The following is a 141,908-nucleotide window of genomic DNA, read 5'->3' as shown; positions in this document are numbered from 1 at the left end:
AAAGGGCTCCAATGAAATAAAAGATACCGTAGCAGCGTCCCTGGGTGGGCTTGAACCACCAACCTTCCGGTTAACAGCCGAACGCGCTAACCGATTGCGCCACAGAGACTCACCAGATAGTTGTACAGCACACTTCTACACCTCACAAACCATCTCTCGCCCTCCTGCAAGCAGGTAAACAAAGGTTATAAATGCTCAATAAATAAATGTCAAAAACAACACAGGAGGAGACATCCAGGCCAAGGGTCACGTCACTGGGCACGCGCGAAGGTGAGACGCGGCGGGGACAGTCCGCCGGGGGACTCGGGCGGCGGACACACACATCCACGGCTTCTCCGCCTCTCCAAGCGGGGCGATCGCCCGAGGTCCCCACTCCGCCTCCTGAACGCGGGATGCGGGAGCTCAACTGTTTGTCCAGGGAGCCGCCGGGCCTTGCATTCTGGGAGTCGTTCGAATCCCGTCAAAGCCCCCAGGGACCCCGATCCCTAGCACCCAAGTGAGGTCCCGCCCCGCTGGGCGCCCCGTTCTCCGCCACAGGTGGTTCTGGGCGCAGGGAAGCCAGAAAGCAAGAGGGGGGGGGGAGGGAGGGCGGGGGCTGGGGGAGGAACGCGAGAGGAGAGACCAGAGGGGGGGAGAGGAGAGCAGAGATAGGAAAAAGCAGTCGTCTGAGCAGTGAAGAAAAGGGCCCTCAGGACAAAGCAAAAATGTCACCAGCTTTGGGAGGGCAAGGGGAGGAGCAGGAATGGAGGGGCTACAGGTTGATCAGATGCAGCACTGGTACTCACTGCACACTGTTGAACGGCAGGGAAAAACTGGGAGACAGCAGGGGAAGGGGTGACACTGCCCCAAAGGAAACGTACTCAACCTGGCTTATGTAACTGTAACCTTTACAATAACACCAAAAAACGCTATCACCAAGCCCCTTTTCCTTATTTATTTTGCGCCATCCCACACGGCCGCCCGTTCCACGTTCAGGAAACGCAGGTTGCCTTGTGCTGCCCTAGAGGAAGCCGGGGCTTCGGTCTCTAACTTCACGCCGAATGTGTAGTTTTTGCGAACGCGGGTAGTAAAACACCGTCCGTGACGTCACACGGAGGTCTCGCCCTATGCAGATGAAGGTGCCGCGGTGGGAGGAGCGGAGGGCTGATCTACCTCCAATCTTTTTTGGAGAAAACCACGTCCCCTAAAAACTTTTAGAACTCATCCTGTAAAGCTAGAAAGCCAGGATTGCAGTGAAACCTGCGAAACCTCGGAAAGGGAAAAAAGAAATCAGAACAAAATACTTCGTATTAGATTGAATTTGTCAACTTGTTAACTAACAATTCCTCTAAAACAACAGAAAGTTCTATCATTACACCACATGACCAGGGGAGAGCGCGCACGCAGTCCCCCACTACCACAAATTACGCAGTCGAGTTTCTCCTATGTGGAGAAATCGCAGGAGTCAGCGCGCCCTATGTGCAATGGGCACGCCTCGTCCTGGGAAAACTACCTACGTGATCATAGTGTTTCCCCTGCCAGGTAAGTATGAGAAGGTGCCCATCAACTCCGTCTAAACCTCCCATGCTTTGCACCGTACACACATGGTCATCAGCCTTCGTCTCCATTCCAGGACCTTGCCAAGCCCTTTGGAGCGGCTATCACCTTCTTCTCCAAGCCATGCTCCTGCGCGCTCTCCAACTGCACTGGAAATCCACGAGTGGGTGCTACAGGTGTCCGACTGCAGCCCCCCCCATCCGCCCCGTGCGGCAACCTCATTTGCATAGGGCACGCCCTCGGTGTGACATCATGGGTAGTGTCCTTCGCTTTCTGCCTGGGGGTCCAGCGAGCCCTTTAGTGCGCCCTTTGGGGGACCAAGAAGTGACCGCCCACCCTCGCTCCCTCCTGCCTCTCCTCCCTTTGGGTCCCAGCATGGTCCCGGGGTGGACCCAGCAGGGTCCCAGCTGGATTTATCCTGGGTGTGGTCCTGGACCCCCAGCTGCCTCTCCAGCAGGACACCCGGAGCCCGGGCGGGCCGAGCGCAACTGCAGGCAGCCGGGACCACGCGGGCAGGCAGAGGACACGCCGCAGGCCGCCGAGACGACGCGAGCAGCTTTACTCCTTAAATGCTCTTTCTGAATCCGGGCATGGAAGGCTCAGAGAAGAGCTGAGGTTGCGCATGGGCCCGCACCCACGACGATGGAGAAGGGATCTCGTGCCCCCGGCCGGCGCGGGAATGAGAGGGGTGGCGCGATCGGCTCCACGCTGGAGCAAAAGGGACGGAGCCGGGGAACCAGGCCAGACTGCCGTGACTCGGATTCGAACCGAGGTTGCTGCGGCCACAACGCAGAGTACTAACCACTATACGATCACGGCGCGCCACGGCCCCGCTGCGGCCTTCATCTACCCTGCAGCCGCCCTCGTCCTTCCCGCGGAGTCCAGCGAGCCGGAGCAGATGCTTTGCCGCCGCGCTTCCCCGGGCGGGCGAGGAAGAGCGGCTCCCTGTGCGCGGGCTTGTCCAACACATCTTCCATCCAGACGCGGGGAGAGCTCGGTCCCCGCTTCCCGGTGTCTCTCCTGAGTCCCCTAGATGGTCACCGAAGGCCCAAGGGGAAAAGCAAGGCCGAGGACAGCACCGTGACTGCTTTAAGCGGGGCAGGGAGCCACCGGGGCCGGTGGAAGGACCTGGGGTTGGGGGAGGGGGTCCAGGAATTCTTCACTCCCTCAGCGTGGGAAGAGCTGGGGGAGTCGTGGTGGAGCGCCCTCCCGTGGCCGGTGGAGGGGGAGCAAACCGTCGGTCAGCACCTCTTTCTTGGGTGGTTCCCATTTTGTTTTCAAAAAGAGCCACCACTACGCAAGCGATGTCAGGGAAGAAACAGCCGAGCAATGATGGCTGGAGTCTTGGAGGTGCAGACAAAACGCCAGTGAGCCCCCCCCCCCCCCCCCACACCAGAGGGGGAGCAAAGGCGCATCCCACAGCGCCCCATTACCGGCTTTATGATCCCAGTGTGTTTAATGTTCTGGATTCACCGGTCTATGGAAGTGAGGAAGATGCTTGGTAGATATGGAGATGGCACTTGCAAAAGTAAACTTCCCTGACCGGGAATCGAACCCGGGCCGCGGCGGTGAAAGCGCCGAATCCTAGCCACTAGACCACCAGGGAACTAGGTAATAGAGCTCCGGGTGTGATTGAAGGACAAGTGTGACCAGAATTCTCAGAGCTGGCCCAAGGAGAGGGGGCTCCGGGGACGGAGACCCTTCCTAGAAAGCTAGAGCAGGTCTCCGGCTAGGCCGGGCCTCCCTCTCCTCTCCGCTCCTGGGCGATGCTCTGGGCCCGGAGGTCGCAGGAATCCGGGTAGTCCTGCGTTAGCGCTGTGCGCCCCAGCGAGCGAGCGCACGCCTGCCTTTCGACCTTGGTTTCCTCGTCGGCCGAGCGTCCACCTCCCTTACTTAATCTCGGCTTTCTCTCGAGTTCCAGGGCAGACTTAGGTCGTTCCTTTTCTTTGTTGCCCTCCGTGCAAGGCGAGGACCCCGGCTCCTGGCCGTGTGTTGGGCTGGGGGCGCGGTGGAAACGTCTCCCTTCCCTTTTGCCTGTCTCCGCGGCCTTTTCCTCTTTCTTTTCTCCCTCGTTCCTTTTTCTTTCATGCAATTGTTTCCAAAATAGACGTGGCAGCCGAGCAAACCAGCACGGTCCCTTCGGGATGGCTGTCGGGAAGAAGTGCGTTGAGGAGCACGGGGAGTGTCCCCTCTTGGGGGAGTCACCGAGGAAAGTGCGATCTTGGCGTCCATTTTGTGCAACCAGCGTCGCCTATCGGGAAGGACGTGTAACTGCACCCTGATGTTCTTCCGGTGCTGGGGGGGGGGGGGGGTGGAAGGGGAAGGGGGAGCGCTTTGGCAGCTCTTCCAGTTTCAGAACTATGCTCCCTGCATGCAGGATGCTGCGCTCTGTGCCAACCGCCCCTGTCCCAGAAGCCAGACTCTCACTGATTTAGGCGACCCCCACTCCACCCCAGAGTGGTGGGTTTGGCAGGAGAGGTGACACCTAGACATCTGCCAGGAGTGAGTTCATAGCACTTTCTGCTGCAGAAGTGAAGTTAGAAAGAGAATAACTTAGATCTCTCTCTCTCTCTTTCTCTCTCTCTCTCTCTCTCTCTCTCTCTCTCTCTCTCTCTCTCTCTCTCTCTCTCTCTCCTTGTGAGGCTTGAACTTAGGGTCTGGGCATGGTCCCTGAGCTTTTTCGCTTAAGACTGGCAATGTACCACTGAGCCACAGTACCACTTCTGGTTTTCTGGTGGTTAATTGGAGGGAAGAGTCTCACTTTCTTGCCCTAGGTGGCTTTGAACCACGATCCTCAGATCCCAGCCTCCTGAGTGGCTAGGATTACAGGTGTTACAGGTGTGAGTCACTGGTGACCAGCTTCAAATATCCAAGTGCTGATGAACATTTGTTCATCTTCAGATCTCAGCCTCCTGAGGAGCTAGGATTATGGGTGTGAGCCACTGGCACCCAGGCCTCTTTAAAAAAATTTAAAATCATTTATTACTCATTTAATTGTCTCATTTAATAAATATATGCCCTGTTAATGGCACTCTATTCTTTTGCTTTTTTTTTTTTTTTTTGGTCAGTCATGGGGCTTGAACTCTGGACCTGTGCACTTGAGCTCAAGGACTAGTATTCTACCACTTGAGCCACAGCACCACTTCCAGCTTTCTGGTGGTTAATTGAATATGAGTCGCATGGACTTTCCTGCCTGGGTTAACTTTGAACCACAGTCCTCAGATCTCAGCTGCCTGAATGGCTAGGATTGCAGGCATGTGCCACTGGCACCTGGCTGCTTTTTTCTTTCTGTGCCAGTCCTGGGGCTTGAATTAAGGGACTGGGCACTGTCTGAGCTTTTTTACTCAAGTCTGGCACTCTACCACTTGAGTAACAGCTCCACTTCTGGCTTTTCTGTTGCTTACTTGAAGATAAGAATCTCACAGCCCAGGTTCGCTTTGAACCACGATCCTCAGATCTCAGCTTCCCGAGTAGCTAGGATTATAGGCATGAGCCACTAGTGCCTGGCAAGAGTCCCTTTTCTTTTCTTTCTTTTTTTTTTTGTCAGTCGTGGGGCTTGAACTCTGGGCTTGGGCGCTATCCCTGCACTCTTCAGCTCAAGGCTAGTACTCTACCATTTGAGCTACAGCGCCACTTCCGTTTTCTAGTGATTTATTGGAGATAAGAGTCTCACAGACTTTCCTGCCCGGGCTGGCTTTGAACCATGATCCTCAGATCTCAGACTCCTGAGTAGCTAGGATTACAGGCATGAGCCACTTGAGTCCCTTTTCTAATGAGAACTGGAAAGTAGGGCTGTTTTTTTTTTTCTCTTTGGGACATTGAAAGTCCCTTGTCCCCAATATATGAGACCTGTCTTGCCTTCTGTCAGCCAACTGGCATGAAAGTTCAAAAGAAAACCATCACCATTGTTCACCACTGCAGTGCTAGGTCTATATATTTTTGAAAACTATTTTCTAGTCATTTACCTGGCATGTGTGTTGGCTGACAGGAGACGATTCTAGCAGGGGAAGCAAGGGGGCTTCTCCACTCTGCCCTCAGGGAGGGAGGCAGGGGAGAGAGCCAAGAGGGACTTTCTCCCTCCTTGCTCTTGTCTGTTCTTTGAAAATCAGAAGCTTGGCCCTCAGAGCACACCTTGTCAGAACCTGCTTCTGAGATGATCCTGACTATTGCTCATTTGAGGAGAGGAAACCCGGTGGCGGAAGGTGCTAGATGATGCCAGCATTGGAACATATGCACCTCCCAGGGAAGGACCCAGGGGCGAGAGGAGGGTGGCCAAGGATCTTAGGCAAAGCCTGGGCATTCAGCCCACACCTGTCTCACCAACAATGAAGAAAAAGAGCTTTCTTTGCAAGTGTCACCAGACTACCTTTAAAAACCAGAAAAACTGAGATCTGAAGATTGCCATTTAAAGCTAGAGAAGGGCAGGAAAGTCTATGAGATTCTTATCTCCAATAAACTATCCAGAAAGAGCTGGAAGTGGCTCTAGTGGTAGAGTGCTAGCCTTGAGCACAGAGAGCCTCAGAGACAATGCCCAGACCCTGAGTTCAAGCCCCAGGACCAGCACAAGCCAACAAATGATGGGGAAACAAAACAAAACAAAACATTTTGCTTGGCTTCCACTAAAAGAAGTATAGGAAAACACCCAGGCACTGGTGGCTCACACGTGTAATCCTAGTAACTCAGGAGGTTGAGCTGTGAGGATTGCAGTTCAAAGTCAGCCTGGGCAGAAAAGATACTGTTATGTCCAGTTAATCAGCCAGAAGTAGAGTTGTGACTCAAGTGGCAGAGCACCAGCCTTGAATGGAAAGATTTAAGGGATAGCCCTAGGCCTTGAGTTCAAGCCCCAGTACTAGCGCGTGTGTGCACGCAGGAAAGAGTGAGCCCAAAGAAACCCTGTGGTGAGGTGGAGTCTGGTTTATTAGTGCAAACTGAGGCTGCGGAGCCTCATCTTTGCAGGGGGGGGGCTCCTGCTTCCCGATTGGCTTTTACCGGGCAATGGCTGCTGCTCTGGAGGGTGGGAGGGGCTGGGGGTGGGGTGGGTGGCCACACTACTCAGTTGGGTGGGCATGGATCATCCACAGCTTAGGTAGACGCCCCACCCATGGATGAGGACGATTTCCTCTCCGTGGGCGAGGTCCCCCCTACCAGGGGCTCCTCATCCACACTTGGTGGGAGCGTCTTCGGTGGGGCTGTGTGGGTCAGCCTGGGAAGGGACTCGGCGTCCTCCCCGAGGGGGTGGGTTTCCTTTTGCCAGTTCTTCCAGAATGGTGTCCAGGACTGTGACCTCCCTTCCAAGGAGTCTGGCTGGCTCTCCCACGTTTGGAAGGGCGGCTCTGACGGGCTGACCAAGCGCCAGTCCTCCGCCAGCGACGGCTGGCTTCCTGGCGGCGAGGACATCTTCTGGGAGGACCTGGAGGGCATGCTTATGGTGGTGGGCGACCTGCTGGGTCTCGATGCCTGGCTTTCCGAGTACAGCACGGACGGAGTGCTCGCGGTCACGGAGGAGCTCTGGGCGGAGAAGGCAGCCCGGTCCTCGGCCAGGTCCTTGGCCGTGTGGTGGCGACTCCTCCGCAGCCAGGAGGAGGTCTTCCTGGGGAGCCAGAGCGACCTCTTGCGGCCGGTGGACGGCTCCTCCTCTTCCCCCTCGGACGGGATCGGGGAGGCGTACAGCGGCTCGCTGGGGGCCTCGTGAGGCCTGCGCAGGATCGTGCCGTGCGTGATGAGATCGGCGTAGCCCTCGTGGTGGGAAAAGGCATAGCTGGAGCGCCGGGCCCGGGACTCCCGGGGTAAATAAGGCACGGCCTCCACGCCCAGGACTTCCTCCTTTGGGACCTCTTCTTCCTGCACAGCAGAGGGGGACAGGGTGAGGGGTTGGGGGGGGGGTCACCCTCCTGCACTCTGCTGACCGGGCTCAGGGCTCAGGTTAACCTGCTTCTTCCCGGGGAGGGCCCAGCAAAGCCTTGGGCCCCCTGCCCATTGGTCAGATTGGGTCAGAAGACCCAAGTTGAGCCAACCTGAGTCCTGAACCTGATTTTGGGTCAGCCAATCAAATTCTTTTTTTTGTCTTTGTTCTGGGACCTCATTCTAGATAGGCCAATTAAAATCCTTCCCTGGGCATTTTGGGCACCTTCTGTTGGCAAAGCCAGAAGTAACCCTGGGACCCTCTGTGTCTTGCGTGGTAGGAAGGTGGCAGGAGCCGAGGCAGGGAGGAATAATAAATAGAAGTAGCAGAGGCCTCTGGTGAAATACTGGTACACTATTTCAGTCACTGTTCTGAGCTGTCCAAGCCAGCTCTTATGTTATTTTGGTGCCAACACTGGGGCTTGAACTGGGTGCCAGTGAGTGCTGTCCCTTAGCTTTTTCAATCAAGGCTGGCACTCTGGTCACAGGCCTACATCTGGATTTGTTTATTTATTTATTTGCTGGTTAATTGAAGATCAGAGTCTCATGGACTTTTCTGTCCAGGCTGGCTTTGAACTTCAATCCTCAGATTGAAGCTAGGATTGTAGGTGTGAGACGAGCACATGGCTAGTTGCCCCTTGTCCTTCTATATTTTGATTAAATGACCTAGTAAACAAACCCTTTATTCATTGTGATAAAAAAAAATACATGATATAACAAGGCCTGGAAGCATACACCTAAAATCCCAGCACTCAAGGGACTAAGACAGGAGGATCATGAGTTCAAGGCCAGCCTGGGCCACATGGCAAGGCCTTCTCAGACCACAAATCTAAAATTTTAAATGCATGATGTAAAATTCACCTTCTTAAACCTGCTGAAGACCACATTTCAGTGACATTAAACAAATTAGTATGGTTATGTAGTCATCATCGCTATCAATTTCTAGAATATTCTGGAAAACTAGCAGTCTGCCTTCCTTAAACCTTGGTTCTCATCTCTTTGCCAGCTACTCCTGACATCCACAAATCTACTTCTTGCCCCTGAATTTGACTGTTGTGGCATGATACAGTGTGTGACCGGGTCTCACTGACCATGGTGTAAGGTCAGAGACCATTCCTGCCAGGTGCCGATGGCTCATCACGCCTGTAATCCTAGCTACTCAGGAGGCTGAGAACTGAGAATCAGGGTTTGAAGCCATCCTGGGCAGGAAAGCTGGTGAGACTTAACTCCCATTTAACTCCCAAAAAGCTGAAAGTGGAACTGTGGCTCAAATGGTAGAGTGCCAGTCTTGAGCAAAAAAGCTCAGGGGACAGTGCTTAGGCTGAGTTCAAGTCTCAGAGCCAGGAGGGAGTTTGGGGGGTGTGGGGGGATTCCTGCTCATGGCTGAGCAGCACTCCAGAGTATGGGTGAACCATGCTGGGTCTCCCTTTGTCCACCTAGTGCATGTGCTGTTTCTATGTATTTCCAAGTCCCCTTTGTGCCTAGACCATTTCAGGTGGTTTCTTTCACTCTCAACCCCTGAATAACTCTAGGTGGGATCTGATGGTACCTATATGTGAATGCAGGTTGGTCCATTGTGCAAAGTCCTTCCTTGGGAAGTCTGCCCCTCCCCCCATCAGAGCACTCCTAGGGTGTCAGAGAACAGCATATGAAGGCTCTAAGTGGCTGATGGAGTCCTAGGGAGTTAGGGAAGAACCTAGGCCCAGCCCTACCTCACCTTGACCTTAGGGCGCAGCTGTCTGAGTAGCTGGATAACCCGGAAGGCCAGGACAAACAATGTGTTCAAAGTCACATTCAGCAGTATCACCAACAGGCCATGGAGCTGGGTCAGAGCATTGTAGTCAGCATCTGGGCACAGAATGAGACATGGCCGGGACTTTGTCTGCTTTTCCTTCCCCTCAACCTCCCAAACACAAACCCCTCCCCCTCAGGATTTGCTGGGTGACTATTGGCTCACAGAGAAATGGGAATGTCTTTGGAGCAATCTTGTAGAGCCAGAAGCTCTGGGTAAGACTGGTGAGGACTGCATAGGAGCCGAGGCTGAGCAGAATACATGCCACACAGATAATAGTCCAGTACTTGATGATCAGGATGGCCTGGTAGGCAAGGGAGGGAAGGCTCAGTGTGCTTTGGGACAAGCTCAGTTTCAAGAAAGGCACCTGTTGGGTCCCTCCTTCAAGCAGAGGTAAGTAGAGATCAAGCCATTCATGGCAACTTTCTTACCTCTATGGTGATGGACAGCAAACCTGACAAGGCCACAAGCACTGCAAAGGATTGGTAGTCACTGGGACTGTCTTGGCTGGCCAGGAGCGTTATGATGAAGTTGATCATGGATGTGACGAGGCCATGGGAAATGGCTTGAAAAAAGACCCCATAGTTGAAGAGTGCATCTTTCTGGCCCATCATGTACAGCTGGGGCATACTCAGGCTCTGTTCTGCACTCACATCCTATGGATAAAAAACAGAAGGCTTGCTCTTGGGATTAAGAACAAGGTATGGGGCAGGACCTCAGAAGGGTCTGGCCACTCCTGGCATGTGACAATTGGAGTTCAAGTAAGATGCAATGAAGTGGGTTTCAAAGAATTCTGGGGTTCAGTTGGTTGGCCATGTGGTTGTGCTTAGGATGCCACTGAACTGTGCCCTTGAGAATGGATTAGATGGAGAATTTGTCAAGGCAGCTGGCCTTGGGATCCACAGGCTCTGTGGGCCTAGAGTTAATCAACCACAGGGGGGACATAGCTGGGAACAAAAATGTCTCTATCCTGAATGTGTCCAGATGTTTTCTTGTCATCATTCTCTATATACTACGATATAAAAATGATGCGTGCAGCATCTGCATCATCATCTAGGGATGACATCAACATCTACAAGAGGATTCGTGCAGGTTCCATACAAACATGACACCATTCTGTAGAAAGGACTTGAATAGCTGAAGGTCTTGGGGTCAGCTGGGATCTTGAGATCATGCCTGAAGGATCCTGGATGATTGTTTATATTTTATCATCATTAAAAAATTTAAGGGCCAGGCTGGATGCTGGTGGCTCATGCCTGTAATCCTAGCTACTTAGGAGGTTGAGATCTGAGGATTGAGGTTCAAAACCAGCCCAGGCAGGAACATCCTTGAAACTCTTATCTCCAATTAACCACCAGAAAACTAGAAGTGGCACTGTGGCTCAAGTGGTAGAGTGCTAGCCTTGAGCTGATGAGCTCAGGGACAGTGCCCAGGCCTAGAGTTCAAGCCCCATGGCCGACCAAAAAAAAATTAAGGATGTTTGGTGTCATGATATATGCCTATAATCCCAGCACTTGGGAGGCTGAGTCAAGAGGATAACTAGTTCCAGGTCAGCCTAGGCTATATTGTAAAGTAAAGTTTAAAAAGTAAAGTCAAAGTAAAGTTTAAAAAGAAACAGCAAGAGGGCTGGGAAGGTGGCTCAGTGGTAGAGTGCTTGCCTTGCATGCATGAGACCCTGGGTTCGATTCCTCAGCACCACATAAACAGAAAAAGCCAGAAGTGGTGCTGTGGCTAAAGTAGTAGAGTGCTAGCCTGGAGCTGAAGAGGTGAGGGACAGCGCCCAGGCCCAGAGTTCAGCCCCACGACCGGCAAAAAAAAAGAAACAGCGAGAAATATAGCTCAGTGCAAAGAGTCCTTATCTAGCATGTGTCCAGTGATGAAAAAAAAATATATGTGCTTAGCACTATAGCATGTGTTTTCGCATGCACAAGGTCAGATATTGCACTCCTAGTATTACTAAAATCAAAAAAATTAAAAACATGGACAGCAATGTAAACTCTAGCTTCTCCAGTGCAGAACGTTCTGTGGATTACATAGGTAGAGATTGTCATTGCCAGGAGCGGGCAAGACAAAAACAGAATCCCCCTCCCCCCAGTCTGATGTTCTCTCCCCATTACAGATGTGTAGGCCGAGGATTTGGGTCGCTGGGTGTGTGGCTTCCACAGATAGGAGAAGCTGGCTGGCAAGAGGGCCCCTCAGAATGCCCTCCATGAGATGCTCTAGTGGGAACAGATAACTTACAGGACACAGGGAGAGAGGGGCTGGACTGCACTGTAGCTGGACTTCACACCTGCCCAGGAAGGAGGCCAGGCTACCCCCCCCCCCCCCCACCGCGGCTCACCTGCTCAAACAGCCCCATATAGAGGACCGGGAGGGTGGTGTAGAACATATTGGTGAAGGACAGGAACCAACCTTCATACAGGGGCTGTGCACAAAGAGAGAAGGGCACACATACAACTTTCAGAGGCTCAGAGGCAGAGGGGTGCAAATGAATCTCTACTCATGGTCTCTGCCAAGCTGGCCAGGGACCTAAGAAGGGTCCTAGGCGGCCAGGAAGTCACCTTACAATCAACATTGGGACTAAGCCTGAGGTTGCATGAAGTGGATTTCTAGAAGGACTGGAAGATTGGAAAAACAAAAGGGGGGCGGTGCACAGACTCCCTGTCTATTTCTTTAAAAAATGGCACCTCCACCAAGTGTTTGTGGTAACTAGAGGGCTTAATAAGGAGCTGTAGGTGGGAAATGGCTTGTGAGAATGTTCCAGATCACCCTAGAGCCCTATCCACCTAGACTGAGAGCACTCTTGATAGGTAAAGGGCTGGAAAAGACCTATGGCTGGTGGCCCCAACTCTCCTCCCCATTCCAGAACCATCTCACTATTGAAAGCACTTAGGGATGGAGTTGGGGAAGGCCTGGCTGAGACTGTGCTGCCCTGGGGGTGAACTGGAAGGTTCTAATATAGGCTCAGGGTGAGCTGGACGTACACAGAGAGGACACATGAAGTGAGAGATGACACTGGTAAACACAGATACCAGAGAAGACTGACATGGACAGAGATAGATGAAAGATTTATCCAAAAACATAGATGATACATATCATCTCTCAGTTTCCTGAGTAGCTAGGATTACAGGTGCAACTACTCATGGGTACCTGGCTAAGATTCTATGCTTTAGTGAACCCCACTGCTCATAGGCAGCAACAGCAGTGCGACTTTCTACCCAGTGGGTAGAAACTCAGACTTCTCTCAAAAAAAAAAATACATATATATATATTTTGGAGCTCAGATCCTCCTGCCTCCAACTTCACAGTGCTGGGATTATTGGCATGCACTACCACTCCGGGCTTGATCCACCATGTTGTAAGTGTATTCACAACTGCTCCTCTTGGCCGCTGTGGGAAGGAATCTAGATGTTCCCCCTCACCAAGTACCTGAGCTGTGAAGCCGTTGTAGAAGGAGAACCAGATCTGGGCCATCATGCAGGCCACTGTCTTGTAGAAGAAGAAGCTCAAGAACTTGGAGACCCGCATGTAGGACCAGCGACCATGAACCAGCAGCAATCGCTGCAGGAAACAGAACTGGGCCAGCATGTAGTCACTGTTCTGCACCGCCTGCATCCCCTCCTGACCCATCAGCCCCACGCCGATGTCTGCAGCTGCGGGACAAATACATCAAATTGGCCCTGGAAGTGGTCCCTGGCTCATTCCTCCCTCCACCTGGCTGCCTGTTGTCACGCACTCTTGATCATGTTGACATCATTGGCTCCATCCCCAATGGCCAGAGTCACCACTTGTTGGTATTTCTTGACCAGCCCCACCACCAGGGCCTTCTGCTTGGGTGTCATCCGACAGCAGATGACTGCTTGGCACCTAGAGGCCAGCTCCACGAAGGCCCGCTCCCGCCACATCTCGAAGTTCTCATTGGTATTCAAGACTTTGGTAGACAGTGGGTCCTGCGAGGTCCCTAGATTCTGAAATAAGTGAGATATCCGCCTGGCCCGTGGGAAGTTCTTCCTCATCTGGCGTGGTTCCTGCCAAACTTCGTTCACTTCCTCCACATCAGTCAGGGCCTGAGGCTTCTGGTGCAAAGAGAACATCAGCTGGTCCTGGACAGCAGGGAGGAGGGCTACGTCATTTCGATTACACCTCCTTCACTGACTTCATTCAGTGGGGGCTCTTCCTTGGGACCTCTCTCTTCTGCCTGGATTTGACAACATCTCTCCTGTTACCTGGCCTTTTTGGGTCTAATCTGGTGGTATCTGTACTTGAAGCTGTAGTAGACCACCTTCCCAGACCCCCTGATGATCTGCTGCTGCCCCTCCCAGGACCTCTCCACACCAAGGACTGGATACTGACCAGAAAGTCCCCAGAAATAACCATGGCCATGTTGATCTGCGGCAGAATCTTCAGGTTGCCTTTGGAGGTCTGCAGCTTGCTGACATTCTCCCAGTAGATCTCCAAAATGCGTCTGAGTGGCAGTGGGAGGCTTGAGTTTTCCAACCCTCCCCTCTCCAGCAAAGCCTAGTTTTCTCCTCTATTGGAGAGGCAGTCAGGCCTTCTGAAAGTCCAGCCAGGCAGACCCAAGGACAGTCCCACCAGCCATGGGCACCCTGACTCTTTGCCCACTGCCTGCTTACTTTATCTCCTTGTCTTCCAGAATGAGCATGTTCTCCTCCAGCAGCTGGCAGGCAAACCCAATGTTTAACGCAGTCTCTGTAAAAGAGCCCTACTCAGAGCCTCCCCAGCCCTGTCTGGTTGCCACAGCCATCCCACTTGATGTCCCTCCCCCCCCCCCCAGCATTCCTGGCCAATTGCAAGCAGTAGCACAGGCCCCCTAGCCATTGATGATTGGTTCAGAGCAGGATACGTCATTCAGTTCAGCCAATGAAAACAGGCAGTGAGACTTTGGCTGCAGCTCTAAGCAAATCAGGAATGGCTGGCTGCTTGTTGGCCTGCTAAGTGTGGGATAGCTTAGGGGAGGTCAGTTTGAACCCCGGATCTTTACACATATCATGCCAGATGGCCCATTGTGCTTTTTAGGAGCCCTGAAAATGTCTTAATTTTCTTCAAAATCGGAAGGACACACAATATAATTCAGGCTCAATATTTATATAATGGAACAAAATGTCAATATAATACATAATACACAATGACTGTTATATACCTATGTGTATATGTATGTGTGAATGTGTATATATGTGTGTGTATATATGTGTATATATATGTATCCACACATTTGGGTTTTTGTATGTATATACTTGAAGTGTATACATATCCTAGTCTAGCTCCCAGTGAAGGCACATATCATCTTTTCCCCTACCACAAGAGGGATTTTAGAAAGCCAGAGGCGAGCTTGTTTAGTGGCAGCCAGTAGAGCTCCTGTAGAAGGAGCTGGAAGGGCTCCCAGCAGATGCCCACTCGGGGGTGGGGTGGGGATGGTAAGGGTCCTACTTTGAAGAGATACTTTGAGGACTAAATTCTCTCTCTGCAGAGTGCGTGGATTGTGGATGAGGGTTTCCAATGGTCTTTCCCAGGGCAATGTTTGACCCACACTCATGGGACAGACAGGCAGACAGGGTGGAACACTGGCGACAGTGTGGCCAGGGGCCGGAGACCCACCTCGCTTGTCCCCTGTGAGCACCCACACTTTGATGTTCGCTCTCTTCAAACTGCTGATGGCTTCCGAAACATGGTCCTGGAGTTTGTCCTCAATGGCTGTGACTCCCAGCAGCTGGGGGAAGGAGGGGGTTGCAGGGACTCCCTGGAACCAGACTGCAGGGCCTCCCCGCAGGTCCCCAGGTGACTGCCCCACCTGGAGGTTCTGCTCCATTTTGTCGTACACCTGGTGCAGGGCCTGGGCCCGGTTCTGTAGCAGGAGGGTGGCCTCATGGTGCTGGCTTTCCCATTCCTCGTAGTCGTCTTCATCAATCTCCTTGTACGCTAGGCACAGGGTCCGTAGGGTCTGCTCTGCGAAGGCCTGCGGTGGCCAGAGCAGTCACTACTCTGTTCTCCATTCTGTCTCCCTCTTGTGGATGGCCCAAGCTGCCTAGAGCGATCATCTCCTTTCTCAAGGCTGCCTCTAACTTGCCCTCTCCTCTTCTGGGCAGCTGGTCCCAAACTTCTGCCCTAGGTCACTAAAGGCAGACCCAGAGTACACTCACCTTGAGGATGACCTAGGGCCAATAAGGGGTGCGGTCTCTGTAATGGGGACCCCTGAAGTTGAAGGAGACTATGACGGGCAGGAGGTTGGACTTGCAAGGCACAACGGGGCTCCATGGGTATCAAGAACTTCACAGTGGCCTCAGTTTACCCAACTAGGGAGTGGTCCATCCATTTTGCTGAACTCCTAAAGCCTGGATCTTGGTGACCAGATACTTGGCTCCACCAGAGAAGGACTCCCCAAGGACCCTCAGGAAAGCCCTTGGGAGTGACTGGTGTGTGTGTGTGTGTGTGTGTGTGTGTGTGTGTGTGTGTGTGTGTATGTGGGGGCATGGATATCTCCAGCACTGCAGGCTCAGGGCTGGGCTGGAGGGAAGAGGTTTAGAGAGTGGTCCCTGCAGATGGTGTCCTTTGAGTAGGCTTCAAAGACCAAACTGTTATGAATGATGAAAGTACTTGCAGGGCCATGTATGCCAAGGCTCTAAAGTACCAATGAACACCAGGGGTGGGAGAATGGCAGGGCAGAAACTGGGATCCTGAAGGGTCAAAGGACAGACTACTTCATCTCTGTGTAGGCATGAGAGGTGAGAGGGAAGGCAGGGCTTTGGGCAGTGTACAACCTATACAACCTGGCCGCTTCAGGTGTGTGGAGCCGTTCCTCTCAATACTCCCTTCCTGCATCCTCTTTCTTCTGTCCCTACACACACATATGAGTGCCCAGAACTCACAGCCAAGACTTCCTCTGTGGTCATCTCCATTTCACCCTTCTTGTGCAAGCGCTCCAAGATGACAGTGTCAGCGCCCTTGGTGTAAAGGCAGATGGAACCTTCTGGGTTTCGGACTGTTGGGAAATGGAGAGACCGGGCTACCTCCATACACTCCTTCTCCAGGTCTCCCCCCCTCTCTTGCACCCCCTGCATCCCCAGCCAGGGGTGGGGTTGGGGGTGGTACCCACCCAGCACAGACATCCGCTTGCGAACGCTATTGAAGTCCATCATGGCAAGGACCTGGTAGATGCGCTCCTCCCCCATCTCCATCACCGTGATGGAGTCCTGGGTGCGGGATCTGAACACATAGCCGAAGTTCCGGGCCGCGGTGACCAGCGCCTCCTCATCGGGAGAGGCTGCCTGGTACAATGGCTGATCTGGGGGTGTGCGTGGTGGAGGGGAGGGAGACAGTAAAACACTCTATCCTCCTTCCTCACAGCTGGCTGCCCACAGACCCTTCTGGGTTTGAGGTTACACAGAAGGTCCTGTTCTCCACCTGCTCATCAGAAGGGAGAGACAGGGCCTGAGGGGTTCACAAGCAACTTGGGGGAGGCATGATTCCTGGGGCCTCTCAAGCTTCTTAGTGCATGAAGCCACTTGGGCTCCGGTCTGTATTCTTTCCCCATGTGACATCAGATTCCTGGGGTTCAAACTCCAGGTGAACCTCATCACCCCTATGGCCATACAGCATCTCCCCCAATCCCATGATTGGGCCATTTTGTCTTGGTCCAGGCTTGGATGGCCTGGCCAGCCTGGATGAGGGGGCTTGGGACACCTCCAGGCTGTGACGGGAGCCCAAGAGGCTGAGCTAGGCCTGCCTGGGACCCAGGGGTGTCTTGGGAATGCCCAGGGTTGAGGTGAAGGGAGTGGGTGGGCCACACACACACACACACACACACACACACACACGCACACACACACCGTTTTCTTCCTGGACCATTACAGTGTGGCAGATGGCCAGCAGGCGCCAGAACTCCTGCACCACCCTGTCCTTCTTGTGCCGGACCACGTGTAAGAGCTTCTTGTCATAGAAAAGGAACTTGCCGTCCGCAAATTCATTCCACAGATAGGGATTCTCCTGGAGAGGGGGCTGTGGAGGGGGACAGGATAGGTGGACTATAGGTTGGTCCCCACCTTCTCCTGCCTTCCATCAGGGCAAAGCCTGGGTTGGAGGAGGGTGAGAAGAGGTGGGTGTCTCACCTGTCTGGGTGTCTCCTCATCATCTGGGCCTAGATGAAGGATGCTTCAGGACTTGGCTCCCTAGGGGCTGTCACTCAGGGTCTTCCAGCCCGCCCTTCCCCCCCAAGCTCAGACAAACCAGGCCCCAAGGGAAGGAACGGAGGCAGAGGGGGTAGGCGGGCATCCCCACCGTAGACCTGGCCGTTGATGCAACACTTTTTGAAGGTCATGATGTTCTGCGTGAGCGTGCCGGTCTTGTCTGAGAAGATGTACTGCACCTGGCCCAGTTGGTCCGCGAGGCTGGTGTTGCGTGCCTTGGCGGTTGCGTCCCTCGGCTCGTAGTACATCTGCATGTCCCAGTCGATGAAAAGGCTGTTCCCCAGGTAGACGAACTCGGCCCTGCAAATACGGCTCTCCATACTTTAGCCTGCTCCAGCCCTGTCCGTTGACTAGAGTGGGTGTGTGGAGTGGGGTGGAGGTTTTGAGACATGGGTGCCACCCTAGTAGGGTGCAGGACTCACATGATAAATAAAGCCATGGGGACCATGGTACTGAGCAGGATGAGGAAACTCCAGAAGATTAAGAAGCACTCCGCTATCTCAGACTTCAGGTGGTTGGCAGACACATAGTAGTGCTTCCATTTGAAATCTTTGATGTTGAAACTGAAGCCCAGGGTCAAAAGCAAGGAGATAATCACCAGGGACAGGAAGATCTATAAGTGGACAGGAGAGAGGGAGGTATGGACAGCCAGGTGTGTGTGTGTTTGTGCTGAGCCCCCCAAGGATTTGTCACTGGGATTCACTCATGTAAATGGTCACAGCCAGAGGTTGGGGGTGGGGAACAGTCCCTAGCTATGGCATCATGACTGAGTAGGAGAACAAGGCTGAGGCAGGAAGGGAGTTGGGTGAGAGATACTCTTAGTCTTTGCCAGGTTTCCATGGCTGTTTTTTTTTTTTTTAATTAGGGGGCATAAAAAAGTCAGGAAGATGAGGCAGGAACTAGTGATTCATTCCTGTAATGTTAGCTACTTGGGAGGCTGAGCACAGGAGGGTTGAAGTTCAAGGCCAACCCAGGAAGAAAAGCTCTTAAGACACCTCCTCAACTGAGTTGGATGCGGTGGTATATGCCCATCATCCCAAGCCAGGTGGAAGGGTGAGATCAGAGGTCATGGTTCTAGGCCAGCCTGGGCTGAAAAAGTCCATGAGACTCTGTGCCCAGGGAGGAATCTGGATGTGATGGCTTGTGCCTGTGATCTCCAATAACTTCTGGAAGCCTAAAAGTAGAGAGATTACAGAGCCTGGGCAAGAAACAAGACCCTACACTAAAAATGACAAGTAGAAAAGGGTTGCAGGCATGACTGTGGTATTGGGCCAGTCTAACAAGTGCAAGTCTGTGAATTCAAACACTAGTACTTACGAAAAAATAAATCATGAAGATGATTGTGCAGACTTACAAATGTTTCAGTTTCAGTGTGGTGGAACAGGTGAGCACTTTACTGGTTCAGAAAGCATCAGAATCATTTTTTTTTTTTTTTTTTTTTGTCATTCATGGGGCCTGAACTCTGGGCCTGGGCACTGTCCCTGAGCAATTCAGGTCAAGGCTAGTGCTCTACCCCTTGAGCCACAGTGCCACTTCCAGTGTTTTCTGCTTATGTGATGTTGAGGAATCGAACCCAGGGCCTCATGCATGCAAGGCAAGCGCTCTACCACTGAGCCACCTTCCCAGCCCCTCAAATTATTTCTTTTTGGAGGCTCTGGAGTTTTAAATGAATGAATGACTAGATGGATGGATGGGAGGGTGGGTGGATTGATGGATGTATGAATGGATGGATGGATGGATGGGTGGGTGTGTGGTTAGGACAATGGGTGAATGAATGGATGGATAAATGGGCTTTTTTCTTTCAAGGCAGGTGCTCTGTCGCTTACTCCATGCCTCTAGTTCTTTTTGTTTTGCTTATTTTTGAGATGGGGAGTGGGTTCCTCACTTTTTGTGCTGGTTTCTATGAACTGTGATGTTCCTATTTTATGCTCCTACAATAGATAGAGTGACAGGTGAGCACAAAGTGCCCCAGCTATTGGTTGAGATGGTGTCTCACTCACTTGTTGCCTGGGCTGGCCTCATACTATCAGCCCACCCACCCATCCACCCACCCACCCACCCATCCATCCATCCATCCACCCATCCATCCACCCATCCATCCACCCATCCACCCACCCATCCATCCATCCATCCATCCATCCACCCACCCATCTACCCACCCACCCATCCATCCACCCCCCCACCCACCCATCCATCCATCCATCCATCCACCCACCCACCTACCCACCCATCCATCCATCCACACACCCATCCACCCACCCACACACCCACCCATCCATCCATCCATCCATCCATCCATCCATCCATCCATCCATCCACCCACCCACCCACCCACCCACCCATCCATCCATCCATCCATCCATCCATCCATCCATCCATCCATCCATCCATCCATCCATCCACACACCCACCCACTCACCCACACACCCACCCACTCACCCACACACCCATCCATCCATCCATCCATCCACCCACCCACCCACCCACCCATCTATCCATCCACCCACCCACCCACCCACCCACCCATCCATCCACCCACCCACCCACCCACCTACCCACCCACCCACCTACCCACCCATCCATCCATCTATCCATCCATCCATCCATCTATCCATCCACCCACCCACCCATCCAGCCATCCATCCATCCATCCACCCACCCACCCACCCACCCATCCACCCATCCATCCATCTACCCATCCACGCACCCACCCACCCACGCACCCACGCACCTACCCACCCACCCATTCACTCACCCTCCCACCCCACCCATCCATCCACCCATCCATCTATTTATCCATGCAGGCATGCATCCATCTACCCACCCTTCCATTCATCCATCTAGTCATTCATTTATTTATCCATCTATCCATCCATTCTCTCATCTGTCTGTCTATCCATCCAACTTCCCATTTCAGTCTCCCAAGTAGGATTATAGGCTTGAGCCACAGTGCTCCAGCTTATAAAAATTAAAAAAAAATTAAACAAAGATTCTGGCCTCAAGACCAGCACCAATGATTAGCTTACTGAGGAGGAGGGCAGTTTGGGTTTCTTGCAGTAGTGGAGACCTCCCCTGCCCCTGCTAAGTGGCTCTCCAATAGCTGCAAGACCTCTGGTTGGCTGCTCACCATGGCCACCAGCTTGTTCATGAAGAGGTCGACCTTGGTCCTTTTCAAATGGATTTTACCACAGTTCTTCATGATCTTTGTGTCAACACCTGTAGATTGGCATCTATGTGTCACTCCACCCACCAACCCACCCACCTAGTCTTCACATTTACCCACCTATCTCCTACATACCCCTACTCATCAGCTCACTTATCCATCCATCACACCATATCCACCCATCCATTCCACATATCTACCCACTCATCTACCCACCCATCCACCTATATACATCCATCCACCATCCACTGAACCATCCATTCACCCACCATTCCATAACCTAGCCATCTAACTAACCATCCCATCCATCCATCCATCTTTCCACCCACTACCCATTCACCCATTCCTCTATCCACCTACCCTCCCACCCACCTATTCACTCACCTACTCACCTAGTAGTCACAAATCCATCCATCCACCCTTCCATCTACCTATTCAACCATTCACCAACCCATCAAAACATCCAGTCATCTATCCATTTGCGCATCCACCCATCCACTGAACTTTCTATTTTCTGACCTGGGCCCCTAGAAAGTGGAAAGATGACAAGCTAAAGCTTCACAATCATCACAAAGGTATTGACTCAGCATGGCCATTTCCTTAGAACCTGGAGCCCAAAGACCCCAAGCCACAGGAGCCCATGTCTCTCAAGAGGTTCATGATGGCCATGCTTAGCTTTGGATGACTTCTGTGTTCTCCCCTTGCCCACCCCCACCCAGCAGGAATGGGCTCAGGGGCTGGCGCAGCTGTACCGGCATAAATGACCAGGCCATAGCAGGCTTCCACATTGCGGATCTTATAGCCCCGCAGGAGCATGTTGCCGATGTCCAGCGAATATGTCTTCTTGTTCCATTCCAGGCTTCCCACAAAGTGATGCATCCGGCTGTTGGGCTCCTCACACAGCACAGTGCCTGCGGTCACCTGGGAGTCAGCAGCCATGGCACGGCTGCTGATAGACCCGGCTCCCATGGTTTGCTTCCATGGCAGGTGGAGGTAGCAGCGAGGGTGCCACCTTCCAGGCCTGATCCTGCTCTGGTCCCATAGTACCTTAAATTTGCCCCAGTGGCATCTCCACCCCACTACTTGGCCTCCCCTGCAATACTCCAAATTGTTTTTGTGACCTCAGGATCTTTGTACACATCCTGATTTTCCAAACAGATCTGTCCTGCCCCGTTACCCCCTCCCTTGTGTTCCCATCCTCGAATGTGGCTGGTTATGTCTGTGTGACAGCATCATTAATACCTGTGAGCCTCAGCACATGGCATACAGTGGAAGCTTTGTGAAAATGTGAGGAACGAAGGTAAGAAGGGAGGGCCCTTCAAGAGAGTCTCACGCAGCAACTGCACCTATTGGATGCCATGGCCATCAAACATCCTGACACACTGCCACCAGGTGTTTGCAGCCTCTCTCCTGTTTGAGCAATTGGGTTCTGGGTACAAGCAACACTAAGGCTGCATTTGGTGAGGGTTTAGTCTTGGTGAGGGTCTTGGATAGCTAGCTTTGAGAGGAAAATGCTAAGAGTGCTAAGCAATAGTGCCCAGGCCCTGAATTCAAGGAGAGAGAGGGAGAGAGAGAGAGAGAGAGAGAGAGAGAGAGAGAGAGAGAGAGAGCGCAACTAGCTACAGCAATAAGCTACAGCATATGCTAACTGCATCCACATCACACTCATGAAATGTTTCAGGGTGGAAAATAAGAAACTACAGATGTGTGGGGTGGGAATTCACACCTCTGAAGCATCATGGAAGCCACGAGGGGCAAATGGAGCCAGATGTGTGCCCAGGACTTTCTTTCCCCCTCCCACTCACCCTGGAAGGACTCCATATTTTTGGAGCTGGTCAGTTCCTGGTGGGTGACTGTCAGAGCCTGTTTGAACTTCAAATTCGTCTCCCTGGTGACAAAAGGAGGCAGAAAAGGGGCAGAAAGTGATAAAAAAAAAAAGTGGTCATAGATGAAGCCCTGGTTAGTGTGTGTGTGTGTGTGCCCGCGCACGTGCACACACATGTGTTGGGACTGGGGTTTGAACTCAGGGCCTGGGCATTGTCCTTTAGATTTTTTGCTCAAGGTTTGAACTCTACCCCTTGAGCCATACCTGCACTTCCAGTTTTTTGGAAGTTTATTGGAGATAAGAGTCTCACTGACTTTCCTGCCCCAGTTGGCTTTGAATCTTGATCCTCAGCTCTCAGCCTCCTGAGTAGCTAGGATTTACAGGAGTGAGCCACTGGCGCCTAGCTTCTCTGTTTGATCGTGTTCCCCTACTCTGTGGGCTCTTCCCCACAAAATGCTCATGACAGGAGACTGGAGCCTCACGCTTCATATTCTAGACAAGACAGGTGCCTCAGCTTACCCATCGATGTCAGCTGTTTCCACGTAACACAAGCTGCTGGGCTCCGTGCTTACCAGCAAGAGCAGGTCGGCCTGAATCAAGCAGGGAGGAGACACTATTGTAGTGGGAATGGAAGACAGGGAGGGGAGTCTCTCCCGGGATCCGCACGGCTCAGTACGGACTTACTGGGACGATGCTGTCCTTCTTGAGGCACACCACATCCCCCACGCAGATGTCCTCCCACTTCTTCCACTTGAACCTGCGAGGGCAGGAGTGTGAAGACCTCCCCCCACCCCCCAGGATACCCAACCCCATGGAGAACAAGCAGGGGGTTACCGCGAGGCCCTGCTAGCTCAGTAGCTGCTTCCCCAGTTAGTCTTTTCTAACTTCCTTTTCCCTCTGCAGGGTCCACATCTCTCTGCCAAGTGACTTTTGAAGTCCTCCTGTCCAAGTTCCAGCCGGCCTTTCTCCATTGTCTCCTTTGGATGAACTTACACCTGTAACTCTAGCTACTCAGGAGGCTGAGACTGAGGATCATGGTTAGAAGCCAGCCCTGACAGGAAAGTCATGAGCCTCTTATCGCCAATTAGCCATAAAAAAGCCACAAGTGGAGGTGTGGCTCAAGTAGTAGAGAGCCAACCTTGAGCAAAAAAGGCTAAGGGAGAGGATCTAGGCCCTGAGTTCAAGCACCAGGATGGCCACAACAACACACACACACACACACACACACACACACACACACACACACACACAGAGGTGGAATCAGGTCCTTGGCCTCTTTGTGCTCAACCCAGTGTCTTGATAGACATCATGTGCCTAATAAATGCAGTCCTGGGTCAGAGTTAGGAACATGGGCAGGTGCTGGCCATCCTGCTGGCACCTCTGCCCAGCACTCATTCTCCAGCATGTTCCCCCTGTCCCCCCCCCCCAAGGCTGCCTCTAGTCGTACCTCTTCCTTCTCAAGATCTGGCAAGGCCTGTTGTTGATGGCACGGTCGCTTCTGTGCCGTCCCTGGTCCAATAGAGTGGAATTAGAGAGGTAGCCCTGTCCTCTCTCCCTCTGCTGTCATCCTGGCCAGGTAACTGACCAGCTTCAGACCAGCCACCCCAGTTGACCCTGGGCCTCCCTGGACTGTGGATGCCACTTACCAAGTCCAGGGAACCTGGATGAAGGCTCCAAGCTGACTCCTAGGGGTAGGAAGAAGGAAGGCCCCGCCTCTCCCCTCAAGAGAGTCAGCCATGCCCAGTGGCCACTAAAAACCACATGGCCAACAAGGCCAGAGGCTCCCTGCCCATTCTGGCTGCAGGATAAGGACAGCAGAGAGAAATATGGCCACTGGTGCGGATAGGTGATGGGCAGAGGGCCCCTGCCCACCATGGCTGCAGGACAAAGATGGCACAGCCCACCACAGCTGCCAGGGCTGATATGTGGCCCACTGCCAACTCATGGCCTAGCAGAGCCAGCCTCTCCTGCCAGGCTGGGACCAGAGCTCTGGGACACACCCTTGATCTCATGTCCCCTGAGCCTACTTACGATGTCATCCACTAGATCTCGAATGGCCCGGATGAAGAGGAGACAGACCAGTGGGGCAAAGAGGGTGAACCAGGGCAGAGTGGAGATCTCAGGAATGCTCTGTACAATGAGATCCACTAGTCACCCAGTACTCTCCTCGTCTACACGGCTTCCTTACCCTCTCCCTCTCCCTCTGCACTCTTCCCGGCCATTCTTCAGGTCTGAGTTTCCATCACTCCCTCTAAGAGCCACCTAAGACCACACAGGCTCTTTCCAGACCCCGCTGGTTCCCTAGTCTCCTGCTGGTCTGTTGGACCCTATGCCCCGCCTAGGGCCTGCATACAGGAGGCGCTCCATTCATGCTTAACAGCTCAGGGTTGAGAGCAGAATGGATCACTTTCCCCAGGACAGAAATGGCAAGGGGCCCTGGCACAAGGTTCCCACTGGGAGAAGGAGGAGGGCTCTTACACCCAAACCACACTGACCTCTACCACCCAGATGTCTAGAAATGGCCTGGCAGGTCCTGAGGATCTCTGGTCTCCCCAGTCTGATGACGGTCACATGGGCATGGGCCGAGGAGATTGTGTGGCCAAGACTGTCCCTGTGGGGAGGGGCTGCCTCCCCTTAGCCCAAGCCCCATGGCTGTCCTTATATCCAGAGCATCTCCTGTGCACCAGGGACCAAGGTGGCAGGCACTCAGTCATGTGGCTTAGGAGCCCAGTATTAACAGTTCATTATATAGACAAAGGTGGCTCTAGAAGACTTTCCAAAGGTGTCCCTGCTCCTGCCCTACCTGCAGGATGATGATAATGAGGAAGTAGATGTTGGATGCTCGATGGAACTGCTCATACAGGTTCAGCGGCAGGAAGGTGAAGACGTTGTACTTGGCTGTGCAGATCTTATTGGTCTGGAAGGAGAGCCACCAGCCAACCCGGTGGGGTGCTGTTCAGGTTCAGGATGCCCTGGTGCCAGTCCTCCTGGTCCCAGTCCCACCAGAGAGGCCACAGCTGGCATTAATGAAACAGCCACTGAGCCAGTGTTTACTGAGCACCTGCTGAATGCAAGGCTTTTCCACCAGCACTGAGCAGGGGCCTGCTGCATGCAAAGCCTTCAGCTGGCATTAACTGAACTTGTACTGAGTGGAAAGTCATTGAGCATTGCCACCAGTATTTCCCAGAGCAAGAACCACACAGGAGATGATAGAAGATTGACAAGCTGCAATATTAAGGCTCTATATTAAGTCATTGTGCAATATTAAGGCTCTATATTAAGTCATTGTATCACTCTTTTTTAGCCTTTTTTGCTCAAGGCTACCAATCTACCATTTGAGCCATGCCATCACTCTGGCTTTTCACTGGTTAACTGAAGATGAGAGTTTCACAAATTTATCTGCCTGGACTGGCTTTGAATCTTGATCCTCAGGTGTCAGCTTGCTGAGTAGCTAGGATTACAGGTGTGAGCCAGTGTTGCTGTCTTCTAACTTAAAGTGCATTTGGTAGGAAAAATGAGACCAAAATAGTGACATTGTGGTTACAATGAAAGTGTTAAGGGGATGTCTAGAACAGCCAGAACTCAGGGAGCATTTAAAAAAAAAAGGCTCCTACAATGGGTCCTGGCAGCACTGTGGTGGTGGTGGGCCAGATAGGGAAAGCAGAAGTGGAGATGAGGCCCAGAAGCCCCTTTGCTAGGGAGATGGCCAGGCTACTTACATTGTACTTCTTCTTCCTCCAGCACAGGAAGCGCTTCTCGGTGGATGTGGCGTGGAAGGCATGGTTATTGGCCCTCACCTCCCAGGTGAATGCTGTAGCAAGAGGAGAGCTGAGCACTACTGCGGTACAGAGGACAGACGGACCCCTAACAAGACCTTGGTGCTGGGGATGCCCAATTCACTGCAGGTCATGTTGGACAGCTCCTTTTTTTTTTTTTTTGGTGCCAGTCCTGGGGCTTGAACTCAGGGCTTAGGAAATGCTTCAGATTGTTTTGCTCAAGTCTAGCACTCTACCTCTCTCTCTTTTTTTTTTTTTTTTTTTGGTCCGGTCATAGGGCCTGAACTCTGGTCCTGGGTGCTGTCCCTCAGCTCTTCAGCTCAAGGATAGTGCTTTACTACTTGAGCCACAATGCCACTTCTGGCTTTTTTCTTTTTGCTTATGTGGTGCTAAGGAATCGAACCCAGGGCCTCAGGCATGCAAGGCAAGCACTAGCACTCTACCTCTTGAGCCACAGCTCCACTTCCAATTTTTTTTTTTTTTTGCCAGTTCTGGGGCTTGAACTCCGGGCCTGGGCGCTGTCCCTGAGCTACTTTTGCTCAAGGCTAGTGTTCTACCACTTGAGCCACAGCACCACTTCTGGCTTTTTCTGTGTACGTGGTACTGAAGAATCGATCCCAAGGCTTCATGCATGCTAGGCGAGCACTCTACTACTGAGCCACCTTCCCAACTCCACTTCCTTTTTTTTTGGTGATAAATTGGAGATAAGAGTCTCATGGATTTTCCTGCCTGGGCTAGCTTCATCCTGACCTTCAGATCTCAGCCTCCTGAGATCTCCTCCTGAGCCCCCAGTGCTTGGCTTTGTTGAGCTCTTAACAATCAGGGAGTAAGGTGATGTTGGCGATGGGCAGGTGATGCGTTCCTTGCACTGTGCTTAAGAGGTGCTGGCACATTTGGATCCCAGGGTTAGCTCCACCTCTTCCTCTTGAGCCACTTTGACTCAGGATCAGACACCGGGAAACCCACCAACATCCATTTGTTTAACAGACAGGGTAAACTGAAGGCTGGCAATGGCAACCCAGACATTTTAGGCCTCACATGCCCAGCATGGCAGCCCCATTTCCTATCTGGAGTCTACCATTCAGTGATGGGGGTTTGTAACCACCAGGACTCTGCAAGGCTTGCTGCACAGGCAGGTGAGTGGTACCCAATGGTTGGCCTGCTTTCTCTCTCTCTCTCTCTCCCCCCCCCCCCCCCCCATGGTGTGTCTTGATCCAGGAAGGCACCTGTGTTCTTGTCGTCTTCCTTCTCATAGAAGGCAGTGGTGTCCATATTGGTGCACTGTTGGGGAAGAGAGGCACAAGGTCAAGGTCATACTTGTGGCCCTTGCTTTTGCTGGATGCATGGGCAAATCCCTCTGTTTTTATCCCTAGCAGTGCAATAAAGAAAATTAAATACCACTTTCCGTGTCCATTTGCAGTCCACCCCCCTGAGCTCTGAAGATCTAACCATCAGATATGCATCCTCTCTGCGACACTGTCAAACCCAGAGAGTCCACAATCCCATTCACCAGTGTGCCCAGTTGGTGCTCTGAGGTGGTTTTATCCCTTGGCTCTGATCACCTTCTTTATTTCTCTATTTTTTTTTTTTTTTTGGTCGGTTGGGGGGTCTGAACTCTGGGCCTGGGCGCTGTTCCTCAGCTCTTCAGCTCAAGGCTAGTGCTCTACCATTTGAGCTACAGTGTCACTTCTGGCTTTTTCTGCTTATGTGGTGCTGAGGAATTGAACCCAGAGTGCATACAAGGCAAGCACTCTACCACTGAGCCACCTTCCCAGCCCTTTATCTTATTCATCTGCTGAACCTTGAGCCTCTCCCAGCACCAAGTACTGAAGGTAATTTACTTGTTTTTGTGCAGGTACTGGGGCTTGAATTCAGGGTCTGGACACTTTACCATCATTTTTTTTCTCTCAAGGTTGGAGCTTTACCACGTGAGCCACAGATCTACTTCCAGGTTTTTGCTGGTTAATTAGAGATAAGAATATCAGGGACTTGTATCCTCAGGCTGGCTTTGAATGGTGTTCATCTCATCTCAGCCTCCTGAGTAGCTAGGATTACAGGGATGAGCGACCAGAGCCCAGCTAGGGTTATGACTCATTGGGGTCTCCTGGTGACAGGCCTGGCTTGGAGAGAGCTGTGGTCCTGTGGGGCTGGGGTGAGGGAGCATGGGACAACAGCAAGGGACCTAGGCAAGAAGAACCACTTGGTGGGAGGTGAAATGACTTTGGAGGAGATTTTCAGAGGCTCGGAAGTTTTGTACCACGTTTGCTCCATCTCCCCCCTGAACCTGAAGCCCGAGCGTTTCCCAAGCAGCAGTGATGCAGAGTTCTGGGCATCCCAGGACCAGGAGAGTTGTTTTGGTAGACACCAGGTCCTTCACAGTCCCCTAGCTTGGTCCTTGGCTTCGAGGATCTTTAAGGGGGCACCTCCACCTCCATCTCTGCGCCCTTGGTTCAGGGGGACCCAGAGAAGAAGCACGTGACGTGGAATTGACGTTAGCTGGTACCAACTGGCTTAAAACGCACAGTAGCACGTGCTGGGGCATGGCTAGGGACTTGTCTGCAGAGACAGAGGCTTGCAGGTAGAGATGAGGGGGCGTGGCAGGGCCTCAGGGGGCGGAGCCAGGGAGAAGGTGGGGCCTAGCTTTCAGAAGGTCCAAGATGGACAGGGTGTGGCTTATTTTAGAGTGGGCCAAGGTGAGTGGGCTGGGGGTAGGACCAAGGCAGAAAGCAGGCCTTGTGGAGTTAGGGTACTTATTCCATAAATGATATTTGGTCTCCTATGATGTGCCTGGCCCTGTGATGTCATGTAAAAACTCCAGTAAATAGAGCAGTAAACCAGAGCCTCATAGATTTTATTGGCTACTTCCATTTCCTCTTCTAGTAACTGTCTGGTTTTACCCTGTTGCAGTTTCTACTGAGTTGTTCCTATTCCTCTTAGACTTTTTTTTTTTTGGTCCAGTCATGGGGCCTGAACTCTGGGCCTGGGTGCTGTCCCTCAGCTCTTCAGCTCAAGGCTAGCGCTCTACCACTTGAGCCACAGTGCCACTTCCGGCTTTCTTCTTATGTGGTGCTGAGGAATTGAACCCAGGGCTTCATGCATGCAAGGCAAGCACCATACCACTGAGCTGCCACCTTCCCAGCCCCTCTCTTTGACTTTTTGTAGCTACTGTTTGTAAGAAAACACTTTCTAAGCATTGCAATTTTTCCAGTTAAAATGTTTTTAGGAGGAGGATGGTGGTTTGATCAGGGTCTCTTTATGTAGCCCAGGGTGGCTTCAAACTTGTAATCTTCCCTTTTTTTTTTCCATATCTGAAGTGATGGAATTACAAGTGTGTACTAACATGTCCTGCTCCAATTTTTTTGGGTATGTTGAATTGACTTTTGAGTTCTTTTTACTATTTCTACTGCAAGTTGAGCATAAAGGCACACAATTGTGTCCTTTCTTTTTATAGCCTGTTTCAAATTATACCACCAGCTCTATGCATAAATTGGGCCAGATTCTAGAATTGTTCGTTTGCAGCAGAAATGGGAGGCTGCAGAGCTACAGTTTATACATCTGTATATACAGATACACAGATGTATATCTGATCCTCAAGCCCCACATGGACCAGTGGGTTGAGATGAGAAGAGACTTCTGGAACTTTGGCCCAGACACATCCACAGTGGCATGAATTGCTTCAACATGTGCTGGTAATGAAGGGCAGACAATTACCTGGGAGAGTAGGCAAACCAGGAACCCAGTTGAAGCACCACTCCTAAATGTGGGAGGGTAGCAGTGACTTCTGCAGCCTTGGTTGGGGCATATGCCCTTGCTTATGGCCTCTAGGTGGCCTCTAAGGAGGCTTCTTGCCTCCTTCTGCCATGGGTGCTGAAGGTATGCTAAGGATGGCTAACTCCAGGTGTTATTAAGAAGGGGCTTTCACTTGGCTGGGTGCTGGTGGCTCATGCTTGTAATCCTAGTTACTCAAGAGGCCGAGATCTGAGGGTCACAGTTCAAAGCCAGCAGGGCAGGAGAAGTTTGTGAGAATCTTATTTCTAATAAACCACTCAGAAAAATGGAAGTGGCACTGTGGCTCAAGTGGTAGAGCACTAGCCTTGAGCTGAAGAGCTCAGGGACAGCGCCCAGGGACCAGAGTTCAAGCCCCATGACAGAAAAAAAAAAGAAGAAAAGAAGAAAAGAAGGGGCTCTCTACCATGCCATCAAGATTCTCAGAACACCGTGGTCAGCAATCATCCTAAGGTAGACAGTAGAGATGGCCTGTGAGTGACTTCTGACTTTAGCACACCATTTCATTCTCCTAGCTGGCTTCCTTTTAGAATCACCTTTGTGGGCTGGGAACGTGGCTCAGTGGTAGAGTGCTTGACTAGCATGCATGAAGCCCTAGGTTCGATTTCTCAGCACTACATACACAGAAAAAGCCAGAAATGGCGCTGTGGCTCAAGTGGTAGAGTGCTAGCCTTGAGCAAATGAAGCTCAGGAGCAGTGCCCAGTTTCTGAGTTCAAGCCCCAGGACTGGCAAAAAAAAAAAAAAAAGATTTAGACTCACCTCGTGTGTTCAAACTCTCAGTGCAGGCCTTCAAAGGCAAGTGAAGGTTCTGTTGAATTGGGACTAAGTTCAATTAGATGTGTTTCAGAATCATTGAGTTCTGATGGAGTCACACATCAAATGTAGGAGAAGCTTCCATATGAACTTAGCAGTATTTTGAACTGTGGGGACTCAGGTGAACTTAAAGAGAGGAAGTAAGCTCCAATCAGAAATCCACACACACAAGTCTATAGGATTCAGAGCCACCTGCCTTGAATATGCAGAGTGACTCAGTGGGCGGGGTCTCACTTGAGCGGTGGATTTTGAACAATCTCTAGATACTGCCAAGGTCTTCCTATGATGCTATGAATCCTCCGTAAGCTGAAATGATTTTTTGTTTTATGCTTTACCTGGCACTTCAACTCAGAGCCCTGGAGAGACCCTGAGTATTTTTTTTTTTTTGCCAGTCCTAGGCCTTAAATTGTGGGCCTGGGCACTGTCTCTGAGCTCCATTTGCTCAGGGCACTCTACTACTTTAGCCACAGTGCTACTTCCAACTTTTTCTGTGATTAATTAGAGATGAGTCTCACAGGGCTGGGAAGGTGGCTCAGTGGTAGAGTGCTTGCCTTGCATGCATGAAGCCCTGGGTTCGATTCCTCAGTACCACATAAACAGAAAAAGCTGGAAGTGGCACTGTGGGTCAAGTGGTAGAGCACTAGCCTTGAGCTGAAGAGCTGAGGGACAGTGCTTAGGCCCAGAGTTAAAGCCCATGACCAAAAAAAAAAAAGTCTCACAGACTTTCCTGCCTGAGCTGGCTTTGAATCTCAATCCTCAGATCTCTGCCTCCTGAATAGCTAGGATTACAGGCCTGAGCCACAGGGGCCCAACCCTGAGTAGATTTTTGCTCAAGGCTAGCATTCTACCACTTAAGCCGCAGCTCCACATCGAGCTATGTTGGAGGTTAATTTTGAATAATAATTTTTTTTTGGGGTCCGGTCGTGGGCCCCGAACTCTGGGCCTGGGCTCTGTCCCTCAGCTCTTCAGCTCAAGGCTAGCGCTCTACCACTTGAGCCACAGTGCCACTTCCGGCTTTTTACTTTTTGCTTATGTGGTGTTGAGGAATCGATCCCAGGGCCTCATGCATGCAAGGTAAGAGCTCTACCACTGAGCCACCTTCCCAGCCCCCTGAATATTTCTGAAATAAAGTTTTCATGAACTTCCCTGCATGAGCTTGCTATGAACCTCAATCCTCAGGTTTCAGCCTCCCGTGTAGCTAGGATTATAGGCCTGAGCCACGGAATGATTTGATAAAAGACTAGCACTACTGAGACAGGAAAATGTGGACATACAAGAGATATTAGGTAAAATTTTATTAGTAATGATATTGTAAATACATATTTACATATGAATAAATTGACCTTGTAAGAAACCAAATAAGCAATGGGTTCCACTGACACAATTGAGTGTCATTTCTCCTCATCTAGTATCAAAGATACAGCCATTACAGCACCACCTGAAAGGTAGGATTTCAGGTACCTGAAATTAGAGTCCAAAATCATTGTACAGTAACTCAGTTCCTGAGTAGAGTCAGATTCTCTGAAGGTGCCATGAACTTCTGCTGGATTCAGAGTGGAAGTGCTGTTTGTCTCTTTCCAGAAGCCTCTGGAATTCTCCTTCTCACCTTTACTCGTGTGTGTGTGTGTGTGTGTGTGTGTGTGTGTGTGTGTGTGTGTGTGCGCGTGCACGCGCATGCGCGCGCATGCGCTGCTTCTAGTGCTTGAACTCAGAGCCTGGGAAATGTCTCTGAGCATTTTGTGCTCAAGGTGACTACTCTACCACCTGAGCAACCACTCAACTGCCAGTTGTTGTTATTGGTTTTTTTTTTCTGGTTTATTGGAGGTAAGAGTGTCAAGGCCTTGGTCTGGGAAGGTGGCTTAGTGGTAGAGTGGTAGAGTGCTTGCCTAGCATGCATCAAGCCCCGAGTTCGATTTCTCAGTACCACATACATAGCAAAAGCCAGAAGTAGTGCTGTGGCTCAAGTGACAGAGTACAAACCTTGAGTAAAAGAAGCTCAGGGACAGTGCCCAGGCCCTGAGTTCAAGCTCTAGGACTTGCAAAAAAAAAGAAAAAGTGTCAAGGTCTTTCCTGTTTGAGTTTGTATCATCCACACTCTTCAGATCTCAGCATCCAAACTCACTAGAAATATAGGCATGAGCCAGTAGCACTCAGCTCTTTCTTCAATTCTAAAGTGTGGAGGGTTTGGGATTCACAAAGTACAGTGTATATCTCTCTGTCTTCTTCTTTTTTTTTTTTTTTTTTGGGTCTGGTTGTGGGGCCTGAACTCTGGGCCTGGGTGCTGTCCCTCGGCTCTTCAGCTCAAGGCTAGCGCTCTACCACTTGGCCACAGCGCTACTTCCAGCTTTTTTCTTTTTTCTTATGTGGAATCGAACCCAGGGCCTCATGCATGCAAGGCAAGTGCTCTACCACTGAGCCACCTTCCCAGCCGCCCCCCCCCCCCCCCGTCTTCTTGACTCAACACAGAGTCTGCTCTAAATCAGCTGTCAATTGACATTAAGCCTTCTGTTTCAGAGGGGCCTGCTTCCATATCATTCTCCTCAGAGGGATGAGAGCCTAAGATTCTCATGCAGGACACTGTGGGGGACCCCAGAGCTGTGCCCCTCAGCCTTATCCAGCAAAAGAAATTTGCTGGCAGAAGGGCTGATCTTCTCTGTACTGTGAGGTGAAGGAAGGGGCAGGAAGCTGGAGGCCCACATGTCATGGTGCAATCTTGTGAAGACCATTTTGAGTGGCTGGCCGGGACAGGGGCTGACCCCATGGTGTTGGGTGTCAGTGTGAGGCTGGGCAGGTTGCAAGGGAGGGAAGCCCTGTGTGGGCTGGAGTTGAAAGCTTGGTTCCTGCACAGCTGTTTGCTTGTTGGCCTGTGGGGAAGCTTGTAGATCCAGTGTGCTTGTAGTGAGAGGCAAAGTTAGGGCCTGGAGATGCAGGAGCTCTTGTCCTTCAGTGTTGCACCCAGGTCTTGGGCTGGGGCTGAATCTTGGTTTCTTTGGGGGATTCTGACCAGTCTGCCTGGGGACCGGGATAGCTCTCTTGCCTGGTGCCTGAAAGGGGATTTTGGATTGATGACCTTCTTTGCATGCTATCTTTGGTAGGTAGAGTTGTTTCTCCTCAGGAGGCTTGGCTGGCCTTAGTTGTGAGACCACCTGTCCCGTGCTATGCATTTTGGTGATAGCCTGGCCAACAACTTGGCCAACTGTCCCTTGTTCTGAGAGCTTGTCCTTTTGACCTGGACTGTGCCCTTGTGAGCAGACTCTTGCCCTTGCAAGAGTAGGTCCTTGGATGGGTGGCACTGGTGGGCATGTGGGTGTCCTATCAGCCTTCTTGACAGGAGACTGGCTTTCTTGCACTGAATGTGGGATGGACCTTTTCCTGTTTCCATGGTACAGGGTTGGCCTGGTTGGTTGCTGCAGGAAAGACAAACTCATGGGTACGTGTTCCACATGAAATGAAAATCAAATTCATTTGAATACAGCTGACCCAAGAAGGGGTCAGGGTAAATCTTCAAGAAGAGCAAGAAGGTATGGGTTCCCCCTAGGAAGACCCAGATATTCAGGCCACTGAGATATGGAGATTGCAAAATATAGTCAGCCTGGGAAGGGCAGAGTCAACCCTAGGCAAAGACGTCTTCATCCTCATGGATATGGAGGTGGGTAGGAAGCACCGACAAGGCTGTGACTATAAGGAACAAGTCACTAGCAACAGGTGGATGACTTATGTGATATAAATGTCTACAGTCACTGTAAGTTTGACATGGTTGAAATAACTAAACACAATTTGCTGTTCACTCTTGTGTGCCACAGTGGAAATCCATATCCCATGTAAACATTCCTGAAGACACAGGATTCATTACCCAGAGTTCCATGAAAATATACCTCTGCCTCAGAGGTCCATGAAAATACACCTCTGCCCGTGTATATTTGAACTCAGCTTCCTGAAGAAGGGATACAGAGTGAAGCCCCCAGGATCACTGAGAAGAGGAAAGGAACAGGACACCCAGGAGGACACTGACCCTCAGATAGGCACAGGGCGCAGTCACTTCCGGCCAATTATGCTTTTCCTCCTCCTGGTGCCTCCTGGAAACTGCCTGGAGTACAGCCTTTCCCTGCTGCTCTGCTAACCTGAGGAATAAGCGATGTTGAAGGTTAAAGTCTGTTTGCACCTTCACCGTGGAGCGAAGTCTTTGTTCCCACAAGTACAGAGAACACGTCATCGGATCCTTGGGTATGGTGCTGGGATGTGGGCAGTTTCACCTCCTGTCAGAGCCTTTCCAACATCGCAGACCATTCTTATGAAGCATAAATGAGGCTGGCGGGGAATCAATCATCTTTTCCCAGTCAGGTGGCAAATACCTAGTTGTGCTCACCCCTCTCACTTACTGACTGGATGGTAGAGCCGTCAATCACTCTGGCACCCGTCCCTTTTGCCCAGCTTCCTCCCCAGGGGACAGGAAGCTCTTGGCCTTTTCTCCCTACCTTGCCCATTATTGGCTGTGCAAGTGGGGTTGGGGGATGGAGAGATATTAGCCCTAAATCTCCATAGTTGTTTCCACCTTCCCATCCACTCACCATCTTGTCTGTTCCTTGTATCTTTTAGCCTGGTCCAAGAGTCGTGGCCTCTGGAGATTCAGTGGTTTCTGGTTCTCTTTCATTTTCTCTTTCTTGAGGCCCAAGGGCATGAGCGTGATGGAGCCAAGGTCAGATTTGATTGGACACCTCTTACTCCTGGAGCTATGTCCAAAGGCACCACAGTTTTGACATTTCACCTGTGAGGGAAACAGGAGAGATGTGTTCAGATAGAGCAAACATGCAGGCAGACAGCACAAAAGGGTCAATCTGTGTACAGATTTTGCCATCTTCATTTCAGTGTCCTTTCTACAAAGGGCATCTGAGGGCTTATTTCATGTTAAATTAAACAACAACAACAACAAGCAGAAAAGATGTGTATTCGTAAAGCCTTCATTGAGAAGAGAGAAGCAACCAACAGGGAGAACACTCGCAGCATTTTCCCATTATTTGGGAGAGCTGGCTAAGTGTGTAGGGATCAACGGAGGTTGCCATTTTGGGTGTCTACTTGGCTCTATGTGCCAGGTGGGGAATGGGAGAAGGCATCCTCACAGGAAGCTAGGGTAGATCAGTTGTGTGATTTCTGGAATGTGTGATGCTGGAGGGCCCCAAGCTGGCACTTACCCAGGGATTTTCCTCTTCCGGTGGGGGAACCTTCAGCTGCACGGGGTCCCTCTGCTGCTGCTTCATTTGCACAGCTTTGACAATTCTAATTGTGGGGTGCTGCGGGCCAGGCAAACCATGGGCCAACTGGCTCATCTTTTTCGGGGGTAAGTGCAGCTTTTGTGCAGCTATTTCATGGTTGTGGGCTCCTGAAGAAAAAGCACAAGAGGCTGGGCAATGGTGGCTCAGGCCTGTAATCCTAGCTACTTAGGAGGCTGAGATCTGAGGATCACAGTTCAAAGCCAGACTGGGAAGGAAAGGCCATGAGACTTACCTCCAATGAACCACCAGAAAACCGGAAGTGGCACTGTGGCTCAAAATGGTAGAGCACTAGCCTTGAGCTGAAGAGCTCAGGGACAGCGCACAGGGTCAGCGTTCAAGCCCCACAACCAAAAAAAAAGAAGCACAAGAATTTTTGATTGGGTGAGTTCAACACCTGAAACTTGTATTACACAGTTAGTACAGAAAAAATAAATTACGCTGGGCACTGGTGGCTCACACTTATAATCCTAGCTACTCAGGAGACTGACATCTGAGGATCGCAGTTCAAAGCCAGCCCTGGCAGGAAGTCCGTGAGACTCAAATAAACTACCAGAAAACCGGAAGTGGCACTGTGGCTCAAGTGGTAGAGGGCTTGCCTTGAGCTGAAGAGCTGAGAGACAGTGCCCAGACCCAGAGTTCAAGCCCCATGACCAACAAAAAGAAGCAGAAGCAGTAGCAGCAGAAGCAGAACCAGCAAGCACCTAGGCATCAGGGAGAGAGAAAAGTTGGGTAGGGAAGTTTGTGTGGACCCAAATACCAGTTACAGCAGTAGTGAAGCTCCTAGAGTCAGGAGGACTGACTGGTTTTGTCTTTGGAGAAAAATGGCTGCAAGTGTTCGGTATTGAGTGATATAAGCCAACAAAATATAGGTTCATGGCACTTGGGTTCCTTCATTCCTGGAGTTTTCCTTCAGATATTCCCCAGTCAGTCTGTCTATGTGTCCTTAATAATACTCCAAATGAAAGGACCTTTCCAGACATTGCCGTGGAACAGCCCACTTCCTTGTCCAAATTAGGGAATTCTTCTAAGACTGAGCTCTACCCCTTGCTCTACATAGCTCCTGTTGTCCCAGAAATTTCCCTGTAACTCAGTCTGAGCTAGTGCTCCTGGCAGGGTAAAATTTACCAAACCCAAGCACGCTTGATACAAAGCAACCTCACCATGTATTACAGTCACTTAATTTCATTAAAAAAAATAGCATCCAGGGCTGGGAAGTTGGCTCAGTGCTAGAGTGCTCGCCTTGCATGCTTAAGGCCCTGGGTTCGATTCCTCAGCACCACATAAGCAGAAAAAAAAGCTGGAAGTAGTGCTGTGGCTCAAGTGGTTGAGTGCTAGCCTTGAGCTGAAGAGCTGAGGGACAGCACCCAGGCCAAGAGTTCAGGTCCCACGACCGGACCCAAAAAAAAAAATAAATAGCATCCAGAAGAAATAAATAAAAAGAAATCCAACCTGAAAGTCAGGGCTGTTCCAGGCGTGAGCAAGTTCCTCCTGGGTGGTGGCTGGACTTGGGTCAGCAGTCTGGAATCAGAGCAGCTTCCAGGAACCTGCAGAAAGAACAGTGATGGAGATCTGCTACTCACCAGGCTTTTGTATTCTCCTAGATGGGGCCAGAGAAGTTCCACTTCACATAATCCACTTAGGATAAGTTCCACTTCATATAATCCACTTGCCCTGAGGGAAAACAAGGTGGCTATAGTGGGCTTTGCTTTCCAGGCCTTTCAATACGGGTATACCAAATGAGGCAGGTCAGCAGAAATATGGATGCAGATATAGCCTTGTGGGGAAAGCACATGTATGTGTGTTAATCTAGTTTTCTGTGCACCCCACCAGTCACCATTGCCCAGGACATGCCAGCCCAGGGTAGGGCACCGTGAGTGTGGTCTGGACTGGCCCTCAGAGCGTCCAGTGGCCCAAGGCATATCTATATTTTCACCCAACCTCTTCCTGTTGTGGAAGCAGAGACTTCTCTAAAACGATCCTCCTTTGGTCCCTCCTCCCCTCAGAAAAAGGAGGTTTTTAAGAGGGCTTAATTGACTGGGGACCTAAACTGTCTGGAATTTTGGATCTATAAACAACCTGAAGAGGGAATAAAAAGGCAAACAGCAACGAGGGAATAAAAAGGCAAATAGCAACTAAAAACAGTATGAACAGGATGTATTGAGTCTTAGCTCTAGTTGAGAAGTATTTGATAGACAAGAAGAGAGTCTTGGATTTAGTCCATAAACCACAACCACAAGATGGAAAACACCACTCACCCAGTGCCTATGGCTCACGCCTATCAACCTAGCTACTCAGGAGGCTGAGATCTGTGGATTGCTGTTCAAAGCCAGACTGGGCAGGAAATTCTGTGAGACTGCTATCTCCAATAAACCCTTCAGAACAACCCTTCAGCGCTGGTGACTCACGCCTGTAATCCTAGCTACTCAGGAGGCTGAGATCTGAGGATCTCTGTTAAAGCTAGTTCCAGCAGGAAAGGCCATGAGATTTTTTTTTTTTTTTTTTTTTTGGGGTCCGGTCATGGGGCCTGAACTCTGGGCCTGGGCGCTGTCCTTCAGCTCTTCAGCTCAAGGCTAGAGCTCTATCACTTGAGCCACAGCGCCACTTCCGGCTTTTTTCTTTTTGCTTACCTGGTGCTGAGGAATCAAACCCAGGTCCTCATGCATGCAAGGCAAGCGCTCTACCACTGAGCCACCTTCCCAGCCGAGGCCATGATATTCTTATTGCCAATAAATCACTTATTAAACTGGAAATGGCAAAAAAAAAAAAAAAGAACAAGCCGGAAGTAGCCCTGTGACTAACATGGTAGATCACTAGCCTTGAGCAAAGGCAGTTTAAGTTTGATGATTCCTTATTGATTTTAATGCCTGATTAAAATGTAATTATTGAAATATAGCATGGAAACCTTTCCAATCATTCTATTACATTCAATTTCATCCTTCATTTTTTTTTTGCTGGTCCTGAGGCTTGAACACAGGGTGTGGTGTTCAAGGTGTGACTCTGAGCTCTTTTGCTAGAGGGTAGTGCTCTACCACTTTGAGCAGCATCACTTCTGGTTTTCTGCTGGTTGATTGGAGATAAGAGTCTCATGGACTTGCCTGCCTGGGCTAGCTTAAACCATGATCCTCAGATCTCAGTCTCCTGGGTAGGTAGGATTACAGGCAGGAGCTGAAATAGGGAGTCTGGCTGGCGCCATCTTGGCCACATTGTGGATAGTAGGGTCTGCCATCTTATCTTCATAGTGGGGGAAGGTGGAGCTCCTGCCTCCCAGGTGATGGGTGGGACTTGGATAATAGGTTACTAAACCTATCAGTCCAGTGCCCCCAACTGGGAGTTTCTTAAAACCATACTCCCTTTCTGACCGGATTTAGGGCTGGACCAGCCCAGGCACCCTGCCACACCACGTGTCTCTGTGTTCCTGTCCTGTCTCCTGTCTCCTGACTCTTCTCTGGTCTCCATTGGAGCTGGATTGGTTTGTTGGTATTGTTTATGTTTGTTCTTTTCTCTCTGGCCTTCATGGCTCAGTTTCCTAACAGCGTTAAGTGTATTTGCTGGCTGCTGGTCTTGTTTTAATTTTTTTTATTTTTTGTCAGTCATGGGGCTTGAACTCTGGCCCTGGGCGCTGTCCCTCAGCTCTTCAGCTCAAGGCTAGCACTCTACCAATTGAGCCACAGCACCACTTCCAGTTTTCTCAGTGCAATTCTATCAATCTTTGTGCAAGTAAAAAAGTAACTTGTCATGTTTCTTATAAGGGCTTGACTTCTCTGTTTACTTAATATCAGCTCTGATACTAATGAATGTGCAGCCTCCTCAGGCTACCAGCTCTCTGCTTACTCAGGAGAGAGAATGAGGGTAATACTTAGAGTGATGATGACACTGGTGACAGTTTATTGAACTGAACACTTACAATCTGTTCATTCTAAATAGTCATACTTAATGTTAACTTAAAAATATATAGGTGTGCTCCTGGTGGTTCATGCCTGAGGTGATTTGAGTGGTGGAGGTCCAGTTGTAAGAAAGAAAGATGTGAAAGAGCTCTAAGCCTGAATTCAAGCCAGATCCCTGAAAATAATGGAAATAAAGGAGAGAGTGGACATCCTTGTCTCATTCCTGAGTTAAGAGGAAATGGTTTTAGTTTTTCACCATTAAGTATAATGCTGGCTGTAGGTTTTGTCATATACAGCCTTTGTTGTATTGAGGAATGTTCCATGGATTCCTAATTTTTCCAGAACCTTCATCATAAAGGGGTGTTGGATCTTGTCAAATGCTTTTTCTGCATCTATTGAGATAACCATGTGGTTCTTATCCTTGCTCTTGTTGATGTGATGAATTATATTAATTGATTTGCATATATTAAACCAGCGTTGCGTCCCTGAAAAGAATCCTGTTTGATCGTGGTGTATGATTTTTTTGGATGAATTGTTGAAGTTGATAGGCTAAAATTTTGTTGAGAAGTTTTACATCAATGTTCATCAAAGAAATGGGTCTATAGTTCTCTTTCTTTGATGAGTCCCTGCCTGGTTTTGGGATGAGGGTTATGATGGCTTCATAGAATGAGTTCGGTAGTGAACTTTCTCTTTCAATTTCATTGAAGAGTTGGAGGAGTATTGATGTGAGCTCTGCTTTGAATGCCTTGTAGAATTCTGCTGTAAAACCATCTGGTCCTGGGCTTTTCTTAGATGGGAGGTCTCTTATTGCTGTTTCTATTTCAATGCTTGATATGGGCCTGTTAAGATGGTTTAACTCATCTTGGTTTAGTTTCAGCATGTCAATATTTGCTAGGAAAAGGTCCATTTCTGCCAAGTTCTCAAACTTATTAGCATAAAGTTTTAAGAAGTATTCCCTTATAATGTTCTGAATCTTGGTTGTATCTGTGGTGATGTTTCCATTCTCATCTCTGAGTTTATTTATTTGGGTGTGTTCTCTTCTTTTTCTGATATGATTTGCTAAGGGTCTGTCTGTTTTGTTAATTTTTTTGAAGAACCAACTCTTTGTTTTGTTGATTCTTTCTATGGTTTTTTTGGATTTCAATTTATTTAATTCTGATTTAATACCTCACCCCAGTTAGAATGGCTATAATCAAGAACTCTAATAACAAGAGATGCTGGAGGGGATGTGGACAGAAGGGAACCTTACTGCATTGTTGGTTGGAGTGTAAACTTGTTCAACCACTTTGGAAAGAAGTATGGAGGTTCCTCAAAAGACTCACATACAGCTCCCCTATGACCCAGCAATCCCACTTTTGGGCATTTACCCAAATGTTCACAAACAAGACCACACTAAGGCTATCAGCACGACTATGTTTATTGCAGCATTATTTACCATAGCTAAGATATGGAACCAACCCAGATGCCCCTCAGTAGATGAATGGATCAAGAAAATGTGGTATATATACAAATGGAATTCTATGCCTCCATCAGAAAGAATGACATTGCCCCATTTGTTAGGAAATGGAAAGACTTGGAAAAAATTATATTAAGTGAAGTAAGCCAGGCCCAAAGAAACATAGGTCCCATGTTTGCCCTTATTCACAATAATTAGTATATGTCTGAGTCAAGCAGAAAAGGTCAGATAAGTTGATGTTAGGGAAATGAACCCTAAGATATGTATTTAAATGTTTTTTTTTCTTTCATGTGATTGTTTCTAATACATTTATAAGATTATTTCTTTCTTGCTTTTATGTCCCTCCCCCATGGTATAACCCCTGCTTTCACTGTATTTGATGTCGGTATAATTTGTGGAGGGGAAGGGAAAAAACAAATCGTTTAAATAAGGATACAGGTGGACCCATTGCAACAATGAGATGTACAAGTTGTTATGTTGAAAATGAACTTTACAACTTTGGTGAGTGGGGGGAGGAGTTTTGGGTGGGGGGTAGTGGAGAGAAGATGGGAAGGGATGGGAAGGGGAAACAAAGGAGGTGGCTACAAAGATAAGAAATGTACTCATTATCTTGCCCGTGTAATTGTAACCCCTCTGTACAATATTTTCACAATAAAAAAATACACACAAAAAAAGAAATATAGGAGAAACAGTATGTAATAGTGCATCATGTATATAATCCTAGCAACTCAGGAGGCTCAGATCTGAGGGTCACCATCTGACGTGAGCCTGGGCAGCCAGTCCTTAAAACTCTTTTCTAGGGGCTGGGAAGGTAGTTCAGTGGTAGAGCGCTTGCCTTGCATGCTTGAGGCCCTGGGTTCGATTCCTCAGCACCACATAAGCAGAAAAAAAAAAGACTCTTTTCTACAATTAACCAGTAAAATAACCTAGAATTGAGGAGTGTTTAAAGTGGTAGAATATCAGCCATGAGCTTAAGCCTAATGAGAGCGTGAGTTCAAACTACAGTACCACACAAAAAATAAATACTAAAACGTATTTCTGTTATATTTCTATAGTAGGGAGCATGAGTTGGCATAAATTATTTTAGTTGACAAAATTTCATGACAATTTAAAGAGTTTTCTGTGAACATTTTAGAAACTTAGCTGTAAATGAAGACATTACTGATTTTTGAGTCTGATACTTAGGAAGTCCCTTGTACACTAGCATTGTGAATTACCATGTCATTGTCCTTATGATGTTATTAATTTCTCATATTTGTATGTTATTACACCCTAATCTGATGATAATTTTATGATTTAAGAAAATTGTTTAGATGTGACTAATATGATATTTTACAAGATTATAATTTGTCAGCATACATTTGTAGGGATTTCTTAAATTACTGTTTGCAATAATCCTGCATTGAAGAAAAACCAATATGTGTGTATGTGTGTGTCAATACTGGGCCTTGAAGTCAAGGCCAGGGCATCTCCCTTAGTTTTTTAACTCAAGGTTGGTACTCTACCACTTGAGCCAAACCACTACTTCCAGGTTTTTGCTCGTTAATTACAGACTGCTCAGGCTAGCATCAAACAGTGATCTCAGATCTCAGTCTTCTGAATAGGTAGGCTTACAGGAGTGAGCCACTGGGGCTTAGTTACCCTGAAATCTTTAACTGGAGTAAAAAGATCTGGAGTACAAGATCAATCATAACAATCTCCAACCTGTCAGTACTCACAAGAATTTCTTGATTCCTTCTGTTGTTGACTATATAAAACAGATGAATTTATAATAATTAACTTCCCACTTCTAACGAGTTAGTTGTAGTGTAGCAGAGAGAAATCTTCCTTTATTTTTGATTAACTGTGAACCAGAAAAGGGAATTTCTGTTAGTCTCTGTGGCCACAAGAGGGAGTCATGTGCGAAAGCATGTTCATTCCAAGGCTTTTTGATCTGAGGCTGTTCGCACTACAAAAGAACCCTTCACTCCAGCTGGATGCCTGGCATCCATTCAAAAATCTGTATCTTTTTTTTTTTTTTTTTGCCTGGAGCCAACAAGGGTAAATCAGAAAAAAGTAGTAATGACTCCTGTTTATTGACTATTGAATATATACATCTTTTTCATGTGTTCAGTGCTAGTAAAGTATTCCTTTAATTGATGTTGAATACTCGATTTACTTCAAAAACACCACATGGGAATCTATTAGGGAAGATTACAGTCAGCCTCTGCCTCTAACAGAGCAGCATATGATAAACAGAACGGTTCCTGAGCTGGCTGGTCCTTCTAGATCACCTTTTAAAAATTCAATTCTTTTCCCTATTAAAAAAATCTATTTAGAAGCTGGGTGCTGGTGGCTCATGCTTGTAATCCTTGCTACTCAGGAGGCTGACATCTGAGGATTGAAGTTCAAAGCCAGCCTGGGCAGGAAAGTTTATGAGACTTTTTTTTTTTTTTTTTTTGGGTCCGGTCGTGGGGCCTGAACTCTGGGTGCTGTCCCTCAGCTCTCCAGCTCAAGGCTAGTGCTCTATCACTTGAGCCACAGTGCCACTTCTGGCTTTTTTCTTTTTGCTTATGTGGTGCTGAGGAATCAAACCCAGGGCCTCAGGCATGAAAGGCAAGCGCTCTACCACTTAGCCACCTTCCCAGCCTTGTGAGACTCTTATCTCCAATAAACCACTAGAAAACCAGAAGTGGCTCAGTGGCTCAAGTGATAGTAGAGTGCTTGCCTTGAGCTGAAGAGCTGAGGGATAGCACCCAGGCCCAGAGTTAAAACCCCATGACTGCAAAAAACAAAACAAAACAAAACAAAAATGTATTTAATCTAGGCACCAGTGGCTTATGCCTATAATTCTAGCTACTCACGAGGCTGAGATCTGAGGATTGAGTTTCAAAGCCAGCTGGGACAGGAAATCTGTTAACCATTTGAGCTGTGACTCAAATCTTAGAGTGCTAGCCTTGAGCACAAAAGTTCAGAGACAGTACCTAGGCCTGAGTTCAAGCCTCAGGACAGGCATACAATGCATGTGCACATGTGTGTGTGTGTGCATGTGCATGCGCGCACACACATATGGACACATACAGAATCTATTTAGTTTGGAGCGTATTGACCATCCGAACTTAATGAAAAGTCTACAAGGGGGAAGTATTTGTAATAAGTAGATGATGAAAACCTTTTGATTCTGTATTATTTAACCATAAATCTAAAGAAGCCACAAGATAAAGCCATCCATCGCAGTTGTCTCTTTGCATTGGTGAGAAACAGATGTGTCACTGCTGACTCTTGGTCACAGATGTGAGATTTTTTGTTTTTGTTTTTGATGCCCAGAATGGAGCTTAAGCTCAGGAACTCTTACTCTCATTTAGGTTTTTCCACTCAAGGCTAGTGCTCTACTATTTGAGCCACAGTTCCATTTATAGCTTTTGGCTAGTTAATTGGAGATAATACTCTGATGGACTTTCTTGTCTGGGATTTCTTTGAACCAGGATCCTTAGATCTCAGTCTCCTGAGTAGCTAGGATGACAAGAATGAGCCACTGGTGCCGATCTCTTTTTTCTTTTATGTTACTTGAACCACATTATGAAATGTAATGATCAGTTCCTTTACTGTCTTCAGGTCAATAGTAGTTAAGCCCTCACCTTTTTTGTGACTTTAAGTGAACATGTCTTTATCATGTATGTAATAAGATTTAACTATGGGGGGGGAAGAATTGAGGAGGTGGGGAGGAAAGGGATGGTAGGGGAAAACAAAAAGGAGGGGGTAACAATGCTCGGTAGGAAATGGACTCATTACCTTGCTCATGTAGCTGTAACCCTTCTGTACAGTATCTTTACAATAAAAATATATTTTAAAAAAGATTAAATATCTAGTTGGGTGCTGGTGTAATTATAGCTATAATTATAGCTACTCAGGAGGCTGAGATCTGAGGATTATGGTTCAAAACCAGCTGAGCCAGAAAAGTCCTCATGAAACTTCTATCTCCAATAAACCATCAGAAAGCCAGAAGTAGAGCTGTAGCTCAAAGTAATAAAGTGCTAGCCTTGAGTAAAAGAGCTCAGGGCCAGTGCCTAGGCACTCAGTTCAAAGCCCCATGATCATATCATCATCAACAATGACAAAAAGATTGTAATATCTGAAAGCCACACAACTGAAAAACCAATTGTCTTTCTCTGTCAGTGGCAGTAGTTTGAAAAGAATATCCACAAATTCTTTGACATTCCTCTCTTCATGAGGAAGTTTAAGTCTCTTCCATGTGATTGCAGATTGGTTTTAATAATGAAGTTTTAATGACTTGAATATCTTACAAGTGAAAAAGGATTCATTCCTGAGATTAGACTGTTTGGATCTGTAGCTTTTGCCTTAGGGATGTGCTCTTTGTGCTGCATGCTGTGGTCTGGGGAAGCTCCATCCTGGGCAGCCTTGTAGAGAGGCTAAGTGAGGAGTAAATGAATCCTCTGCTGGCAGCTACGTCTGGCAGCTGGCCGGCTGGCAGCTGGCCGATGAGTGAGGGCTCAGGTGACTCGAGTCCTGGAACACACCTTGTGACAGAAGCCACTTGAGAAACCTTGAAATTCGATAATACCCCCAAGCCTCCCCTAGATTCCTGGCTGAACCTGTGAGACAATCAATGTTGGTGGTTTTTGAGCTGATAAGTTTTGAAGGAGTGTTTTTCCCAGCTGGACACAGGTCACGGATGAATGACAGGGTCTCTTTTGTTTTTTCAATGGTGTAACAAACATACTACAAAAGCAGACTCAATTGCGTGCTTTTCCTACCACTGCTGCTTTTCCTCTGCTACCTTTTATTGCTAACCAAAAAAAAAAAAATTTAATTCAAAAGTTCTATTAGCTGGCCATTATGCCTTTTGTGTTTCTTGTTTTGTTTTTCTTTTTTTTGTCTCACTTGTGTGACAGGGTCTCACTCTGTAACCCAAGCTGGTCTCAAACACAAGATCCTCTTGATTCAGCCTCAGGAGTGGTGAGATTATGGGATGGGGGTTACACACACACACACACACACACACACACACACACACACACACACACATACACACACACACACACACATATTTAATGCCTGTTATTGAGCTTGAACTGAGGGCCTGGGCATTGTTCCTTAGCTTTTTTTCTCAAGGCTAGCACTCTATTACTTGAGCCACAACCCAATTTCTGGCTTTTTTTTTTTTGGAGTAGTTTATTAGAAGAGTCTCACAGATTTTCCTGCCCAGGCTGCCTTTAAACCCTAATCCTAGGATATCAGCCTTCTGAGTAGCTAGGATTACAGGCACAAGCCACCAATGCCCAGCTTCGCCATCTTTTAAAACAATTATTATTATTTGAATAACACTTCACAGTATTAGTAGAATGCAATATTACTTAAGCACCACCTCAGGAAACCCTTATACACAAAGCTAGCTAAATTTCAATAGTTTATAAATCAAATATAAAATAATAATAATAAAATGGTATTAAATTTATAAAAGCCTTTGCTTTGTGTTCAGCTTAGTCTGATTCCTGGCCCCTGATTCCCACTCACCAGAATCCCTGGATCTGGATCCAAGCCCTCGTTGCCTGGCTTGGTCCCTAGCTGGGTGTCTGACAGCAGTCGCCCTGCATTTCAGTAATGCATATTATTCCCTGACTGTGGCTTGTTAATACAACTCTTGATAACTGGGCCCACAGAATTTGGGCTCTGATATTTACTTTGGGAAGATCAACTGTTTTATTGGCATAATTATTAACTGTAAAAAATAGAAATATCAGTATCTTTTTGCATGAATATGGTGAGGATGAGAAATACTTCTACAAATAACCACCACAGTGTTTAGTGCTATGTAAGTCTTTGGCAAAGAGTTACCTGTGGTGCCATTATGTTTGTGGGGGGAGAATGGAAAGATCATCACAATGCTAAGTCAAGGAATGTGTACACTCTATAGATGGTCTAAGTTCTCAGTGCTACACTCCTAGCTGGCTCATACAGACTTCATAGATCTTCTAGGCTCTGGCAGAACCCAAGTCTGCTAACACAGGGATATGTAGGGTGTTTTTATGTTTCTCTTTCTTATATAATATTTACTCTAAGGGACAGATGCACCCTGTGCCACTTCAGAACTTCTATGTGTGTATTTTTCTAGGCTTTGCTCTTACCAGGGAGATAAAGCAGATCAAGAAAAGAATAAACCAGGCTGGGAATGTGGCTTAGTGGTAGAATGCTTGCCTAGCATGCATGAAACCCTGGTTTCGATTCCTCAGTACCATATAAACAGAAAAAACCGGAAGTGGTGTTGTGGCTCAAATGGTAGAGCGCTAGTCTTGAGCACAGAGACGCTCAGAGACAGTGCACAGACTGTGAGCATAAGCCCCAGGACTAGCAAAAAAAAAGGAAGAAAGAAAGAAAGAAAGAAAGAAAGAAAGAAAGAAAGAAGAAAGAATTAAACCAGACATCTCTCAGCTGCCTGACTCATCTCTCCAGGTCTGTATCCAAATTGTGGTAGTAGGCTGCTGAAAGGTATTGTGTGATTACATATAAATGAAAATCATGACACTTATTGCTTTGCAGTGCCAGGCACTGTGATAATTACTTAGAAACAAAGAATTGCAAGTTGCAGAGAAGCAAAAGAAGTTCATGAATAGTCAGGAGGGATTAGGGGAAAGTCAGAGTGCAATAAAATCAAACTCAAAAAATGTTAGCCAAAAACCCCCCAAAACTCCACTTTCTGAGAGAATGGCTCATTCACTTCATATGAAACAATAAATAAAATGCAGTATTATAATGAACCCAAGATTTTGAACCCTGTGGTCCTTTCCTAAATAAGAGACAAAGAATTATTTATACCGATGGCATCTGAAGGATATTTGGAGCTAGTGAGTGATGCCAACTCATGCTGCAATTAATAAAATGCCCACCACCAGATGTTCTGGTGAAGCCACCCTCTGTGGAAGGACTGCATCCTTGGAGCACAAGTGAATGCTAATGAAGGCAAGCGACGATCCAATAGATGACTGTATCCATCCTAGGGTAGCTGATGCAGATCCAACTCAAACATCAAACCAGGCTTTCCACAGGCTGGCACTGTGCGACTAACAGCCCATCTGGACTGCTGGAGAGAGCACCAACAAAAGCAGACATCTACTAACATAAAGACACACTCTGGTGGCTAGAATAACCCTATATTTGGCAGGATTTCCTCATAAAATACTGAGCATTTAATATCCCAGAAGGTTATAATTGATACAGTGAGTCATTTTCTTCATGCATGATAAATTTTCAGTGTTTTCCAAAAGACTAAATCTGCCATTTAGAAAGACCTAAATGGTTTTTAACCTCCAAGCTAGACAACTAGAAAAAACTACATGTAGCTGGAGTGCAACCATCTGGCTAGTGGTACTCAAAAATTATTTACTTATTTCTTTCTTTCCCAAATCAAGGGATAGGGGACTGAGTTTCATTAAATTTTTTTTTATTGTTACTATAAGGGTGATGTACAGTGGCGTTACTGTTACATAAGTCAGGTAATGAGTATATTTATTTGAACAATGTCACCTCTTCCCTTTTATTCTCCTAGTTTTTTCCTCCCAACCCCCCCCTCCCAACAAGTTACATAGTTCATTTTCAATGTAGTGTCTAGTGCGTATCACTGCTGTATTTGTTTACCCTTTGCCCCACAAGTTCTGTAATTTCCCCTCTCCCAAATAGATAAACTTATATACAAGACAAAAGGTACAGAAATCAAAATCAGTGACAAAGGAGGAGAAAGAAAAGAAGCAAAATAACATAAAACCTTATTTCCATTTCTTGGAGTTCATTTTGATGGACATCATTTTATATGATCATATGCCTATAGTTATTGAACATTTGTGATCCTTTCCTAAGAATATCCTTCAATGTGTAAGTACCCAGAGTCCTATATAATTTATTATAGCTAAGTGTATTTTTTTGTCTTTAACCATCCAGTGTGATTACTAGTAGATTTATAGGTACTTTCTGGTTACAACAAATGAGGGAAACTACGCAACCTATATTTCTTTGGGTGTGGCTTACTTTGCTTAATATGTTTTTTGTAAGTCTTTCCATTTCCTTATGAATGGTACAATATTATTCTTCCTGATGGAAGCATAGAATTCCGGTGTGTGTGTGTGTGTGTGTGTGTGTGTGTGTGTGTGTGTGTGTGTGTGTGTGTGTGTATCACATTTTCTTGATCCATTCTGTTTCATTTTTATGGTTGATATTTTGTATTTAAGGAAATATTTATTTTCCTTAAGTTGAATTGAGAGTACAATTTCCTGAAAATTCTCATAAGAATTGTAAAGATTGCTGGGTTGATATTTTTATTTTTTTATTTATACAAGGTTGGGGACTGTGGCTTAGTGTAGAGTGCTTGCCTAGCATGGATGAAGCCCTGGGTTTGATTCCTCAGTATCACATACACAGAAAAAGTCAGAAGTGATATTGTGGCTCAAGTGGTAGAGTGCTAGCCTTGAGCAAAAGAAGTACAGGGATAGTGCTTTGGATCTGAGTTCAAGCCCCGGACTGGCAAAAATAAAATAAAATGTATACAAAATAACTAGTTTCATTTTCACATTTTGTACACATACATACAAACGTGGGTTTTTCTTTTAGAAAAACAAAGCACACGGGCTGGGAAGGTGGCTCAGTGGTAGAGTGCTTGGCTAGCATGCATGAGGCCCTGGGTTTGATTCCTCAGCACCAGATAAGCAGAAAAACCTGGAAGTGGTGCTGTGGCTCAAGTTGTAAAGTGCTGGCCTTGAGCTGAAGAGCTGAGCGACAGCGCCCAGGCCCAGAGTTCAGGCCCCATGACCGATTAAAAAAAAAAAATCAATCAACTAAGAATTTCTACAGGATGAATATAGAAAAGGCTTAGAAAGCCGTTGCTATCTGTTCCCATCCTCACAACCCTACTAATATACCATATAAAGATGGATGAGAAGGCGACCTGGCTATGACATCTGTCATGCCACTGATTGCTAGGGTTGATGGATGTCTCTGTCCTCACCACTCCACATGCTTTCCTCTTGAAGCTGTGCACTCAGTTGAAGAGGACAGCCATCCTTAACAGAGGAGAACTCATTTGCAGTCAAGGGTATATGAGTAGCTGTGCTCCAATTCTAGGACTTCCAAACAAGCTCTCAAAATATAAGACATTTATTTATTCTACCTGTTTAATGCTTTGTTAACTGTTCACTGTCCCAGATACCATGTTAGGACCAAGAGGAAAAGACATGCACAGGGAATTTAGAATCTAGTGAAAAAGCTTGTCTCTCCTCTCCAAATATCTCATTCCTTTCATCAATTAAGGAAAGTATTTAATAATAATATATCCATTTTCCTATCTGTAACCACACACAAATATGTAGAACTAAATGGCTCAGTCTTTGTTTGAAAAAAGTATGCTCAGAAAGGCCGTAGAGATGTTAGTAAATGCAATACCTTGAGCTGGGTGTCAGTGGTTCATGCCTATAATCATAGCTACTCAGAAGGTTGAGATCTGAGGATCATAGGTAGGAAAAGTCTGTGAGATTATTTCCAATGAACTACTTAAAAAGCCAGAAGTGAAGCTGTGGCTCAATTGAGAGTACTAGCCTTGAACACAAAAGCTCAGGGGACAGCATCCACGCCCTGAGTACAAACTCAGGACTAGAAATAAAAGCTATCATAAGTAACTTGAGTGATTTCTGTAAAATAGAAGGTAATGTAGAAGTAAAAATCACTTGCTTTATGATTGTATTTTGTCAGATTGAATACATTGGTTTTGTCCCCAGGAATCCTGGAGAATAGAACATTCAAATTATTAAATTGGTTGGTAAATAAAATACAGGGATTTCACAATCAAGTTCACTGGAAGATGAAGTTGAAAAATTTCTACCACCTACGTATGTGGGTTCATCCTACCTTCATCTTCCCTTGTAATCAACTATCTGTAACTTCCCCACCTACACCGAAACCTTTGTCAGCCTTCAAAATCTGTTCTCCCAACCAAACAACAGGCCTCTTCCAAAAATCCAGCCTCCATTTCTCAAAAAAGTCTTCTTCACTTTAACTCATTCTCTCCCCTACTAATTTAGATTCAACTAGCCTTGGCCCTAAAATATCTTGTGCATTATCACTTCTCATAAAGGAGCCAATATTGCACTCTCATCTTTCTTGTATACTCTATGCCATGTAAATATCCTGTGTTACAGGAATCTACTGGGTTCATATTTACTTAGTCTGGCTACATATTTGCCTCTCTTTTTAACATTTCTTAAGGGCAAAAGTTCCATTACCGCTGTATTCTCCAAAACCATAATTCAGTGGATGTGAAGAAGGATGCAAAGGTAAGTTAGTGGGAAGATAAGCAGGTAATCAGAAGCTGTGTCTACATGTGAGAATGTAGGATTCGGAAGATAAAGCCATACACTAGAAATTTGGTTTATTATAATTCTTTCTTTGAGGTTTAAAAAATTGAATTTGCATTTTTTATTGTAAAGATACTGTACAGAGGGGTTACAGTTACACGAGCAAGGTAATGAGTCCATTTCTTTTTTTTTTTTTTGTTTTTTGTTTTGGGTCCGGTCCTGAGGCCTGAACTCTGGGCCTGGGCGCTGTCCCTCAGCTCTTCAGCTCAAGGCTAGCGCTCTACCACTTGAGCCACAGCGCCACTTCCGGCTTTTTTCTTTTTGCTTATGTGGTGTTGAGGAATTGAACCCAGGGCGTCATGCATGCAAGGCAAGCGCTCTACCACTGAGCCACCTTCCCAGCCCTGAGTCCATTTCTTTTTTTTTTTTTAATTTAATTTTATTTTATTTGTGAACATACTGTACAGAGGGGTTACAATTACATTGGCAGGATAATGCGTACATTTCTTACCAAGCATTGCAGCCTCCTCCTTTGGTTTACCCTTCACATCCCTTCCCAGCCTCCCCCCTCCCCCCCTGAGTCCATTTCTTATCAAGCATTGTTACCCCCTCCTTTGTTTTTCTACTACCATCCCTCCCGCCACCCAAAGTTGTAAAGCTCGTTTTCAACATAGTGTCTTGTACATCTCAATCTCATTGTTACAATGGGTCATCTTGTATCCTTATTTCAGCATATTGTTATTTCCCTTCCCCTCATCGAATTAGAAAAATGTATATACAAGATGTAGGGCACCAAAATCAAATACAGTGACAACAGGGGCTGTACCATGGGGGAAGAACATACAAAGAAACAAAAAAAAATCACATAGTACGTTATAAGTACATTCAAAAGAACAAGAAAGATATCTTGTGTCTCTATCTTGGGGTTCATTTTGCTTAGCATCAGGTTATATGGTCATTTGTACATAGCTTTTGACCTTTTCTGCTTGTCCTAGACATATACTAGTTATTGCAGATAAGGGAAACCATGGGACCTATTGATTTATCATGTTCAACCTCATATCATCTGGAGAAATACTACCAGACTGAAGGCTTCAGGAGAGCAAAGGCCACATTCATCCTAAGGACTACTTAATGTGTGCTGTATCACCAGAGGCCCCTCCAGTGCTTTGTGCATAGCGGATCCAGAATAAATATATTTTGGGTAACTAGTGAATGAATCAACTGAAAAGAAGTCAGAATTCTGAAATATAGATTGTATATATCTTCTTTCCAAGTCCAGGGTAACTATTCATTATACATTGGGGTAAGCACAGGTGGCTTGTGTCTGTAATCCCAGACACCCAGGTGGCTGAGATCTGAGGATTGCAATTTGAAGCTAGGCTGTGTAGAAAAGTCCATGAGACTTTTATCTGCAATTAAGCAGCAAAAAGCTGCAAGTGGAGGTGTGGCTCAAGTAGTAGAACACCAATTTTAAGCAAAAAAGCTAAGTGATAGTACCCAGGCCCTAAATTCAAGCTCCAGTACTAGTGTGCACAGGCACACACACACACATGTGCACACACACAAAAACAAAACATTAGAGAATAGAAATTGTAAGTAGCTTTCCCTAAGTCTCTCATGACCTGAACAGCAACCAGGAGATCTAAGGACAATTCTTTTTCTAGCATTTATATTTTCATTATGCAGCTCAAAAATGTTCTGAACATTGTGCTTTTTAAAAAAGTATCTTTAAACAAAAAAGTTAAGAGCCTACAAAAATACATCTGTTCCTACTTTTAAAGAATCAGTTTAGTTGAGGATCAAGTCCAGTACTCAGTGAATATTATAACAACAGATGGTCTTATGTCAGGCTTTAAAATAACACAGCTACCGAGGAAAAAAAGTGGAAATGAAGGTCTGGCTACTGTTAGGCCAGGGTTACTTCAAACCCAGAAACAAAAGGCTCCATAGACCAACACCAGGAAACCTTGTACCCAGAGTTCAACTAGGTTTGGGGAATACAGACTAAATTCTCACTGGGTCCCAGACAGAATCCTAAGCCACAAGCAAGATCCATCTAGACTTTTTTTTTTTTTTTTTAAGTGTATACTGTGGAAGCAGAGGTGTGTAGGTTCTGCTTTAATTCTGGGCTTTTGGCCTGGCTTTAGTTGCCCATGGTTTCTTAGAAGTCACCTCCTCTTTATGGATAAGAAAAGGACAAGAGCTTGGCTGCTGCATGGTGAATTTCAGTAGGTGACCCGGATAGAGCATATTTACTTTAAATAGGATGCATGGGAAACTTTCAAAGAAATATTTGGACAAATTCCCAGATGACAGATGAGCTGAGGAGGTCAGGCATTCTACTGCAGGAATTGATGCTTGCTCCTAGAGGAAAGTGCTGAGAGGAGGGCCTAGCGCTGGTCAGATAAGCAGCAGCATCTAGTGAAGGAGCCAGGGCACTCAGTGGGCTGGTGAGAACACACAGTGGTCATGACTATTACAGGCTATGGTAAGTAATCACTTACACAGAAGTGCGCAGCTGCCCTTGCACAATTGCAGCCTGAATTTCTAGGACAGTCTGCCTTATTTCAAACACAAGAGTAGCATTTATTTTTACTGCCTCAGAATTCTGAGCACTGAACTCATTCTTACAATTCATTCCAGTCCCAAAGAAAGTTCACTTAAATCACTGGAACTCAGATCAAAGAGGTCACACAAATGCAGTGAACCATTTCACCAAAACTCAAATTCCTTCATCAAGGGCAATGTGCTCAATTATACACAGTAGACCTAGCGAATCTGACAAACTGAGAATGCAAAGGTCTGAGTGGTTTCCAATTTCTGCTTTGCTTTTCCATCCTGACACTACAGTAGAACTGACAAGCTGGTACCATGATTCAGGAGCATACCATTGGAATGGGAACTGGAACAAGTTCCCTGGTGGGTGATCTGAGTTTTCCTTTAAGATGAAAAGACAGCATTGCCTGTTTGAGGGGCAATCTTGTACCTTCTACACAAGATACTCCACAGTGAATGTAGTTTTCAACCCCAAGGTGATTGCAAAGGGATTATAGCAGAGAATAGCAAATCAGGGGCCCAGATATAAGGTTGGGGAACTTTTACTTAATTCATTGGGCCAGCAAAAACATCTTAAATTTTTTTTTTCCTTTTTTGTCATGGAGCTTGAACTCTGTGCTTGGGTGCTGTCCCTCAGCTCTTCAGCTCAAGGCTATTGCTCTACCACTTGAGCCACAGTGCCACTTCCGGTTTTGTGAGTGGTTTATTGGAGGTAAGAGTCTCACAGACTTTCTTGCCCAGGCTGGCTTTAAACCAGGATCCAAATCTCTGCCTCCTGAGTAGCTAGGATTACAGGTGTGAGATACCAGCTCCCAGCTTACTTTTTCTTTTCATAATTACTTCCCTCTTTCTCTAAATGGCAGGCAGTTTGAAGATACAACCTAGGTTAGACCAACAGATCTTTGCATAGTGCCACACACAATTCAACAAAAGTTTGCCTTTTGTGTGTTGCAGTACTGGGGCTTGAACTCAGGGCCTAGGTGCTGTCCTTCAGCTTTTATGCTCAAAGCTGGCACTCTATTGCTTGAGCCACAGCTCCATTTCTGGCTTTTTAGTGGTTAAGAGGAAGAGTCTCATGGATTTTTCTCAGCTGGCTTAGAACCAAGATCCTCTTATCTCAGCTTCTTGAATAGCTAGGATTGCAGGCCTGAACCACCAGCACCCTGTTAATGCCTGTTGTGACCAAATGACTGTTCTTTCAATTTTTCTTCCAATCCTGAGGAAGAAAACTGCCATCCCAGAATGGAATGGTCAAAAGGAGAGCCAGAGGCGTGAAGATAATTTTCACGCACAATTCAAATGGTAGTTCTCATTTGAACAGTCCCCGGGGCACACAGCTCCGATTCCGTATGGCTTGCTGCTAGTAGATTTTCTTTACATTTGCACAAACTAATCTGATGCCCTCAAATGTTGTCTTCAAGAGCTTCATTTTATTCCTGTAGGAGTTTTTTTTTTCTTTCCTTTTTCTTCTCATAGCGGTGCGATACCATAGCAACCAAGGGACATTCATCTTGTCTAACCATTGTGCTAGGCAGTCTGGGCAGGGGACTGAGTTCCACAGCGTCAGGAATGGAGGAAGGTGATAATAAACACATTAACCCTCTCCCAAGGATTCCTGAGTTTGGATTTTTATCTTTGCTTCTTTTTTTCTTGTTTTTTTTGGGGTCTGGTCGTGGGGCCTGAACTCTGGGCCTGGGCGCTGTCCCTCAGCTCTTCAGCTCAAGGCTAGCGCTGTACCACTTGAGCCACAACGCCACTTCCGGCTTTTTTCTTTTTGCTTATGTGGTGCTGAGGAATCGAACCCAGGGCCTCAGGCATGCAAGGCAAGCGCTCTACCACTGAGCCACCTTCCCAGCCCCATATCTTTGCTTCTTCTGTAGGGTGCATCCCTAGGTTCAAATGTAGGGCCACTTCACGCGGAAGGAGGCCAGCGGGGCGGCCGTAGGGAGAGGCCCCGAGCTGATGGGCAGTGAGCAGCCCCGGTTCCCCTCCGCCACGCCGTCCCCGGGTCCCCGCTATCAGCACCTCTCAAAGAGCCCGAGCCGGTTGCTCTGGAAGGCCCAGAGTCCAACTTAAGCCGCTTAGTTTGATCCTGAAAGGAAACGCTGGCTCCCAGCCTCCGCCCCGCAACCGCCCGCGGGCCTGCCGGGAAGGAGGGAGAAAGGGGCTCCGGGGCGTGGGAGTCCGGGGCTCCCCGACTCGCGTCCCGCAAATAACAAGTTGCTCCGGGAGCACACGTGGGAGGGCGGGCCCGGCACACGGGCTGCGGCGTGGCGGGTCCGGGGGGCACCCCAAGCCCCACCGCCGCGGGGCTCTGCCGGGGAGCCTCCCACCGCGGCTCCCCGGAGGGGAGGCGTGCAGGGCACCATAGCGTCCCCGCGGCCGGGCCAAGGGCTCGGCGCGGCCACATGGCGCGCGCGGCGCGCGGCTGCGCTTTGTTCCCGGCGTCGACGCCAAGTCCCCGGCCCCGGCTGCCCCTAGGCCCGGCACACGGGCCTCGGGCGGCTGAAAAACCTAGAGCGGGAGAAGCGCCTCCGAGTATCCGCAGCCTCCCCGTGCTCCTCGGTCACCGCCACCACTACAGCCACCATCGCCACCGCCGCCCCGCCCGGCCGAGGCCCCGCCCCTATACGCCAAGGCCCCGCCCCACAAGTAACGGCTCCGCCCGCCGGGTGCGCACCGCCCACTTCACCCATGCCCCACCTCCGGTCCTGCTGCTGGTCAGGAAAGGCCCGCCCCACAAGTGCCGCCCCCGCCCACACGGCCAAGCCACAGCCAATCATAGCACCGGACACGTCCCGCCCACCAGGTTCATCCCCGCCCCCACGACCCAGGCCACGCCCTCGTTACCCATGCCCCACCTCGTTCCACTCCCCCGGCCCCGCCCCAGCCTCTCCGCCTCCAGCCGCGAACTTAAGTCAGCGGTTCGCGCCGCCGCGCGCCCATTGGCCGGCGGAACGCGCCGCGTCACAATGGAGCCGGTGGGCGGTGGGGAGTCGGGCAGATCTGGGGCTTCCCGCTGAGCCGCCGCTGGTGGCCGCCGGGAAAGTGCCGAGGCCGGTGCGGGGCGGTTGCGGGGCCGGTGCGGGCGCGGGGCCGGCGCGCCCCCGGCGCACGCTGCACGCTGCCGGCGGCGTGGGAGTCCCGTGAGTCCCGGGCTGGAGTCGCCCAGGTAGGTCGGTGCGTGACGCCCCGGCGCGCGGGGGAGGAGCCGAGCCGACCGCGCGGGTGGCGGAGAGCGACCCTGGCGCGGGGGCGCAGCAGGTGGGGCGGGCAGCAGGTGCGGTTACCTGTCCACGCCTCACCTGCGCGCGTGACTGTGGGCCGGTAACCCGGCCAGAGCCGAGAGGCGGCTTCGCGGCCGCCTGGACTCCGCGAGAGACGGCGCCGGACCCCGGAGGACCTTCCCCGGCTGCCGGGGTCCTCGGGAGGCGAGGAGTGGGCGATCGCGCCGGGCGGCCCCCTCTGTCCCTTCCCCGCAGCGCCGAAGTCTCTTCCTCCTGCTGGGGTCTCGCCCCCGGTGAGGGCGCTGCCTGGAGGAGGTCCACGGTTTGCTGGACCCCTGCCCTGCCTGCTGCCCGGTGGCAAACATTCGTGCTGTTGGCTCCCCCTTATCCGCCTGCAGTTTGGTGGTGATGTGAGGGAGACGGGTCGGTCGTGCCCATGGACGGAGAGGCTCAGAGTTTCCTTCTCTTGGGCTGCTGAACTGGGTGCAGAGAGGTCAGAAGGAAGGAAGAAGCTCAGCATTGGCTCCCTCATCTGCGTCCTCAACTGACTTCCCAAAGTCCATAGGTCCCTGCCAGTCTGATGGCATTCCTGGTGATTAGAAAGACTACTTCAGCACCTCCCTACTCCCCCCCCCCCCCCCTTCAAGACAAACCTGAATCTAAAAATTTAAATATGTAGACTTGACTGTAGCCACCTTGTCTAAAAACTAAAAATAATAAAACTTCACTGTGAAAAGATACCCATGTGAAAGTTGTAAATACGTAGCCAATTTAAATAGACAATTGGTTTAGTGTATTTTAAGGAGAAATTGGGGGCTAGGGGTGTAACTCAGTGATAGTGTACGGTTTAGCACAGCCATGGCCTTAGTTCTCCAGCACCAAAAGTAAGATTACTATTACTATTAATAACAGAATGGGACATACGTACACTAGACTGGTGTGTTCTAAATCTTAAGTGTAGAATCAAGTGTGGGGGAAAAAAATCAAACTAAGCTATAGTTAACAATGTCAGTACCTTCATGTGCACAGTTTATATATACATCCTGAGAAACAAAAAAAATGCCCTGAGCTGTGGCTGCCAAGGTGACTTTCCTTTGCCCCTAGTTTTCCCTTCAGCAGCTCCACTCTTGAAGGCAATATGAAAAGACAGTAATCCCCCAGGCGATGGGGCCTGTGTGATTTAAGACTTTAAGCCCTAACGTGTCTGATGCTTGTCTGAGCCATGGAGTACTCTTGCTTGGTTCAGGAGTGACATGAGCCAAGCTGCCATTGTGTTATTGAGTGAGTCATGTCATCTTCTTGTGCTTAGTTGCCAGAAAAATCTTAATCTACATGTGAAAATTAAGTTTACTGTTCTTTAAACAGCTTGGGGTTTTTCTTCAACTTGAAGGTTTAGAAACCTATGAAACACCCAATGTGAACATATTTATATTCTGAGAGATTTCTTTTGGTTAGTTCAGATTTCCTTTGAGCCTCTTTCCACTCCTGTAAGCATTCCTCATGGCTGCATTAATGTTCAGAATCCTCAGAATGAAAAGACCAACATTAGTTAAAAGGGACCTGAACAAAAAAACTGAAATGGTTATCATATAAAGTTATTTTGGATTAATCTCTGTAGTTATTTACTTACAGTGACCTGGGCTTTGTCATTTTGATTTGTTTTCCAAAGATGAAGGGAGAAAATATTTTAAAACTTTGTGAGCAGCTAGTTTTGTTTTGTTTTTTGTTTTTGTTTTTTTGCAGAGCTGAGGACTGAACTCAAAGCCTAGCATGTGGTAGGCAAGAGCTCTTCTACTGAGCTAAGTCCTCAACTCTAAGCCGAAGTTTTGACTTGAAAATAAATACTTAAAATTTCTTTTCTCAAGTCTTTAAAAAAATCTGAGTATTATTATATTCAATTGTTTTTATTATCCATACAAAACCCAATGACTGATTTTCATTTAAGTCTCTCAAATTGAATATCCAATTTGTTTTCTCCTTCCCAGCATCCTCTGCTCGCCACTGATGTTATGAAAAATGAATGTGTTCTGATTGAGGCATGTTAGTCCACACTTGGTGGAAAGGCATTCATGGCTTCTGTGTAACGCATCTCCCACTGCTTTTCCCACTCTGAGTACAGTACGTACCAGCAAACAACTTAGGTCTGTGACCACCCAAAAGATAGTTGGACCCCAGTTACGGTGTAGCATTTATTTAGTCTATTGTAAAGTACTTGCTAATTTGTGTCTTTTCTGTCTACTTATTTTTTGCCTTTTACTTCTATTGCTTACTCTGATTTTATTTTCCCTTCTATATTTTCTAAACTTGCCTTTATTATGCCTTAGAGTTCTCTGATGTGCAAAATAATGCCCTGTTCAGGCAGACATAATAGCCTGTTTTTCTTTTTTTTGGGTCATCAAAATTGATCCCAAATTAGGCCTAAATTCTCTCTCCTAAATTCTTTGCTGCTGTTTGTTTAGAAATTGAAGAAAGGGTCATAATAAACTCTGTTCTGTAACTTCCTTTCATTTAGGATTCTACTAAATTCCAACACAATTTAAATAATATGTATTCCTTCCCTACTATTGTAAACCAGTAAAGGAAATAAATGAGTTGGCAGGGCTTCAACCTTGACTTTTCTTTTTGCTTGTCTCTTTGACCTTTCTACTGTCTTTGATATGGGTCACATGATTCCCTTAGTCCCTGTCCAGGCTGTGTATTTGAACTTCATCTTCTGCTTCTTTGAATTCAGGGTACTTTGTAATTGTTTCTTCTTGCCTGTTTCCTCCCTTGGCCATTTCCACAATGCTTTCAAGGCCCACCCTTCAACTAAAAGCATCTTTCACAGAAGGTTCCCGTAACCAGTTGTACATTTTTTCTGTTTCTAGCTTCATGCAGGTGGCTGGGATTTTCCTTTGCTCCTTGATGGATACTGAATGCTTTAATGTTCAGTAGCATATTTCTTTGGATTCTTAGGTGTGTAGGGTTGAGAACATTTTCAAGCTTTCCTTTCTCGTCATATTCTCTCCCCCCCCCCCCCCCCAAAATCCTTTCAAATTACAAGTAAATTCTTTGGCCTTTTATATAAGAACACGAACTTTGCATACTGATGAGCTTGTATTTGAACTCTGTCAGCACTTTGGATAAACTCCTGGATTAGTTAAGATTAGCTACCAGTTAACCAGGCACAGTGGCTCACACCTTTTAATCCTAGCTACTTTCGAAGCAGCCCTTTGGGGAGGGTCAAGGTTCAAGGCCAGCTTTGAGCAAAAAGTCCAAGAGACCCTCCTGCCCCATCTTAACCATTGAAAAGCTGCATGTGGTAGCATATACCATTCCAGCTATGTAGGAATAAGGAAATCATGGGCATAAATTTGAGACCCTACTTGAAAAACAATCAAGAAAGGAAAAAAAAGGTCCAGGAACTTGAGAAGTGGTAGAACACCTGCCTGGAAAGCACAAGACCCTGTATTCAAACCTCCAGACCTAAAACAAAACCAACCAGTCACAGACACGGCAGAAAACAAAGGCTTAATCAATATGGTGGTTTCTTTCACAATGAAGAAAAAAAAATAGTAGCAACCCAGAGATGATAAATGGTTCATTCTACAGACTGTTTCCACCCACTAGATCTACCGTACCAAAGATGAGGCCTCTACCTCATGGTCCAAAATGAAATTCCAGCTATGGCATCCAAGTTGCCAGTGGCAGAAAGAAAAGAAAGAAGAGGAAGAAAAAAGCGCCCAGGCTCTTAGGCAATTCTGTAGAAGCTGTCAGACACCTATTACATCTCAGTGCCCTTCAGAATTTAGTGCCTGATCACCTACTGGAATAGAATCTGGAGAATATCCTATAGCCATTTAGTCCCATTCCTGGCTAAAAAGTATGGATAGGAAATAAAGGAAGGGAATGCATTTAGGGTTATCACAATTATTCTAAACCTCTTTCTTTCCTGACTAGTATTGTCTAAAGGGGTTTTTAGGATACAGGAACTACCACAAGTTAAGGCAGGTTCCAAAGTATTTGGTGTGAAACAACTCAGTAAATGCTTTTATATTCCCCTTCCTTACCTTTTATTCCCTGCTGTCATGTTTGCATTCAGATTCTGTTATCATATTTGGGCATTTGCCCCAGCTGGTAGAACTAGACTTCTGGTTTGTTCCTTGCCATGGGAAGAGACAGGATTCAGCACATCATCACGCAATGTCAGCATTTATTTCTTCCATGGAAAACAGCATAGATTAAACACAGAGCTTGAGATGTCAAATCCACCTGGATAGGAAACTCAGATCTGCTCTCTTTGTACAGTGTAGCCACTCTCTGTTTCCTTATCTGTGAGCTCGGGTAGTGAGCAGAAATGGGGACAAAGTGAAAAAAATGTATCTGAGGTGCATAATACTGTGTCTGATAGAGGAAGTGGTTGCTTTTCCCTTTTAATTTGGCCTAACCTGAGTAAACCTTTCCTAGGATGAACTCTTACTCTATTTTGTTTGGTGTGTGTGGTGGTGGTGGTGGTGGGTAGGGGGTTCTGGGCTGCTGTTGCTTAGCTTTTTCTGCTCAAAGCTAGCACTGTACCACTTGAGCCACAGTTCCATTTCTGGCTCTTTTGTTATTAATTGGAGATAAGAGTCTCTCAGACTTTCCTGCTCTGATTTTTTATTTTTATTTTTTGGTTGTGGGGCCTGAACTCTGGGTCTGGGCATTGTCCCTCAGCTCTTCAGCTTAAGGCTAGCTCTCTACTACTTGAACCACAGTGCCACTTCCAGCTTTTTCTGCTCTGGTGGTTTTGAACCTCCATCCTCAGATCTCAGCTTCCTGAGTAGGCAGGATTGTAGGAGTGAGCTACCAGAGGCAGGATTGTAGGAGTGAGCTACCAGTGTCCAGTATTACTCTATTTTTTTTTTTTTTTTGGGTCCGGTCATGGGCCTGAACTCTGGTCCTGGGTGCTGTCCCTCAGCTCTTCAGCTCAAGGCTAGTGTTCTACCACTTGAGCCACAGCGCCACTTCTGGCTTTTTTTCTTTTTGCTTATGTGGTGCTGTGGAATCAAACCCAAGGCCTCATGCATGTAAGGCAAGCGCTCTACCACTGAGCCACCTTCCCAGCCCATACTCTATTTTTCAAAATGCTTTAAAATTGGTCATCTTTGGGCATATCCAAATGAATGTTTTTAACTTAATAAAACATTTTAGTATTGTCCCCAAATCAGTTTATAACCCAAACAATAGCAAAATCATCCCTGTATGTTTTCATTGACACAAGCCTTCACCATGCTCAGCCTTGATTTGAATGATCTTTGGCGATCATTTTCAGAACCTAAACATTACCACCGTTGAGTATTTCTTAGTGCATTTTAGCAGCTATTAAGTATCTTCTGTGTGCCAGGCACAAAGCCACATGCTCAGGATGCAGTGGTGAGCATCTTTGCCCTTGTGGAGGTGGTACCTTATTGAAAGAGACAGGTGAATCAATCACTGCAAATGAATGAACATTGCCACTGAAACAGAGGAGCTGTGAGAGCAGGTATGTATGTGGTCAGTTGGTTGAGTGGTGACTTTTCTGTAGAACCTTATGGAGGAGTGTGGTTAAACATGAGCTCAGATATGAGCTGAGCCAACCCAGAGGAACTGCAGGAGCCTGCATGTATTACTCCAAAGGAGCCATTTCAAAATGTTTACAGCCATCTTTAAAGTAAATGTACGTAACACAGAGCATTAGTGTGAAAGGGACTATATAATTCAGGATTAAACCCTTTTAGAATTTATTTGTACTATTCTGGCAAACTTTAGGATCCTTTTCATGATACACGAAGCAGATGCATCTGAGCAAGGGAGCTATAAAGGTATTTTTAGAGATAGTTGAGGAGTGACCTGTATCACCCTTAGCAAGAAGAATGTGAAGCCAAGGGGAGAAAGTCTTTAAAAAAGGCTGTTTGCTAGCTGGTCACTGGTGGCTCACACCTGTAATTTGAGCTACTCAGGAGGCTGAGATCTGAGGATTATGGTTCAAAACCAGTCCAGGCAAAACAGTATACAAGATGCTTCCAGTTAACTACCAAAGTAGTCAAAATTATCTCCAGTGAGCCACAAAAAAGTCAGAAGTAGAAGTGTGGCTCAAGCTAAGAGACAGTGCCCAGGCTTTGAGTACAGTGCACAGGCCTCCCTGAGTCCAGCCCTACTGTAGGCACCTAAAAAAAAATTAAAGAAAAAAGGCTGTTTGTACAGTAGCCCATAGAAAAGGAGCACAGGGTGGGAGGCAGGGGCTGTGTGTTGCAGAGAGCTGGCTGGGTCCCAGTCCTAGGATGGCCTTTCTCAGACCAGTGGGCAGCTCCTGTGGCTGTTAGGCTTACACAGGCAGGTCCCTAGCTTCATAGGCGAATAAAAACTATTGGCAGAAATGCCTTGTGTCCTTTCCCTGTCCAGCTGAGCTGAACTGGGGAGTCCAGTGGGGAGAATGCTGCCTCTGTTATCCCTAGGACAGCCTTGGAGGATGCCCTTTCTCTTCTTTGCAGGCCAGTGGAGTGTGACCTGATTTGCCTGGGAGTGAGGAGGGGCGAGTCAGCCCCAGACTGCAGGTTCTGTGTTGATCCGACTGAATCATCTCAAGGTGAACTCTACATAAAGATTTTAAAAGTTCATCTCTCTGAGGCAAACCCCCCCCACAAAATGCATTTGTTCCTGGCCTCAGTGTTGAAATAGGCAGTCTTCAATGGAGCTATGACTTGTCTTCCAAAAGCATTTGTGACTCATCATGCAGTTTCTCAAGAGGTGGTGTTGATGGTCAGGTTTGCAGGTTACCCTAAAGGAATTTGTGATGTTCCAGTGATGCCCTAAGGCACTAGATATCTTTCACCTTTCCTCTCTAAGGAGTACCCTGTAACCCTAACTTCTTTTTCTGCATTTGTCCTGGTATTCAAAATTCCTCCATTGGATATGCTCACCCTTGACCTGGCTGGGCTTAGAGAAGGGCATTTTAACCTCCAGTCAGTACCTTGCATCAGATGTTATTCATATTGAGGGCTTCTGGGAGGCGATTGGCTCATAAGATTAGAGTCCTCACAAATAGGACCAAGAATCTATATTCCAAATCATGCCACGGCCCAAAGGATTTGGCTTACTCCTTCCATGGTCGTGTGAAGACACCTTGAGAAGTCACTGGCCATGATGAAAGGGCCTTTTTCAGCAGACACCAAATCGTTCCAGTGCTCAGGCTCCAGAATGTGAACAACATTTGTTATTCAACTACTAGTTGATGATATTTTAGTAAAGTATCCTGAACAGACCACAATGTACGCCTTTTTTTGTTTTGTTTTTTTTTTTGTTTTTGTTCCAGTCCTGGAGCTTGAAGTCAGGGCCTGAACGCTGAACTTCTTTGCCCAAAGCTAATGTCCTACCGCTTGAGCCACAGCTCTACTTCTTTTTTTTTGGTGATTAATTGGAGATAAGAGTCTCATGGACTTTTCTGCCTAGCCTGGCTTAGAATCTCGATCCTCAGATCTCAGCCTTCTGAGTAGTAGCTAGGATCACAGGTGTGAGCCACTGGTGCCTGGCCAATTTTTATTTCTGTAGATTAACCCTACTCCTCCAAGTAGAGGCTGGTGGGGTGGCTTTTTCCTATCTCTTGGCCAGTAGCACAACATAAATAAATTCCGAGTATTCAAATCCCCTGGCAAATAATTAGCCAGCAAGAAGTCAGACTGATGGCAAAAAACAAAACAAAAATAAAAAAAGAGCAAAGAAATAGCCATCTTGAAGTAGGAATTTTTTCTTTCTTACAGCTGAAGCTGTTTCACCTCATGGTTTTAAAGAAGAGAGACAAATATTGCCTCAGAGGTGTCTGGATTGCAGAAGGCAGAGGGCTGGAGATGGGAACAGCTTTGTCTGTTTCTACAGAATGGGGACTCCCTTAGATGGGAAACAAGTCATCCCTACCCAGTAATGTCCTCTGGGGATATTTTATATAGCAGCTTTGAAGATAAACTTGTCACTGCCAGAAAAATATTCACCATGGCACCTTATCTTTCCAACCATACTTCCTTAACGGATGCCTTCACTGTTATTACTACATAATAACCAAAAATGTTTAGTAGTCAACCATCCACACAGTGAAATTAGCACATAGTGTGTCCCAAAATAGCTAGTTAGGAGTTTCAGTTTACATCATCCATATTTTGTAGCAAAATACATTTAGCTTTAATTGCAGGAAGACTAGTAAGTCTATCTCCTGTAAACAAACACTACTATTTACTGCAATTTTTGGGGCTACTTCCTGTGTTGCTTTCAGAAAGCCAAAGGAAAAAGTAACCTTTTCAGAGACTGCTGCCTGTTAACACACTATTTGCTTGATAGAAGAAACTCTAGGCTCAGTGAAAGGTGAAAGGCCTTTCTCTGCCTGTCCATCCTTGCTTTGGAATTTCTAGCATACTTTTTCATCTGTGTACTTTGTTACTATGGCGATAGGTACCATAGAAATAGAGAACAAAGCATATGTAATAAGCATCTCCAACAACGTTCCTAGGATCTAGGTTTTTCAGGTACTTGTTAATGGGATAACTGTATCAGCCTAAGTAGGAGGAACCTGGAGTTAGGGACAGATTTGGCTCCTGTTTTTCCCATTGTTCTGCCCTTTACTGGTCTTGAGTCATGAAGGTTAAAGAAAGACTAGTAGGGGCCTGTGAAGTGGATGCAGTACCATAGCAACAGTGCCCTGCAAAGGGCAAACTTCTGCTAATGCATATTGATTACATGGGAGGGGCCTTTGGGAAAATTTTGCTCCTTGCCAGTAACTAGCCCCATTGCTTCATTTTGTGTGTTTTTTTTGCAGGGGGGGAAGGAGGAGGAGGGTGTGGGCAGTGCAGCAGGGGGTGTTGATGGTTCTGGGGCTTGAACTCAGGGCCTGGGCGCTGTCCCTGAGCTTTTTTGCTCAAGGCTAACTACCACTTGAGCCACAGCTTCACTTCTGGCATTTTTGGTGCTTAATAATCAGAGTTCAGCCTCCTGAGTTGCTAGGATTACAGTCACAAGCCACCAGTGCCCAGCTCTCATTTTAATCTTTTAATAAAGAAAGAAGATATACTGGCTTAGAATTTCTCCTTTTCAAGGGACTTAGCTTGTATTAGATTTCCTTTTAATTTAATAAAACAATCCTGACTACTAATAGCTTACAATATTTGTTCGTAGACATAGATTTTTTAAAAAGTTCCTAGACATAGATTTTTTAAAAAGTAAGTCTTCAGTTCATAAACGTTTATTTTGTGTTTTTGAATTATAATGCAATATTGTAAAATGATATTGTAAAAATTAGTGATTCTTATAAGACCCATGAGCTGACACATTATGCATGCATGGCCATTCTTTGAGACAGTACATCTCATGTATCACGTTCCTAGACAGCTCTGAGCTACCCAAAGATGAAAGAAGATACTCTTAATTTCTCAGTTCTGTTTTCTAGACAATTGCTTATTTTTGGGTATAGAGGGCAGGTACAATTCAAAATTATGTAACAGTATTTTAGACTATAAAGTATTGATCTATAAATCAAATTCTTAGAACTAAAGTGATTGATCTCCCTGCCTGTTGGTTATAGCATGAGGGCCCAAACTTTCTTCCGGCTCTAAAGTCTTGTAGTTCTCTTCCATGTCCAAGACAGCCTTTCCTTCCTCACATGAAGAAAGACTGGTAGTTGGATGTCCATGCAGACTCTTGTCACTGTCAGTCTGAAGGTGAGCTGGGGGTCCAGCTCCCCAAGAACAGCCCAGGAGTACCAGGATATTTTGAAGCAGAAGATAATGTCAGATTTGTTTAGAGACTTAACACTGGTAGATGGATGGGGAAGATATGATGGAGGACATATGAAGGAAAGACTGATAGGGCAGTGAGACAGAGCCAAGGAGACAAATAGGAAAGAAATTTTTTTTTTTTTTTGAGGTCCAGTCGTGGGGCTTGAACTCTGGGCCTGGGTGCTGTCCCTCAGCTCTTCAGCTCAAGGCTAGCGCTCTACCACTTGAGCCACAGCGCTACTTCCGGCTTTTTTTTCTTTTTGCTTATGTGGTGCTGAGGAATCGAACCCAGGGCCTCTGGCATGCAAGGCAAGCGCTCTACCACTGAGCCATCTTCCCAGCCCCAGGAAAGAAATTTGAGAAAGATGTCACAGGATTTAATGTTTCACTTTTATTAGCAGGATCATAGGGTAATTGCTTAAGTCAAACTATACTTGTTGAAGTTTTAACTGTATCTTCTAATTTTTAACCATTTTTCAGAAAGGGAATGGATTAAGTTCTCCTCTAAATTCTCAAATCTCAGGTTACCAGTGAATATATTTTATGTTATCACTACTTAAATATCTTAGCTTTGCTAGGTACCAGTGGCTCACACTTGTAATTCTAGTTACTCAGAAGGCTGGTAATCCTAGTTACTCAGAAGGCTGAGATTTGAGGATTGCAGTTCAGAGCCAGCCTGGGCAGGAAAGTCCATGAGACTCTTATCTCCAATTAACCACCAAAAAGCCAAAAGTGGAGCTGTGGCTCAAGTGGTAGAATGCTGCCTTGAGCAAAAAAAGCTCAGGGACATCACCCAGGCCCCAAGTTTAAGCCCCAGGACTGGCACACACACACAAAAGTCGTAGTTTAAAAATGTGTATGCCTTTTGCCTGGGTGTGGGATGTGATTTGGGAGGACAGCAGTGAATCTGTGGGAAGAATAGAATCCTTTTGCATAGGCCAGGTGTGCTGAAACCAGGTAATCCCAGCATGCAGGCAGCTCATTGTCCTCCAGGAGGCTAGAGCACTGTGGGCCTGCGGGGTAGTTTCCACAGTCTGGGGAGAACAGAGGTTGCATTTGTGAGGGGTTTCATCTTTCTTGGACTGCTATTCTCTGAAACCTCCTGGGCTGTTTTGGTAGTTTCCATTGCGTTTGATACGATCATTAAGTGAAGGTAGAAAGTAGGCCAGGTAGAAGTAATTTCTGTTTCATTAGTGAAGAAGCTGGCTTTCTGATAGGTTGTGCAACTTGGCTAAAGTTAAGGCAGGTGATGGTAGGTGGGATAAGAGTTCAGTCGCTGAGGGTGCCTGATACCTTTACCCTGCGTGGCTGAAGTTACACACTTGCACATGTTCATTTGATCAGAAAGGATTGACAGCAATAAGAATGAAATTTCATTGGTAATTTTTTTAGCAGCCATTCTCTTGATATTAACAAACATATCATTTAAATTAGTGATGTGAATTTTTGTCATGTGATATATGGATTTTTATCTTCAAAAAGGTTGAAATTCCAGGAGCATTAGAAACTGGAACATAAACCCAAAGTCATTCTTCTGCACCAGATATGCTGAGTTCGACAAATACCTTCTGACCCTGAACACATATATATCTTGCTTTTGTGACTTTCTGGTTGTTTTATAATTTCTTGAATCTGTATGCACTTTGAGGAGAAGGCCCAGAGACAGGAGTGTCATCTGCTAGGACATCTTTTGAACTCTGATGTGATTGTCACTGTGGTCCACGCCTGCTTACTCTGAAGTTCCTATAAGACTCAGGTTGCAGGTTGATTCCTCTGTCTGCCCTTCTTCATGTGGTACACTGAAGACCTGGAAGAATCAAGTAGCATTTATTGAGCCCTGGTCTCTACCACCAGACTAAGCCCCATGAGGCAGGAGTGGCAACTGTCTGGCAATGTCATTGGTAGTATTTACCATTGTTGTATGTCCAAAGTCACTCACCATGGAGTGGCCCCTGTTTACTGTCTGAATGAGTGACTGTTTACATGAGCTCATATTTACTCTTTTGGCCATCCAGCTGAGCTACCATTATTTCCTTACTCAGATCTCTTTGAAGCTTGTTCACCTCAATGCTAACTTTACTCTTTTCCAGTTTACTAGTTTTGCAAGCTTAGATAAATCACAGAACTGTCTCACACTGGGCTTGTTTTTTGTCTTATCAACCTAGGAGGGCTATTAGGGAAATTTCTACCTTATTTGTCTTTTGATGATTTATAATTTGTCAATTTTGTTAACTAGGCTTAAATAGATTTTTCCTCATTATTTTGCTTTGGAGTCACATTAATGCTGAAAAAGTAAGCTTAATAGTTATCTAACAAGCTAATTAGAAGAAATTATAACTGTCCCAGGAATAGAGCAGAAAAGCCTCTAATCAGCAAATGGTGCTAATCATTCAGTGCTAATCAGCAAATGGAAAAGTTTAAAAAATACATATGTACGTATGTGTGTCTTATATATATCACATATATATGTGGTCCTTCACATTTCACGTGCAAGACATATAGGATATAACCTTGGAGTACTTTTGTGCTAATTGATCTTTATGGGAAACGGTACTCAACATAAATTGGGCACCAGTGGCTCATGCCTGTAATCCTAGGTACTCAGGATGCTAAGATCTCTGAGGATTATGGTTTGAAGCTAGTCCAAGCAGTAAAGCCAGTGAGACTCTTATCTCCAGTTATTACCAAAAGGCTGAAGTAGAGGTATGGCTCAAGCAGTAGAGTGCTAGTGCTGAATGAAAATGCTAAGGGACATACCCAGGCCCTGAGGTTAAGCCCTGGGACCAGCACAAAAAAAGCAAAGCAGGGCTGGGAAGGTGGCTCAGTGGTAGAGCGCTTGCCTTGCATGCCAGAGGCCCTGGGTTCGATTTCTCAACACCACATAAGCAAAAAGAAAAAAGCCGGAAGTGATGCTGTGCCTCAAGTGGTAGAGCGCTAGCCTTGAGCTGAAGAGCTGAGGGACAGCGCCCAGGCCCAGAGTTCAGGCCCTATGACTGGACCCCCCCCCCAAAAAAAAAAAAAAAAAGAAAGAAAAAAGAAAAAAGAGCAAAGCAAAGAAAAAGTTCTTTCTTTAAAAAGAAGGGTTTTCTTCCTTAGATTTTATTTTGGTGCCTTATTGCTAGTATATTGGGAGTTTGAGATGTTCTTTGTGTATATTCTGAGATTTTGACCTAATAATCTCATTTGGCAGGCTCTGCAGATGTTGTTTTTATTGACTACTGCTAAGTTATATGAAAGTCCAAAACTGAAAAAACCCTTTCTTCTCTGTTGGCCTAAGATATTCAGAGTTTCACAAAATTTAAGCCTTGTCTTGCCCTTTGTAATTTGTATTTACTTATAAGAAAACATAGAATAACATGAATAATATCCCAGAAATTGAAGCCAGCGGCAGGATTTTGCAGAGCAGCTAATTTTCTTGATAAATCACTTCTGTCCCCTTTTCTACTAGAGCAAGAAGAGTTCTTCATTTCCTGTAATTTAGTGTTTAGTATAATGTAATAGATGTTTGCATTTGTTCATGATTGTGCTTTAGTGAAGCAGGACGCAATGTTGAGAAGACAGAGATTTTGATAGAATGTCCTGAGAAAATGTAAACTCAGAATTATAACCATCTTATTGGGCTAGTCTACAGTTCTGTTTGAAGAGGAAATCTCACAATGACTTTTATCTTTTAACTTAATTATTTAATATAATGGGAGTTTTCTCACAGAACTGAAAGTACATATTGCTTACTTTGCAACCCCTTAAGGTTTTCTCAGTTTATCTATTATGATTAAAAGTCAATGGTGCTGTGCACGTTGGCACATGTCTGTAACCCCAGCACTTGGGAGGCAAAGGCAGAAAGATTGTGTTTTCCCGGCCAATGGCACTGTGTGTGTGTGTGTCTAACTTAAGAAGGATGGGACAGGGGCTGGGAAGGTGGCTCAGTGGTAGAGCACTTGCCTGGCATGCATGAGGACCTGGGTTCAATTCCCCAGCACCACATAAGCAAAAAGAAAAAAAGCCGGAAGTGGCGCTGTGGCTCAAGTGGTAGAGCGCTAGCCTTGAGCTTAAGAGCTGAGGGACAGCACCCAGGCCCAGAGTTCAGGCCCCACGACTGGACCAAAAAAAAAAAAAAAAAGGACGGGACAGCAGTCAGGTAGACATCCCAAAGAGAAAGAGTTCACAAGTCTCCACAGGTTCAGTGGAAACTTTGTAGGAGGGTCACGCTGGCAGAGAAGGATCTGGAAAGATGAAGAAAGGAGTATGACTGGAGCAGAGGAAAGGACATGTGGAGTACTGAAATAATCATTGATGAAATGCTCCTATCGGACTTTGCTTCAAGTGAAATAGACATGGTGTGGCACGAACTAAGTCACTGCTGCTGGAGCCGGGGCAGAGCACATCATGAGGACTCTTGAGACTTACATGTGTTACAGATTTTTCCCAATTAAAAAAAAAATTTTTTTTTTTCTGATACTGGGGTTTGAATTCACTAACCCAGTGCTCTACCTACCACCCAAGCCACACTTACAGCATTTTCTGCCTTTAGTTATTTTTCAGATAGGGTCTCATGCTTTCTGCCCTAACCAGCCTTGGACCAAAGTCCAAGCCTACCTACTATGCCTCTTATGTAGCTGGAATTCCCAGGTGTGAACCACCACATCTGGCTTGTTGGTTGAGATAGCTTCTTACTTTTTGCCTAGGCTGACCTCAGACTATAATCCTAATCCCCCCACCCCCCTGCAGTCAGGATTACTGATAACCTAATGAAAAAATTTAAAAATAAATGGTATGTGGATAGGGCATAGGCTGGCCCATCCGGAAGAGAGCTGTGTTTAAAGGCATAGTGGGAGACTGCATTGGAAAAGCATCCTACAACCAGATTTGGTGGGGTCCAGGTGAGCACTGGCAGATTGTGGGTTCATTAAGTGTACTTCTGAATCTGCTTGATGTGACTCAACGTGGAGCTGCGGCCCAGCTTGGCTTCCACCCCTAGGATGGCAGGAACTCCACTCTGCTTTCCCATGCACTGAGGCACGGCCCACGAGTTTGTCTGCAAGGTGCACTGAGGGCATTTTTGCAAACGGAGCTTTAGTGGTGGAATATGGAGAGGGTTATCCTGCGGCTTCCTCTGAGTGGAGCAGCACCTGTGATTTTGTACTTGCAATGGATCTGCTTTTCCCTCAAGGTCCTTCCTGCTCCTTTCCCCATTGTTTATCTTAGAGGCTTGAGAATGGGCAAGATAAACGAGTTACTGAGTCCCATGTGAGAAGGGGTGAATTCAGCCTTCTGGAAATAACCTTTAGCAGCAGAACAAGTGACACCCAGAAAGCACTGGTCTATGTGGAAAGCCAGTCACTTTGATTTGGCTTTCAGAAACAGAGCTATCTCTCCCTTTCTGCTAGAGAGCCAACAGACAGACATATCAGAGAAACCTGGACAGGTGATAAGAGTAAGGAGTTGTTCATTATTCAGACATGATTCAGGGGTAGGCTTCCACGGATGCTTGTGAAAATGGTCTGCTATATTTTTAGGAATTTTGCATGCCAGTTCAACCTAACCATTAAAAAGTTAAATTGTAAAAGTTTACAACTAACATAAGTAATACTGAGTGCTGGTGATTCATGCCTGTAATCCTAGCTCCTCAAGAGACTGAAGCTGAGGATCACAGTTTGGAGCCAGCCCAGGCAGGAAAGTCTGTGAGACCTTTATCTCCAATTAATCAGCAAAAAACAGAAATGGAGGTGTGGTTAACATGGTAGAGTGCTAGCCTTGAGTGAAAAAGCCCTTCTACCTACGTTTAAGCCCCAGGATGAGCACAAAAATAAATAGAATTACAAGTGAAATTATTACTCAAATTTATCACCTCCTAATTACTATTATTTACTATTATAATTTATTTGTTAGTAATTATTATCTGTTACTTCTATGTTGATGAGTTCCTAATTGTAGTTTGCTATTGCTCGTGCTGCTGAGGTTGTATGAACATATGCTACTCCTCTCTTCTCAGCTGCTCTTTCAGAGCATCGTGTCTAGGGTGGGGTGGAAGTATTTGTAAGAGCAAAATCTATATAACAGACTTTGTTTGCTGCTTTGGAATGCTGGGTCAGTGCCTACATGCAGACTGAATGCCACGATGATATTGTGATTACATTTTTAAAGACTTTAGAGATACATAGGAAAAGATGACAGCTAAGATGTGTCTAGAATTTTTGTTTCTGGGAATCCAGTGAGGGTGGGTGCCTCACTTGAGTTTTATCACTCCTGGTCACAGGGCCCTCCTGTATGCTCTTGGTTTTTGTGTAAATTTGAAACTTCCCTGATAAAAATGTAAAATAGTAATTATAGCATAGAGAGTTCCATTGTGGCACTTGTCTGTCCCTCAAATTATGAATGCCAATATTCCTTTTATAAACTCCTAATTGCATCATTGCAAGTTATGAAGCCCTTATTTCTCATTCTATAAATGGTTCCATAGAGCAATGAGTTTAGAGATCAAGAAATCATTATTTGCAATTTATCATAAACAATAAGAGCCAAGGAACCGGTTTCATACAGGGAAATACATTTTTATATGGGGAAATGCATTTATCTGATTGCAATCTGTTTGCAAAGCCAGTGATACAAATAGGGAGAAACGAATCAAGTCATTGCTCAAGAGGTTACCTGCAGTTACATGACAGCTGTGTAGCCTTTAAATTTAGTTTTAGTCTAGCTGATTTGCGTCATTGCTGAAGAAAGGAGTGCTTGTCAAGGGAATTGTCCTTGGTGCAGCTGACAAGAGCCTCTAAATATTACCTTGCTGCAGTGTTGATATGTTTGGAATTACTGGCTTGTGAATTAAGTTGGTCCTAACTTAATGACTTAAGTCATTCTCTACTGACTAAATTCCTATTCTTATTTCATTGCACAATATTGGTTTTTGTTTTGTTTTGTGCTGGTTCTGGAGCTTGAACTCATTGCCTTGGCACTGTCCTTTAGCTTTTTTGCTGAAGACTAGCACTCTACCACTTGAGCCACAGTTTCACTTCCAGCTTTCCAGCTAATTGGTGATAAGAGGCTCATGGACTTTCCTGTCTGGCCTGGCTTTTGAACCATGATCCTCAGATCTCAGCCTCCTGAGTAGGATTCCAGGTGTAAGCCACCAGCAGGCTGTAGGGTTTGAACTCTGGGTGTGGGTGTTGTCCCTGTGCTCTTCAGCTCAAGGCAAGTACTCTACTACTTGAGCCACAGTGCTACTTCTGGTTTTCTAGTGGTTAATTGGAGATAAGAGTCTCATGGACTTTCCTGCCTGGGGTTGGCTTTGATCCTCAGATCTCAGCCTGATCCTCAGCTGTCAGCTTCCTGAGTAGCGTGAGCCACCGGCACCCGGCTTAGTATCTTTTTTCTAACATACATTTAGACATCAAGTTGGAAAATTGTAGCATAGGTTACTTAAAATACAACATGTTTTTCTAAGTTTGAAGTTTTCATTCTTAATATGAGTTTGGGGTATGATCAGTTTCTTGGATTTAATTATATAGTCATTGATATTTTTTTTCTGGTCAAATCCAGTTGACTTGAAAAATGTTATACTACGTAATGAATGCAAGTGGTCACTCTAATTGTCCTCTCAAGCCAGGCAGTAAGGAAATTGCTAGGTTTCATATATCTGGTCTGTGTTGGAAAACAGACTGGGACCATTTTGTTTAACCACCAAAAATAAAGAGTCAAGCATTGGAAGTGACAGATGCCAAGGTCCAATAACATGGGGTGAACACACTAAAAGGAAGCCTGGACTGAGACAGGTGCTACAAGCAGGAACAATGATGAGGGAAAGCAGAAATCACAATTGGGTGGGTAGAAGAATAAGTACACCTCCTACGCGATAGACAGGGACCATCTGGAGAACCCAGAGCCTCAGGCCATATGTGCTGAGGTTGTCCCCATAGTATGTTTTAATTCTCTTCTCCTTATGACGCTCATGCCAAGCAGAGGTCTACCACAGGTCCTGAAAGTATTTCTTTTTCTTAAATAGAAATCATTATTCAAATGAGTGTGGAAATTGAAAAACTGTCATTTAAGGTAAGTTCTTCATTGCAGGTCTGGGATTTACTTGCTCAAATCTTTACTGGACCACTACTTTCTGGGTAATGATGGTGAGCAGACCTCAGAAAATCCTCCACACAGAATCCTTATGGCTCTAGATTGGAGCATAGCATCTAGTGGGTAGAAACAGACAATAGGATAAATAACTATTAGAGTACTTTAAATAGAGGTAAATTCAGCACAGAGAAACAGAAGCAACAAAAAACAAAACCATACAGAGCAGCAGTTCAGAATTCCATTCCACAAGGACACATTTCCAAACTCTTAATCCAAATGGCAAAGAAAGGACATTGATATTTATAAAACAAAAAAGGGTACCGCCTCTGAAATTCCTTGATATTTCTCTTAATCATGTTGGCATGCTAAGTATGTTAATTATTTCTGCAATCAGTAGTGTACAGCACAAATGCAAGTTGAATAGCTTGGAAAAGGAAGTAGCTTTACACTCAAGTAAAATGAAAAATATGCCCTTGAGGGTTTTGTTCCACAGCTGGCAGCTCATGATGAGGAAGGCAATGAGTACCTGCAGCTCAGAAGCTAGAAGTTATTTAGAAACAAAGTATCTTTTGATTGCTTCCAGCCCTGGTATGCTTCCAATGGGGAGCCAGGTAGAAAGCTATTCAGAGAGGTGTTTTGTAGTTGTGGCATATGTGTGTGCCTGTGTGTATGTTGCATAACATGCGTTATTTTTCTTTTTGTTTTTGAGACAGGATCTTGCTACTCAGCATAGGTTGGCATCAAACTTGCTCTCTATAGCTCAGGCTGACCTAAAAATTCAAGATCCTCATTCCTCAGCTGGGATTAAAGGCATCTACCATGTGGCAACATGTGGGCTTGGGATCTAATTCTCCCTAATTGTTTTCATTAAAAAATTAAGTTGTTGCCCTGTAAGCGGAAACATTTAGAAAATGAGTTATTAAATGAATTCTTTTATATAGGAGATGAAATAAGGCTACATTTAGATTTGTATTGTAAATAATGTATTTTTCCCCCAGATTACAAGGTTCAGGCCTTTGTACCCAACACTTACTATCCTTAAACCTTATTACTAAAAAATGAACTTGAGTTCATTTTTTCCAGTTGCCCACTAAACTTTAGCACCTTAGTGATCCATAGGCACTGCAGACTGTGTCTTGGAACCAGTCATTGCCTTACTCCACTGTTGGCCTTGTGGTCTAAAGTAGGGCAGTCATTGGTCATTGAGTGCTGGCATACCTGAATCAGACACTGACTTCTTCTGTGGAGGGCTGCAGAGTTCCAGAATCCATTCTAAGAGTACCTACCAGGAAGTACTTAAATGTGGTGGTGTAGGTTTGCTTTTAATACCCTCCTCTCTCTATTTCTCTCCCTGTCTTCTTTCTTATTTATCCCTTAGACCAGTGATCTAGCTGTTCTCTTCCAAGTGAGCCCTCGGAGCTGCTACCAAAGTGGCAGATTCTCAGTCTCTACTTTTACAATTTCACACTCAACACATCATGCCATTCTCATCACAAGTACTTGGGACTTGTCAAAAGAGTTGAATTAATAGGACTATAAAGCACCAGGCTTGAAACTGCTGGAGCCTGGTCTGAAGTCTCTGTGATCTGGACCTACAAGGCCTTAAGCTTTCATACTAGGTGCACCAGAGAACAATGCTCAGTTAAGAACTTTGCTATGCCAAATCCTTAATGAAGTTGTAAAACCTTGTTTATGTTAATAATTAGTCATGATTCAAAATGAAACAGAAAGTCACCAGCTCGCTTCCTGTACTCCCCCTGAATACTGGAATGATAACTTTAGAAAGAGCCTTTTGCCAGCCCAACTTCCCTGCCCTTTGCTTCCCCATATGGGAAGCATCAGCTAGTACTTGTCCCATTTTCCTTAGGAGTTCATTTGGAATGTCTTTGTCACAGCACGCCCCTGGTCCAGATCCTGAAGGACTGCGATGGGGTACCTGATTCTTTGCCATCTTTCTCCCATTCCTGCCCCTCCTCCCCCGATATGTGTCCCCTGCCCTACCAGCTTCATTTTCTAAAATAATTGCCTCACTTTTTTACTCTATTTGTAAGTCATCTGGAGCCTTACTCTTCATCCTGGAATCTTAAATCTTAAATGTACCCCCAACCTCATTTATTCTTTATACTGTGCACCATCTCTCCTCGATGGGCCCAGCTGCTTCCTCGTTCATCATTGCTTGGAACTTCTCTCTTTGTGTCCTTCTCCAGAAGAGCTTCTAGCAGAAGCTACTGCATATCCCTGAAAACTTGGAGACATGCCATCTATGCTGCTCTTCCATTAGCCTTAGGGTGGCAGCTTTGAATGGATGGAGAAACACTACTTGCTGTCAGAGTGTTAGGTTCAGCTCCTCCTCACTAACTTTGTCTCTTCTCCTTTCCTCTTTCTCTTCCACCTCTCTCCTCCTCCTATTACCAGGACTGTGTGTGTGTGTGTGTGTGTGTGTGTGTGTGTGTGTGTGTGTGTGTGTAATCAAACCTTAGAGCCTTAATGCATTCTAGACAAGCTCATCCATAAAACATTTTTCTCCCTCTCTGAGCTGGTATTAAAGTTGAAGACATAACTTAAATAAGTGCGTATGGAAGAATTGTTAAATGTACTTCAAAGCATTATATTAATGTTTAATTACACTATTTGGTTCTTTTTTTTGTAATTTTTTATTGTTGTGGCAAAGGTGATATACAATGGGGTTATAGTTATATAAGTCAGGGGACATTTCTTTTTCGACAGTGTCACCTCTTCCCTCACTTTCTCCCAGTTTTTCCCTCTCATCCCTACATACAAGTTGTTTATTAGTTCATTTTCGTGTGTCTAGTGAGTACCAGTGCTGCATTTGTTCACCCTTTGTCCCTCCATTTCTGTGCCCCCCTTCTGAAGACAGAAAAATAACAAGACAAAAAGAGAACAACAACAAACTCCTTGATTCCATTTCCTGGAGTTCATTTCAATAAATATTATTTTATAGGATTATATACACATAGACATTGAACCTTTGTGTTCCTCTCCTAAGAGTATTCTTCTTTGGTCTCACCATGTTTAACTGCCTAGAGTCCTGTATAATTTACCATGTTCCAGGATATATTAAATCTAGCTTCCGCCTACAAGAGAAAACAGGCACCATCTGTCTCTCAAAGCTTGGACTATTTGATTCTTGATTATCTAATTTCATGTCCCTTTTTTGTCTATTTTCTGTATCCCTAACTTTTGTATTTTAAGTGTAGACATAATAAAGTACACTTTTCAAAAAAAACTCAGCACCTCACACTTGCTAGGCAAACACTATCACTTGAGCCAGACCCTCAGTCCTTTTTGTTTTTTACCTTTTCAGATAGGATCTTGCTTTTATGCTCAGGCTGGTCTGGACATCAGTCCTCCTTTTTACTTTTCCCACATAGCTGAGATAATAGACATTTGCCACTATACACAGCTTTTGTGGGTTGCAGTGGAGTCTCAGGAACTTTATGCCCTTGCTGGCCTGGACTGTTGATCTTTCCATTTTCTTCCTTCTGTGTACTTACAAGTATAGGCATTACCATCCCAGCCAAAATACACTTTCTTGTCCTGTTCAGTCTATAACATACTAAATATTCAGTAGATTCTCACAGTCAAAATACGTGAGTCAAGGCAGCTATGCAAAACATCAGTCTCTAAAATGAAAGTAGAGTAATTGGTAAGGTGAATGACAGGGTAAACATTAGTGTGCACCCAGAGAAAAGTGGATGAATGAAGGGGCCAGCCCACCTCAGCACTCTTCTAGGGGTCCACAGACTTTTTCTGGATTCATCCTATTTTCACAAGCCTGCCTTTCTCTGGAGTGACCCAGCCCTGCCACTGAGCAGGCTCTCATGTTCATTGACTTCAGCAGCCACGTGGCTGGCATACTTGATGTATGCGTCTACTGATACATGTATACATACAGATAGGTTTGTGTTTCACTGCTTATGTTTGTGGGTGGGGTGGGGGGGGGAGTGGTTTCCAAACATTAAATTCCATGGTGCACACAGTAGCAGAAGATTTGCTTTGTCTGTGGAGCACCAGTCTTGTCTGCTTAGTGTTTGTACAGTTAATTGAGCCATGACAGGCTAAAGTCATAAATAGTCATGAAGTCCATAGTTTGCATACATAAGTCAGTAATTATTTATCCACATTGTAAGAAGCGTTCATAAAAATGGTACACTGTATATAACATTAAACTTAATCTTGCTTAAAAAAAAAAAACTTAGTGAATGAGCAGTCATTGTGTATTCCTAGGCCTCCTTTATACCCAGATCTGAGGGAGAAATGATATATCACAGAGACCAGATACTCATGATTCTAAGTCCATCTTAGGAGGCAAGTTAACAGTAATAAATTCTGGACAACAAAATTAATCCTCACTGGGTGCTGGTGGATCACGCCTATAATCCTTGCTACTCAGGAGGCTCAGATCTGAGAAGTGTGGTTCAAAGCCTATGAGACACTTATCTCCAATTAACTACCAGAAAACTGGAAGTGGCACTGTGGCTCAAAGTGGTAGAGCACTAGCCTTGAGTAAAAAAGCTCAGGGACCTGAGCTCAAGTCCTGTGACCACCCCTACCAACAAAAAAATGTGTAGGTGCTTATTTATAACTCTTACTGTGCCTGGATTTCCTGGTGTTGGTTAAAAAGCAAACTAATCAGCCAACTGCTCACCAGTTCACTCAAGCCTATAATCCTAGCTATTCAGGAGGCTGAGATTTGAGGATCGAGGTTGGAAGCAAGCCTGGGCAGAAAAAGTCAGTGAGACTCTTTATCTCCAATTAACCAGCAAAAGAGCTAGTTAAGCAAATAGCGTAAGGCCCTTAGTTCAAGCCCTAGTATTGGCGCATGTGAACATCCTCTCTCTCTCTCTCTCTCTCTATATATATATATATCTCACACAAACATACAAACATGCATGTACATGTGCAAATACAGAACAAAGTAAACATGTAATACAGTTCCTGTTTTTAGGGAGTTTATACTTTACAGTGGCATTTGGTACATGACAGTAACCCAGCAAAGCAATTGGGAAACATGAATTTTAGCCTGTAACCCAAAAAGCAAGAGATATGTTTTGCCCAAACCAAGTTATTAAAAGTTGCAGTTGTTGTCTGTCAAAGTGATTTGCTAGAATGGAAATGATAGGCTAATGCTTTTCTCCATTCTCAGGGTGAGTGATCCTATTTCAGATCAGCTAGACCTGCTAGAGGAATAGACATTTGCATGAAAGGGGGGCAATAGCCAAACATTAAAATGAAGACTTACGCATCTGAAATTCCTCTTACATCTGCTTTGATGAAACTGATGTTGTTTCTGAGGGAATGAACTTTTTTTTTTTTTTTTTGTCGGTTGTGCGGCTTGAACTCTGGGCTTGGGCACTGTCCCTCAGCTCTTCAGCTCCAGGCGAGCGCTCTACCACTTGAGCCACAGTTCCACTCCGGGAATGAACTTTTAAGTAGAATTTTTTTTTTTTTTTTTTTTTGCTCGTCATGGAGCCTGAACTCTGGCCTGGGTGCTGTCCCTCAGCTCTTCAGCTCAAGGCTAGTGCTCTACCACTGGAGCCACAGTGCCACTTCTGGCTTTTTCTGCTTATATGGTGCTGAGGAATCAAACTCAGGGCCTCATGAATACAAGGCAAGCACTCTAACACTGAGCCACCTTCCCAGCCCTTAAGTGGAATTTTAATCAAGCTGCAGCTAATTTCAAATGTATTCTTTCATTTTGCTGGGCTTTCAGTGTCATCAGTTATTCAGTTTTACTTCCTGGTTTGTCCACCCAAGCAGTTTATGAGAGAAAAAACATTGTTTTTGCAAAGGATGGATGCACTTTGGTTTGATTCAAATCTGGCTCATGCAGTTAAGTCTTAGAGAAAAAGAAAATCTAACCCTTAAGCTGGTAAATAAGTTGCTTAAAGTTGTAAAAAAAAAACAAAAACGACTTTTTTTGGCGCTGAAATAAATGAATTTACATTGTGGTGAAATGATCTGTTCACCACACTGTTTGATTAGGCACCAGTTGTGAAACAAATGAAATGTTGGTCCATAGTTAGAATAATTGTAATTTGATTTTAATCAGAAGATGGATTGCATGGTAAATGACATAATGTCTGATGAATTTTCTAGTGATTAAGGGTCCAGGATAGTCTTAAAGCTGAAGACTTCCCATGACAAGTGATAGATTTGGTATTCTTTTAAATGACTATTCTCATGTATGAAAGATTTGGCTATTAAGTCCAAAGATTATATTTTTATTTGTAAAACTATCACTCATTAAAACCATTTCTCATTTGAAAAAGTCAGCTAAGACATTTAGGAAGAGCCTGCTTCCTCAAAATCTAATTGCTTTGTCTACTTGCATCATTTTACTAGATAATTTGCAGATTTGATTCTTTTAAATAGCAGAACTATGTTGTTACTTAGAATTTTAAGTTTGAAGTTCATTGATGGTTTGCTTTTTGGACTAATCAGTATACTGTAATATGAAATTAGACTTCTGGTCTCAACCTCCATGAGTTTTTTTTCTTAATAGTTTCATATGAATCTGTTTGAAATTTAATTGTACATTTTTTTTTATTTACATGTTTTATTTGGAAATGTTTATACCAGAACAGTGAAATTAAACTTTAGAGACAATGGATATCATTAGCTTAGTTACCATCAGTTTATTATAAAAGGGAGATATGGAAATTATTTACATGATGAAAGATCTCAGAACTTCCATGGAATGGGCAGCTTCAACAGGATGCCATTTTAGTGATGTATTCACTCTACATACTTCCCAAGAATGTCACCATCCCTAAATAAGAAATAATCCTTGTCATCTAGAACTACTTTGGTGCCTCCATATTCTGGGAGAAGAACTTTATCACCCGCTTTCACACTAACTGGCTGAATCTCTCCACCCTTTCCTTTAGAGCCTGATCTCACAGCCACTACTGTGGCTTGCAATACTTTTCCTTGAGACTTTTCTGGAAGCATAATGCCTCCTTTGGTTACAGTTTCATCTGCACTCCTTTCGACCAACACTCGGTCAAACAGGGGAATGAACTTCCTAAATGCTTGTCTGGCAATGACTCTTCGTGGTCGCCACTCGGACTCTGCTCTCACACCGACGCTGCAAGGAGAGACCCGCCTAATTGTACATTCTTAAATATTTCTTTTATCATTTCCTTGTTCAGATACATTTAGTGACTTTTAACTGCTTGTATGATCAAGTCTAAATTCCATTGCATTCAGAAAAATCTTTGTTAGTTCTAAAAGAGGTATTTTCACCCAAAGAACAATAGTTAATGCTCTGGGCCTAAATTTTGTCCTCAGACTTCTTGGTACCTGATGCTTTTATTCATTGGCTAGAGCTCTACCAACTGAGCTATGGCTCAAACCCCATATACTTCTGTCTCAAAATTCCACTCAACCATATATCTGCTTGCTAATTCCTTGAAGTCACTTTCTGCTTTGTCCTATTCTCTTCTTTGTTTCACTCCACGTAAAATGCTGTACACCCTATGATGAACCCCTCACTTTTCTTCCTGTCCCTCACCCCACCTGTATATATCCTGTGTACCTCTCTGGTGCAACACAGAACTCATATACTGTGACCATCACTGAAGAGTGCCCTAAAATGCAACTGAGATGGGCACCAGGGGCTCGAATCCGTAATCCTAGCTTCTTACGAGTCTGAGATCTGGTGATGGTTCTAAGTCAGTGAGGACAGAAACATCATTTAAGAGTTCATCTCATTAACCAGCAAAAAGCTGGGTTGGAGGCATGGCTCAAGTGGTAAAGCATCAGCTATAATTAAAAAAGCCATGATAGCATGTGTAGACCCTGGATTCAAGCTGTATATATACAGACACACACACGTGCAATGCATAGGCACACATGACACAGTAGTGAATCTATCATTTAATCTTTGTTATATTTGTCAGGTTTGAGTGTGACCTTCCATGTGACATCGTTACCTACCTTTCAGTGAATCCAAATCAGAAATAGACATTTAATCTCTAACTTTCCAAGCCAACACACCAACTATGTTATCAGCTAAGTTGACTTTGTTCCTTGCATTCAGCAAGAGAATAATTCAGGAAAGACTTGAACATAAGCAAAGTTGATAGGAAAGGGTTTGTTTGTTTTTTAAGAAATAGGGCAGAGAAAGAGAACACATGGCATAGACATGCCATGGAAAGTGCTTAAGCTCATCTTTGGTCATCTTTAGGATGGCAGAGATTAGTTTGGGGAATAAAGAGGGAGAAATGGAGTTCTGGAATATGGATTTCCGATTGGTGGGTCTCCTTTCTGTTTCCTATAGATCATGGTTTCAAAGATTTAGTGCCTACTCTTTATTTCCCTATTCTTTTGTCACTCCTAATTCCTCCTTCTTTTGTAGCCCCCTGCCCTCATTTGTCAGCCAGGTTTTGGGATATCAGCTCATCTGGACATCTGTAAATCGTAGAGGCTAAAATTTCCCAGATGATCTGCTTGTCTATGATTTCAGTGATTGTTGACAACTGTTGTCCAGTTGGATACAGGATGTGACGTTTCTCTTTGTGCCTTCTTTTTTGGTAGTCCATCTCTGGCCAGGACACATGTGTGAGACCAGGGTCCTCTCCTCTCTACCTCTGTTCAGTAGCAGTGATGAAAGTGTTATAGTTCCTGAAGGAATAAAACTCTCCACAATAAAAACAGATGGTGGTGTTAAATATAAATAGGAAACTATTTCTTGTGTGATGGTGGGGTAGGGGGCAAGGAGGCAGGAAAGCAGTCTTTCCGTATTTCAAATTTGGTTGCCAAGAAAGCTGTTGTTTGATCCACTCTGCACAAAGGAGAAACTGAAGTCACCAACAACAGACCACACATGGTACCCAGCTGAATTTGTTCCTGAGCCATGACCAAGCGCCCCCTGACTGAGATGTTGGGTGTCACACTTCCAAATGGGGAATATGGCTTCTGTCTCCTGGAAAGCCATCAAAACTAAAATTCCCAGAGAACATGGTCTTCTTCCCTTGCTGTCACCAAGTGAAATCACTGAGTCCTGTTGAGCCCTGAAACAGAAAGCCAGCTTACTGTGTAGAAATACTGCCTGCCACCTTTGGAATTTGGATCTTCTCAGTTTCTAAGCAAAGAGGGGGGTTCTTTAAGAAGCCTTGCCTTGACTGGATGGTGACTAACATCTGTTATCCTAGCTACTCAGAAGGCTGAGATCCTGGTTCTAAGCCATCCAGATTAACCAGTAAAAATACTGGACTGGAGGCATGGCTCAAGTGGCAAAGCACCAGCCTTGAGCTGTAAAAGCTTATTGAGAATTTGAAACCATTAGTTCAAGCCTTCCTCAGTACTGGCAAAATAACAAAAAAGAAGCCTCATCTTACTCGTGTCCTTTAGTGTACCTACAGCTGTCCCAAATTATTCTTAGTAAAATATATGGCCGAACGAAATCTCTCATCTTTTTTTTTTTTTTTTTTGGTCGGTTGTGGGGCTTGAACTCGGCCTGGGTGCTATCCCTGCGCTCTCTTCAACTCAAGGTGAGCGCTCTACCGCTTGAGCCACAGCGCCACTTCTGGTTTTCTAGTGGTTTATTGGAGATAAAAGTCTCACGGACTTTCCTGCTTGGGCTGGCTTTGAACCGCGATCCTCAGATCTCAGCCGCCTGAGCAGTTTGGATTACAGGCATGAGCCACCGGTGCCCAGCTTAAATCTCTTGTCTTTGATGGGAGTCAGTGGAGCCTTTGGTTTCCTCTAAAGGATTCAGGGACCATTGAATGCCACATGGAATTTGGTCAATTGAAGGGAAGATTATAAGAAGTTGTTTTTTGCTCCTAGCAAAGAGATCTAATTTTAGCTTTTTTTGGTGCCATTAATATGCAATAGGAGCTTTTGCATGCTAAACCCATGGGGTTCAATGATTAGCATGATATATTCAGACCAGACCTCAGAGAGTTTATTGTTTTGTTGGAAAGAAATAAGCTGGTAATGGAGACTCCTTGTATAGGTGGGTGGTAAAAGCTATGAGGGGAAGGAACAGAGAGCTAACTGCCAGAAGGGACCACTGATTTAGGACATCAAGGATTTAATGGACTGTCAGCCTTGTTTTGGCCTTGAAGATGAGCTTGACCTTTGAAGTGAACTTCTTGAAATGAGAATTAGCTCTCCTGGGAAACTTTTTAATGCAGCTCTTTGCTATGTGTAATGTAACCAGGAATATATTCTTGGTCTTTGCCCCAGTTTCATAGCCCAAGGTACCTAAAATCCTTGGAGATTTTAGATAGGAATATCTTTAACAAAAGGTGCTCACACTGAGCTCTCTTCAACTTTGATGAGTTTGTACTAATGGAAGTGACTCATATTGTGCCCCTAGGTAGCTTCACAGAGGGGGTTTGTCACCAGAAAAATCAGTTGTGACATTCAAAGGTTGGAAACTTGCAGTCATTAGTGGCCTCTGATTTAATGAATTGAGCCTGTAAAATGACATGTTTGTAAAAATCCTTGGAACAATGAAATTCAGGTGGTTTGTAAGTTTGTGATCATGTGCAGTCTTATTGGAGTGACAGGAAAGCTATTTTACCACTTCCACTCTTCCTGTCCCACCCCCAGTACTTGCCTTATGTGTTTCTTCCATTTGGCTGGTTGTAAGTTGCATCCTTTTTTTTGATCTGTCATGGTGCCTGAACTCTGTGCCTGGGTACTATCCTCAGCACTTCAGCTCAAAGCTAGCGCGCTACCATTCAAGCCACAGCGCCACTTCTGGCTTTTTCCACTTATGTGGTACTGAGGAATCAAACCCAGGGCCTCATGCATGCAAGGCAAGTACTCTACCACTGAGCCACCTTCCCAGCCCTGAGTTGTATCCTTTTATAACAAACAGATACCAGTCAGATACCAGTGGTTTTGTTATTATTGTTGTTTTGTCAGTCAGGGGGCTTGAACTTAGGGCCTGGTTGCTGTCCCCGAACTTGGTGTTTTTTTTTTTTTTTTTGCTCAAGCCTAGTGCTCTACCACTTTGAGCCATAGCTCCACTTCCTGTTTTTTGATGGTAAACTGGGGATAAGAGTCTCACAGACTAGGCTGGCTTTGAACTGTGATCCTCAGATCTCAGCCTCCTGCCCAGTTAGGATTATAGACATGAGCCACCTATGCCAGGCACAGACACCAGTGGTGTTTGAAGTGGTGCCAGCCACAAACAGAAAATGACCTGTTTCCTCCTGGGCTCTGAGAGTCACTCTAGTGAATGATCAAACTTGAGGAGGAAATTGTAGGAACTCCCACATTTGCTGTCGGAGTCAGAAGTCAGATAGCTTAGATACTGAGATTGGCTACACCTGCCAAGTGAAGTTTCAGGCAACCTGTGGGGTTTGAAGTGGACTCTAGGTGGTCAGCACAGTCTTTCTGTAGGAAAGCCATTTAGTGTTTGCTGCATACCAAATACTTTTCTACTGCAGCTAACAACAGTGGATACCAGTGATTTTGACCACCAATCACCATTAACCAAGTCAGAAATGGGAAGCACTGATTTAACCCCAAGGTGAAAGTGAACATTTTACCCAAACGTTTAGTGACACGCTAGCTTGCTCTTTCAAAACAGACTTGTCTTTTTCTTAATGCTATTGTCCAGTGCTTTTCATCTTACCCTTTCTTCTTGGGAAAATAGAAGCTTCTAGGGAAATCAGTGGCAGTGGATGGCTGGAATGTTTTCAAAAGCTCTCTCTGGGTTAAGCTGGTTGGTGGCTGTACTACACCACCACTGTGACCAGAGTGTGGGAGTTGTTCTCTCTCTCTCACTTTCTTTCCCCCCCCTCTGTCTCCCTCTCTTCCTTCTCCCCCCTCCCTCTCTCCCATCCTCCCTTACTTTCTCCCTCATCTTTTCCCTCTTTCCCTCCGTCTCTCTCCCTCTCTGTCCTTTCTTTCCAAGCCTCCAGTGGACGGGCCATAGTGGTTTATTACCATCTAGCAAAGCAGATTCAGAGGTATTTGGAACTCAGGTTGCTATTTAATTACAGTGAGAGATTACTGATTCTGTATCTGGGTCCCATAGTTTTACCTGGATCCCTGGGCCTCTAGACCTATTTGAAAAGTTTCTTTTGACTTTGTAGTAGGATTTCAATATTATGGAGTGTCAATGACCCTGCCACACTTGCTGTTTTGTTTCCTTGGAACCAAAGTTGTGTAAATAAAGCTCATTTCCTGATTTGTTTTTGCTTCAATCTTAGAAAATGTCCCTAGACCAAAAACATCCTTTCCTGCAATCATTTCAACAGCAAGAGAATTGGCTTTCTTTTGTGAGTTCCCCTTTCCACTTGCCACTGTAATGACTTCCACGTGTTTCCACAATATTTATTTTACCATTAATGCCAGTTCTTAGGCCAGTAGAATCATATTTTAAAGCTGAGAAGATGGAGGCCTGGATCAAAGCCCATGCAGATAGAGGAGGAGGCAGGCTTGGGACTCTGCCACTAACGGAGCCAGCCACTACTGGGGGGAGTGGAGAAGAGAAGCAAGACTGAACTCAGTCTAACAGTGGGCCCCCCTCGGGGCTATGAAACAAAGGATAGAATACTATATAAATAAAATCTGAGTGGGTTGCATTTACCTGAAACAGCCCTAGAACATATACAGGCAGCAGATCGGCCCCTGTCCACTCAGAAATGGCTATCAGCACAGCTGCTGCTGACCAGGGAGCCAAGAACACTATAATGGTGAGCACAGTGGATACAGAGCCAGACGTTTTCCACATCTGGATTCTTAACCCATACAGCACTGACCAAAACTCTATCAGAATCCATGGCATAGGCCAGGTGATAAGACTGAGGTGTGGACATCACCTAACTTAGGGGGTGGAGTAATGTCCCCAGTGAGCCTATTCAAGCTCTTCTTTTGAAATGATTATGTCTTCCAGCCTGCCCAGCCTTGGTAGGGGGGGTGGGTGATGATCAAATCTTAGCAATCCTGGGAAGGAATTTCCAAGAGCCTCTTTTAAGGAATAAGCCAGAGAAGCTGGATTATTTCTCATAACTTTCTTGGTTTTTTTTTTTTTTTTTGGTCGGTTGTAGGGCTTGAACTCTGGGCCTGGGCGCTGTCCTTCAGCTCTTCAGCTCAAGGTTAGGGCTCTACCACTTGAGCCACAGCACCACTTCTGGTTTTCTGAGTGGTTTATTGGAGATAAGAGTCTCACGAACTTTTCCTGCCCGAGCTGGCTTTGAACTGTGATCCTCAGATCTCAGCCTCCTGAGTAGCTAGGATTACAGGCGTGAGCCACCAGGGCCCGGCTCTCATCACTTTCTTTTGGCAGATCTCCTAATGCCAAACCTGGAGGTAATGTGTCTTAGAAAGAGACATGCTGTTGATTCTTTCCTGTGGATCAGTGCTAGTTACTCTCCTTGGCTTGAACATCTCCTCACAGTTCCTCCCTTTCCCCTCCACAGAGAGGCAGAACAGCTGTTTCACTATTACTAAGTTTCAGTTATATGGCTCGCTACCTTTATGCTTTAGGTGAGTGCTTAGGCCAGACATAGCCAGAAAGCAAGAAAATAATAAAAAAAAAGTCCTGTAAAAAAATTTGTAGTTAGATGATATGGCATTAATTTATCGGAACTGCATTTTAATAGGTATACTAGGAATAAAGGCCATGTAAAATGTTATATACGGATAAAATTGGTTTATTCATCTTGTTATTAAACCAGTGAGTCGGTATTTCTCTGTACAGAGATGTTTAAGTATTCTTAGATGAATCCTTCCTCTGGCTATCTATCATGTCAATCTTAATTACTTAATAGGCAGGCAGAATTCAAGAAGCCCTTGCTAATTCTGTTTTGCTAGATGAATACTGAGCAATGAGCCAGGCAAGCAATGTGGACCTCATTTTTAAATCGTCTTATTTTTGTCTGCAAGCTGAATAATAGATTTGACAAAAGGAGAGAGACATCACATTCTATATAAAACTCCTTTTTAATATAGCTTTTGGAAAGGCCGTGCAGCAGATGGCTTAGTCAGAGCTGGTGTGAATTCTGGGTTTGCTTATGAGTTTGAACAAGTTTTAGAGTTTATCTGATCCTCAGCTTTTTCCACCCTCAGAGTTGAGATCACATAAGGCCCACTTTACCTAGCACACAGCAAATGTTCACCTGCGCTTTTCTGTCTCCCATCATCCTTTTCACTCCCCAGATGATGGTTGAGACTCTGTTGTGTGTCCAGGCCTGTCCTGCACATTCAAGACCTCCTAGGAGCATTTAACCATATATTTGTAATGTAATTTAACAGCAATGTAATATCAGTGCTCCCTAAATGCTAGTGGAGCATGAAAGTTGGGGTGACTAGGGGGAACAAGTTGGGTAGCAGTGTTCATTTAAACATCTGTATTTCATGGTCATGTAATACTTAGTGAACATTAGACCTTTGTATTTCATGGTCAAAAATTAGCTCAAACTAAATAAATACTAGGCTGATCTGCAATGCATGGCAACTTGATTTTTGTCATTGTACGAGGTATGCTGTAGCAGATATGGCGTTCTTTACAGTGATTACTATCAGAAATGACTGGTTTTATGAGACTGAGTCTTTAGAAAGACATATGAGATTGTCAATTTTATCATAGCTCATAGAACTGTGGAATTATATTATTTATGGAGGCGCAGGCCTTTCAGGAGACAAAAAAAGGTGCTTGCCTTCTTAGAATTGGTGGTCTTGGAGGAAAATAGAGTGGACATTTATCTAATTAAACATGGGAGAGAGCACTCTTCTTGTTTGGATGATGACTTGCTTTTCCATCTCAGCATTTTTCCAATTGCATTATCAGGCTAACCTGTGCACCAGAATAATTGTGAAATCATAATTCAGTAAGATAATAAGGTCATTTAGGAATGCTGTGGCCTTTATCCAGTGGTCCATCACTAATTCAGAAATGACTCAAAATCATTACAATGCAGCCAGTCATGCTGAAATATGAGAATTGACAGCAGTTTTGCATTTAGACTCGTGAGATGTCATGTTTAGTGGATAAGTTGACAAGTATGAATTTTTCTTCCTTCTTCCTGAAGGGTGAAGGCTTAGTCTCTGCTTCTGATCTCTTCCTGCTGTGGAGTGATGAAAATACTCAGAGTTCTGTCCCAGCCACTTTCTCTGGTTCACCCTTCCTGGTTCACCAGCCTTGCTACCAATTCTACTCACAAAATCTTCCTGGGAGCCAGGCCCTCCCCATATTCCTGCTTCCTAAGTTGGTAATGAAAAACAAATCGATGTTATTATCAGAGTCTTCAGAAGGTTCCTGAGCTGACTGTGCATCATTCAACAATGACCTACTTATTATGCATGGTACAGATAGGAACAAAATCAGACATGGGACCACCTTAGGTGGCTCTGGGCAGGTTGAAGATTCAATACCACTTCAGACTGTTCTGTTCTTTTACTATTTATTTATAACATCTGTAAGAGAAGAAATCAAGAACACTATGCAGAAAGGGAAACAAAGGAGCTTGCTAGTTTACTCTTATGCAAGTTCTAGAGCTCTCAATTGAGCAGAAGGAAGTTAACAGCCAGATTCCTTACATTTCCTTCCAGTTACTTACACACTCTGTAATCCAGCCTGGGAAGATATATGGGGATAGGTCCCTGGAACACAGATAAATAAGATCCTGCCTGATCCTTAAGGGAACTTGAAACAGTCGCTTAGCATACACCAGAAAACAGTGTCAGACGTTTATCCCTAAATGTGTCCCAGGGGCATAGACCAAAGAGCCTTCTGACAGTCTGAGCATCTAGTAGAGGTCATGAAGGTCATTCTATAGGACTGTAGGGAGGAGCAGAAGCTGAAGTGGGATGTGCCTACTTTACATTCTTGGTTTTGAATGTTCCATCTTGGTGGGGTTTTGATTTTACATAACCTAAATGCCACAAACAAGGTAGAATCAATGAGTGTTCCATTGCAGCAGATCCTACCATAGCTGATTTAAGAAGTGACATCTCAGAACTTTGCATTGACCTACTTGGATTACAGATTTGTGACTTTGGATTGTGGGTATCTGCAGGGAACCAGCACTTGCCTTTGCATGATTGAGGCCCTGGGATTGGACCCCAGCACTTCAAGTGATCTTTCTTTTTTGGGGGTACCTATCAGAATAAGACACAGTCATACGGATGGAAACCCATCCTCATATTTCCAAACTGTGTGACTATCTTGGTTCTTTCTACTACAGAGGGTCCTGTTTTGTCAACCTCTGCCATCTCTACCCGACTGGAATAAAGTTTAGAGTATCTGGATGTGTCCACTTTTCACAGTAAAAGCCCTTGGTCCTGTGATTTCCCACCAGAAAGCTGATTGTTTCTTATCTCTGTCACTTGAGATGGTTTTCTTCTATGTCCCTTTACTGGGAAGTTTCTTAAAGGTTGTAGAATGCTGGAATTTTCAGTAGTGCACTTGTTATCTCCATATCTTCCAGAAGACATTTTTTTTTTAAAGGTTATCTGGGAACGTGGCTTTTTGGGATAGCTGGAGCAAGTTTGGTAACGCCAGAGAGTACTGCACAGCCGCAGCCGTCAGGCTCAGCAGCTGGTCCTCAGAGTTGCTGTGACTGCCTTTGACCTTTTTGTCCTGCCTAATATGGATGATTTGTTCTATTTTGAGACCGCGTCGCCATTTAGTATTTTCACATTTCATTCTTCCAGCTTGGTACTGTTGTGTTCTGCTGAAGAGGGGAAAAAAGAGTTGCTAAAATTGCTTCTGAGCGATTTATTCTAGATATAACACTGAGCTTATATGATGCTGTTTCTGTTACTTTGCAGAAATGGCTTCATCTTGAGATTACAAGTAGGCATTATGAGAGCTTTCACTGGGATCCACATGCTTATCTTCTCAGAAAAATTTTCCTCTGGTTTATATACATTTAAGTAGGAAGGAAGAATAAAACTGGTTAATAAACAGTAAAAAATGTTTGGCCTAATTCAATGAAATGTATTAGTAATGTGTGTGTATTGGGGGGTAGAAGTTAATTTTTTTTTTTTTTGAGTCCGGTCCTGGGGCCTGAACTCTGGGCCTGGGCACTGTCCCTCAGCTCTTCAGCTCAAGGTTAGTGCTCTACCACTTGAGCCACAGTGCCACTTCCGGTTTTTTCTTTTTTGCTTATGTGGTGCTGAGGAATTGAACCCAGAGCCTCATGCATGCAAGGCAAGCGCTCTACCACTGAGCCCTCTTACAATTTTAAAGTAAGTGAACACTCATTCCTTCCAAAATTCCAGACCCCAAGACACCCCCCCCCCCAAAGCTTCCTTGCATTTGCTATTCTACACATCAAGCTTCTCTGAATATTTGCTACTGGTATTATTTCTCCACTGATTATCTCTTCTGTTGCACTGGAATATTAGCACCATTAGAGCTAGAATCTTCTTGTCTTGCTCACAACTTAGTCTCAGGTCAGAACTGTGATGAGCACACAGCAGGGGGGAAAATAAATTTTTAATGAATATCAGTGAACAATTAAAAAAATGGTTAGAGAACTTTAACATCAAGAAAGCCCATGCTCTATAAAGGGCAAAAACATATCTTGATACTGTGCCATTGAATTTTACAATGCTCTAATTTTATAAAACTAACATAACAAGAAAACATCCACAAAACCAGAAAGGAAAAACTACCCTAGCTGCTAATTTTTTTCCTCCCATGTTTTTCCCCTTGGGAATTACCATTGAGATGAGTTTAAATGTATCACTCACATCATGGTTTCTTTCTCTTCTCAGGTATTAGTTTACACCTTCCGTAACAGATCACAAGGTGTCAGTTTTGACAGTACTCACTTTATTTTTTAAAGTTAACCTTTGTTTGTTGAATACATGTTAAGAATATTAGGATCATTTAGGTGGACAGTTTATTTTACAGTCCTGTGATACATAAAATATGACAGTATGTTTATGATTTCTCTTTAGGAATTCTTCAAGTCAAAACTAATTGTAGAGTTTCCAGTGGACCAGCATTCATAGGGTAAGATGAATATTCTGAATTTTAAGCATATGGTAAGGATTATTACAATTAAGTTGGACAAAAAAAAAGATACAGAAAGAGATTACTGTTCCTACATATGTTTTGATTAAAAATCCTTTTGATGTTTTTAAGCCAGTGTAACAGAAATTTATATGTGTTTTAATTGGAATGTCATCTTCTTGTTCTTTATGGGTGTTGAATGTGTCTGTATGTGTATATATTTGTAACTTTTTTTTTTTTGCCAGTCCTGGGGCTTGATCTCAGGGCCTGAGCACTGTCTCTGAGCTGCTTTTGCTCAAGGCTAGTGCTCTACCACTTTAGCCACAACACCACTTCCGTCTTTTTTTTTTTTTCTCTCTGTGTGTGGTACTGAGGAATCAAACCCAGGGCTTTATGCATGTTAGGTAAGCACTCTACCACTAAGCCACATTCCCATCCCTTTTTGTCACTTTTTTAACCATTAAAAATCTAAAGACTATAATAAATGTCTATAGGAGACTTGAGAGTCATGACTGTCTTCTTGGTTTTGTGCAAGTTAGCATAGAATCAGTTTGCCATGTGTCTGTAACTAAAAGATGGCCAAGCTCTCGTTGAGTAGACAAGTCAGAGACAAGCATGCACTTCCTGCAAAGGCTGGTTCTTTTATGGCTGTGGAATTAATGAATCCTAAATTAGCTCTATGGAAGAGCTTGTGACATGGATGTGACGAAGATGAATGTGCATACTAAATTAAATAGCACAGCTCTCCAGAACTGTGGATATAGCATATGTCACCCAAGTATATCCAGCCCTGAACATGAAGTCTAGGTGTAATCACCTGCTACGTTATGAATACACTTCCTTTTGTATAGATGAAGATGAAAATCCTTTAATTTGGAGTAAACTCATTTCTATTGTTATTAGAACTGACTATAGATATAGATATAGATAATATATGGCATATATTATCACTCTATATAAAACATATGTATGTATATTTTATTTATTTATTGGTGCCAGTCCTGGGGCTTGAACTCAGGTACTGGCCACTGTCCCTGAGCTTTTATGTTTAGATCTACCACATGAGCCACACCTCCATTTCTGGCTTTTTTGGTGGTTCATTGGAGATAAGAATCTCATGGATTTACTGTCTGGGCTGGCTTTAAACAGTTATCCTCAGATCTCATTTTATGAGTAGTTAGGATTACAGGTGTGAACCACCAATGCCTGGCCTGTTTAATTGTTAAATAGACTGATTACTGCTCTACAGCTTTGTGTGGGAAGTTGCCAAATACACACACACACACACACACACACACACACACACACACACACACACACACACACACACACACACACACACACACACACACACACACACACCATATTATTATTTTCATTCTGGTGGTGGTACTAGCATACTGAATTCAGGGTCTACTCTTGTTAGGTTGGTACACTGCCACTTAAGCAATGCCTTGAGCCCATCATATCATAATAATACCAGCTTCTTCCCTCAACTTTCTGATTTATGTGCTCCAGAAATATTTGCTTCTCCTTTACCTCACTGATCTTGTTTCTCTGTCCTCGTTTACTCTTCCTTGTTTAATAATCCTTCCTCGTCTGGACAGAAATTGTTTTTCACTCACAGTATTACTTACTCTCAAGGAATTCACTTACATGGTACCACCCAGTTAAATGGTATCTATAGTGTACTGCAAATGATTACACATACTTTCAGCTCCTCCCATGAAGAAAATCCCTTCCCTTGCCTTTAAATCTTGCCTTCCCTGCTATCTTTGACCCACAGATTGTGGTAGAAATTGTCTAGAGTGTTTTTCCAGAACTCAGCCTTAGCTGTTTGTAGCTTCTCCTGGACTGTGGTTGAAACATTTCCTCCTAGAGTTTAGCCTCCTTGTTGGGAGGAAGCTTTAAAGAACCTGTTGAGACTGGCAAGGCCCAAGTCAAAAGCCCAAGTTGGGCTGCAGCCAGCCCAAGGACCAGGCTGTGTACCTTTTAACATCTATCCATCAGGGCTGTTGATTCTTCCATAGAATTATGGGAGATAGTGAATTACTATTTAGCTGCTGAGATTTGGTGTGGTATGGGGCCAGAATAAGTAACCAAAACCAAAAATGGGTGGCTAGAAATGAGGAACTACCATCATAAAACATCTAGAACGGGCTTTTGGAGCAGGTAGGCAGTGGAGAGCTGACATGCTGTTTAGTACTGTTAGAGGTGGCTATAGCTGAGTGAGTGGACTGTTACTGGAGGTTAAAATGCTACCCATGTTTATATTGACAGAAAAGTTGGCATTGTAGAGACTTTTTACCTTCTTGGTTATGTTTATTCCTAGGTTTGTTTGTTTACAGCAAAATTATAAACGGAATTCTAATGTCTTTCTTATCCCATTCATTTTTGGTATACAGAAAAGCTACCGTGTGTTGGTTTCTATATAATGATACATTGCCAAAAGTGTTTATCAGCTCTTAAGGGTTTTGAGGTGAAAGCTTTAGGATCTTTTTAGGATAGGATCATATCATCTGCAAATAGGGATAATTTGACTTCCTCCTTCCCTTTTTTGGTCCCTTTCATTTATTTTTCTTACCTCTAGATTGGAAGAGAGTGGATGCCTTTGTCTTATTCCTGAATTTAGAGGAAATGATTTCATTTCTTCACTATTTAGTATGATGCTGCCTGTAGGTTTATCATAGATAGATTTTATTAGGTTAAGGTACAGTTCTTCTATTCCTAGCTTTTTTTCTGAGCTTTTATCATATAGGGATGTTGAATTTTGTCAAAGGCCTTTTCTATATCAATTGAGATGATCATATAATTCTTGTCCTTGATTCTGTTATATGCTGCATTATGTGTTTTGATTTACATATGTTGAAGTAACCTTGTATACTTGAAATTAACTTAATTGTAATATGATCTTTTGATTAGTTGTTGAATTTTAACAAGTATATTATTGAGGATTTTTGCATTTGTTCATCAAAGATTGGCCTATAGTTCTCTCTCCTCTCTGTCTCTGTCTCTATTTGTGTGTCTGTGTGTCTGTGTCTGTCTGTGTGTGTGTCTGTCTCTCTTGCTCTCTTGCTTTCTTGCTCTCTTGCTCTCTGCTCCCTGAGCTTTTTTTCTGAAGGTTAGCATTCTACCACTTGAGTCACACTTCCAATTCTGGCCTTTTTTTTGGTAATTGTAGATAAGAGTCTCACAGACTTTGGAGACTTTACTGCTCAGGCTGGCTTTGAATTGAGATCTTCAGATCTCAGTCTCCTCAGTAGCATTACAGATGGGGATGAGCCACCAGCTCTCTGCTTTTTGATGTTGTATCGCTATCTAGTTTTGGAATGGGCATAATACTAGCTTCATAGAATGAGTTCAGAAATGATTTCTCCATTCCTATTTCATGGGAAAGTTTGAGGAGCATTGGTTCTCCTTTAAAGGTCTTAAATTTAGGTAGAATTCAGCTGTGAATCCATCTGGCTTCCACTTCTCCATGGACCTCTATCTGATGTTGTTAATTAATATTGAATTTTAATTGGCAATAACTATGTTATATTTTTCCTTCTATGACAAAATACTTGAGACCATCAACCTAATCAAATGTCAAAAGACATTTGATTTTTTAATGGATGTTGCTAGAGAAATGTTAGAACTGTTAGAGAAATACTTAGTTCCTTTCTAGGTTTCAAACTTACAGCTAAATTTGAAAAGGGTGTTTATTATAAAAAATTCTGTGCTGATAAGATGTAAAAGAATTAAAAAGGGTCATTAGTATAATCTATTTAAGTGACTTTGTGAATAAATGAGAAATGCCAAGGTCTTGTTTTTATATTTCTGATGAGTACTTTAAATGGGTTTTTATAAAGAAGAGAAGCAATTAATCAAAGCTATTGATAAATTGTTTTCTAAGAGGGGGAGTTCAAAGACATGAACTTAAATTTTCGACCTAAGAAACTTCTTGATTGGAAGCATCATTATATGTGATAATGAGATGTAAGATGATTTTAAAATCAGTTTTCAGTAAGACTGATATAGAATGTCCTTCCCTCCCCCGATTTTTAATGCTTGCCTGGGATCAGAGACAAAAATCTTTGAAGTACTATCCAGTTCTCAATATGAGGACTCTAAATACCAGCTGGCCATCATTTGTTTAATTTTTCACTGGTTCTTTGGGAAATTCTTTCAAAGTAAAGTAAGGACTAGTGGGAAATAAAGATGCCTAACGGATTTTGTTCCAGTTGTAAAGACTTTAGGATAAGATTGTCCCATGAATTTGTTTGCTTTGAAGAGCTTTTATGACTTTTTAATGAGATTTAAAAGCTAAAAGAATGGGATTAGGACCATAAAATCTGTTACCCTTAATATAATTTTTCTTTGAACCAATTTAGTGCATTTGTACATTAGACACTGAGATCTCATTTAGATGGGATCCTTGTTTGCTGAAATACTGTCTGGAAAAAGTTGGAGCATTCAAGGACAACATTAAATGGCATAATGGCTCTAACTCTGATTAAGCAGTTCAATTAGAAAAATTAGCAGGGGCTGGGAAGGTGGCTCAGTGGTAGAGTGCTTGCCTTGCATGCCTGAGGCCCTGGGTTCGATTCCCAGCATCACATATACAAAAAAAAAAAAAAAAAAAAAGCCAGAAGTGGCTCTGTGGCTCAAGTGGTAGAGTGCTAGCCTTGAGCTGAAGAGCTGAGGGACAGCGCCCAGGCCCAGAGTTCAGGCCCCACGACTGGACCCCCCCCCCCAAAAAAAATAAGAAAAATTAGCTGTGTTAGATGTAGGAATGCCTGAAATGCAGAGGGTATGTATTCAAATGTTAAGATTTAGACAGATGAGCAGAAGATATTTAGTTGAAAAAATAATTAGCTAAGAAAATAGATTACATTATATAACTATGTAGCTGGAGACATTGCAGAAAACTACATGTACATCCTTGTTTTTCAGTATTCTAATAGAATTGAGTTATAATGCAGATGGTCTGGAAAAGAGCTAAATAGGTTTTCTCCAACTTTTTTCTTTTTCTTTTCTTTTTCTCCAGTTGAGAAACTTGAGACCATAGCATAGCTAATTGGATTTACAAACACCATGTGGTCTGGTGTAGACAAGGTTTAGAATTTTAGTTCTGAAGTCCCAGTTATTATTTTATTTCTTCGTGTTTTTTTTTTTCCTTACCTGTTTTGTTACCTGAGGCAAGAAAATTCTTAGGGTCTGTCTTATTTCTATGTTTAAAATCTGGGAAGAAGAGTACTAAATATCTCAGTGGATTGTTGTAAGTATGAAACAAGTTGATGTAAATGAAATATTCTTTTTTTTTTTTTGGGTCCGGTCGTTTGGACTGAACTCAGGGCCTGGGTGCTGTCCCTCAGCTCTTCAGCTCAAGGCTAATGTTCTACCACTTGAGCCACAGCGCCACTTCCAGCTTTTTTCTTTTTGCTTATGTGTTGCTGAGGAATCGAACCCAGGGCCTCAGGCATGCAAGGCAAGAGCTCTACCACTGAGCCACCTTCCCAGCCCTCAATGAAATATTCTTTTAAATTAAAAAACAAATATTAGAGTTATAGGAATTATAGATTTAGTTTCTTCTCATTGGTAAGGAGCTCAATGGAAACCTGAATTAGGTGGTTAGAGGCAGGGGCACAAAACTTGTTTTTACAATTAGTTTTCAGATAGAATGGATGTATAAACTTGCATCTAGCTGTGGTCCTCTGATAGATGAGTTCACAGCAGTTTCTTACGATTATTTTTAAATATTGGCATTAGTTGAAAGCTGATGTTTCTTTTCTTTTGTAGAGATGCTGAATACAAAGCAGAAAATGCATTTGTACTAGTTAAGGGACTCTTGTATAAGAACTATCATGATGGCTAATTAGCATTCTGGATTATGCAGTAAATTCTTTTCTGGCACATTATAGATGCAAAACTATGGAAGGCTGTGTAAATGTTTCACACATCAGATGTCTTATTTTCCTCATGCTAAGGATTGAACTCAGTACGTTGTGCATGCTAAACAAGCACTGAGCTGTACCTCAGCCTGCAGATGTCTTTATGCTGCTTGCTACATAGAAATGCAGTCATATCGTGTGTTTACAATGTCTTATAATGTTACTGCCATCTGTCTTATAATGTTACTGCCATCTTATGAGTTAGTTCACATTGTAACACTGCTTTCTAACCTGAAAAATAACTACAAAACAAAGTACAGAGATGAATCAGAAAGCCAGGTTTGCATATGACTTCATTAATCCCAAAGTAAATTTCAGACATGAGCACATTTTTGCTATTTGAAATGACAAGGCCAGAAGATTATTATTAAAGAAAATGAGCTAGAAACAATTTGAGGCCAATATTCTTATTTAAGTACTTAATAATTTTTTTTCTCTGTATCTCCGGGACACATAAAAACCCTCCCTAGCGACTCTCCTCCCCTTAGGTTCCATGTGCTAACTAAAAATATTATTTTTACACACAGAGTTAAAAAGTATTTTAATATTTCAAATTTTTCTTACAATTCAACCATATCAATATATACATAGTTTTACTACCACAGATGATTGGAGTCCCCCTGAGAATGGCTTTTATTAAACTAAAGTTAGAAAACCCAGCCAAGTCTTGCTGTATTTAATAATATAATTTCAAGGAATTTCAGCCACATTCCTAAGCTGCGCACGAAAAGATCTTAAAGTATATTTCATGTAAATTTCTGTATAGATGTCTCTGTAATTGAAAGGAAGTTCAGGGAGTGAGTATGGGCTGATGGATATCTTTTCCATACATTTGTCACTGTGTGTCCCCTTGATTAAAGTATTCCTGTAAAGTCTGTCTGCACAGCTTGTCTCCTGGTGGAGTGTCTCTGAAGCCATTAGAACTATGTTGAATATCTTTCATGATATTTATGCTTTCTCATAGAATGAAGACGAACTCAGAGATGGTGTGTCTAAGAAACTTCAAAAGGTGTAGACCTCCTGATTGAAGTCTAGCTGATTGATTTGCTTCATTTCCTTTCCATAATAGTAAGTATAAATATTTAAAGTACATTATTCTGGTCAGTGTTGGCTGATAGTCTTTGTTGAATAAATCTTCATTCTCTGGCATGTACTTTTATCAGTTTGAACTTCGTTTTTATTCGGCCAAGATTTCAGTTGCGTTTCTTAAATTAACTCAGCACTCAGGACCCTAGAAGATGAGGAAAATCTGATGTCAGAGCTGGTAAAGCCCTTGTAGATTACCCACTTTACTCTCCTAATCATTTTTTAATCACTTCCCTTACAATACCTTGTATGTTGTCATTGTTTTCATCAAGACCTAGCGAGGGACAGGGAACTGAACTGTTTGAAAGAACAGGCTATTCTGTGATATTGCACCAACAAACTGAATCAAAATAGGACTTCCTAAATCTTCTGCCCACCTAAAATTGTACCTCAAAAATCAAGTTTACACATTCTTTCATCTATTAAGTAGTTGGACAGAGAGATACATTCTCAGATTCTCCTAGTCATTTTTTGTTTCAGGTGAGTGTCCTCAATTTCCTGTGAGCATCTGTAGGAATGGTTTTGGCAGGCAGCTCCTGATAGTTTTCTTATTTATTTATTTATTTATGCCAGTCCTAGGGTCTGAGCACTATCCCTAAGTTTTTTGTTTTTGTTTTTGTTTTTGCTCAAGGCCTCTACCACTTGAGACATACCTGCACTTCTGGCTTTTTGGTGTTCAATTAGAGATAGGCATCTCATGACTTTCCTGTCCAGGCTAGCTTTGAATCATGATCTCAGCCTCCTTAGTAGGTAGTATAAATGTGAGCTGCCAGCACCTGTAGCCATTTCATCTTTAACTTGGAACTGACCAGTAGATTCACCAGGGACATATGGAACCATCTCCCCTTTACCTAGGTTCATCTATTAATGTGGCTAGAGGTTATAAATGTTTTAGTCTAATAGCTATCATATGTTAGCTGTAAGTATGCATATGCATCAAACAAAATCCATCGATGTTTCTGCATGTTCCTTCATCTAGCAGTGTTTTCTGCTCTTCCACCCAAATTGTCTCCTTCTTCCCATTACGTTTATGGTATTTTGGAATCTTCAGTCCAGAATTGTTTGTTTATCTCATGTAATCCTCTTGTTTTTTGGTTTTGGTCCTGCCTCGACACACAATTATGGTTAACCGCCATGGGGGCGAGGCAGAACGGGAGGACTTGAGAGTCAGACCCACTGAGCTGGAGGAGGGAGCCCTTTGGAGTTCTGTAATCATGTCACAGGTCCTAGAGGGAATCCCGTGTATGACACGATACCCAGAGAGGATACAGACAGAAAGTGGTGTTCCAGGCCAAGATTTATACTCAAGAATCATGGATTCCACAACTAGGAAAAGATAAAGATAGATAGATGGCCAAATGGTCAGAAATATGTTGAGGATCACTAGCACAAAAGAAGATGCTTTATTAACAGATAGCAGCTACTGCAATGAGCTTCTGTACCTCAGGGAGGAATAGCTGTCTCTAGGAGGAGGACTTACTGGAACAAAATATCTTCCCTGGGGTTTCTATCAGGGATAGGGTACTTAGAGAGAAACTGAAGTCTAGGAAAGACTCAAGAAGGCCCAAGAGGCACCCTGGGGCAAAGATTATGTTAGAGCTGCCTTTCCAGAAAAGTGTAATAGGCTCTCATGATTCCTTGTCCTCCTTTTGCTTATCAGAAACTTTATAAGCTTCAAATATTTCCTTTTATCCTACTCTCTTGGTGGTCTGGATTTTGCTAATTAGGAATTTTTTTTAAGTAGCTGCTATAAGACAACACAGACATTCTTAAGAGGATTGCTGGAATATTTTCTAAAGTGAAAACAAACAAAATCAGTCCTGTGTTCGTTCGTTCGTTCTTTCTTTCTTTCTTTCTTTCTTTCTTTCCTTCCTTCCTTCCTTCCTTCCTTCCTTCCTTCCTTCCTTCCTTCCTTCCTTCCTTCCTTCCTTCCTTCCTTCCTTCCTTCCTTCCTTCCTTCCTTCCTTTTCTTTCTTTCTTTCTTTTTTTTGAAGAAAAGGAAACAATAGCAGTACTCCTTTAAGCTTTTATCCCTTTAACACAATGCCACAACAGTATTAACCACCAGGGTACTTAGGGAATATTCTGACACAGTTTTTCCTTCTTATTTCTTTTGGAGCCATTACTGTTATTTCCAAACTTTAAACTACTAGGCTTTAAATACACATTGGTTAAATTATAAAGTGGGAGCTGGACATGGGAAGGGGATAATGCATATAAGCAGTAATTTGGGAAAGGATGGATTCTTCTAAGCCTATGGGATTCTTCTGTAAATCAGTACTCAAGAGAGGTTTCCTGAGTTATGAAACAATGCTTAGGTTGTAGATTGATGCTCCAGACATGGGTGAAATGAGAGTGGAGGCTTATTCAGAACTTTTAGAAGATGGGAAATATTGACTGTTAGAAATAGCACAGGGCTGGGATGTAGCTCAGTGGCAGAGCACTTGCATAGAAAGTACAACATTCTGGGTTGGATCCCTAGTACCAAAAAAGAAAAGACAAAGAAAAAAAAGCAATTAAAAAACAAACAAGAAATTAGACTACAAGACCGAATTTTTCCAATGTCATTTGAAGACAACCTGACTATTGGCTTTTTGGTAAACTAGCTTGGAGTTGATATCTAGGAGGTAACTAAGTTAATTGCCTTCAAATCCTGTATGGATTTCTCACCAAATGGTCATCCACTGGAGGGATTTTTATTTTATGTTCACAGTGTCCTGTGGTTCAAATGAAACTAAAAGACATATGACCCTTGATCTTACCTCTTGGTTTGACCCCTGAGTTTAAATCCTACCTGGAGAGCTCATTTGGGTTCAGGCATTAGAGTAAATGCATGCTTGAGTATGTTGTTTGCTTTCTTTCTCTCATCTAGTTGGGTATTCGCACAAGAGAAAGTCATGATCACACTCACAGAGTTGAAATGTCTGGCGGATGCCCAGTCGTCTTACCACATCCTAAAGCCGTGGTGGGATGTCTTCTGGTATTACATCACTCTCATCATGCTGCTGGTGGCCGTGCTGGCTGGAGCACTCCAGCTCACACAGAGCAGAGTTCTGTGCTGTCTTCCATGCAAAGTGGAATTCGACAATCACTGTGCCGTGCCTTGGGACATCCTGAAAGCCAGCGTGAATACTTCCTCTAATTCCGGGGTGCCCCTTCCTCTCCCCCTCCGAATCCAGAATGACCTCCACCGACAGCAGTACTCTTACATCGATGCTGTGTGCTATGAGAGACAGCTCCATTGGTTTGCCAAGTTTTTCCCCTACCTGGTGCTCTTGCACACTCTTATCTTCGCAGCCTGCAGCAACTTTTGGCTTCACTACCCCAGTACCAGTTCCCGATTGGAGCATTTCGTGGCCATCCTTCACAAGTGCTTCGATTCTCCGTGGACCACCCGCGCCCTTTCTGAAACTGTGGCTGAACAGTCTGTGAGGCCCCTGAAGCCCTCCAAGTCCAAAACCATGCTTTCCACCTCAGGGTGTTCTGCGGACATTGACTGCAGCAAGCAGTCCTTGCCCTACCCGCAGCCAGGCCTGGAGACGGCCAGCTCTATAGAAAGCCCAACTTCCAGCGTCCTGGACAAGAAGGAGGGCGAACAGGCCAAAGCCATCTTTGAAAAAGTGAAGAGATTCCGTATGCATGTGGAACAGAAGGACATCATCTACCGGGTGTATCTGAAGCAGATTATAGTCAAAGTCATTTTGTTTCTCCTGATTATAACTTACGTCCCATACTTTTTAACCTACATCACTCTGGAAATTGACTGCTCAATTGATGTTCAGGCTTTTACAGGATACAAGCGCTACCAGTGTGTGTACTCCTTGGCAGAAATATTTAAGGTCTTGGCTTCCTTTTACGTAATTTTGGTCATACTTTATGGTCTCACCTCATCCTATAGCTTGTGGTGGATGCTCAGGAGTTCTTTGAAGCAATATTCCTTTGAGGCCCTAAGAGAAAAGAGCAACTACAGTGATATCCCAGATGTCAAGAATGACTTTGCCTTCATCCTTCACCTGGCCGATCAGTATGACCCTCTTTATTCCAAGCGCTTCTCCATCTTCTTGTCAGAGGTGAGCGAGAACAAACTCAAACAGATCAACCTCAACAATGAATGGACAGTTGAGAAACTGAAAAGCAAGCTTGTGAAAAACGCCCAGGATAAGATTGAGCTGCATCTCTTTATGCTCCATGGTCTTCCAGACAACGTCTTCGAGTTAACGGAAATGGAAGTGCTCAGCCTGGAGCTCATCCCTGAGGTCAAGCTGCCCTCCGCCGTCTCCCAGCTCGTCAACCTCAAGGAACTCCATGTGTACCATTCATCTCTGGTGGTAGACCACCCGGCCCTGGCCTTTCTGGAGGAGAATTTAAAAATCCTCCGCCTGAAATTTACAGAAATGGGGAAGATCCCACGTTGGGTATTTCACCTGAAGAATCTCAAGGAACTTTATCTGTCAGGCTGTGTTCTCCCTGAGCAGTTGAGTACCATGCAACTGGAGGGCTTCCAAGACTTAAAAAACCTGAGGACCCTTTACTTGAAGAGCAGCCTGTCACGCATCCCCCAGGTGGTGACAGACCTCCTGCCGTCCCTGCAGAAACTGTCCCTCGACAATGAGGGAAGCAAACTGGTGGTGTTGAACAACTTGAAAAAGATGGTCAATCTGAAAAGTCTCGAACTCATCAGCTGTGACCTGGAACGTATCCCACACTCCATTTTCAGCCTGAACAACTTGCATGAGTTAGACCTAAAGGAAAATAACCTGAAGACGGTGGAAGAGATCATTAGCTTTCAGCATCTTCAGAATCTTGCCTGCTTAAAGTTGTGGCACAACAACATTGCTTATATTCCTGCCCAGATTGGGGCGTTATCTAATCTGGAGCAGCTCTCTTTGGATCATAATAATATCGAGAACCTGCCCTTGCAGCTTTTTCTATGCACCAAACTGCATTATTTGGATCTAAGCTATAATCACTTGACCTTCATTCCAGAAGAAATCCAGTATCTGAGCAATTTGCAGTACTTTGCCATAACAAACAACAATGTAAGTGAATCCCCTCTTCCTTCTGTTCAGTCTGTCTCCCTGAGGCTCTGTTGTGTGTGACATAGGGAAAGAGAACAGGACTTTAGGCCCTATAAGCGTTCTCTGGGCTGAGTGGTCATTTTATCCACAGTGACCTTGAAAAAATGACCAAAACCCTGACCATCAGGTTTTTGTGTGCCATTCTTTGGGCTTGAACTCAAGGCCTGAGTACTATACCTAAACTTTTTTGCTTGAAGTTAGTACTCTACCACTTGAACCACAGCCCTACGTCTGGCTTTTTAGGGTAATAATTGAAGAGTCTTGTGGACTTTTTTATGCCTGGGCTGGCGCAGTTCTTAGATCTCAGCCTCTTGAGTAACTAGGATTACAGGTGTGAGCCAACAAGGCACCTAGCCCTGGCCATCAGTTGGTAATCTAGCTCTTTAAAATTTAACTTACAAATTGTCACAAAGATGATATGAAAAAAATTGTTGGTATAGTTCCTGGCAAATCATAATTGCTTAACAAATGTTCTTTTATTCTCTTGCCCTGTTTTCTACATAAACATCACAGTTAAAGTATTTTAAACGAATAAATTAGTTGTGGTAGACCTTCCATTTTTGTTTTGGAAAGACTTGAGTAGTTAGGAAGTTTGGTAAAACTTTTCAGCCTTCTAAATCTGCCATATAAAAATAAGTTTTGTTTCAACATGCTGAGATTATGAATTATTTATAAATCCTTTTTGTGAAACACTAAGACAACCCAAAGACTTGAAATCTACATGAATATCTGGAAAGAGGCTTCAAAATGAAAGGCCTGGCTCTATAATGCAATGCCAGGGCTTTTTAGAAGCTTTTTCCAGCATCCTGTGCTTAAAACTGAACCATAATTTGCAACAGTAACGCCAAGTTAAGGAACATGCAACTTCACTGAAGCAGGAAAAAACAAAATGAGTGGCTAGGCTAAAATGTGAAGGATAAGGAAAAATGAAAAAAAAGAAAAACCTTCTTGCTAGTCTGAAGGGCAGCAGAATGAGGGCCACATCCATATGGAAGGCCGGGGACAGATGTCAGGTCTGCCGGGAGATGAGACTGACCTACTGCTCCTGGAAATGGGGACACTGCTATTTTCTTCTGCTCTGACTGAATCTGCATTCTCTTCTAGACTTTCTATAATTCATGAATGTGATGTTGGCTACTGAATACTCATTTCTCTTTATATTAGCTCATAATGTACACATAAGTTTCATTATATAATATATAATATGTATACTATACTAAATATATACCAAATATATAAATATATGCTATACTATACACACACACACATATATGTGTATATATATCAATATGGCGGGGTGCCAGTCCTGGGCCTGGATACTTTTTTTTTTTTTTTGCTCTACCACTTAAGCTACATCTCTCCATCTGGCTTTGGTGGTCAGTTGAAGTTAAGAGTTTCTACTTTTGCTGCCCAGGCTGGCTTTGAGCTGCCATCCTCAGATCTCAGCCTCCCAAGTAGCTAGAATTACAGGCATAAGCCACTAGTGCCTAGCTAGACTGCCTGTTTTAAGAACTACTTTGGGATCAATGTATACTAGCAGTACACATTAAATTATTGTAAGAGCTTGTTAAAACACAGCTTGCTGGACCATTATGATTGAGTAGTGCTCTAATATAGGAAGGATGTAAGAATTTTCAATTCTGAAAAGTACTCAAGTGAAATTGAAGTTGATGATAGCTGATAGCCTGGTGACTAGACTTTGAAAACCACAAATCTAGAGTTTTATCCTTAGCCATTTTAATTATGTAGTTGCTTAGTAGTACAAATAATTATGCTGAAAAGCATAGGTTCCACTAAGCTGTGTTACAGTTAAGTCAGTGGATGAATTTTTTTATTTTTTATTTATTTTCCAGTCCTAGGGCTTAAACTCCGGGCCTGGGCACTGTCTCTGAGCTTTTGTGCTCAAGGTTATCACTCTACTACTTGAGCCAAAGCTCCATTTCAGGCCTTTTCTGTGATTAATTAGCGACAAGAGTTTCATGAAGTCTTCTGCCAGGGCTGGCTTTGAACCATAATCCTCAGATCTCAGCCTTCTGAGTAGCTAGGATTACAGGTGTGACCCACCAGTGCCTAACTCACTGAATTTTATTTTGAAGTTATAGCTCATTAAATTGTTAGCTCAGCAGATATTATCTGAATGTATAGGATTAAACATGTTTTAGCCAGGTTGGTTAATTTAAGGATAATCTTAAGATCATTTGTCTTTTGATACCAAGGTTTTTTACTTCTGGACCATGTCTAAAGACAATAAGTTGAGTGTTGGTGGCTTATACCTGTAATCCTAGCTCCTTAGGAGGCTGAGCCCTGAAGATTGTTGTTTGAAGACAGCCCAGGCAGAAGAGCCTGTGAGACTCTTTATCTTTCTGAACCTCCCCACCAAAAAAAGCCAGAAGTGGAGGTGTGGCTTAAGTGGTAGTGTGTTGACCTTGAGCAAAGAAGCTAAGGGACAGCACTGAGTTCAAGCCCCAGGACACACACACACACACACACACACACACACACACACACACACACACACACACACACACACACACACACACACACACACACACACACACACACACACACACACACGAGACATTAGGTTAGAATATCAGCTACATCCTTTGTTGAGTGCATCCCTGCAGGAGTAAAGGAGGATCTTTTGCAGCTTGTGAAAACTTAGGTGATAGGTACTTTAGAGCTGAAGCATCATGGTATCTTTGTGAAGAAACCTGTTGTTGTGAAGAAACCTCAGGACGCAGCTGATGAGCAGGACCTGTGAATGGGTGAGGGCCACTCTGCTCAGAACTTAAAGCAGCAGTGTGAAGAAACTTGGGTTACAAGGCTGTGAAGGAGCTGGAACTTAGAAGACAGCCCCCAGGGAAGTGAACAGATTAGACTAGGAATGGGAAGTGGCGGTCTTCAATATTGGTGTTTCAACATCTGAAAGATTTCCATGGAGAGCAGGGCTTTGGGGGAGGGCGCAGTCATAAGCATTGTAGAGCTGCCACAAGCAGGGGCACGATCCTCATTTCTTGTCTTGTCTGTGTAGTTGCTGAGTGAATGGACATTGGAAGGTCAGAAGGGACTATCTTGTTCCTGAAACTTGTCCACACATAGGTTGTCAATAGGAATATTGCTAAAGGAAGTTAAGGACTTGTGTTTCATGGGAGGATTTAAATACTTCCAAGCCATCATCTAACCTTGGAGATTCTCCTGCTTCTGTAAGAGACACTAAGATATTTGTGAAAATTAGCAAATAGGACATTGTATTTGCTGAGTAGTTGGATGTGACATTGATTGCAAGGGTGGTGAGCATCTTGTAGTATTGCCGAGGAAGTAAGTGGAGAATGCTAGAAAATGAAATTTGGAGAACAGTCAAGCACCAAGTCAGCCAAACAGCAGAGAGGACCATAGCCAAGATCAAGCACAAAAGCTGATGGTGAGGGTCATTTAGCCTAACAATGGCACTGACCATTGCCAGCACCTGGCATGGCACCAGTTCTGCCTTGGGAAATGATTGCAGTTTTTGCCCACGTACAAAAGCGGCTCCTCATAGTCTCCATTTCTTTGTGACAGCCTCAATGTCCAAGTTCAAGTCTCAGCATCTGTTTGGCCCATTTCCTAAGGGAAGGGAGCTGAGGACATAAGGATTGGTGGTGGTCTTTGTCTAGTGTGTGGGAAGTGAGCTCTCTTTTCTACCAAGTTCAAGGTTAAGTCCTCTAGACAGGCCAGGGCTGGGCTGTCCCCAGGTGACAGGTGTTTTCTCACAGGACAGTTTCCTTCACAAAATGGAATAGAGTTTGCCACAAAAAAAGAATAAAACAAAAACAAAGCAAAGCAAAACAAAAGAAAAATCCCACACACATTAAATACACGTGTGGGCTCTTTTTTTTCCCCTTAGTCATATTTTTCCTGCAGGCCTTCTCAGAGTCTTTAATGTGCATTGTGCTTCTCCAAAAGGGAGAACATTTGTTAAATAAATAAAAACCTGTAGGAGGGATGTTCTGTGACCCATACACCCTGAGAACCATGTCTTAGGGAAATAGAAAAAAAGGCCGAGGTCATGCGCAGAGGATTTGGCAGTCGGGTGCCTGGGTGTAACAAGAGAAGAGATCTTGTAGCAGGGTGGAGTCAGCATGGAGAGGACCAGGAAGTGTTTCCGTCAGGTTCATGTTTGAGTCATTGGAGGGAGACATGCGAGGTTGACCCTTAAACTTGACAGTGCTAGTTAGCCTGAGCTGACACCCGCACAGGACATTGATGGGAGTGCACTTCCACCTTGTTTCCAGCAGAGCCACTTCCTGAGCCGAGGAGTACACACCACCTCACTCTACACCGACTCGAGTACAATCAGCATAGGAACAAGGTGGCCATTGTTCATGCTTTCTTCCTTGTTGGCGGTCTTCTCTTAACAACTCCTGTTTCACCTGTGCACTGTGGCCCCTTAGAAACCCGACAGCCAGTCACTATGTAGGAGAACAGTCAAATGGAGCTGCCTTAGAGGTTGACCCAATTTGCAGGCTGCTTATCATGTTTAAAATTACCTCTCTGAATTCTATGAATTAGCTGAAGCTTTGCAGATACAGGAAGAATTGTAAATGCTCAACAGGCATGTGTATGGAGCAAGGAATAAAATGTGCAAGTATGTATTATTGTAACTTCTGTTTCTGCTTCTGCAGACTTCTTTTAAAAAGCAAAACAAAACAGAACACCAGCTGGATGATAACTGGCTCACGCCTATAATCCTAGCTACTCAGGAGGCTAAGATCTGAGGGTCATAGCTCGAAGCCAGCCCGGGCAGGAAAGTATGTGAGACTCCTACCTCCAATATACCACTAAAAAGCTGGAAGTGGAGCTGTGGCTCAAGTGATAGAGTGCCAGTCTTGAGCAAAACAGCTCAGGGATAGCACTCAGGGCCTGAAAAGTCCCAGGACCAGCACAATAAATTAAAAAAATAAACACCCAAACTAGAATCACAGTTCAGTGGGTCCTGAGAAACCCTGTGCAGGAAGTAACCCGTGCCTGTTGTGAGCTGTTTGTGAGGAGAGTTGCTCATTACTCATTACAGTAAACGTTCCATGAGGGCTCTTGGGAGTAATTTATTTCTGCTCTAGGACTCAAGCATAATTATGATTCTCCTGAGTTCCACATTTGTTTATTTACTGTAGGGACAGTAAGTATGGAAGTATATTTTCCTTAGGGAATGCTTGTCAGTGCAGAGCCAAATTGCTGGCCTACCCTGACTGTCTAGGATAATCGTCCTCTAACTTTTCTTCTTTTCTGTCAACTTCAAATGCATCACCATTGTTCTGGGTGTTCCTGTAAATCTGCAGCTAAGCTTTTGAGGAAAAGATAGTTTAAAACATATGAATGGGGGCTGGGAAGGTGGCTCAGTGGTAGAGCATTTGCCTTGCATGCCTGAAGCCCTGGGTTCGATTCCTCAGCACCACATAAGCAAAAAGAAAAAAGCCAGAAGTGGCACTGTGGCTCAAGTGGTAGAGCGCTAGTCTTGAGCTAAAGAGCTGAGGGACAGCGCCCAGGCCCAGAGTTCAGGCCCCATGACTAGACCCCCAAAAAACAAACAAATGAATGTATTTAAACTATCATAGACCATTAAAACCAGTTTCTGGCCAGACATGGTGGCTCACACCTGTAATCCTATCCACTCAGGCTGAGAACTGAGGATCACAGTTCAAAGCCAGCTTAGGCCGGACAGTCTGTAATAGTCTTATCTCCAATTAACCGCCAAAAAGCCAGAAGCAGAGTTGTAGCTTAAGTGGTAGTGCTTTAGCCTTGAGCAAAAAAGCTGAGAAACAGTTTCCAGGCCCTGAGTTCAAGCCCCAGGACTGACACCAAAAAACCCCCAAAAAAATCCCGGTTTCACAAGCATCTTCTTTTCCTTTCAGATTGAATTGCTACCAGATGGTCTGTTTCAGTGCAAGAAGCTGCAGAGTCTACTTTTGGGGAGAAATAGCCTTACGGATTTGTCCCCTCGCGTGGGTGAGCTGTCCAGCCTCACCCACCTGGAGCTCATTGGTAATTACCTGGAGACGCTGCCTGCAGAGCTGGAAGGCTGTCAGTCTCTGAAGCGAAGCTGCCTGATAGTGGAGGACAGTTTGCTCAACACACTGCCTCTCCCGGTGACAGAGCGTTTGCAGACCTGCTTAGACAAATGTTGACCGAATCAGAGACCTATGTCACAAAAGCATTTTTTTTTTTGAAGTACACCCCCTCCAGGGTTTTGAAGGAGAGCAAAACGTCCTAAGTTATATAGGTGAAAGCTAAGTGCTGGTTATAAGGCACCATTCCAATTATCTTCCTGAAGCAACTCAGTGTTCAGATCTAAGTCAAACAGGTAAAAAGTGTCCACACTGAACTGGAATTCTGTGAGTAATTGATATTTAACGTATTCAGGGGTTGGAAGAACTATACCCATGGAGGGTAGATTGAGGGGCATGAAATGACTGAATCTTACAGTTTTTATCTGTAGGGTTATTAAGGTTTCTTTCTTCTTCCTTTCCCCATTTTTAATTTGCACAATTGCTTGAACTGATTTAATTTAAAAAGCTATTCATCACCAAGCCCATCAATTTCCTCAATGTGTACCTACCACTGTCTTTGATTTATGTTCTCAACATTTTTTTTTTAAAGCAGGATATATTGTATTTGGCAGAATTTCTTTTGGGGCTTAATTTTTACCTCCTTTCCCAGCTTATGTTTTTTCTTAATCTGGTTGTCTCTGAACAATGATGGGAGAGAGAATGCCTGCAAAATTTTAGCCTTTGCCTAGGGCAGGAACCAGGGTACTTAGACATGTTGTCTGCCAGGCAGCCTAAAAAAAAAAAAAAAAGTAATATATTCTAGAAATTTCTACATCCTAAAAAATTAATTTATTCTAGAAATTTCTACTTGTCTATCATCAAAGCCTTTTTTATTTAAAATTTTTTATATGAACTATAAAACACATATTTTCTATTGTATGATCTTGGATTCCACATCTATGGGAATGATTTTTGTAAGATACCAGGAGCATAATGCATTTGTTTAAGAAGTTAAGGGTATTTGATTTGGATTGTTTATAATTCTCAAGTTTCTACTCCAAAATGGTTGGTTCTCTACTGTGCATCTAATTATGTTGAATTACAAAAAGGCTTTTGTGCTCAAAAATATTTGAGGGTTTCCTTGTAAGAGGATGGCCATAATCTCCACCTCTCTCTTCCCTATTCTCTGTGCAGTGGTACAGGTACAATTCTTAATTACTTGCAAAGAACAAAACTGTGATGGAGGGGAAAGAGATGGAGATTTCCATGTTCAAACTTATTTGAAAGTATTTTGTAGAAGTTCAGTGAAGCATTAAAACAAAATGCTTTTCCCCCTTCATCTGCATTTCTCCAGACATTATGATACACACTTCGTATCTAGTCAGTTTCTAAGTCCACAAAGAAATGGATCCATTTGCCTGAAATTTATCTCTTAAAATTCATGAGCTCTTCTGGAATACATTTTATTTCTTTTATAAAGAGCTTTGTGCCTGGGCCTAAATTGTCATGCAAACTTTAAATGAATAAAATTGACTGGCTTTCATTGGGGAAATGTGCAGATCTGCTGTGTTTTTCTCTAATGGGTCTAGGCATTTTGGAGGTGTCAGGTCATTTTGAAGGTAAATAGGAAATCATTGGCTCACTGAATTTAGAAAACGATAAACATGGACTTATTGTGTGTGGTATGTTTTCTCTTGCTTTATTCCAGAAAGTTGAAAGTAAATTGTTACAAAGTATAATAAGTTGGGCATTGGTGGCTCACACCTACAATCCTAGATACTCAGAAGGTTGAGACTTGAGGATTGCAGTTTGAAGCCAGCCTGGGCAGGCACGTCAGTGAAATTCTTATCTCCAGTTTACCAGCAAAAAAGCAGAAGTGAAAGTGTGGCACAGTGTTAGAGTATCAACCATGAGGGATAAAAGCTAAGGACATAGCCCAGGCCCTAAGTTCAAGCCCCACTGACCAGCACAAAAAAAATTAAATAAAATTAAAGTATAATAAAATGTAGTTTTTCTCACCTGCCACGCATTTTCAGGTGAAAATACATTCCATGTTCAGATGAAAGAACTGTTGACATCAAATGGGATTTGAGTGGGAAGGAAGAAAAACAAACTTCTTACCAAAACTTGCCTTTAATCAGAGCATTGAAGCTCTCAGGGAACCAGGCATGACTGCCAAAACTTTCTTCTAGGACTTCACAAAACAGATCTGACTATCCAGTTGTTTTTCTTTTTTTTTTTTTAATGTGAGTTGTTTATTTTAGTGTTTCACAGTAGAATTGTTGCATACTGATTCTTGTGGACTTGAATGTGATAAAGAGAGACATTTTAATGTTTCTTTTTGCCCAAATACTTCTATAGGAAGAATTTCTAAAACAAAAGTTCATATTTGCTCCCATTTACCTGACAAACTAGAACGGAACTCCTCTCTGGCTAGTCTTGGGTTCTGTTTAAGTGCAAATGTCATTAATGCTATCTTCCTGCTCACCAACATTAATTTCCAGGTGCAGTTTGCTGGCAGGATCAATAATGAGTGTGTATGTTGCTTTCCAAACACGAGAGTGTTGTTACTGGTGCGAATTATGTTGCTCTTGATACTACCGTTTTTAAATGTTTTTGTATTAAATCTTACACACCAGTATTTAGATAGCTTATGAAACAATCTAGCACTAATGCAATGAATGGATGAATGACACTACTGCTTGACATATGAAAATGTAGCATTTATACCATCTTACTGCGCTGTGAATGAAGTTTGCTAAGTTATAATTATGGGACTTGAGTTGGCAGTTGATTTTCAAGAATAGATTTTCCGACAAACCAAATTTGGGGCCTGTGCTCACAATGGCATGGGTTCATTGTACTTGCATGCACACCCAGACACATTGACACACATGGAGACACATGTACAAATTGTGGCATGTTTGTTTTTGTTCTGTGTAGTATTTCCCCCCCAAAATTGTGAGAAGTTGTAAGTTAATATAGAAATAGCAGTGTTGGTAATCCATGGCTTGTAATCATAAAATACTCTTGTTTCCTTAGTTTTGATGTTTAAAAAGAAAACCAAATGTTTCCATGTGAGTTTAAGAACATGAGTGTTTTTGTACATTTCTTTAAAGGTATATCAGTCTTTCCTAGCCTGTATCAGGGTGTATCTGTACTGCACATGGGTATTGTATTTTTTCCTCCCGCCTTTTTTTTTTCAGTCTTCATCTTCACCCCTGTGTGTTACCATATTTCATTGTCACTTAGCACATGTCATTTTAAAACAGGGTCAGTGAGGTCCGAGGGATCTCTGTGCTGTGAGACTGCAGTAGATGATTCGCGGTGACTTCCATGCATCTCGTCGTTGAGTAGTGAAATGTATGTTTCTACTGATGTTTCATGATTCCAGTTTCCTATGTGTAATTAAGACATTGTGGAATGTTGACGGGTTCATTAAAATAATCAAACTGTATTCTGTGAACTTGACATTCTTTCCTGATGTTTTCAGTACAGTTGTCCTTCTAGCTTTATCATCTCTTAGTGCTGTTGTACGCATGTAAGGGATTGGGCCTTCCCTCTCCACTCACCTACCCCATTGAATCCAGTCAGCACTGAGTCCATAACAATACATTCGTGCAAAAAGTTGTGCAGTGATCGTGGAGTGTGTGTTTATTTGGGGAGGGAGGGAGGGCAGTGCCTATAGTGATGGCTAAGTTTTTCTGCCTTCTTCATCCCTGTGTTATTTTGAGCATAAGGGTAGCAATGCAGCTACAGGTCCAATGCATTGGAATCTGTATTTGTTATTTCTGGAAACAAAAGATGAGTGGAAGAGGAGAGGCATTATTTTGAATCCTGGTTTGCATTTGGAACACAGTATACATAGAGAAAGTATAAAGTAATGATTGTTTCAGGCTGGGTGCCAGTAGCTCATACCTATAGTCCTTGCTATTGAAGAGGCTGAGACATGAGGATTGAGGTTCAAAGCTAGCTAGCCCAGACAGAAAAGTCTGTGCAACCCTTATCTCCAATTTAACCAACAAGTGCTGGAGGTATTTCTCAAGAGCTCTAATTGGTCTCTTCCTGTTTCTTGTCTTTGCTTCTGTATCCAGTGGGACCTTTCTACTTAATGAACCACATTACTTCAATTATTTTTCATATGACCAATGTCATCAACACAACAGCAGTAACCTAGAATATATGTGCCAGAGTATTGAGTTGAGGGGGCTTCTAAATGAACCTAAAACTTCCTAAATATTGCATTTAAAAGATATACCATGGGTGAGAAAAATAATTATGAATGCATGTTGTACATTCTCTAACAGATGGTGTAATTTTAAAAACAATGGATGTTTTAAATTCTTCAAATGTTTGGCTGTTAGTGAAATAATCAGCCTATCTTGAGACATTTTCTTTTGCCCACAATACAGGGATGGTGTTTGTTATTTTATGTTGTCGGATACTTACAAGTGTATATAATTGGGTTTTGCTTTAGGTAATGAACAATGTACATCTCTTCGATGTTTTAGGTGGTTAGGTTTAAGTCTCTCCGTGTTTCCCCAGATTCAGTAGATTTGGGTAATCTTTACTGTTTTTAAAGTACTTTTTGTGTAAAGTATAGATTCAGTTGTTATAATAGCTGGTAAATAAAAATGGATGGAATTGTGCAAGAAGTTGACTGCACATATTTTTACCTGTGCTCACTTAACAGTGCACAAGGTCCAAAGTGATTCCCTCTCAAGTTATAAAACTCCTGTGAATTTGCAGGATCTGCTAAGATATTAGCATGCCTCAATAGCAAGCATGGGAAAAGAGGCGGAGTCATCCCAGAATGCATGGGGGCCTGCCGCGCTCACATTGCTCTTACCTTTCCAACAGCATTCCTGTTTCTCCTTGGGATTTTTTTCCAAGTACAGCTGCTCAGAAACACCTGTTTCTTTATCTGGTGTTAGGTTAGCCTTCATTGTGACTAGTGGCCCAGATAAAAAACTAAGTAACTGCAAGATAGGCAATTCTGAAAGGTTAGCCCAGGGCAAGAAATCTGAATTATTAGGCAGAATATGCCTATGAGAGTTTTCATAGTTTTGGCTTAAACGTTCTTTCATTTCTCTTAAGTGAGCTCATACACATGAGAGAGATGAACACAGTAGAAAGCTAATAACCAGACTTTACTAACACACACACACACACACACACACTTCAACAGGATATATATATATATATGCATATTTAGTGTGTGTAGCTATGCATACTATATATAATACTATATAGCATAGATATGTGTACCCCCACATACACACACACACACAGAACTATAATACAAAGAGAAGTAGCTTTAACTGTTCCCTGGCCCACAGATCCCTGGAAATACAGCCTGCAGCCGTTGGCCCCGGTGTTCTTCCACATCTGAATCACTTAGAGGAAATGCAGCTATGGCTGCCTCAGGTGAGGGCTCAGTGCTTTCAGAGCCTGGGTCATACAGTCATTCCACAAGCCCAGCGGTCATCTTGACTTCTCGTGGCAGCATGTTACCTCCATATTTCAGCGTGGCTCCTCAGGTCTGACATGACTGGAAGGGAGGCTGTGTCAGCACCCCCGGGGCATGCGCACTCTGGAGCCATCACTTTTGTTCTGCTTTTGCTTCTCTCTCTGGACACTGTTCCCACCTGATTTTCCTCTGTCCCCCTCAACCCTGAGGTCTAGAGAACACTGATTGATCTCGAAGGCTCCAAGTCAGATCTCAGGCCTGGCCCCATATTTACAGTAAACATATGCCAAAATGGGTCAGAAACAGCTACTCCAGGGGCTTGATCTCATGCAACTCAAGACCTAGGTGCTGTCCTTGAGCTTTTTTATTTTTGCTCATGGCTAGTGCTCTACCACTTGAGCCACAGCGCCACCTCTGGCTGGTTTGGGTAGTTCATTGGAGATAAGAGTCTCATGGACTTTCCTGTCCTGGCTGGCTTCCAACCCTGCTCCCCACATCTCAGCCTCCTGAGTAGCTAGAATGACAGGTGTGAGCCATGGGCACCCAACAAAAAGCCACTTTGAATATGGATAGGTTTTAATAATACAATTTCTTCACTCACGCATCTCATCTCCCTCTAGATCCGAGGTTTGTCTTTCTGCCTCCTACTTATGTGAACAGTCTGCTACTGGGAGTGTCGATCGCGGCCCCTGTGCACGAGCCTATTGTTCTTGCGGGCTCAGCACACACCGTTTTTTACTCTCTACCTCCCTCTGCTGTTGAGAGGAAAATAAATCGACACACGCCCAGCTGCACCATTATTTCTTTCGGAAAAATAACATTCATGCTTACCTTACCTTAGAGAGCCAACTGATTTTTTTTTTCTGCTAACCTCAAACCTCCTGGCTGGCCATATTTTCTAACTGTTAAAATCCCCCCAACACACACACACACTTTTTTTTCTGGCTCTCTGCATGTCACACATTCTTCCCCTCCTTCCAAGCACAAGGCATCCAGACATCCCAGATCTATGGTCTGGGAAGGGGGAAATGCTTTCTGTGGCTCATCAACCTGTACAATATCTTGATTAACCTTTCAGTCCATGGAGTGATGGCCTCAACCTCCTGTAAAATTCACAAGGTTCCAAGGCAGCCCTGATACAGGAGCACTTGTTTTGGAGTCTATCCTCTTTCCTGGCATGGTCCCCATACCACAACCTCCTTAATTTCTGCTCTTAGAGCTCTTTATATTTGATTTCCCCTTGCCTTTTTCTCAAATGCAGCAGCCAGGCGAGCATCTCGGAAACCCTGTGCAGTGCTGGACCAGGACCAGACCAAGGATGAATCTTCACATCAGCTGGCTTGTTAAGAATTTGGTACCTTTTATTAAGAACATGCCTTTATATGTTTGTTTTTGGTAAATATGGAGCGATACTATGAACTTTTATGTCAAATGCCCTTTATTTTTATTTTATTTTTTGCCAGTATTGGGGTATGAACTCAGGGCCTTGGCTTTTTCACTCAAGGATGGTACTCTTGACACTTGAGCCACAGCCTTGATTTCTGGTTTTTTTTTTTTTTTTTTTTGGTTGGCCGTGGGGCTTGAACTCTGGGCCTGGGCGCTGTCCCTCAGCTCTTCAGTTCAAGGCGAGCGCTCTACCACTTGAGCTACAGCGCCACTTCCGGTTTTCTGGTGGTTTATTGGAGATAGGAGTCTCACAGTCTCTCCTGCCCGGGCTGGCTTTGAACCGCGATCCTCAGATTTCAGCCTCCTGAGTAGCTAGGATTACAGGTGTGAGCCATATCACCCCCCTTCAACTGTTTTTTTTTTTTTTTTTTGGCATTCTCAAAATTTTAACAAAAGTAAAGTTTAAACATGATTTTTAAAAAAAGGAGTATAGGGACTGGAAATAAAAGAAGAAAGGCTTCTCTACATCTCAGCCACTCCTGTCATAGGTGCCCAGCTAAACATCCCTTCTTCTTGACCTCTTAAGCAGATCATCAGTCTTTCTCTTTCCTGGCCTCCATCCTCCTGTCCTCTTTCTCCCTGCCTCCCCCAGCCTGCTCTGTTCACCTCCCCCTAGTCACATGCCCCAAGTTTACATATCCTTACCGATCACACCCACTCATTCCTTTAGTTATCCCTCCTTTCTAGAGGGTAGTTCTTGCCATAGTTTCAAATTCACAATAAGACATTCATTCAGTGAGAGCAAGGCTAATTTCTATTTCTTTTAGGCTGGTAACCTAAAGAATTACATGCAGGGGCTGGGAAGGTAGCTTAGTGGTAAGCGCTTGCCTTGCATGCCTGAGGCCCTGGGTTCCATTCCTCAGCACCACATAAGCAAAAAGAAAAAAAAAGCCAGAAGTGGCGCTGTGGCTCAAGTGGTAGAGCGCTAGCCTTGAGCTGAAGAGCTGAGGGACAGCGGCCAGGCCCAGAGTTCAGGCCCCATGACTGGACCCCCCCCCCCAAAAAAAAAGAATTGCATGCAGAAGCCTGAGTTCACAAGTCCATAGTTCTTATTACGCTAAGGACATTTGGCATACCTTGTTCATTTGTACTCCCAGCCACCGGTCTAAGCCTTTAGCTCAGCTCTACCTAGCATGTGCATGTAGTTGTTTTCCTAGCAATGACTACCTTATTAACAGGAATTATCCAGTGACTAATTAAAAGGCTCTCTTTCTCCAGTGGTGACATTGATCAAGGTGACTTCAGAGATTGAGACCATTTTATACAACTACATATATGCCACATATACTATTTATATACATAATATTCACACACACAGTATCTCATTTGAAATGCTTACAGGTATTAAGAAGTTCGGGCTGGGAAGGTGGCTCAGTGGTAGAGCGCTTGCCTTGCATGCATGAGGCCCTGGGTTCGATTCCTAAGCACCACATAAACAAGAAGAAAAAAGCCGGAAGTGGTGCTGTGGCTCACGTGGTAGAGCGCTAGCCTTGAGCTGAAGAGCTGAGGGACAGCGCCCAGGCCCAGAGCTCAGGCCCCACGACCGGACCAAAAAAAAAAAAAAAAAAGTTCCTTCCTGGAATTTCAGAAAAGCACCACTAGGGGGGCACCAAGTGCCAGTGTGAAATGGGGCGTGTCCTTTCTCAAATGATCTGGTAATTGCTGCCAAAGGCTTGAAGGTCCTTTGATGTGGGAGAGGGCAGGAGGGCGGGGGGGGGGGGGGGGGGGGGGGGGGGGGGGGGGGGGGGGGGGGGGGGAACCCGTCACTTTTTCAAGATAGCCAGGCCCCCCTTCCTCCTAGTAGATGGTCCTTGCTCAGTTAGTTGCTGGGGGGGTGGGGGGGGAGAGCCTAACAAGCAGCCAAGTGAAGAACTGATTTAGTCCACACAAAAGGCCTGAGGAAAAGTTGCTGGGTGTGTGCCAGGCCCCCCCCCCCCCCCCCGCACCCCCCTTCCCACCCCGGGGACCTCTGAGCATGGCTTCAGATGGAAAGGAAAGTCCACATGGAGTCCATCCTTCTCCAACCTGGGCATCCTCACTGTAGGAGGGACTGAGGTGATGAGGGGCAGTGGTGGCTTCACTTGATAAAGACCCCAACCTATTCAAGAGTTACTACTTGGATGGCAAGGGTGTTGTTTTGTTTTGGGTTACTGATCACACAGTTTGGGTTTTATTACGGAATGGAAGTTACGAGTTCACTCCCTCTGAGTCCTGATTTATTATAGGAAAATGCTGGCAGACATTTCAGACTTACAAACTGAATTACTATCACAGTTTAACTAAATTCATGCTGCTGCTGCTGCTGCTGGTGCTGGTAGTGTGGTGGTGGTGGTGGTGGTGGTGGTTTAGATGATGGAGTACTGGAGGAGGAATTACACGGTCCTTGCTGAACTCAGGCTGTGTTTCTGGTGAGATCAGGCTGTGACCTCCACATTGCCTTTGGCATTGCTCAGCAGGGAGAAAGCCTCCGCCCCAGTTCTCACACTCACAGGCTTGCAGTACTGGCTCCTGGGCTTGGCCCGGGGTTCCTCGCTGGCGTGGGGTGCACCGGCCGGCATGGGTCACCTGCCAGCCCCGTCCCCTCCACTGAGCTCTGCCTCAGAAAGGAAAGCGAGACCAATGACTTTGCTGGAACTTTGTACAATCACGTAGATTTTTTGTGTGTGCCAATCCTAGGGCTTGAACTCAGGGCCTTGCCCTGTCCTTGAGCTTTTCTGCTTAAGGCTAGCATTCTGCCATTTGACCCACAGTTCTTCTTCTGTTTTGTTTTGTTTTTTAAATGGCTAATTGGAGATAGAGTCTTAAAGACTTTCCTGCCCAGGCTGGCTTCAAGCCATGATCCTGAGATCTCAGCCTCCTGAGTACTTAGGAGGATTACAGACCACTGGGCACTGGCTTTTTGTTTTTAATTTTCTTCTAGAAAGGAAAAAGAAACTGGCACCGGTGGCTCATGCCTGTAATCCTAGCTACTCAGGAGGCCGAGATCTGAGGGTCGCCGTTCAAAGCCAGCCAGGGCAGGAAAATCCATGAGACTCTTTATCTCCAATAAACCACCAGAAAACCAGAAGTGGCACAGTGGCCCAAGTGGTAGAGCGCTCACCTTGAGCTGAAGAGCTGAGAGACAGTGCTCAGGCCCAGAGTTCAAGCCCCATGACTGACAAAAAAATAAAATTAATAAAGAAAGAAAGAAACTGTCTCTTCTCACTTTTTTTTTCTTTTCTGGCAGAGAATGCAAATCCTAATCCTCCCATTGTGCAGAGAATATCCAAGACTTGTTTTGCCTCAAGGCTAGAAGTGAGTGGAATGTCTTGGGTGTTGTGTGAGATCATCACTGAAGGCCTCAGCCAAGCCGATGGCTAGGAGGGCCTGCCAGTAACAGGCCCTTGTGACCAGTCCTCATCGTCCTGCCACCAACAATGTGACCCTGGCCTGTCATTCATTAGCCTAGGGTCCCAGCCAAACGGAATCCCATGAGTGAGTCACAGCGCCACTTTCAGCTTTTTCTGTGTATGTGGTACTGAGGAATTGAACCCAGGGTTTCATGCATGCTAGGCAAACACTCTACCACTGAGCCATCTTCCCAGCCCCATGAGTACTTTTCTTTAAAAAAAAAAAAACAAACAAAACAAAAAACCTGAGCAAGTCACACAATTCTTCCTCCCCACCAGCTTTAAAAATGACTCACTTTTATGACACATGAACAAAACTTCTCACTGATTAACTTAGAGCATAGATGCACATGAAGGAAGATGGGATTGTCTTCAAAATTAGTTTCTACAGGGCCTTCCCTGTGAGGACAGCCAGGCATACCGAAGAGAAGCTACTTAGTAGAGCAGATGCAATAGAAATACTCCCAGCAGAGCCTGTGAGATGCTCAGGTTACATTTTGCAGTGAGGAGAAGTCCTGAGTTGCACAAGTACACAGGTGACGAGGAAGGTGTTCTGTCCTCTGGGGCTTGAGCACAAAAACAAAGCGGCTGAAGCTGATCCTCATTGGCTGGCATCTTGCCCAGATGCCTGCAGAGTCTGAGGTGTCTGTTCTCTGGGGCCCTGGGCCTGAGTATCAGGTCAGCAGACAGGCTTCTCCTTAGATAGATGCACCTGTGGGCTTAGCACACTGAGAAGTGCCATCACCTGCGGGGACTTCTGGTGTGGCTCCACCTGGGTCCAACCCCAGGGGCGGGCCCTGCACTGTTAGGCTGGTCTGCTCCACAGCAGCTGTCCCAGATCTGCGAGCTGCACATTACCTCCATGCTCTGGAGCATTTGTGCCCAGCTCCAGACTGCTTGAGGCGTAGGCCTGGATTCTGCTATACCTCGAAGTGGAGAAGGAAAAACTGTAGTCTTCTGTGGGATTGCGTTTGTCTCCACGTGGGGTTGAGATCTTATTTTTAACCACTAATGTTACCTTTGATCTCTGAGCCTCAGTTTTCTCTTCAGCAGGGATAAGCTCTATTCTACAAATGCTTGGGCAGTGGCAGGGGATAGTGGTTGGGTTTGAACTCAGAGCCTTTTGCTTACTAGGCAGCTGCTTTTCTGCTTGGCCCACATCTTTCTAGTCCTTTTTGAATGACTTATTTTCTGAATGATCTTGCCTTTTTTGTTCTGGCTAGCTTGGATAACATGCTCCTCTTCTTTGTGCTTCCTGCTAGTGGAATGCTGGGTACATAGCACCATGCCCACCTTTTGTGAGTTTGAGTGGGGGGTCTTGCAAACTTTCTGCCTGAGCTGACCTCAATTCATGATCCTCATGATCTTCTCCTACTGTGTAGCTAGGATTAGAGGTCTGAGCAACAGCAAGTGGTTTCTTCCACTAGTATGGAATGCTAGCTGCTACCCAAATGCTGCCTTCGCTTCTGAGATAAGGTGGGGAACTGTGGGGACACACAGGACTGTACCTTCATGGAAACAAACCTCACCAGCTCTTAGAAGTGCTCCAGCTACTCAGGAGGCTGAGATCTGAGGATCATGGTTCAAAGCCAGCCCACCCAGGAAAGTCCATACACTCTTATCTCCAATTAACCACCAGAAAACCAGAAGTGGAGCTGTGGCTCAAGTGGTAGAGCACTAGCCTTGAGCACAAAAGCTCAGGGACAGTGCCCAGGTCCTGGGTTCAAGCCCCACAACTGACCTCTTTTAAAAACAAAGTATGTATACAATGTCTAGCAACATCACTAACTCTGGTGGGTGCTCATTGCATTTTAGCTCAAATGCGTTTTCCTCCATGCATGGAGGAAATCTTTCAAAACAAGCCCTTTCTACCTTGGTCTGTGCATGTACAGTTCTGTCTGCCTAGCCCTTCACTCTGCATAGCTAATCTTAGTCATCTAGTTCTCAGGATATGTGTCCTGGGCCTCTGTTGCAGTACCTCCCTAATCAGGTCCAGATTTTGTTAGGTCTCCATGACAACAGGCACAATACTTCCAGGTATGCCTCATGCTGACTACTTATCATCTAATGTCTGTTTTTCTGACTAGGCTGTAAACCAAGTACAGACAGTAACCTATCATCTGAAGTTTTAGCACCCAGCTTTGTGATCACCATAAACAGCCCACATTTGAATGGGATATTCCCCTCTAACTTAGAATATCACCCATTGGGAGTAAACTTGCTCTTTTCTCTTACAATGAAAGGAAGGGTAGCACAGAAACATCTAAAAGAAGAAAAAAAAGACACAAGCCTTAGCCTGGTGCATCCCTACCTCTCCCTGGAAATAGAGTGTAAAGGATGGACAGCATGTCGGGGTCACTGTTATGAGCAAGGACTCACCCAGAACGACCCTGAGGCTGGCTCAGAAAGGGGCAGTTTGAGTGCTAGCTGGGTGCCTGTGCTATGCAGGCATTCCCTATCTGGTCTCACTGCAAGCAGGCAGTGTGATTCCATGAACAAGGGTTTGTTGTTGTTGGTGGTGGTGGTTCTGGGGCTTGAGCTCAGGGTCTGGGTGCTGTCCCTGAGCTATTACTCCCAAGGCTAGCACTCTACCAATTTGAGATATATCACCACTTCTGGTTTTTTTTGGTGGTTAATTGAGATAAAAGTCTCATGGGCTTTCCTGGCTGGGCTGGCTTGATACCATGATCTTCAGACCTCAGCCTCTTGAGTAGCTAGGATTACAGGTATGAGCCACCAGTGTCCAGCTGACGAACAAGGTTTTATCTCTTGTAACTCTCTAGTGTAGAAGCTTGAAGAAACAAAACAAGAAACAGAGACCACAAGGCTGATTGATATCTCTGGAAGAAACATCACCATATTGTCATTTTACCCTGTCATGGGGTATGAAAGAAGCCCAACATCTTAGGACTTTGAGTAGGAGACTTGGCCACCACACAACCATTCTGTTTCTCAGGGGAACCATGGATGCTCTTGGTCCTTTCTGCCCTGTGGGGTATAACAAAGCATAATGTGCTTTTCACTGAGCCAGAGTCCAAATGCTGTAGGCAGGAATGGACTGCCTGCCCATGTGCATGTCTGCAGGCCTACCACTGAGCTACAGGGCAGTGTCTATGCCAACACTACCCACCCTCATGACTTGTCCAGAAGGTCCCCTCAACCAGAAGCTCCTTCTTTCATTCCTTATATAAATATCTGTCAAACCTTAATTTGTTCTTCAAAACTAAGATGAGCTAGGCACTGGTGACTCACCCCTGTAATCCTAGCTACTCAGGATGCTGAGATCTGAGGATTGTGGTTCAAAAGCAGCCTGGTCAGAAAAGTCCATGAAACTCATATCTCCCCCCAAAAAGCTGGAAGCTGAGCTGTAGCTCAAGTGGTAGAGTGCTAGCCTTGAGGAAGAAATATTCAGGCAACACCCGAGCCCTGAGTTCAAGCCTCAGGACCCAAAACACAAAGACAAAAAAACTAAGATGAGGCATTACTTCATCTGCGACACCACTAACCACTTTAATTTGCCCAAACTGGAACTAGATGATTCTATTCCTTTAAAATCATCATCATCATCATCATCATCACTATCATTACTGCATAAGTGGCTCACACATGTAATTTTAGCTACTTAGGAGGCTGAGATCTGGGGATCTCAGTTCAAAGCCAGCCTGGAAGGAAAGCCCTTAAGACTTTTATCTCCAATTAATCTTTGAAAAGCTGGAAGTGGAGCTGTGGCACAGGTGGTAGTGTTCTAGCCTTGAGCAAAATAGGGACAACACCTAGGCCCAGAGTTCAAGCCCTAGGATACACACACACACACACACACACACACACACACACACACACACACACACACACACACACACACACACACACACACACGCTTGTTCTTCCCAAATCAGTATTTAAAATATAAGCAGGCATCAGTGTCTAATTTCTCTGAAGCCACTGAAAGTTTCTGTTCCTCCGAGTAGTCTACTTAAGTCACAGCAAGGTTCCCACTCGCTCTCCTTCCACTGTGCAGATCTGGATCTCACCCAAAGCGCAGCAATGTGTTGCACAGCCGGCAGTATCTCCCCCTCCTCCTGTGGGTCTCAATCTGACACACGTGCCATTCTCATTTGTGGCTGAATCGTAGGGTAGAACATAATCTAAAAAGGTCTGAAATGAGAGGTTCCCACCCCCACCACTGAATAACATCCTGTTGTTTGGAGTTTCATTTTCCATCCAAATCTGCAGTAACCCCTTTGATTTGGCTTTCATTTGCATCACTCTGCCTGATGCCATTTCTCTGAAACATTCAGCACCAGATACAATCTCATAGTCAGCTCCATTGAGTGGACCTTTTAGAGCATAAAGAAACATCTGTCCTCCATCTGTAGGGCCTGAAAAGGAGGACTTTCAATAGAGTGCTTTGTAGGACACTGATGCTTTGAAAGAGCAAGAAATCCAACTCTGACTAAAATCATAATAAACATGTCCAGTGGAATATTTTCATCTCGTGTACCAATTTTCAAAGGCCATTTTCATAGTTCTTGGTTCCATGAGAACATAAACTCTACATCCAGCCAGACCATCAAAGACCATCATGTGCCAGGTGTGTGGTCTTTGGAAGTTCTTTGAACCCTGATTATTCTAGGTTTGTGCTAGGATAGACAATATAAAAAGTGCTGGTGTTGGTATCTAACCCCAGGAGATAATATTTTCAGAGACAGGCGCAGAGCAGAGCACTAAATAAGCACCTCTTTTGTTAATGCTGCTTTATTATAAGGGGCAGAATGGGCAGGCTCCTGACACAGCTGTGAGAACAGAGGACTTGAATTAGAAGCTCAGAATGGCATTCCACCACTGCTACTTAGCTGTGTGACCTTAGGAGAACCCAAACATGTCTCAATTCAGCTCCTACATCTACAAAAATATCTGACAGATGACAGCTGTGAGGTTTGAGTCAGATGATTTATGTGTATTTATTTGCCAATGCTAAGCTTTGTACAAATACATAATTTTACTATTGTTAGTGATATGGAGCAAATGTTAGTGCCCCTAGAAATCCAAACATTGGTACTATAGCTCCAAGGTGATGGTACTTAGGAGGTGGGCTTTGGGACATGAAGTGTAGAGAGCTCCTAATTTAAAATTTAGTCTCCCTGCAAGGAGTGGTATCCACCACAGCTCTCTCTTCTGTTAAGCCAGCATACAGCAAGAAGCCAACCCTGTAGGAGCCTACAAGTGAATTTTCTGGCACCTTTCAGCTTGGACTTCCCAGCCTCTGGGACCATGAGGAACAAAATTGCTGTTCTTTTTTTTTTTGGTCCGGTCGTGGGGCCTGAACTCTGGGCTTGGGCGCTGTCCTTCAGCTCTTCAGCTCAAGGCTAGCATTCTACCACTTGAGCCACAGCGCCACTTCTGGCTTTTTTTCTTTTTGCTTATGTGATGCTGAGGAATCGAATCCAGGGCCTCAGGCATGCAAGGCAGGCGCTCTACCACTGAACTACCTTCCCAGCCCCAAAATTGCTGTTCTTTAAGACAGCCAGTCCATGCAGGATGCCTGCTGTCAGCCCTGACTGACAAAGACCATTACTGAAGAACATATCTCAATTTTTCCTTCAAGAATGATCATTTATAAAAATCTTAGCAAGGAGCTCAGCTGATTACTTCAATTTAGTCACTGATGTGGGGAGTCCTTGGATGTAGGAACTGGTGAAAACTATCATCTATTATCTCGTTATCTGTAAGTCTGTCTGACTATCTGTGTAAGTATGTATGTATGTATGTATCGTCTACCACTCAATCATTAATTTATCATTAATCTATTATCTACCAACTAATCTATCATTAATATATTATCTAATCTACCAATTAATGCTGTCATCACTCATTTCTGAGCTGATCTCAGAAATGTATCTGAGGGCTGGGAAGGTGACTCGGTGGTAGAGTGCTTGCCTTGCATGCATGAGACCCTGGGTTTGATTCCTCAGCACCACATGAGCAGAAAAAGCTGGAAGTGGCACTGTGGCTCGATAGTAGAGTGCTAGCCTTGAGCTGAAGAGCTGAGGGTCAGCACCCAGGCCCAGAGTTCAGGCCCTACAACCGATGGGGGGGAAAGCATGCATCTGAGGAGGAGCTAAGATTTAAAAAAGTTTGTCAGCTCATCTATTATAATGCTAGTTTTTCTGATTTAGACCAAATTCTCTTGCATTCTGAGAGCTTCAAAAATTTGGAATTCAGCTACTCTCTATCCTTTTGAAACTAGATTCCTTTCACCCTCTCCCTCAGGCTATAATCGCTGAGCTTGGTGTGTGTGTGTGTGTGTGTGTGTGTGTGTGTGTGTGTGTGTGTGTGTGTGTGTGTGCGTGTGTGTGCGTGCGCGCATGTGCGTGCGCATGTGCGTGTGCACGCACGCGCAAGCACGCACACTCTTTCTTAGCTTTTTTTTGTTGTTTTGCTCAAGGCTGGCACTCTACCACTTGAGCTACACCTCTGCTTCCTGTTTATAAGTGGAGGGTTTTTTTGGTGAATTTTTAAATTGTTATTGTAAAGGTGCTATACAGAGGGGTTGCAGTTATGTAAGTCAGGTAAAGAGTACATTTCTTTTTGGATAATGTCACCCCTTTCTTGCTCTCTCCCAGTTTTTCCCTCCTGTCCCCACCCACATATTGTATAATTCATTTTCAACATCCTGTTCAGTGAGTACTACTACTGCATTTGTTCACCCTTTGTCCCTCCATTTCTGTGTCCCCCCCTCTTACCCTCTCAAAGATAGACAAATGAACAAACAAGAAATAAAAACAACAACAACAAAACAAAGGAAAAAACCCTCTTATTTCCATTTCCTGGAGTTCATCTTGATAAATATGATCATAGGCACATAGGCATTGCACTTTTATTTATAAATTTTAAATAACTTCTGATACAACAATGCATTGTTACAATGATTCTATTTTATTAATACTGTCTTGTTCATTGTTTATTGTGCCTCATTTGTGTAAGGTCCGCTCCTGGATGGCTAGCAGCCTCCACACCCTCCTTGCAGCAAAGTCTCCACCCAATACCTGCGTTACCTAGGCAACTAGCACACCTGGAAGAGGTCACATCTGTATCTGCTGAGGTCACACCTGAATTTGATGTGGCCACACCTTTCTCCGCCTATACCCTACATAAGGCCTAACCCAGGCCCAGATGCTCTTTTCTAGCTCTTTTCTCAGTTCTTTCCTTCTCTTCTCTTTCCCAGCTCTCTCTTCTCTTTCCCAGCTCTCTCTCTTTCCCAGCTCTCATTCCCAGGCCTTTCCCAGCCATGTGGAGGGCCAACGTGGCCTGGTGCCAGCCAAAACGATGAATAAACCTACCCCTTATATATATATATATATATATATATATATATATATATATATATATATATATATATATATATATATATGCCAGAAGTAGATCTGTGGCTCAAGTGGTAGAGTGCTAGCCTTGAACAAAAGAAGCTCAGGGACAATGCCCAGGCCCTGAGTTCAAACCCCAGGACAGCACCATATAACAATAACAATAACAACAATAATAATAATAAACTACTACTAATAATAAAATAGTCCATCCTAAGTCTTGATGGGAAAGAATCCTCTCTTTTTCTGTTCCTCTAGTAACATTTTATTTTAACAAACTGGATTTTCAATTGGCATCTGAAACTTAAAGTGTCCACAGCTGAAGTCTAGATCTTTTATCCTATCTATTCCCCATATACTATACCTTTCCTAAGGGACGCTCTCAGTAAGCAGTTAATTTGAAGTAATCCTAGACTTCTCCTTTTCACATCCTCATATCCAACCCAGCAGCGCATTCTTTCAGGTCAACCATCAAAATAATGATGTAGCCTCAAATAAGGAGCATCAGATAATTTCATTATTTTAATCTCCTTACAGAAAAAAGGAAGGGGAAAGTTAGGCTGATACTTTTAGATTTCGTGGCTAACTTTAGGTTTTCAAATAATAGTTTCTGTGATTGAACATGGGAGGAATTCTAGTCTTTCAATTTGTGTTAGGAGAGGGATAGAGTGTGAGCAACAAAAGACAGGGAGAAAAATGAATCACTGACTTTTCCTCTGAAGCCTTATCTCTGGGGCATCATTTTCTGAGCCCTAGCAATACTAATCAAACAACAGAACTTATTCAGGATGTTTTGGATTACATCTAAAATGCTCCCCCCATAGCCCTCCCCCCATTGAAAAGTTGGTACAACACTATTTAGAAGTAGAGTCTGGGTAGGGAAGGGCGTGATTGGATTATGGGGGCCTCAGACTTCATCAGGGGATGAATAAACTTTAGGACTAAGGCCTAGATTGAAACCTCTGAAAATATGAGCCCACATAAATCCCTCCTCCTGAAGTAGATCTTCTCTGGCATTTTGTCATAGCAAAGCTAACCCACAACTCAACCACTCCTCTCCGCACAAAGGCAGGTTTGCCAGGGCATAAGCCATCCTAGGGACTCCCTTCAATTACAGTGACCATTGCCAAGCTATCCGTAGTGGTGTCCGAAGCCCAGTATATAGTAACTCCTGACACATGGGATTGTTATTCTTCCAAAACACCCCATCAACATTCCCACCATCAAAGGCCTCTTCCCCAAAACACTCTGGCCAACAGCCATGCCCAGCCTTTGCTCCACTCCTCAGCTGTCTTTTTCAAGTGACCAGCTGATAAAATCTGTCATTGTCCTCTCCAGATACTCCCTCTGACCCTTTACTGTTCTCTATCACACATACCATATCCCTTCTACTCACGGTGTATTATCCATCCTCACCCTCAAATAAAAGATCAGCTCCACAGAGGTGCGTGATCAATTACACTCGAAGCTGTCTCTTCTGTTCCTGAAGCAGTGGCTGGCACATCGTGGGTGAATGGAATTTTCAGAGAAGGAAAATGATATTTAAAAAAAATGACATTTAAAAAAAGTTCAGTGTTAGCTCAAGGGACTCATAAGATCAGGAGGCAAGATTAGAACACAGGTCTGCTCACTCCTGAGGCCTGGCTCATTCCTCTCTCTAACTGGTCCAGAAAGATCCGGCCATAAGAGCAGGCTAGCAGTGAGTAGTCCATCCTGGTGAGAGGCCCGGCAAGGTCTGAATATAAAAACAAACCAAAATGACCTGGCAGGATTGCTGACAGTTCCAGAGATGAAGGATCTTCCCATGCAGTCCATTTTGAGACTAGCTTTATCTATTTTCCTTTCAGCTGTGGCTTTCTGGGATCATGGATGCACCAGATGCCCATATCACTAGGTTCCCATACAAATTGGGAAATGAAAAATGCCAGATGATTCTGACAGACTCATTCCCCCATGGGAAATCAACTGCCAGGAACCCGGAGGTAACAAAAGGAAAGTGCTCTACCAGCAAACCCAGGACCCAGGCCACAGTCTGTTCACAGTTTTGATGGGGATGAGATGTTCTCCAGGGCTGATCACACTACCGACGGCCAAGCAAGCCTTGAGCTTGGGCCTTGTCTTTCTTAGCAGAGCCCTGGGGGTTATATTTTGGACATTAGGGTACTAGCCAGCCTTTCTGGGAAGGTCTTCTGATTAATGATGAGTCCTCCCCAGGGTGGTTTCCATATATGTTTGAGCCCTGGAGGGGTTCCAGGGCTTCTGGAAACTTCTGCCTACCTGCCACTGGTCAGTTTGGAGAGTGAGGAGAGCCTCCTATCAAAATGGAGCCAAATGTGGTCTTGGGGGACTGGGCCAAGAATGTCTCCAAGAGGCTGATGGTTATTTCTTCCTTCCTTCCCTGGAATCAGCACCAATTTGCCTAAAAGTGGTGAGGGAGGAGGCTGGAAAGGCTTCAGTGTGGTCTTGCCACAGGGAAATCTCTGACTTCTCCGGGGGAGATATGGGTTCAGGAGTTGACTCTGGTCTAGCTGGAGGATTGATAAACTCCCACCCCTGACAGGAGGAGGAGGGGGGAGGAGGAGCCGAGGAAGGGGGGAGGAAGTGCCTATCTTTGCCTCCTCATGCCTTGAGCATGCCACAAATGAGCCTCAAAGCTGGAGGATGTAGGCACTCCTGAATGCCAATGCTTACTCTCTCATTTACTACATGTGAGACCTTGGGGAATTCAGAGCCACTGCTGGGGTGCTTTCAAAGAGGGTTTTTAGTGTATCTGCTCTTCTGGGAGATGAGGTGGACCAATTAAGTGGAAACACTCAGCCCAAGCCAGTAGGTGTTCAACGCCTGTGACTTCTTTTCTTTCTTTTTGTTGCTAGGTTATATTGCCAAAACTGGAAACAGCTTAGTGAGCAAGAAATAGACAGTACCCCCTCCTCCCACACCCCCTGATCACCAGTAGCAGCAATGTGATCTTCTCACATCCTGCTGGCAGGATGCCAAATCCTTGCCTAGCTAGCCTGCTCATTCACTTGGAATTCATCAGGCTCTGCATCCCTCTTAGGTACAATGTTTCCCAGAGAAACTAAGTAGCAACAAACTATTGTCTTCTGTCAAAACAAACTATTAGTAGGATCCTACTAATAGTGTGTGTCTGTTTAAAGTAGCTGTGAGCCTGTAATCCTGGCTACTCAAGAGTCTGAGATCTGAGGATCTGAGACTCTGAGCCTGTGATCACAGCTGGACCCTTGAACTTCAGGTGTTGCCTGGAAACGGGGCCTTTATTTACACTAAGCAGTAAACATGCCTGCCTCCCTGGCCAGAAGGAGATGTGGGCTTTACCTTCCAAAACTGCTTTACAAATACCCCAGGACAATTGCTCTGGAAGACAGGCAAGATGGGAAAATCACAGAAGACTCATGAGAATTGTTTTAGTTTTTTTTTTTTTTTAAACTGATCTGTCTCTGTCTGTCTGTCTGTCTCTCTCTCTCTCTCTCTCTCTCTCTCTCTCTCTCTCTCCCTCCCTCGTAATTTTTGTTTTTGTTGGTCATGGCTTGAACACAGGACCTAGGTGCTGTCCCTGAGATTTTTCACTCAAGATTAGCACTCTACCTCTTTAAGCCACAGCACCACTTCTGGTTTTCTGGCGGTTCATTGGGCATAAGAATCTCACAGAGTTCGTTTTTCAACATAGTGTCTTCTACATCTCATTGTTGCAATGGGTCAACCTGTATCCCCATTTAAACATTTTGTTTTTTCCCTTCTCCTCCCCAAATTATACAAACATTAAATACAGTGAAAACAGGGGTTATTCCGTGGGGGAAGGACATACAAAGCAACAAAAAAAATCACATGGTACCTTATAAATATGTTAGAAACAATAGCAAGAAAGAAAAAAACCACTTGTATCCCTATCTTGGGGTTCATTTCGCTTAACATCATCTTATATGGTCATAAGTACATAGCTTTTGAGCATTTCTGCTTGTCCCAGCCATATACTAGTTATTGCAAATAAGGGAAACCATGGGACCTATGTTTCTTTGGGCCTGGCTTACTTCACTTAATATAATTTTTTTCAAGTCTTTCCATTTCCTAACAAATGGGGCCATGCCATTCTTTCTGATGGAGGCATAGAATTCCATTGTATGGGGAGAGGGAGAAAGGAGGAGTGTAGTTGTGGAGGTGGGAGGGAAGGGACGGTAGGGGAAAAACAAAGGAGGAGGCAACAATCCTTGATAAGAAATGTACTCATTACCTTGCTCATGTAACTGTAACCCCTCTGTACAGTATTTTCACAATAAAAAACATTAAAAAAAAAAAAAGAGTCACAGCTTTCCTGCCCAGGCTGGCTTTGAACTGCAAGCCTCAGATCTCAACTTCCTGAGTAGCTAGGATTACAGGTGTGAGCCATCAGCGCCAAGCCATAATTTTTTTTTATTGTTATTACAAACGTGATGAACAGAGGGGTTAAGTCAGATAAACAGCACATTTCTGTTTGGACAATGCCACCTCTAAGGCCCTCTGCTCTCTCCCAGTTTTTCTCTCCCACCCCCACCCACAAGTTGATAGTTCATTTTCAACACAGTGTCTAGTGAGTAGCACTGGTATATTTGTTCACCCTTTGTCTTCTCCTCCTTTTCTGTGGAGAATTGTTTTCTCACACTTATGGATACATTAGCAATTTCATGTTATCACTTTGAAGGTTCAGGTTGTGATTGCCTGACTCTAGTTTCAATTACCTATTTCCAAAAGGATTTCATTAAACACAGAAGCTAATTAGAATATGTTAAAGCAAGAACTGTTTTTCCCCTGTCGAGGAACAATGCTAACATTGTTACCAATGAGAATGGTTGTTCTTTGTCCTATTAAAGATGACAGATGCTGTATTATGGCTGATGTGGATAAGGAAAATCACTGAAGAAAATATCTACTGAGAAAGCTTATCTTAATATTCATGAAATGAATCAAGAGAGCCTATAATTGCCTCTCTTTCCAACAAGAAAAAAATAAGAAAACATGTTATATGGGTGCAATGGCTCACACTTGTCATCTTAGCCACTCAGGAGGCTAAAATCAGGAGGATCACAGTTTGAGGTTAGTCAGGGCCTAAAGTTCACGAGACCTCTTCTGAAGCCACAGCCAGTCCCAGTGGTACACATCCCTCATCCCACCTATGTGGGAAGTGGAGGTTGGCAAGAGCAAGATTCTAGGACAGCCCTGGGAGTAATGGTTATGAGACTCCATCTCAATGGAATAAGCTAAGCTGGTGGTGCATGCCTGTCTCCTTGTATATTATAGGAGGTGTGTGGGTCAGGCAAAAAGATTGAGACTTTATCTCTAAATAACTAGTGTAAAAATGGCTGATGGTATGGTTCTATGGTAGAGTGCCAATGCAGCAAGTCCAAAGCTCTAAGTTCAAACCCTAGGACCACCCAAAAACATTTTTATTCTGGACCAGCCATGGTGGTACATGCATTTAACCTTAACTAGGGTGGAACTGAAGATTGGAAGATTGCATCTAAGTCAAGGCCCAGACAAAAAACACATGACCCTACCTGCAAAATAAAAATTAGGGACTGGGAAGATGGCTCAGTGGTAGAGTGCTTACCTTGCATGCATGAGGCCTGGGTTGGATTCCTCAGCACCACAGTGCCAGAAGTGGCACTGTGGCTCAAGTGGTAGAGCATTAGCCTTGAGCTGAAGAGCTGAGGGACAGCGCCCAGGCCCAGAGTTCAGGTCCCATGGCCGACCAAAAAAAAAAAAAAGTGATAAGGACTGGGGATGTGGCTCAAGTATGATGTCCTGAGTTCAAACATCAATATTGCCAAATGAAGTTCTACAAGCCAAAGAAGAGTTTGTAATGCAGGACTTATCAGGGCTGTAAATAAATATGCATCATGAATCCTTATGAGAAGTGTGGAATATAGTATTCCCCAAACCAGTTGCAAGCTGCTTTGAAATGGCTCAGTAAGGGAATGCCTCTCTTCTCTGTCTCTCTGTCTCTCTATCTTCCTCTGTCTCTGTCACTGGCAATAGATGGAGGGTAAAGGTACTGTAGGACCATAATGACTGAGTAGTCAGCCTGCTCCAGACTTCTCATGGGTAGCAGCTGACATGAATAGATAGCTTCTTGCTTCCTTGCTGAAATGCAGATGATTATATCCATCATTGACTGAAATCTACGGAGAATAATGTGTATTCTAAGATCTGTGGTAACGTTTTAGCAATAAACAAATTCTAAATGATAATCTGTCCCAACTCCTTCATTTTCAGTTGAGGACTGAGGACAAAAAAGATATTAAGACACTTGTCCCGGATCACACTGTTCATCTATGAAATGTCTGGAATCTAGGTCTCATCCACACCAGAACATGTTCTTTTCACAGAAGTAGTCATGGATACAGATAGGAAAAGCCAGTCTTTCTTATTGTTGTCTCTAGAGATGAAAGCATGAATGAATCCAGGAAATTAAGAAAGGAATGGTACAAAGATTAAAGAGGTGCATTGTTTGTCATTGTGTGTGTGTGTGTATGTGTGTGTGTGGGCACACACACACACACACATGTGCGCTCATATGTGCACATGTATGTGCCAGTAGTGGGGCTTGAATTTAGGACTCAGGACTTGCATGCTACTGCTTAGCTTTTTCCCCTCAAGACTGGTGCTCTACCACTTGAGCCACAGATCCATTCTTAGCTTTTTGGTGGTTAAGTGGAGAAAAGAGTCCCAGGTCTTTCCTGGCTTTGAACCATAATCCTCAGATCTCAGCCTCCTCGGTTGCTAGGATTATAGGCCTGAACCACGGGCACCTGGTATTAAACACAGAAGTTCTAAACTATTGTCTTTAGAATAATTCAATAGCATCTGAATAATTCAATAGCAGTCTGAATGAGTGAATACAAGCTAAATTCTTAAGAGAGTGGTGACAGACACTCAACAACAGCATGGTGTAACAGTGGCTACTCCTTTGCAAGTTGTTGTTTGCTTCTGATACAGAATTTTCTGTTCTTACTCTCCATGGACAGAGCCCATGGGGGCCCTTCTGGCTTAATCGATGGCAGAGACGAGTAGGGTTGAATCAGACGACACCCGCCAGTGTTGCAACTCAGCAGCAGACACTGCCTGCCAGTGTTGCAGTTCCACTGCCAATGCTGCGGAGCCTCGTTGGCTTCTTGTCTCAAGAATCTGACAAATGAAGTCCAGTACAATGGAGGATGAGTGTGAAGAACTTCACTCAGAAGAGAAGTTTCTAGCTCGAAGACCTGTGCTGCTGCTGTGCGGTCTGTCCCTTGTGTTAGCTGTCCACTCTCTTTCTTTTAGGTGGATGTCTCTGTGTCTCTCTTCCTAGTGGCCCTGGGTCAAAGGATCCTTATACCCTGGGCTGTGTTCTGATCTGTTGTTCTATTTTAATTTTGGAAGATAATCCCTTTTTTGGTTAAGTCCTACATCATTCTAATGGGTTGTGAAGTTCTAATCAGATCCCTTCTGCCAAAGTTCTCCCCAAGGTGACTTGAAGGTTATTGAAATTAGAAGGGGTGAGGAAGGGTAGAAACAATGCCTCTTTTGTGATCTGGTTTGGGCCTGCTAGGCCAGTATGCTGTCCCTGGGGCCTGGGTCTTAACTAATTTACTCTTTTCATTGTTAAAAATACTCTTTTGCCCAACATTCTAAACTCTAGACAAATTGTCCCTAAAGATTAATATATTGACTGCCAAATGATTTCTTTAAACTCACAGAACATCTGGTTACCTTTGCAATGTATAACTTTTCTCATCACCTGGTGACCTTCAGCTAACATCCTAACACCTAGCATTTCTTATCTTTAATTCTGTGTATCAAATAATCCAAAGTATATCAAATTGCTATGAAAGCTTGCAGAAAAGTAGAATGTCTGTTTAAATAAAATATAGGAACTACCTTAAGAAGTCAAAATCTATTTGCAGTGTTTCTACCAGAGGGGGGAAAATGGAGACAGGAACTTGGGATGTGAAAGACCCCACTTAGCATGTAGACTCCTGGGACACTTCTCAGTCTTCTTCCCTTCCCTCCCTACTAAGACCCTTCCACATACCCATACCTGAGTGATTTTTTTTCCTTTCTATAGGAAAAAAAAACTGTTTTCTGTCAACTCTACTACTATACTTTTGCAGCGAGTGAGCAATTTAATTCAATTATTCTATAGGAAAAAAACTGTTTTCTGTCAACTCTACTACTATACTTTTGCAGCGAGTGAGCAATTTAGTTCAATTATTTAACATATATTGACAGGATGGCTGGTGATTTAACTCAGCTCTGACAGTGTATGCCAGAGATGGCACTGGACCCCACATCCCTGAAGACAGCTCCCCCACACTCCAATCTCAAATACCAGTCCTAAGTGACAAATTCCCAAGCTTCCCATTCATCCTGTCGAACTTGAAGACAAACTTCAGCTTCTAACAGCCTTCTTGTCCAGCTCAGTCATTTGCTAGAATGGTCTACAGAACTTGGGAAAACAGTTTACTTTCTGATAATTGATTTATTGAAAAATTATCTATCTATCTATCATCTAGCTATCTATCTATCTACTTACCTATCTCTCTATCTCTCTATCACTCTTGGTACCTATTGATTAAAGGGCACGTGAGCAGCCAGATCAAGAGCTATGTAAAGACAGATCTAGGAGGATCTGAGTAGATCCTGAAGGCTCTGCCCTGTGGTACACTAACCTTCTGGTACAAGGATGTGTTCTAGTTCACTAACCTGGAGTCTCTCTAAACCCCCTCCTAATGGGTTCCTCTGGAGGCAGGATGAATTAAGTCACTAGCACTGGAGATTGGTGGAGCTGAAACTTCTAATCCTTTAAATGGTAGGTTGGTTTCCTGAGAAATCAAATCTTATTGATGGTTATCTAGGGGCCAGCCACAAATTACCTCCTTAACGTAAACTCCTCAGTAGTTGGAAGGGACTTAGTACACATTCTTAAAAAGATAACCTCTTTTTATGCTGTTTTGAGAACTGAGCACAAAATCCACATAATGTAACAAAAGCTGTTACATTATGTGTAATCACATAGACTGACCTACATGCAAATCTGCACTCTCACTCATGGTCATGTGACCTAACCAAAGATCACATGACCATGATTGTAGTGGGCTTTGGTTTTCTCCTCTGTCAAGTGGAGAAGAGTAGTACTCATTTAATGTGTAGCTATAGTGGTTAAATGAGATGATGCATAGAAAGCTAGTACTTAGCCCACATCATGTACACTATAAGTGCTAATCCAGTATTAGTGTTTTCAAAGAAATTTTTTACCAATGACTGGGACCAAACAATTCTCTCTCATGGGAGGAAGCTAGAATTTACAAGGCCAATTTGAGAATTATTTGTCCTAAAGCTTTAACATATTGTAGGTCGTTTGCACTAACTTTCTTTTTCTTTTTGTGTGTGCAGGTAATGGGGCTTGAATTCCGGACCTGGGTGCTGTCTCTAAGCTCTTTTCCTCAAGACTAGCACTCAAGCACTTGAGATCCACAGCTCCACTTCCAGCTTTTTGTGGTTAATTGGAGACAAGAACCTCACAGACTTTTCTTACCAGGGCTAGCTTCAAACTCTGCTCCTCAGATCTCAGCCTCCTGAGTACCTAGGATTACAACAAGTATGAGCTACTGGTGCCCAGCGGCACCAGCGTTTTCAATAGTGCCACGTGAAGGATTTCAAAACTGTTGCTAAAAGTGGGGTTTTTCTTTTGCAGCTATTAATTGTGAGAAAGTGCTAATGGTTGCAGAAACACTAGGAGCTGAAAACTGAAAACACAGGATGTTTTCTGTTAGCTCGCTTCCTTCCCACAAGCTCTCAGAGATGGGCTGGGGAGCAGCTGTGCCCAAGGTGTGTGAAAAATGCAGGGTAAAACCCTGCCGGTGGTTTGGGTTTAGAAGTTCAATTTCACTTCCATGTTACCAGGCCATAGCAACCACCATCAAATAGAAACAGAACAGGTTCACCTGAAATAATTCCAGCACTGAAAAATCAAGTGTTCAGTAGATATACATACAGAATATATAATTTTAGTATAAAACGTTTTGTATGTGCTGGTCCTGGGGCTTGAACTAGGGGCCTGAATGCTGTCCCTGAACTTCTGTGCTCAAGGCTAGTGTTCTACCACTTGAGCCCTATCTCCACTTCTGGCTTTCTTGGTGGTTACTTGGGAATAAAAAGTCTCACAAACTTCTTGCCTGGCTGGCTTTGAGCTGCCATCCTCAGACCACAGTCTCCTGATTGTCTAGGATTACAGGTGTGAGTCATGTAGGCTGTATGGAAATGGTCATAGTAGCCCTGAGAGTATAAATTCTTCATGAATAAAAGAGTCAGGTTTTGGAGCCTCTGAGTTATCGTGAAAGTTAGAATTGACAACAGCAGTGAAAATATTTACAAAAGTTATTCTTTCAGCAATTAATTGCCACCCCTGTGGGAGGAGCTGATAGATGGAGACAGAGATACAGCTGTTTTGCCAAGAGGCTCACAGGCTTGATAGTGAAGTCAACATTTCGAGAGATTAAGTGACATTGCACTCTGCCTGGTAAGTGCTGAGGAAGCTTCCAACTGAGTGCTATGGGAGCACAAGAAAGGGAGAATGAGCCAGGTGCTGGTGGCTCACCAATGTAATACTAGCTACTCAGGAGGCTGAGATCTGAGGATCATGGTTCAAAGCCAGCCCAGGCAGGAAAGTCCATGAAACTCTTATCTCCAATTAACCACCAGAAAACTGGAAGTGGCACTGTGGTTCAAGTGGTAGAATGCTAGCCCTTGAGCTGAAGACCAGAGGGACAGTGCCCAGACCCAGAGTTCAAGCCTCATGACCAACAAAAAAGAAAAAGGAGAATGACACTTGCCTGGAGCCTCAGAGAGCTCCCAGGGAAAAGGACTTTGGAGTTATACTTCCAAACAATGGCCTCACCCAGGCTGTTTTTGTTTTTTTTTTTTTTTTTGGGTGGACGTATGTGTCACTAACAGGACAAAACAAGGTAACATTATGACCATTTCCATGCAGCCTACAAGATATATTATTACACATTCCTCACAGATCTGCAAAGCAGGTATGTTTTCATAGGTGATGAAGAAGGTCAAGTTGAATGGTGAATGAAACTAAGAGTCATACAACTAGTGACACAAGTTGCAAACTTCAAAGTGCATGCACACTCAGGTTCTCACTCCCCTAAATACTAAATATCATGAAGTCAGGGGTAAGACTTCTGTTTCTCTGTGACCTGGGACCCATCCTTCACACAAGTTGATAAGATGTTGATTCACCCAGAGCTTGGGAGCATGGGTGACTTGAGTTGGCTCAACTGAAGTGAGAGGGCTAGATTTCAGGTTTACAAGGCTATAAGATAAGAAAAAAATGACCTAAGGACTACAACACAGTGGCTGTTAGACTGGGAATGCTCACAATTTAATATGCATAGGCACTGCCTGTTGATGCTTGTCCAGATCTAAGAAGACAAGCCCAGGGTGATCTAAGTTTGGCTTGCAGGAGGTTCAAGTCCTACATCTGCAAATGCCACTGAGATGCTCTTCCAGTTCTTTAGTTGTTAGAGCAGTGAGGGATAATAGGTACAAAAACTTCTCGCATCTAGTGGTGCTTTAAGTATAGTATCCAAGTCTTATGGTAATATACCTATATTACCAATAGAGGTGGCAGGAAGAGTTGAAAGGAGGGACACTTTCCTGAGTGTATAGAGGAAGAATAGAGATTTAAGCCTATGTGACCTGGGTCAAAGATGTGGGGCTCTGTGGTGCCTTGGCTCTGGGTATCCAAGGCTGCTTGGATTCTGCAGTCAGGGCGCAGATACAAGGAGGAGAGAAGCGCCTTCAAAAGGCACTCGGAGACTAAGGCCATTTGTGCGAGAGTTGTGCCTTTAATACTTTCACTGAGAACTTAAATGAAGGTAAGACATTGGAGGGAATATTTTTGCATCTACCTACATTTAGCAGGTACTTGAATTTTTAGCAAATTGCTAAATCCAGCCTCTACTTTCCCTCCAGTGATTCTCAAGATATTGCCTATCTGATGCCTAGGAAAGAAGCTGCCCACCCTCCCCTAGATTTTCTGGCCTGGTGTGGAGGCATGGCTCAGGCGGTAGACCATCAGCCAGTGAGCCAATTTGAGCCAAAGCTTCAAATACCAAGCTTGAGTTCTGGTCTTGTGCAAAAGAGAAAAAGGAAGGAAGGAAGAAGAGAAGGAAAAGGAAGGAAGGAAAGAAGAAAGAGAGAAGGAAATAAAGAAAAAGAGGCTGGACTAAGGGTCATCTCTTAAGGCCAGAAGGCAGTCTTCCAATGCCAACAACAGTCCTGGAACTAAAAAATCTCGTATTTTGATGGGTGAGTAGGAAAAACAGTTAAAGAGAAGGAAGAAGAAAAGGAATCTGGTCAATATTGATGTTAAGTTTAGCTTCGAAGTACAAGGAGATGGCTGTTTTCTGAAGACTCGGTGTGTTAAAGGCACATCAACTCAGTGGTATGACTACTGGTTGTCTATTTCTGTACAATGTGAGTAGCGGTGTATGTACAGTTTGTATGAACATCTGTCTCTCTCCTGCCAAGAGCGGTAGCTGAAGTTCTGGTGCTCTCAGAATAGCTGCTATGGCTGGAAACCGGTGGTTTATATACCCAGGAGGCTGAGACTCGGAGGAGGCCATCAGCAGCAGAAAAATCCACTCCTAGACTCCATCTCCAAAATAACCAGCACAAACCCGGGCTGGAGGTGTGGCTCCACGGTGGACACCAACCAAGCCAGCGGACCTCAAACCCCAATTCTGCCCCCCCGCAACAAAAGAGCTGG

At 44.7% G+C, this 141,908-nt stretch overlaps 5 protein-coding genes and 4 non-coding genes across 9 annotated transcripts; 1 reads left to right on the top strand and 8 right to left on the bottom strand.

The window, feature by feature from the left end:
* Positions 1-35: 35 nt before the first annotated feature.
* On the bottom strand, positions 36-109 carry Trnan-guu. Its single transcript has one exon. It is a non-coding gene; the product is annotated as a tRNA-Asn (tRNA).
* A 1,256-nt stretch (positions 110-1,365) lies between these two features.
* Positions 1,366-1,529, bottom strand: LOC122112855. Its single transcript, XR_006148283.1, has one exon. It is a non-coding gene; the product is annotated as a U1 spliceosomal RNA (small nuclear RNA).
* A 754-nt stretch (positions 1,530-2,283) lies between these two features.
* On the bottom strand, positions 2,284-2,355 carry Trnah-gug. The gene has a single exon. It is a non-coding gene; the product is annotated as a tRNA-His (tRNA).
* A 715-nt stretch (positions 2,356-3,070) lies between these two features.
* Trnae-uuc lies at positions 3,071-3,142 on the bottom strand. The gene has a single exon. It is a non-coding gene; the product is annotated as a tRNA-Glu (tRNA).
* A 123-nt stretch (positions 3,143-3,265) lies between these two features.
* On the bottom strand, positions 3,266-28,629 carry LOC122112167 (phospholipid-transporting ATPase IK-like). The gene is made up of 30 exons (XM_042685028.1): positions 28,618-28,629; positions 27,421-27,475; positions 26,138-26,229; positions 25,222-25,335; positions 24,450-24,548; positions 23,866-23,927; positions 23,103-23,175; positions 22,938-23,008; positions 22,399-22,481; positions 21,346-21,504; positions 20,558-20,646; positions 17,853-18,043; positions 17,522-17,730; positions 17,353-17,381; positions 17,074-17,230; positions 16,341-16,529; positions 16,114-16,226; positions 15,039-15,203; positions 14,846-14,957; positions 13,864-13,939; positions 13,583-13,694; positions 12,966-13,332; positions 12,659-12,882; positions 11,571-11,654; positions 9,661-9,885; positions 9,395-9,533; positions 9,161-9,285; positions 6,682-7,377; positions 3,742-3,831; positions 3,266-3,517 (listed from the first exon to the last, which is right to left on the bottom strand). Exons 1-30 carry the CDS (start codon positions 28,627-28,629, stop codon positions 3,266-3,268), a joined length of 4,464 nt encoding a protein of 1,487 aa, XP_042540962.1.
* A 4,705-nt stretch (positions 28,630-33,334) lies between these two features.
* LOC122112151 (protein FAM90A1-like) lies at positions 33,335-36,118 on the bottom strand. The gene is made up of 4 exons (XM_042685012.1): positions 35,984-36,118; positions 35,363-35,559; positions 34,807-34,915; positions 33,335-33,529 (listed from the first exon to the last, which is right to left on the bottom strand). Exons 1-4 carry the CDS (start codon positions 36,116-36,118, stop codon positions 33,335-33,337), a joined length of 636 nt encoding a protein of 211 aa, XP_042540946.1.
* Positions 36,119-57,264: 21,146 nt separating this feature from the next.
* Positions 57,265-58,056, bottom strand: LOC122112099 (basic salivary proline-rich protein 3-like). The gene has a single exon (XM_042684949.1). It carries the CDS (start codon positions 58,054-58,056, stop codon positions 57,265-57,267), a length of 792 nt encoding a protein of 263 aa, XP_042540883.1.
* Positions 57,449-112,817, top strand: Lrrc8b (leucine rich repeat containing 8 VRAC subunit B). The gene is made up of 5 exons (XM_042678368.1): positions 57,449-57,469; positions 93,248-93,302; positions 100,200-100,303; positions 103,194-105,360; positions 111,291-112,817. Exons 4-5 carry the CDS (start codon positions 103,219-103,221, stop codon positions 111,561-111,563), a joined length of 2,415 nt encoding a protein of 804 aa, XP_042534302.1. The 5' UTR covers positions 57,449-57,469; positions 93,248-93,302; positions 100,200-100,303; positions 103,194-103,218; the 3' UTR covers positions 111,564-112,817.
* On the bottom strand, positions 81,979-85,999 carry LOC122112093 (10 kDa heat shock protein, mitochondrial-like). The gene is made up of 2 exons (XM_042684936.1): positions 85,941-85,999; positions 81,979-82,457 (listed from the first exon to the last, which is right to left on the bottom strand). Exons 1-2 carry the CDS (start codon positions 85,997-85,999, stop codon positions 82,106-82,108), a joined length of 411 nt encoding a protein of 136 aa, XP_042540870.1. The 3' UTR covers positions 81,979-82,105.
* Positions 112,818-141,908: the final 29,091 nt, after the last annotated feature.

The sequence above is a fragment of the Dipodomys spectabilis genome, unplaced genomic scaffold (genome assembly GCF_019054845.1).
Source record: "Dipodomys spectabilis isolate Male_0828 unplaced genomic scaffold, ASM1905484v1 ptg000002l, whole genome shotgun sequence".
Classification (NCBI taxonomy): Eukaryota; Metazoa; Chordata; class Mammalia; order Rodentia; family Heteromyidae; genus Dipodomys; species Dipodomys spectabilis.
The sequence above is the reverse complement of the archived record's forward strand: the minus strand, read 5'-3'. Positions and strand labels throughout refer to the sequence as shown.

Excerpts from the sequence above, each read along its gene's own strand:
- LOC122112167 (XM_042685028.1), bottom strand. Across the intron at positions 25,336-26,137 it reads GGAGGAAGAAGAAGTACAAT|ACCAATAAGATCTGCACAGC; the intron begins GTAAGTAGCCTG and ends CTCTCCTTCCAG. Across the intron at positions 17,731-17,852 it reads CCCATGGCTTTATTTATCAT|GGCCGAGTTCGTCTACCTGG; the intron begins GTGAGTCCTGCA and ends CCGTATTTGCAG.
- LOC122112151 (XM_042685012.1), bottom strand. The coding sequence starts at position 36,118 with ATGAGCCAGTTGGCCCATGGTTTGCCTGGCCCGCAGCACCCCACAATT. Across the intron at positions 35,560-35,983 it reads CGGAAGAGGAAAATCCCTGG|GTGAAATGTCAAAACTGTGG; the intron begins GTAAGTGCCAGC and ends TTTCCCTCACAG. Across the intron at positions 34,916-35,362 it reads TACAAGGAACAGACAAGATG|GTTAGCAGAGCAGCAGGGAA; the intron begins GTGAGTGGATGG and ends CTTATTCCTCAG.
- LOC122112099 (XM_042684949.1), bottom strand. The coding sequence starts at position 58,056 with ATGAGGGAGCCAATGCTGAGCTTCTTCCTTCCTTCTGACCTCTCTGCA.
- LOC122112093 (XM_042684936.1), bottom strand. The coding sequence starts at position 85,999 with ATGACAGATCAAAAAAAAGGATGCAACTTACAACCAGCCAAATGGAAG. Across the intron at positions 82,458-85,940 it reads AAATGGAAGAAACACATAAG|CGTCGGTGTGAGAGCAGAGT; the intron begins GCAAGTACTGGG and ends CTCTCCTTGCAG.
- Lrrc8b (XM_042678368.1), top strand. The coding sequence starts at position 103,219 with ATGATCACACTCACAGAGTTGAAATGTCTGGCGGATGCCCAGTCGTCT. Across the intron at positions 105,361-111,290 it reads TTGCCATAACAAACAACAAT|ATTGAATTGCTACCAGATGG; the intron begins GTAAGTGAATCC and ends TTTTCCTTTCAG.